This window comes from Parasteatoda tepidariorum, chromosome 1 (genome assembly GCF_982258835.1).
Source record: "Parasteatoda tepidariorum strain Cologne lab strain chromosome 1, Ptep-v5.0, whole genome shotgun sequence".
Classification (NCBI taxonomy): Eukaryota; Metazoa; Arthropoda; class Arachnida; order Araneae; family Theridiidae; genus Parasteatoda; species Parasteatoda tepidariorum.
In genome coordinates, this window is record NC_141755.1 from 123,279,749 (window position 1) to 123,423,927 (window position 144,179).

Genomic DNA, 144,179 nt, shown 5'->3' on the forward strand with positions numbered 1-144,179 from the left:
TAATATAGTCCATTGTCCAGTGAAATATCATTCATCTATTTCTCATTTTCTGAGTCTGTCACACATTAAGGAGGAAAGTTGAGGTTAGAATCATACAACATTAAAATTGCAAATAAGGTGCTGAAATTCAATCTAATGGGGGGGGGGAAGAGAAAAAAAAGAGGAAAAGTTTCTTCTTCCTTTTTTTATATTATTCGTGATTAGTAAGATCTGAATTAAAAAGAGCCATCTATAAATCTACATATATTAATGCATATACCAACAAACCAATATATAAATGAAAGGATATGTTCTCCTTGCCTGTTGCCCCCTCATACACATCCGTTTTAGTCTTTCTAAAATGCTTTACCCTCGGTGCAAGGTCTAATTCTAGTTGATAAGAGAACGATTCTTTGTTTTAAAAAAACTGAACTGAAAAATTGTTCCTATCGAGCATAGTGATGCTGAAACATTAAGGACTTTTTAAAACCTTGCACCAAAATTGAGTACTTTTAAGGGTCTTTATTTTTCAAAATAAAGGTAAGCAGTTTAAAAGCACTTTTAAGGACCGTGTAGGACACTAGTTTCTTTTTTTTGCCCTGGAAACAAAGTCAGAAATTAAGCTTTTTTAATGCTGCATAATACTTTAGTGATAAAACAAATTGAATGAAAGTAAGTACTTTTCCTCTCTCGCAACAGGAAATATTTTTCCAACTAATTTAAAGTGTGATCTCAAATACATATTTTAAACAATTATTTTTAGCAATTACGTAAATATCTTCCAAGGAGAGGTTTATTTAGAATGATTTTAAACGCAACTAGGATTGATAAGAGTAAGAAGGACAAAAAAAAAATTAAGCAGTCCTAAATTTAATGCAACAAGGGATGATCAAACAGAATCAACCAATTATATCGCTTACATTTAGAGATGTAGCTGACATAAATATTCAAAAAAAAATATACCAAGCCCAACGTAACTAAATTGCCCATATATAACTTAAAATCATAAAAAGTAAGAGTAAGGAAGGTATAAGATTATTAAAAAAAATTTGCTTGAAAAGCAGTTAAGGAAACCATTTTCAGAACAGAAAATTTATTTATCAGGTGACTTTTTTTTTTGTTGTTGTTCAAAGTGGTTTAAGTATTGAATTTAATATTATATCATACATAGCTTATAATAGTTGAAGCCTTTGCAAAATGTTTTTCCAATCATAGTGAACTAAAGCAGGATTTGTTATTTAAAAAATAAAATGTTTATGAAATATATAACAGAACTTGAGAGCAAGGCATTTTCGCCAATCTGACATTTTTGAGATGTTTTGAAATTACGTAACGAATACATAGTGGTGGAGAAACTTACAACAGTTTTTATTTAATAATTGATTACTTTCAAAATCACTAGGAAAAATAACTTCTGAAACCATAGAAATCATGTAATTTATTGTGTTTAAATAGATATATCTATAACTTTAAAACAGATATATATATATAGATATAATCTATAAATTTATAAGATCTATAGACAACCTGATAGAAAACAAGATTTATAGCAACATGCAGTAAAATTTTCCAAATATTAGAGATTTAAATAAGCAGGTTGCCTGACCAGCACGAAAGAAGATTGGTGCTTTAAAAAAGTATTTCTGGCAAACTCCACAAGTACTCTATTTTAAGACAGATTTCAGATGAGATGCATAAGTTTTGTAACACTTTTAAGGCAAAAATCTGGAAAACAATCATCAAAAGAGATTGCTTGGAGAAGACCAGGGCCAGTGAATAAAAAGAAAAGTAAATCTACAAATAGTGCCATTAAAGTTTTTGATGTTCAATTTTTATAAGCAAAACATTATATTTTTTAAATAAGAAAAAAAAGTGAAGTCTATTTTTAAAGCAATAAAAGTAAGTTTTGCTTTCATTTTCAATATAAGTATTCCCCTTTGGAGTTATGCATGAGTATAGTAAAATTTATCATAAATAGATAGGCTTTATGATTTCGACTTATTTTACCAAAAAAAAAAACTGTCTGCTTTAAAGAAGAATAGGTCATTAAAAATATTATGATTTTACATACAGCTTGATTTATATTGTAAAATAAATTGTTCCTGAGTCTAATTATGCAGTGATTACTGCTAAAAATTTTTTTCTTATTGCTTAAGTCAAAAATTATCTCAAATATATGTTTGTCCCCTCTGTTACAATTATTCTCTTAAGTTTATTTTATTCATTACACAAAAAACCTTTTTACTTAATATTTGGTTTTTACAATAAAGTCCATAAGTACAAGCATGTTATGTTACATTTTTGAAAAAAAAAATTAAAAAATTTTCAAGTTTCTCCTATAACAGAGAGGACAAAACTAAATGATCCCTCTCTATTGCAAAATTGATAAGTTTACTATTAAGGAACTCTAAGAATATAAACAAGTGCTAATGCATCCTGATTCAATTAGTTTAAACCAGTTCCTGCACTATTAGAGCACACTTTTTATACAAAGCTGTGCAATTTTTATTTGACATTGTGCTTAGTTAATAGTTAAAAAATTTTTATGTGAGTAATCAGTATGGGGAAAACAGCAGTTGAAAGAATGAGAGAATCTAGAACTAGAATGTTCTATATTCTCTCAGATAAATAAAGATACAGTAGAGAACCAATTATCCGGGATGCTCGGGACCATCGCTATCCCGGATGTCTGAATTTCCCGGTTTTCTGGATCGACCAAAAAGTGTCGTTAATCGATGTTTTATCGAATCCGAATTACAAGGAAAAAGTGCAATGCATAAAGTAAGCGAAAAAAGAAAGGTACTCCTAACTTTAAAAGAATAAAAAAATGTGCAAGTTTAGACAAGAAAAACAAGTTCAAAAAATACAAAATTCTCGTATTTATTTTTTAAAAATAATAACAATTCCTAAATTAACTAATATAAACAAAACCAATGGTTAAATAACGCAATATATTTCATACCTAATTATACGGGGGAAACGATAAAATAAAAAGAAAACACTTGAAAATTATCGAACCGAAACGATAGTTAAAAAAGGCACTATCATAAATATTAAAACCGGAACAAAGCAAGATCAACGGAGTTTTAAAAAAAAACCTAATGATAAAATTTATGAATAAAAAGAATTAATTTATTGAGTGCGAAATTTATCGTGAAAGGAAGAAGAAAAAAATCAAACATAGTGAAATCGGAAAAACAAAACTGCAATCTGCGTCATAAAATAATCCTATGTTTAAATTAATAAACAATTCTCCTTTTATTTTTTTGTTGATAAAAACACGATATTTAATTACAGCTGATGTGATTCCACATCAATAAAAACTTGCAAATGATACCGCACTTCCAAAGAATGAGAATTTATTCAGAAGAAAAAGATTTTATTTTATTAATTGATGTCAAATAGATAAATATATTTTTCTCTTTCATCTTCTGTTCACTGATATGCATGCAATGCATTTTCCCCACCCCCCTCGTAAATCAAACAGAAAACGAAATCAGCATGCCACACCCTTGAGCTTGATTGACGGCCTAAAGGAGAAAATAAAACATTCCTCCCTTCCCTGCCTTCAAGGTCGCGAAGGAAATGATGTTTCTCTGGGTAAACGGGGAAAAAAATTCTCCCCTTCCTTACATTTTCCTCTACTCAACTTCAAGGATGAGTTCAATTTTCGTTTTTTTTTCATAATCGTTCTAGTTTAAAATGGCGGGAAAACCGATCAAAATTTTTCCCGGTAATCTGGATACCGGATAAATGGTTCTCTACTGTATTTGTAAGAAGAAAGATAAAGAATATGAGGCAAATATTTATGATAACAGAAGTATTTTGAAAAAAAAATTAACAGAAAAATAGATAAATTGAAAAAAAAATGAAGATAAAGGAGCAATAAAAATGCACTGATACAAGCATTAGAAATTGAGGAAGAATATTTTCTTTATCTTATTCTTTAGGCATTGGAGAAAGGTATTAAAAAAAGCCAACCAAGCATTATATGTATAAAACATTATACTGTTCTCCGCATATTCTGTAACCTTACTACCAAAACAAAAGAAATAGCTTAGCAACTGAGTTTCTGATGAAACAAAAAAGGCTTGTAATAAATTTCTACTCATCAAATAAATTTTCTTACCAGACTTTTGGTAGAGCTGAGTGTATGATTGTTAAAGAAAATGGACAGAAAGTCCACAAAGCCATATGTGCACCTTGATGGAATTTTATCAAGTATCTAAGCAGACCCATCCAAACATAAAAATTGGCAAATCTAAGTTTGCTGTACTACGAACTATCCATATTTTATGTGTAGGTAAAACACCATATAAAATGTGTATGTGCTACTCACGAAAATGTGAATTTACTATTAAAATCATAGTTGTTTGCCTAATAACTATATAGAATTACTAAACATAACAACTTGTGACAATCCCTCAATTGACTTTTTACTTTATAACCATTGTACAATCGATAGTTTTGTAACTGTAAAAAACTCTAGGAAAAAATTTAGCAGTTAATTTTGTTGCTGAAATAACTGAAATTGGGAAAGAAACAAACAATGCACTTTTTTTTTTTAATTTTTTAAACACGGTCTAGTAAAATAAAAACTTCCAAATATAACTACAAAGATGTAGCACGGTTTTCAATTATAGCAGTGATGTCAACTCCAACTTTAAATAACCGAAAAGTAACTTATAATAGTGATATTTAATTTTAACTTTTTGTCAAATTCGTAAGACTTCCTGTTACATTCCATGTCCTCTTGTTATGATGCATTATTTGGACTTAAAAAAATTTGTTTGCAATTTTAAAAATCTTATAATAATTTATTTTACCTTGAAATGTGATAATTTTAGTCTTTTTTTAATTAAAATGTATTTTTAAAATGAATTTTTGTACTGCAAAGTATGATAAAAAAAGCACTTCTTTTCTCCAATGTTTATTTATTTATTATGATAAATCTATTTTTGATATGATAAAAATGGCAATTTTTTTAAAAAAAAGTATTAGTTTTTTCATTTTTTAATGTATTTTAATACCTGAACATCTTTAATTTTCTACAAATATATTACTAAGTTTATTGATAAAAAAAATTAGAACACTAATGTTTAAATAAATATTACTACATTTGCTGTTAACATGTCCAAATACAAGTGCAGTCTTCGTTAGTCAACCAGCTGTGCAAGTGGCCGTTCACTCAAAAAGGTTGTGCGCCCCTTGTTTACACGATCCAAGCTCTAAACAAAACAAGTTTTCCTCAATTTCAAGCAATTTTCATCCAAAAACTTGGATCAAATAAGCAGGCCATAAAACCAGGAATGGCACAACTATAAAAACAAACTGCACACGTATAGGTCTATATCCTCCTTCACACTGAATTTGCAACAAAAACTTTTTTTAAGAAACAGTGATACATAAACAGATTCATATACATATCCAAACATATTCAGAGCATTAAAATAAAACTTACACTTTCAGGCAGCCATTTTTGAGGCAGCTGCTTTTGTAAGCATTTCGCAAAATGTGTGAATAAGTAGTTCACTCTCACTTTGTAGAACCATCATAAGGAGGGTTTAAAGTACATTTTGCATCTGAAAAAAAGATTCAGCATCTATAAAATGAATGACAACCAAATTGATCACTGACATAGGCTCAAACTGTAAAGGTTATCAGGAAATAATTTGATAAGTAGAAATACAAGGTTAGCAGAAAATAATTGGTTTGGACCCATTGTTTTTCATCTGGATAATTTCTACAAAAATATTTTCTTAATTTACCATAATTAAAGTTATATTATGTTCATTAATTGCCATTGTAAAGAAATTTTTAGTCTAACTATCTTCTTACAAGTAATTGCACAGGTAAATACTACTTAAATATTATGTGTGTATACTTCATGATGAAACGTAGAAGGCAACATTAAGCTTTGGTCCAAACAATTGTAAGTGCTGACAGAAGAATTATTTTGATACTATTAAATGCAAAATTATGCTTAAGAGGACATCATACCATATGGGAAACTTTTCGTTGCAAATTCTCTTTCACCTTAGAACAACTTATTTAAATTAAAGAAAAAGTGAGTTCAGACAAACCTAGAGTAAGTCATACAGTTTCAAATACTGGTAATGAAGTATTAAAAGTATCAAAATGAAAATAAGTTATGAGAAGATAACTTCTGATTACGCAATGGTTACTTCGAATAATTTTTCGCATTTTTAAAGGTAGAAAAAAAAATTCAGCGATTTAAAATTTATGACTTACTCTAGGTTTGTCTGAACTCACTTTTTCTTCACTTTAAATTAGTTATGGAGATGAAGGAGAACTTGCAATGAAAAGTTTTCTTAAGGGGATGGAATTCTCTTAAGTCATTTTTCAAAACAAAATATAAATGCAGGAAAAATGTTTATACCCAAAACAATAAGTGTAATGTTAATGAAAAAAAAAATCTGGCATTCCATGCAAACTAAATTAGTTTTTGAATTAAAATTTAAAATGTTTCAAATAATGGATGAGTAAATTTTTATTCATTAATGTAATGGTTCCAATTTCAGTTCCTAAAAACTTTTTACTAACTTCTATTGGTTCAGTGGTTAATCGTAGAAACTATTTAATAGAATTAGTGAGTGCAACGAAATTAATATTAATCGTTTATTTTTACACTACAGTATTTTTTAATACTTATACCACGTTCATGATTTTTTTTTTTAAAGCTTCGTATTGCTTTAAAGACAATTATATTATCCATAAAAAAATTATTTTTTAAAACAGATGGGACCAAAATTAATGTTAACATACCATAAAACATTATAAAAAGAGGAAAATAATAATTTATAGAAAGTAAAAATAATAAGATGCAATCGTAACGATAATTATAAACAGAATCTTTTCCCTTCAATAAGAAAAAATAATTTTTAAGAATACATTTTAAATTAGAATTTAATTTGAGTCTATTTTAATAATTCTTTAAAGAAAACACTATCATATAATCATTTGTTATTTCAGAAAAATAAAACCATGTGTGGACGGTGGTTTCATTTTTTACTCTTAGTTATATGTATATGTTTAGGCATTAACCTTGAAGATGGCTTTATGATTTTAAAGAGTGTAGAGCTCTTGGAATTTTGTCTGTTGTGTTGATTGTCTATGTATCTGCATCTTCCTTATTAAATGTGAACTTCTGGTACTTGTTTTTCTTATATGTGGATCTGCAATGAAAAAATCAGGTAGATATTTACTCATTAAGATATATTTAGAGCTGGCAGCAATTGTTCTTTAAAGAAAACTCCCAATCAACAGCAACTTTACCAGCTTCATGAATTTGCAACAGCCAATCACATCTTCTAAATCAGTCAGAAATCCATCATCTGAATTCTCCTATAAAATAGCTATGACGATCTTGACACTAAAGAATAAAATTATAAATCTCAATAATGGGCAGAAAAAGAGACTTAAACTTTTTATTCAGTAATATGTTTCCCCTCTTAGAGTTGTTTCCTAAAATTGATCGTTTTGGAATCAAGCGCTTTTTCAATTGCTGAAACACTAAAATAACATTTGGAATTATATGGTTCAGGTTAGATTTTAATAACCAGTTTTACCATAACATGATAAAAAGTAGGTTCTTAATGGTTAAAAAAGATGGAATTACTCAAAACCTGTTAAAAATTGGCAGTCCATAATTTATTTGCATGTTTACTACTTATAGCTCATACAATTAAATAATATATATATTTTACAGTTAATACTTGGCAGTAATGGATAATATATAATTCAAAAAGCAATTAAGGACTAAGGATGTACAGTAGGTAACCGATTATCCGGAATGATCGGGACCATCGCTATTCCGGATAACTGATTTTTCCGGTTTTCTGAATCGCTACAAAAAGCCGTTTTTTTAATTGTTAAACCCAACTGAAAAAAAATTTTTGGAAATAATCTTAAAAAGAAGAAAAAACGATGAAGTACACTAATGATTATTTCCAAAATGATGGTAAGGTAAAGATCTTTCAAAAAAGAAAGAAAAATCCTAAAATCTTATGAGGAAAATTTTTTTTTTTTTTTAAATGGCGGGAAAATTCATCGAATTTCGTTCCAGTTTTTTGGTTTTCTAATTTCCGGATAACGGGTTCTGTACTGTGCTTAAACATGTTCATTAAAAATATTATTTTTAACATGTTTGTGACTAGAATTATTATTCTCTTACTATGCTATCATAAACTCACTTTAATAAATACTTAAAATAATAAAAGCATTTTATTTTAATAATAACCGAGACTGCTATTTTTTTTTTCGTTTAGTACCGTATCCTGTAGCTTATTACAGAAAATTATTAATTTTCGTAGTTGTTGTTCCTACCTGAAAATAGACAATTTGTAGGGAATAACCTATGTACTAAATTAAAGTAACTAATCATTAGATGCATGATTATATAACTAGTTGTTTACAAAAGAAAAAGCGGACAATTTTGTTCACTGCTGACAAAAACTTACTAGCACCAAACAGGCATCAATGTAAAAATATCCTTAAGTAATTCTACACCAATATTTCGTCTTGAAAATAGATCCATCACAATATTTTTTGTTTTAAAATCCAGTTTTTTTAAAAAAATTTAATTTTAATACTTTATGCTCTTAATTTTAATGAATTAACGCAAAGTTTAGTAAAAATCTATAGTTTTATAAAATTTTTTGACAGACCGCTCAAAAGATATGAGTGTCATTTGACTTGTAACTATATCATTTACTATAAAAAAATAATAGTTAGGTTCGTTACAATTTTTACAAACGACTCACATTTCTTCAACTTTAATATGAAATCAAATTAATATTATAATTTGATTTCATATTAAAGTCGAATGAATTAATAAAAATCAATCAGATACCATAATTAAAAGAAATATGAGAAAAACAGTTCCATGCCCAACTGCTGATTACAAAATACATAAAAAATTAAACTCAACCTGCTCTTCATCAGTTGAATCATTAAAAGTAGGAGAACTCATCCTAATTCGGAAATATATTTATTAGAAAAGTTAATGTTCGATATTTATTTCAGAAAGACTAAATAATAACTAGAATCTTGAATCAGAAAGAGATCAAATTTTTTGTTTTGCTAAGTTGCTTGCTGCTGCATATATCTGTGCGATTTAAAACAAGCTTTAAGCTTTCAAAGCTTTGTGGAGACGTAGTAGCTACAGGGGGGTACTTTATTAACATCGCACTAGATCTGCACGATGTGGCAATGGTCTGGGAAACATCCCTGAGGATGATACGAAGACATGCCATCTCAATTCTAATCCTCTGCTGAGGGGATGGCTAACCTGTAGACAGACGACCTGCGCTCGAAGTCGAATACTTTACCGCAGAACAGTTTTACGAGGACCGATACCGCTCACCCTCAGTCCCTACTCAGACTAATCAAAGTGGTGATCCACCCGCTTACTGACCGCAGCCAGTTTTGCTTGACTTCGGTGTTCTACTGGGAACCGTGTCTTTACTATCAGTCCACTGCGGGACACAGGTGGCATAGAGCAGAACTCATTACCGAAGGCAACGCATGCTTTCGCCAATAGCGTGTGGAGAGTCTCGCCATCCAATATTACATTATAAAGAATTCTTTCAATTTATATTTCAACGTTAATATTTCAACTATATCTACATAGTTTTAATTTGATAGTTCTTTTTCAATCGGCCATATTTTTCACCCTTTTATTAAGAAAATTATTATAAAAACAATAATCTGCTGAACACTTCAAAAATTATATTTATGATAGACTGAATGAAAAATAGGCAAAATTTATTTCAATTTACAGCTAAAATCATTTAATATCGTACTTATGAAGTTAATTATTAATTTTCAGTTTAGACTTTAATTTCTGATAGATACTTTCATAGTTAATAATATATATTTTAATTCAGAGCAGTTTTTAATTACTTATACGTTATATTTCACATAATTATTTTATTCCATTTAAATTTAAATGTTTTAATTACATTACAGGGTTGGGTTTTTGCCATCAAAAACTGGTTTTTGACATGACAGTGGTAAAATCCGTGTTTTTACCGGTAAAAACTGTCAAAAACCTACTGTTTTCTTTAACTTATGGCATATAGCGGACAATATATTATTTTCACATAATTGCCTTTATAAATGAATGTTGTAAATGATTGCTATTGATTTTGCAACTATATACATGCATTCTTAGAGAAGGATATACACTCATGCAGAAATATTGTAATATACTTATTGAAAATAGTGATACTTGCTTTTATCATTATAGCTTGATTTGCAAGGGATTCAAAAATTTGCATTTCTTAATTGTTAGAAATAAACAAACAAACAAAAAAGCTTGGAACTATTAATAAATTCAAGAACTAAAAAGAAGAATTTAAAATTTGGCATTTCTTAAATATTAGAAATAAGCTAAACAAAACTTTCAAAACTTGTAACTACTAACAAACTCTAAGTCAAGAATGACTTGACATTCTTCAGTAATGTAATATGACAAACAAAATGATGCTTGGAAATGTTGAAAATTTTGTTTAGTATCCTAATATTTTACTTCAAATAGTATGTTTTGATATAATCATGTTGGGAAAATGCAAGAACCTGTTCTTAAATATCTTTTAACAACTTTTTTTCTAATTTTATTGCCCAAAAATAAATTAATTTTAAATGATAAGAAGTTAAACTCAAATAAAAATACAGTTTTACTCAAACTAGGGTTTTTGACAGTTTTTGACGTTTTTGACAGAGGGGTTTTTGACATGACGGTAAAAACCATGGTATAAACCGGTAAAAACCGTCATGTGTCAAAAACTTGCCAACCCTGTTACATTATAAAGCGCTTTTACAGCATTGAGAGAGCTACCACCAATTTTTAGTGAATACATTATATTCCTAAAAGAACATAGTTTTAATATCTATTTTATATTTTATAACCGTCGTTGAACAGCCGACCCAATTTTTTTGGGTTTATGACTACTAATGTTCAACTCTGTATCCTTGTACTTTTGAACCAATCCAGAAGACTAGGAGACTCTTGGATCAGTACCTCCGGAGGTATGATTTGTTATAGGAACACAGAAGACTTTGTGACCCTACAGATTTAACGTGCATCAGTCACCATTTACTTTGGCAGGCGGGGGTCGAACCCACGAACTCTTGGACATGGGCCCAGTACCCTACCAACCAGTCTATTCCGGCCTATTCTATTTGCAAAATCTATTTAATTTAATTTAATAACCGTCATTGAACAGCCGACCCAATTTTTGGGTTTACGACTACTAATGTTGAACTCCATAGCCTTGTAATTTTGAACCAATCAAGGGAACTGCAGGATCAAGCATTGGGAGAAATTTTACCTTCGTGGAGGACTTTTTGATGGAACTAACCCGTATTTGCGTTACATGGAGAGGAAGACCACGAGAACCTCCCATGGTTAGCCAGCCTGACGACAAGGGAACTCCAACCCATGATCTGTCTATCACTGAGGATATTTCACGTCAGTATTTGTCTTGCAAAAGTAAAGTTAAAAAAAAAAATATTTTTTCTTTCTAAAATTATCAATTTAACATTATTTTTACGAATGCCTAAATTTCAGAAAGGACGAAACATATTATTCGCCAGCTTACTTTAATTTCAGAGGATAGTAAAGTTTTATCACTTCTAAGTGGAAATTTTTTGTTCTCTATTAAGTTTGTTAATTAAACTTGACAATAATGTATGTCTAAATTTCAGAAAGAGCAAAACACATCCTTTGCCCTTAAACAAAATTTCAAAAGAAAGTTTTATTTTCAAAAAGTAGCGTCTAAATTTAAATAAATAGTTCTTTTTTTTTAAAAAAAAAAAAAGAAAAGTAACCAATTTATTTTACTTTATTTTCACAAGTGTCGAAAGTCCAGAAGGAGCGAAGCAAATTGTTCACCCTCTCAATCAAAATTGAGAGTAAAGTTTTATAAGTATATTGAGAGTATAATTGATTGTAAAGTTTTAAATTTCGAAAATAACTTCAAGGTGGAATTTTTTTTTTAAAATTATCAGTTTAACTTGACATTATTTTCATGAATGTCTAATATAATTTTAGAAGAGGCAAAGCACGTTATTCGCTTTTTCACTTTAATTTCAGGGTAAAAAAAAGTTTTCTGCTTAAAAAAATCGCTTCAAAGTTGAAAAAAAAAAGTTTTTTTTACTCTATTTCTAATTTTTCTAATCAAAACTCATTATTGGCCCTTTAATTAAGTTTCAAAAGAAAATTAAGCTAAGAAATTAAGTTTTCTCTTTAAATAACTTCAAAATTGAAAAAAAAAGTTTTTATTTTCTAAAATTACCAATTTTACGTGACTTTATTTTAGCGCCGAATGTTCACATTTGAGGAGGGGCAAAACATGTTCTTCGCCCCCTCGCTTAAAATTCAGAGAGTGCGACGGTTCCCTCCGTCCCGCCCTCCGCCCTCGGTTGGCAGGAAGTGGGAGGCTATAGCAGACAAGTATAAACTAAATAGCTTTTATTCTCCTTCTAATAATGATGGTCAGCGCATAACTGGGCATACATTAAGGCAGTGGTACACAGACTGAGGGCGATTGCCATACAGGGCGATTTCTACTTTCAATGGAGCAATGAGCATTAACAATGAAATAAATTAAAATAATGATTAAAAACCAGCGAATATTGAAATAGAAAATTTATACGAAACCAATCGTTCAGATGAAAAATTAGGAATTAAAATTTTTGAACTTTCTTGTCATAATTTGGGTAAAACGAAGATCTGGCAGCCAGATCCCTTCAGAACAATGAAATAGGTTGAATATTTTCTTGAAAGCGGACCTCTGACGAAAATTCATGTTTTAACTGAAAGCACAAAGAATTCATTGTTAAGACAAACAATAGTTTTCAAATTTTAATTATCAACGCATTCAATTAAAGAAACATATGTATTTCCTTTAAAAATTTTTTATATATATATATATATATATATATATATATATATATATATATATATATATATATATATATATATATATATATATATATATATATATATATATATATATATATATATATATATATATATATATATATATATATATATATATATATATATATATATATATATATATATATATATATATATATATATATATATATATATATATATATATATATATATATATATACATACATATATATATATATATATATATATATATATATATATATATATATATATATATATATATATATATATATATATATATATATATATATACAGGGTGGTCCCGAATTCATGGTACAAACTTCAATGGTAGGTACAGGACATTGTAACAATGATTTATTGTATAGGAATGTATAGTCGCAAGTGACGTGGTGAGGCGTAAACTGGAGAAATAACGGCCGAAAGGAAAAACAAAGATTTTATTGAAAGCGTTGTTGACAAGTGTCATGTTTACAGTAAGTGTTCAAAATTGCGTCCACCAGAATCGATACATGCTTGACAACGTCGGTGGAGCCATTGGCGTACACGTTCAAAGATGCCTGGTATTTCACGCACGCCTGCAGCAGCTACAGATATGCGAGCGACGAGATCCTCATCTGAGTCAACTGGAGTCTCATAAACAAGATGCTTTAGATGTCCCCATAAAAAGTAATCGAGGCTCGATAAATCGGGAGATCGGGGTGGCCAAGGGATTGGTTCACCACGCCCAATCCATCGAGCACCAAACTGCACTTTACTGCCCTCTACCGGCAATGATACCAACCGATCACTCCATTTCTCTTTCCTTTTCTGTCCCCTGTTTACGCCTCACCGCGTCACTTGCGACTATACATTCCTATACAATAAATCATTGTTACAATGTCCTGTACCTACCATTAAAGTTTGTACCATGAATTCGGGACCACCCTGTATATATATATATATATATATATATATATATATATATATATATATATATATATATATATATATATATATATATATATATATATATATATATATATATATATATATATATATATATATATATATATATATATAAAGAAAATAGAGAGAGCAAGGGAATATAGATGGAAAAAATAAGTAGCAATCAACATCTAGAGGGGGCCAAAAAATACAGGTGTTATTTGGAGAAAACATCATGGACTAGGATCCACAAGGCAGCTAGGAGAAATTTTGTCATAGTGGAAAAATAGAAATGCTCGGGCCGGGATAGCCTGGTCGGTAGGGCGCTGGATCCATTTCCGAGAACTCCGTTCGAACCCCGCCGGCCGAAGCCTTCCCGTGTAGTAAAGTGACTGATGCACGTTAAATCTGTCGAGTCGCAAAAGTCCTCCATGTTCCCATAACAAATCACAACCTGTGGGGGTACTGGATTGGAGATCGATCAATCTCTGATTCAGGTCAAAATTACGATCTGTAGATGAATGAATGGATGTATGAATAGCTCCGCCCTATAAACGGGTGCGACGTATAGTGTGCCAGAAGTTGAATTCTTGGCCATAGATGGCGCCACTGAAAAACAAGAACGTACACTCTGCCTTAAATTTGCTCGGTTTCACCAAGCAGGCTTGCCCGTGTGGCAAGTGGCATTAGAACCAACCAACCAAATGCTCTGTATCGACGTTTCGAACATAGTGTAAACTTTCACGTTCAGGAAAAACTTCTATCAAAAAGTAGTTTTTATCAAATGTTAGTAATTTTTATTACTTAAAAATTTGAGCGAAATGGGTAAAATATTTTCTGAAATATCAAATTTTAGAAAAATTCGCATTTTTAAAATTTGCTGACCTCCGAGGAATTGTTCGATACATCTCGCTCAGAGAGATTCCAGTCACTCGACTGACTAATATATTCAGACCATATTTCCTTGATTGCAGCTACTAACTAGATTTGAGTGTCAGGAATCCGCATGCTTCAAAAAAAGTGTTATGTTTATTCAGAGACAAAGCGTTTTCTCGACTAATTTCGTAACTTAAGAAAATTGCTAAGAGTTAATATTATAAGAAAATACATTTTTAATCGGCTTTTCCTCACGGAAACTGCGGTTTTTTAAAGAGTATATAAAACCCAATAAAAACTCCAAAATTTAAAAAGAAAAATAGAATAACCAACAACTTTTTGGATCTAAAGATTAGCCCATGGTGCTATCTTATTATTTCAAGCGAATTATAAATAATTTATTAAACGCTGCAGATGCCATAAAGGATATAAGATCATAAGAAAACATATTTTTCCATGAGCAACATTTCCCAATTTTTTCAGGCTGCGGAACTCTAAATGATTGATGTGGCGAAACACCAATTTAATAAATTAATTTTGAAGTGAAAAATTAGTTTATGCTATCTTTTTAACAACAATAGTTTTAAAATTAGGTGTTGTGTCAGTTGGTTGAATTCTTCTGGATGTGTTCTGAATTTGTATTTAGAATAAGTCTAGTATGAACTGAAAATGAATAAACTAAGCTGGATTTCAGAATATATAAAAAAACAAATAATACAAACCTTGAAAGTGGCTATTATAGAAACACTTTTTTTAACAATTAAGTTTGATTTTTTAGTATTAAAAAACAGGAGACAGAAGTGGTAGGATATTACTTAATTAAAAACTTAATTCGCTGTACTGATTGGAAATAAGAATCAACATGTTTCATGCGCTCAAAAACAGGCACTCATTTTCAAGATTTGCCAGGTGTAAATGATACGAAACAATGGCTATTTTAATTATAAAAAGCGAAGTTGCAAACGTGAAATGGAAAAAATAAAGGTGAGAAACAAAACTAAAAGAATTCCAAAAGGCGAGTTACTTTTTAAAAACTGGTAACTTTTTCAGTGATATTTTGCTTGAATAATTTAGCAGAAATAATCGAAATATTAAATAAATAATGATTAGGTATAAATGTAATTGTATGTTTCAAAAATTGTTGCTATTTTATTTGAATTTTCTTTTATGACTGACCCATTTGTTAGGGTTAACGATTTCTAATGTTTAACTCAGTAGCCTTGTAATTTTGAACCCAATCCAAAAGACAAGAGAACTCCTGGATCAAGCATTGGGAAAAATTTGCCTTCATGGAGAACTTTTTGATGGAACAAACCCGAATTTGCGTTACATGAAGAGGAAAATCTCCCTCAGTTAGCCTGACTGCAAGGGGACTCTAACCCATGATCCGTTTACCACTGAGGATAATGTATGCTAGAAAGCCGCATCCGGAATTCGTATCGACCAGCCACTGATGGGATTCGCACCCGGTTCACATCATTGAAAGGATATATAATCTGATCCATCACGGCACAATTTAATTGAATTGTCTCAACTCTTGGTCATCCGCAGAACAGATTTTTGGAACCGGTGTTCTAGAGAAACACGTCTTTTTTACGACGCATTTTTGATTCAAATTATAAGGAATAACCACACCGCATCGAATCAGAACATATTTTCAAAGAATTAAAAAGTAGTTTTAGTTATTCAGTAAATTTAACATTAATTTAAACGTTTTTTGTCTTGTGACGTAAACAAATTTTTATATTGAAATTTTCACCTAGCGTTCTACATTGCAAGATGATTCTTGCTTTGCTTAAAGCCTTTTCAAATAATTTCAGAAAAATATTTTACTATTTAATTACTTTTGAAATTTTAACCACACCCCAATTGGATTTTTTTTCATACCCTTGTGAGGAAATGATTGTGCAAATGATTTCATCATTTGCACTGCTTTAAACTACGGATAGTTCAAATATTAATAGTTTTTCAGTGTTTACCTTTTTAATTTTACGCATTGTTTTTTATTATCTTTGAAATACATAGTTCATTAAAATTCCTAAGATCGCTGGTGGTAGCGTTGTATAAAAAATAAAACAGTGGTAAAGTAAAGAGTTCCCGCAACAGCCCGTAGTGGACTATGGGGGATAAGACTGCGCCATTTCGTGACCAATGGCATGATTGTAGCAATGTGGTTAGCACTGTGCACAGGCCACCTTTACTTTACGCACCAACTGATACCCCATCGATCTGAGGCTGAGAAGGCTTCATACCGCCTCTGGAAATCGAACTCCAGCTCTTCTCAACGACAGCGTTAACCACTGAGCCATCACGACTCAAAACAGTGTTAGGACGATAATTTTCACCGATTTTAGCCGTTCCAAGCCAGCCAACTCTAAATTTAAATATAAAAAATCAGGAGAAACTCCCGCCGCACCTAACTGCCAACTTTAAAATTATCTCCGAGCTCCGACCGGGGAGCTTTCCATAGTAATGGTAGATAGATATAAAATAAGACCGGAATAGCTTGGTATGTAGGGCGCTGGACTTACGCTTATGAAATGGGGAGTTTGAATTCAGCAGGCCGTAGACTTTTGTATAGAAAAAGGTGACTGATGCACGCTAAATCTGATGGGTCACAAAGTCCTCGATGTTCCCATAAAAATCAATACTGGTGGTGCTGAATTGGAGATTTATCGTTCTCCGGTTCAGGTCAAAATTACGATCTGTGGATGAATGCATGAATGAGTCCGCCTTATTAACGAGTATAGCAGATGCCAAATTCTTGGCCATAGATAGCACCACTGAAAAACAAGAATAATCGCACCCCCTCTGCTTTAATATCCGACTACAACAACAATATATATTATATAAAATATTTATCTATCAATACTAATAGATAAATATTTTATAATATTTGCATTGATAAAATTGACGACCTCTCCCAGATCGCACACCTTTCTTTTTCTATAGAAGTATATGAAACAAAACGCTCTAGTGGAAAAGATTAGGATCATGGATAACGGACTCTGTATTTGCTACACGGGGAGTCTTCGGCTGGCTGGATTCGAGCTCCCGTCCTCACGAATGTGGATCCAGCGGCCTGCCAACCAGGCTAACTTATCGTTACCGGTAATGTAAAAAAAAAAATGCATGGAAAGTTTCTGTAAAAATTTTAGCAATTTTTTACAATGTGCTAATTTCAAAGACAAGGAACCTTTTGAAACAATTAATAAATACATTAAATGATTCCTTGAATTTCATAAACAAGAAACACATCAAGTTCTTAAAATCTTTCCAGTTTTACGAGAAAATACACTCCTATAAAGCTGTTAAAATCCGTGTAAAGGTTTCATAACTTAAAAAGAAGCTCATTTGAGGATATTTAAATATATATTGAGTTCATTCACGCTTATAATTAAACTGAAGCACCTATGAATGTAATAAATAAGCTTTGAGTATAAATTGAATTTTCTTCACTACTTGTTGTTTTTTTACTCTTTAGTTTCATAATTTCAATTCTGAACCAGTCCGGTTATACATTTTCTAAATATTTGGTCTGAATGAGAGAGTTTCGTGGTTTTCTTCGCCTTGAAATAATGTACAAGGTTTTGCTGAAATGGCTCCTCCTTGATGAGAAATTGCACCTCCGAAAGGTTTCAAATTTTCTGTATTGGATTTAAATTAAAAAGGATACAGAATTTTCATTAAAATCGAAAATCCGCTATCCTCCTTTCTGTTTCCTATTCAATGCTGGTATATGAGGTAGAAATTTTTTTGAAAAGTTGTTAAAGCTGGGATTCGAACCTGCGCCCACTCGCCGCAGCCGTTAGTTACTACTCCGGTGTCTTGACCACCAGACCACTAGAACACGAGAAGCCTGAAACAATTTCTCTTCAAAAGTCCACTTACTGTCAGCTATGCAATTGAACTTTGAGGGGTCCCCTGCACTCCCTAATTAACCTATAAAAATTTGCTCCAAAGAACATGTTTGGTCCATTGACCCCTACTTAGGGTCCGAGTTTGAAAATTATAACTTAATATTAAAGAGAGTTAGACGGCTTCGAAATTCGAACCCCAGCCCGCCATTTTATTTTATTTTTTTATTATTATTCTATTATACGTTCTTTAACGAAGAAAGATGCACACTTTTACACAAAGAACAACTTACGCATGAGAAACTGTCGAATATATTGAAAAAATAATTTAAAACAATGGAAAGGAGCTAATTTTCCTGCATTTTTCGAGTTTTTATCCATTATTCGTCATATTACCAATTTAAAAAAATTATTTCCTATATATAGAACCCACTGAAATATGGAAAAACACAATGAAAAAATAATATAATGCAAGATAATCGGAAGAAAAAAAAAAGAAATTTTTTTTAAAAGTTAATAAAGCTGGGATTCGAACCTGCGCCCCTTCGACCCAGCCGTCAGTTACTACTCCGGTGTCTTGACCACCAGACCACTCGAATACTAGAAGTAAGTCACGATTTCGCTTCAAAAGCCCTCTGACGGTCAGCTATTCAATAGACCTTTGAGGGGACCCAGCACTCCCTAATTAACCTATAAAATTTTCCTGCAGCAGATATGTTTGGACCATTAACCCCTACTTAGGGTCCGAGTTTGAAAATTAACACTTAATATTAAAAAGAGTTAGACGGCTTCGAAATTCGAACCCCAGAACGCCATTTTATTTTATTTTGAATTTTTTTATTAGTATTCCATTATGCGCTCTTTAACAAAGAAAGATGCACACTTTTACTCAAAGAACACCTTGAGCATGAGAAACTGTCGAATACATTGTAAAAATAATTTAAAACAATGGAAATTAACTAATTTTCCAGCATTTTTTCAGTTTTTTCCCATTATTCGTCATTTTACCAATTTAAAAAAATTATTTCCTATATGTAGGACCCACTAAAATATGGAAAAACACATTGAAAAAATAATATAATGTAAAATAATCGTAAAAAAGAAAGAAATTGTTTTGAAAAGTTGTTAAAGCTGTGATTCGAACCCGCGCCCCGTCGCCCCAGCCGTCAGTTACTACTCTGGTGGCTTGACCACCAGCCTACTAGAACACGAGAAGCCTGCCACAATTTCTCTTCAAAAGTCCTCTTACTTTCAGCTATTCAATGGAAATTTGAGGGCCCCCACTGCATCCCTTAATTCATCTATAAAAATTTCCAGCAGCAGATATGTTTGGACCATAAACCCCTACTTAGGGTCCGAGTTTGAAAATTATAACTTAATATTAAAGAGAGTTAAACGGCTTCGAAATTCAAACACCAGTCCGCCATTTTATTTTATTTTTTATTATTATTCCATTATGCGTTCTTTAACAAAGAAAGATGCACGATTCTACTTATAGAGCACCTTACGCCTGAGAAACTGTCGAATATATTGTAAAAATAATTTAAAACAATGGAAATAAGCCAATTTTCCTGCATTTTTCCTGTTTTTACCCATTATCCGCCATTTTACCAATTTAAAAAAAATTATTTCTTATATGTAGGATCCACTAAAATATGGAAAAACATATTGAAAAAATAATAACATGCAAAATAATAGAATTTTTTTTTTTTTTTGAAAAGCTTACAAAGCTTTGATTCGAATCTGCGCGCCGTCGCCCCAGCAGTCAGGTACTTCTCCGGTGTCTTGACCATCAGACCACTCGTACGCTAGAAGCCAGTCACCATTTCGCTTCAAAAGCCCTCTGACGGTCAGCTATGCAATAGACCTTTGAGGGGACCCAGCACTCCCTAATTAACCTATAAAAATTTTCTGCAGCAGATATGCTTGGACCATAGACACCTACTTAGGGTCTGAGTTTGAAAATTATGACTTAATATTAAAGGGAATTAAACGGCTTCAAAATTCGAACCCCAACCCGCCATTTTATTTTTTTATTATTATTCCTTTATGCGTTCATTAACAAAGAAAGATGCACTATTCTACTCATAGAAAACCTTACACATGATAAACTGTCGAATATATTGTAAAGATAATTTTAAACAGTGGAAATAAACCAATTTTCCTGGATTTTTCCAGTTTTTTCCCATTATATGCTATTTTCCCAAATTAAGAAAAATTATTTCCTATATGTAGGATCCTCTAAAATATAGAAAAACACATTGAAAAAATAAAATAATGCAAAATAAGCGGAAGAAAAAAAAAAGAAATTTTTTAGAAAATTGCTGAGGCTGGAATTCGAACCTGCGAACCCCTCGTCTCAGACGTCAGTTACTAATCCGGTGTCTTGACCAACATACCACTCAAATACGAAAAGCCCGCCACAATTTCGCTTCAAAAGTCCTCTCATGGTCAGTTATGCAATACATCTTTGAGTGCCCCCCTGCACCCCCAAATTCACCTATAAAAATTTAATCCAGCCATTATGTTTGGACCATAGACACCTACTTAGGGTCCGAGTTTGAAAATTATAACTTAATATTAAAGGGAGTTAGACGGCTTCGAAATTCGAATCCCAACCCGCCATTTTATTTTATTTTTTATTTTTTTATTATTATTCCTTAATGCGTTCTTTAACAAAGAAAGATGCACTATTCTACTCATAGAAAACCTGACACATGATAAACTGTCGAATATATTGTAAAAATAATTTAAAACAGTGGAAATAAACCAATTTTCCTGGATTTTTCCAGTTTTTCCCCATGATTCGCAATTTTCCCATATTAAGAAATATTAATTCCTATATGTAGGATCCTCCAAAATATAGAAAAACACATTGAAAATATAATATAATGCAAAATAAGCGGAAGGAAAAAATAAAGAAATTTTTTAGAAAAGTTGCTGAACTGGGATTCGAACCTGCGAACCCCTCGCCACAGACGTTAGTGACTAGTCCGGTGTCTTGACCACCATACAACTCAAATACGGTAAGACCGCCACAATTTCGCTTCAAAAGTCCTCTCATGGTCAGTTATGCAATAGATCTTTGAGTGCCCTCCGGCACCCCCTAATTCACCTATAAAAATTTAATCCAGCCATTATGTTTGGACCATAGACACCTATTTAGGGTCCGAGTTTTAAAATTATAACTTAATATTAAAGGGAGTTAGACGGCATCGAAATTCGAACCCCTACCCGCCATTTTATTTTTTTATTAATATTTCTTTATACGTTCTTTAACAAAGAAAGATGCACTATTCTACTTATAGAAAACCTTACACATGATAAACTGTCGAATATATTGTAAAAATAATTTTAAACAATGGAAATAAACCAATTTTCCTGGATTTTTCCAGTTTTTCCCCATTATTCGCTATTTTCCCAAATTAAGAAAAATTATTTCCTATATGTAGGATCCTCTAAAATATAGAAAAACACATTAAAAAAATAATATAATGCAAAATAAGCGGAAGAAAAAAAAAGGAATTTTTTTTAGAAAAGTTGCTGAGGCTGGGATTCGAACCTGCGAACCCCTCACCACAGACGTCAGTTACTAGTCCGGTGTCTTGACCATCATACCACTCAAATACGATAAGCCCGCCACAATTTCGCTTCAAAAGTCCTCTCATGGTCAGTTATGCAATAGATCTTTGAGTGCCCCCCTGCACCCCCTAATTCACCTATAAAAATTTAATCCAGCCATTATGCTTGGAGCATAGACACCTACTTAGGGTCCGAGTTTGAAAATTATAACTTAATATTAAAGGGAGTTAGACGTCTTCGAAATTCGAACCCAACCCGCCATTTTATTTTATTTTTTATTTATTCATTATTATTCCTTTATGCGTTCTTTAACAAAGTAAGAAGCACTATTCTACTCATAGAAAACCTTACACATGATAAACTGTCGAATATATTGTAAAAATAATTTAAAATAGTGGAAATAAACCAATTTTCCTGGATATTTCGAGTTTTTCAACATTATTCGCTATTTTCCCAAATTAAGAAAAATTATTTCCTATATGTAGGATCCTCTATAATATAGAAAAGCACATTGAAAAAATAATATAATGCAAAATAAGGGGAAGAAAAGAAAATAAATTTTTTAGAAAATTTGCTGAGGCTGGGATTCGAACCTGCGAACCTCTCGCCACAGACGTCAGTTGCTAGTCCGGTGTCTTGACCACCATACCACTCAAATACGAAAAGCCCGCCACAATTTCGCTTCAAAAGTCCTCTCATGGTCAGTTATGCAATAGATCTTTGAGTGCCCCCCAGAACCCCCTAATTCACTTATAAAAATATAATCTAGCCATTATGTTTGGACCATAGACACCTACTTAGGGACCAAGTTTTAAAATTATAACCTAATATTAAAGGGGGCTAGACGGCTTCGAAATTCGAACCCCAACCCGCCATTTTATTATACTTTTTATTTTTTCATTATTATTCCTTTATGCGATCTTTAACAAAGAAAGATGCACTATTCTACTCATAGAAAACCTTACACATGATAAACTGTCGAATATATTGTAAAAATAATTTTAAACAGTGGAAATAAACCAATTTTCCTGGATTTTTCCAGTTTTTCCCCATTATTCGCTATTTTCACAAATTAAGAAAAATTATTTCCTATATGTAGGGTCCTCTAAAGTATAGAAAAACACATTGAAAAAATAATATAATGCAAATTAAGCGGAAGAAAAAAAAAAAAAATTTTTTTAAAAAAAATGTTCCTGAGGCTGGGAGTCGAACCTACGAACCCCTCGCCGCAGACGCAAGTTACTAGTCCGGTGTCTTGACCACCATACCACTCAAATACGAAAAGCCCGCCACAATTTCGCTGCAAAAGTTCTCTCATGGTCAGTTATGCAATAGATCTTTGAGTGCCCCCCTGCACCCCCTAATTCACCTATAAAAATTTAATCCAGCCATTATGTTTGGACCATAGACACCTACTTAGGGTCCGAGTTTGAAAATTATAACTTAATATTAAAGGGAATTAGACGGCTTCGAAATTCGAACCCCAACCCGCCATTTTATTTTATTTTTTATTTTTTTATTATTATTCCTTTATGCGTTCTTTAACAAAGAAAGATGCACTATTCTACTCACAGAAAACCTTACACACGATAAACTGTCGAATATATTGTAAAAATAATTTAAAACAGTGAAAATAAACCAATTTTCCTGGATTTTTCCAGTTTTTCCCCATTATTCGCTATTTTCACAAATTAATAAAAATTATTTCCTATATGTAGGATCCTCTAAAATATAGAAAAACACATTGAAAAAATAATATAATGCAAAATAAGCGGAAGAAATAAAAAGAAATTTTTCAGAAAAGTTGCTGAGGCTGGGATTCGAACCTGCGAACCCCTCGCCACAGACGTCAGTTACTTGTCCGGTGTCTTGACCACCATACCACTCAAATACGAAAAGCCCACCACAATTTCGCTTCAAAAGTCCTCTCATGGTCAGTAATGCAATAGATCTTTGAGTGCCCCCCTGCACCCCCTAATTCACCTATAAAAATATAATCCAGCCATTATGCTTGGACCATAGACACCTACATAGGGTCCGAGTTTGAAAATTATAACTTAATATTAAAGGGAGTTAGACGGCTTCGAAATTCGAACCCCAACCCCCCATTTTATTTTATTTTTTATTATTTTATTATTATTCCATTATGCGTTCTTTAACAAAGAAAGATGCACTATTCTACTCATTGAAAACCTTACACATGATAAACTGTCGAATATATTGTAAAGATAATTTTGAACAGTGGAAATAAACCAATTTTCCTGGATTTTTCCAGTTTTTCCCCAATATTCGCTATTTTCTCAAAATAAGAAAAATTATTTCCTATATGTAGGATTTTGTAAGATATAGAAAAACACATTGAAAAAAAAATATAATGCAAAATAAGTGGAAGGAAAAAAAAAAATTTGTAGAAAAGTTGCTGAGGCTGGGATTCGAAACTGCTAACCCCTCGCCACAGACGTCAGTTACTAATCCGGTGTCTTGACCACCATACCACTCAAATACGACAAGCCCGCCACAAATTCGCTTCAAAAGTCCTCTCATGGTCATTTATGCAATAGATCTTTGAGTGCCCCCCTGCACCCCCTAATTCACCTATAAAAATTTAATCCAGCCATTATGCTTGGAGCATAGACACCTACTTAGGGTCCGAGTTTGAAAATTATAACTTAATATTAAAGGGAGTTAGACGTCTTCGAAATTCGAACCCAACCCGCCATTTTATTTTATTTTTTATTTATTCATTATTATTCCTTTATGCGTTCTTTAACAAAGTAAGAAGCACTATTCTACTCATAGAAAACCTTACACATGATAAACTGTCGAATATATTGTAAAAATAATTTAAAATAGTGGAAATAAACCAATTTTCCTGGATATTTCGAGTTTTTCAACATTATTCGCTATTTTCCCAAATTAAGAAAAATTATTTCCTATATGTAGGATCCTCTATAATATAGAAAAGCACATTGAAAAAATAATATAATGCAAAATAAGGGGAAGAAAAGAAAATAAATTTTTTAGAAAATTTGCTGAGGCTGGGATTCGAACCTGCGAACCTCTCGCCACAGACGTCAGTTGCTAGTCCGGTGTCTTGACCACCATACCACTCAAATACGAAAAGCCCGCCACAATTTCGCTTCAAAAGTCCTCTCATGGTCAGTTATGCAATAGATCTTTGAGTGCCCCCCAGAACCCCCTAATTCACTTATAAAAATATAATCTTGCCATTATGTTTGGACCATAGACACCTACTTAGGGACCGAGTTTTAAAATTATAACCTAATATTAAAGGGGGCTAGACGGCTTCGAAATTCGAACCCCAACCCGCCATTTTATTATACTTTTTATTTTTTCATTATTATTCCTTTATGCGATCTTTAACAAAGAAAGATGCACTATTCTACTCATAGAAAACCTTACACATGATAAACTGTCGAATATATTGTAAAAATAATTTTAAACAGTGGAAATAAACCAATTTTCCTGGATTTTTCCAGTTTTTCCCCATTATTCGCTATTTTCACAAATTAAGAAAAATTATTTCCTATATGTAGGGTCCTCTAAAGTATAGAAAAACACATTGAAAAAATAATATAATGCAAATTAAGCGGAAGAAAAAAAAAAGAAATTTTTTTAGAAAAGTTCCTGAGGCTGGGAGTCGAACCTACGAACCCCTCGCCGCAGACGCAAGTTACTAGTCCGGTGTCTTGACCACCATACCACTCAAACACGAAAAGCCCGCCACAATTTCGCTGCAAAAGTTCTCTCATGGTCAGTTATGCAATAGATCTTTGAGTGTCCCCCTGCACCCCCTAATTCACCTATAAAAATTTAATCCAGCCATTATGTTTGGACCATAGACACCTACTTAGGGTCCGAGTTTGAAAATTATAACTTAATATTAAAGGGAATTAGACGGCTTCGAAATTCGAACCCCAACCCGCCATTTTATTTTATTTTTTATTTTTTTATTATTATTCCTTTATGCGTTCTTTAACAAAGAAAGATGCACTATTCTACTCACAGAAAACCTTACACACGATAAACTGTCGAATATATTGTAAAAATAATTTAAAACAGTGAAAATAAACCAATTTTCCTGGATTTTTCCAGTTTTTCCCCATTATTCGCTATTTTCACAAATTAATAAAAATTATTTCCTATATGTAGGATCCTCTAAAATATAGAAAAACACATTGAAAAAATAATATAATGCAAAATAAGCGGAAGAAATAAAAAGAAATTTTTTAGAAAAGTTGCTGAGGCTGGGATTCGAACCTGCGAACCCCTCGCCACAGACGTCAGTTACTTGTCCGGTGTCTTGACCACCATACCACTCAAATACGAAAAGCCCACCACAATTTCGCTTCAAAAGTCCTCTCATGGTCAGTTATGCAATAGATCTTTGAGTGCCCCCCTGCACCCCCTAATTCACCTATAAAAATATAATCCAGCCATTATGCTTGGACCATAGACACCTACATAGGGTCCGAGTTTGAAAATTATAACTTAATATTAAAGGGAGTTAGACGGCTTCGAAATTCGAACCCCAACCCCCCATTTTATTTTATTTTTTATTATTTTATTATTATTCCATTATGCGTTCTTTAACAAAGAAAGATGCACTATTCTACTCATTGAAAACCTTACACATGATAAACTGTCGAATATATTGTAAAAATAATTTTGAACAGTGGAAATAAACCAATTTTAACGGATTTTTTCAGTTTTTCCCCATTATTCGCTATTTTCGCAAATTAAGAAAAATTATTTCCTATATGTAGGATCCTCCCAAATATAGAAAAACACATTGAAAATATAATATAATGCGAAATAAGCGAAAGAAAAAAAAAGGAATTTTTTAGAAAAGTTGCTGAGGCTGGGATTCGAACCTGCGAACCCCTCGCCACAGACGTCAGTTACTTGTCCGGGGTCTTGACCACCATACCACTCAAATACGAAAAGCCCGCCACAATTTCGCTTCAAAAGTCCTCTCATGGTCAGTTATGCAATAGATCTTTGAGTGCCCTCCTGCACCCCCTAATTCACCTATAAAAATATAATCCAACCATTATGTTAGGACCATAGACACCTACTCAGGGTCCGAGTTTTAAAATTATAACTTAATATTAAAGGGAGTTAGACGGCTTCGAAATTCGAACCCCAAGCCGCCATTTTATTTTATTTTTTATTTTTTTATTATTATTCCTTTATGCTTTCTTTAACAAAGAAAGATGCACTATTCTACTCATAGAGAACCTTACACATGATAAACTGTCGAATATATTGTAAAAATTATTTAAAACAGTGGTAATAAACCAATTTTCCTGGATTTCTCCAGTTTTTCCCCATTATTCGCTATTTTTACAAATTAATTAAAATCATTTCCTATATGTTGGATTCTCTAAAATATAGAAAAACACATTGAAAAAATAATATAATGCAAATTAAGCGGAAGAAAAAAAAAAGAAATTTTTTTAGAAAAGTTGCTGAGGCTGGGATTCGAACCTGCGAACCCCTCGCCCAGACGTCAGTCACTAGTCCGGTGCCTTGACCAACATACCACTCAAATACGAAAAGCCCGCCACAATTTCGCTTCAAAAGTCCTCTCATGGTCAGTTATGCAATAGATCTTTGAGTGCCCCCCTGCACCCCCTAATTCACCTATAAAAATTTAATACAGCCATTATGTTTGGACCATAGACACCTACTAAGGGTCCGAGTTTTAAAATTATAACTTAATATTAAAGGGAGTTAGACGGCTTCGAAATTCGAACCCTATCCCGCCATTTTATTTTATTTTTTATTTTTTTATTATTATTCCTTAATGCGTTCTTTAACAAAGAAAGATGCACTATTCTACTCATAGAAAACCTTACACATGATAAACTGTCGAATATATTGTAAAAATAATTTAAAACAGTGGAAATAAACCAATTTTCGAGGATTTTTCCAGTTTTTCCCGATGATTCGGTATTTTTCCATATTAAGAAATATTAATTCCTATATGTAGGATCCTCCAAAATATAGAAAAACACATTGAAAATATAATATAATGCAAAATAAGCGGAAGAAAAAAAAAAAGAAATTTTTTAGAAAATTTTCTGAGACTGGGATTCGAACCTGCGAACCCCTCGCCACAGACGTCAGTTACTGTCCGGTGTCTTGACCACCATACCACTCAAATACGAAAAGCCCGCCGCAATTTCGCTTCAAAAGTCCTCTCATGGTCAGTTATGCAATAGATCTTTGAGTGCCCCCCTGCACCCCGTAATTCACCTATAAAAATATAATAAAGCCATTATGTTAGGACCATAGACACCTACTTAGGGTTCGAGTTTTAAAATTATAACTTAATATTAAAGGGGGTTAGACGGCTTTGAAATTCGAACCCCAACCCGCCATTTTATTTTACTTTTTATTTTTTCATTATTATTCCTTTATGCGATCTTTAACAAAGAAAGATGCACTATTCTACTCATAGAAAACCTTACACATGATAAACTGTCGAATATATTGTAAAAATAATTTTGAACAGTGGAAATAAACCAATTTTTCTGGATTTTTCCAGTTTTTCCCCATTATTCGCTATTTTCACAAATTAAGAAAAATTATTTCCTATATGTAGGATCCTCCAAATTATAGAAAAACACATTGAAAATATAATATAATGCAAATTAAGCGGAAGAAAAAAAAAAGAAATTTTTTTAGAAAAGTTCCTGAGGCTGGGATTCGAACCTGCGAACCCCTCGCCACAGACGTCAATCACTAGTCCGGTGTCTTGACCACCATACCACTCAAATACGAAAAGATCGCCGCAATTTCGCTTCAAAAGTCCTCTCATGGTCAGTTATGAAATAGATCTTTGAGTGCCCCCCTGCACCCCCTAATTCACCTATAAAAATTTAATCCAGCCATTATGTTTGGACCATAGACACCTACTAAGGGTCCGAGTTTGAAAATTATAACTTAATATTAAAGGGAGTTAGACGGCTTCGAAATTCGAACCCCAACCCGCCATTTTATTTAATTTTTATTTTTTTATTATTATTCCTTTATGCGTTCTTTAACAAAGAAAGATGCACTATTCTACTCATAGAAAACCTTACACATGATAAACTGTCGAATATATTGTAAAAATAATTTAAAACAGTGGAAATAAACCAATTTTCCAGGATTTTTCCAGTTTTTCCCCATGATTCGCTATTTTCCCATATTAAGAAATATTATTTCCTATATGTAGGATCCTCCAAAATATAGAAAAACACATTGAAAATATAATATAATGCAAAATAAGCGGAAGAAGAAAAAAAAGAAATTTTTCAGAAAAGTTCCTGAGGCTGGGATTCGAACCTGCGAACCCCTCGCCACAGACGTCTGTTACTTGTCCGGTGTCTTGACCATCATACCACTCAAATACGAAAAGCCCGCCACAATTTCGCTTCAAAAGTCCTCTCATGGTCAGTTATGCAATAGATCTTTGAGTGAGCCTCTGCACCCCCTAATTCACCTATAAAAATATAATCCAACCATTATGTTAGGACCATAGACACCTACTTAGGGTTCGAGTTTTGAAATTATAACTTAATATTAAAGGGGGTTAGACGGCTTCGAAATTCGAACCCCATTCCGCCATTTTATTTTATTTTTTATTTTTTTTATTATTATTCCTTTATGCGTTCTTTAACAAAGAAAGATGCACTATTCTTCTCATAGAAAACCTTACACATGATAAACTGTCGAATATATTGTAAAAATAATTTTGAACAGTGGAAATAAACCAATTTTCCTGGATTTTTTCAGTTTTTCCCCATTATTCGCTATTTTCGCAAATTAAGAAAAATTATTTCCTATATGTAGGATCCTCCAAATTATAGAAAAACACATTGAAAAAATAATATAATGCAAATTAAGCAGAAGAAAAAAAAAGAAATTTTTTTAGAAAAGTTCCTGAGGCTGGGATTCGAACCTGCGAACCCCTCGCCACAGACGTCAATCACTAGTCCGGTGTCTTGACCACCATACCACTCAAATACGAAAAGATCGCCACAATTTCGCTTCAAAAGTCCTCTCATGGTCAGTTATGAAATAGATCTTTGAGTGCCCCCCTGCACCCCCTAATTCACCTATAAAAATATAATAAAGCCATTATGTTAGGACCATAGACACCTACTTAGGGTTCGAGTTTGAAAATTATAACTTAATATTAAGGGGGGTTAGACGGCTTCGAATTTCGAACCCCATCCCGCCATTTTTTTTTTTTTTTTTTTTTTATTATTATTCCTTTATGCGTTCTTTAACAAGGAAAGATACACTATTCTACTCATAGAAAACCTTTCACATGATAAACTGTCGAATATATTGTAAAAATAATTTTGAACAGTGGAAATAAACCAATTTTAACGGATTTTTTCAGTTTTTCCCCATTATTCGCTATTTTCGCAAATTAAGAAAAATTATTTCCTATATGTAGGATCCTCCCAAATATAGAAAAACACATTGAAAATATAATATAATGCGAAATAAGCGAAAGAAAAAAAAAGGAATTTTTTAGAAAAGTTGCTGAGGCTGGGATTCGAACCTGCGAACCCCTCGCCACAGACGTCAGTTACTTGTCCGGGGTCTTGACCACCATACCACTCAAATACGAAAAGCCCGCCACAATTTCGCTTCAAAAGTCCTCTCATGGTCAGTTATGCAATAGATCTTTGAGTGCCCTCCTGCACCCCCTAATTCACCTATAAAAATATAATCCAACCATTATGTTAGGACCATAGACACCTACTCAGGGTCCGAGTTTTAAAATTATAACTTAATATTAAAGGGAGTTAGACGGCTTCGAAATTCGAACCCCAACCCGCCATTTTATTTTATTTTTTATTTTTTTATTATTATTCCTTTATGCTTTCTTTAACAAAGAAAGATGCACTATTCTACTCATAGAAAACCTTACACATGATAAACTGTCGAATATATTGTAAAAATTATTTAAAACAGTGGTAATAAACCAATTTTCCTGGATTTCTCCAGTTTTTCCCCATTATTCGCTATTTTTACAAATTAATTAAAATCATTTCCTATATGTTGGATTCTCTAAAATATAGAAAAACACATTGAAAAAATAATATAATGCAAATTAAGCGGAAGAAAAAAAAAAGAAATTTTTTTAGAAAAGTTGCTGAGGCTGGGATTCGAACCTGCGAACCCCTCGCCACAGACGTCAGTCACTAGTCCGGTGCCTTGACCAACATACCACTCAAATACGAAAAGCCCGCCACAATTTCGCTTCAAAAGTCCTCTCATGGTCAGTTATGCAATAGATCTTTGAGTGCCCCCCTGCACCCCCTAATTCACCTATAAAAATTTAATACAGCCATTATGTTTGGACCATAGACACCTACTAAGGGTCCGAGTTTTAAAATTATAACTTAATATTAAAGGGAGTTAGACGGCTTCGAAATTCGAACCCTATCCCGCCATTTTATTTTATTTTTTATTTTTTTATTATTATTCCTTAATGCGTTCTTTAACAAAGAAAGATGCACTATTCTACTCATAGAAAACCTTACACATGATAAACTGTCGAATATATTGTAAAAATAATTTAAAACAGTGGAAATAAACCAATTTTCGAGGATTTTTCCAGTTTTTCCCGATGATTCGGTATTTTCCCATATTAAGAAATATTAATTCCTATATGTAGGATCCTCCAAAATATAGAAAAACAAATTGAAAATATAATATAATGCAAAATAAGCGGAAGAAAAAAAAAAGAAATTTTTTAGAAAATTTTCTGAGACTGGGATTCGAACCTGCGAACCCCTCGCCACAGACGTCAGTTACTGTCCGGTGTCTTGACCACCATACCACTCAAATACGAAAAGCCCGCCGCAATTTCGCTTCAAAAGTCCTCTCATGGTCAGTTATGCAATAGATCTTTGAGTGCCCCCCTGCACCCCGTAATTCACCTATAAAAATATAATAAAGCCATTATGTTAGGACCATAGACACCTACTTAGGGTTCGAGTTTTAAAATTATAACTTAATATTAAAGGGGGTTAGGCGGCTTTGAAATTCGAACCCCAACCCGCCATTTTATTTTACTTTTTATTTTTTCATTATTATTCCTTTATGCGATCTTTAACAAAGAAAGATGCACTATTCTACTCATAGAAAACCTTACACATGATAAACTGTCGAATATATTGTAAAAATAATTTTGAACAGTGGAAATAAACCAATTTTTCTGGATTTTTCCAGTTTTTCCCCATTATTCGCTATTTTCACAAATTAAGAAAAATTATTTCCTATATGTAGGATCCTCCAAATTATAGAAAAACACATTGAAAATATAATATAATGCAAATTAAGCGGAAGAAAAAAAAAAGAAATTTTTTTAGAAAAGTTCCTGAGGCTGGGATTCGAACCTGCGAACCCCTCGCCACAGACGTCAATCACTAGTCCGGTGTCTTGACCACCATACCACTCAAATACGAAAAGATCGCCGCAATTTCGCTTCAAAAGTCCTCTCATGGTCAGTTATGAAATAGATCTTTGAGTGCCCCCCTGCACCCCCTAATTCACCTATAAAAATTTAATCCAGCCATTATGTTTGGACCATAGACACCTACTAAGGGTCCGAGTTTGAAAATTATAACTTAATATTAAAGGGAGTTAGACGGCTTCGAAATTCGAACCCCAACCCGCCATTTTATTTAATTTTTATTTTTTTATTATTATTCCTTTATGCGTTCTTTAACAAAGAAAGATGCACTATTCTACTCATAGAAAACCTTACACATGATAAACTGTCGAATATATTGTAAAAATAATTTAAAACAGTGGAAATAAACCAATTTTCCAGGATTTTTCCAGTTTTTCCCCATGATTCGCTATTTTCCCATATTAAGAAATATTAATTCCTATATGTAGGATCCTCCAAAATATAGAAAAACACATTGAAAATATAATATAATGCAAAATAAGCGGAAGAAAAAAAAAGAAATTTTTTAGAAAATTTTCTGAGACTGGGATTCGAACCTGCGAACCCCTCGCCACAGACGTCAGTTACTGTCCGGTGTCTTGACCACCATACCACTCAAATACGAAAAGCCCGCCGCAATTTCGCTTCAAAAGTCCTCTCATGGTCAGTTATGCAATAGATCTTTGAGTGCCCCCCTGCACCCCGTAATTCACCTATAAAAATATAATAAAGCCATTATGTTAAGACCATAGACACCTACTTAGGGTTCGAGTTTTAAAATTATAACTTAATATTAAAGGGGGTTAGACGGCTTTGAAATTCGAACCCCAACCCGCCATTTTATTTTACTTTTTATTTTTTCATTATTATTCCTTTATGCGATCTTTAACAAAGAAAGATGCACTATTCTACTCATAGAAAACCTTACACATGATAAACTGTCGAATATATTGTAAAAATAATTTTGAACAGTGGAAATAAACCAATTTTTCTGGATTTTTCCAGTTTTTCCCCATTATTCGCTATTTTCACAAATTAAGAAAAATTATTTCCTATATGTAGGATCCTCCAAATTATAGAAAAACACATTGAAAATATAATATAATGCAAATTAAGCGGAAGAAAAAAAAAAGAAATTTTTTTAGAAAAGTTCTTGAGGCTGGGATTCGAACCTGCGAACCCCTCGCCACAGACGTCAATCACTAGTCCGGTGTCTTGACCACCATACCACTCAAATACGAAAAGATCGCCGCAATTTCGCTTCAAAAGTCCTCTCATGGTCAGTTATGAAATAGATCTTTGAGTGCCCCCCTGCACCCCCTAATTCACCTATAAAAATTTAATCCAGCCATTATGTTTGGACCATAGACACCTACTAAGGGTCCGAGTTTGAAAATTATAACTTAATATTAAAGGGAGTTAGACGGCTTCGAAATTCGAACCCCAACCCGCCATTTTATTTAATTTTTATTTTTTTATTATTATTCCTTTATGCGTTCTTTAACAAAGAAAGATGCACTATTCTACTCATAGAAAACCTTACACATGATAAACTGTCGAATATATTGTAAAAATAATTTAAAACAGTGGAAATAAACCAATTTTCCAGGATTTTTCCAGTTTTTCCCCATGATTCGCTATTTTCCCATATTAAGAAATATTATTTCCTATATGTAGGATCCTCCAAAATATAGAAAAACACATTGAAAATATAATATAATGCAAAATAAGCGGAAGAAGAAAAAAAAGAAATTTTTCAGAAAAGTTCCTGAGGCTGGGATTCGAACCTGCGAACCCCTCCCCACAGACGTCTGTTACTTGTCCGGTGTCTTGACCATCATACCACTCAAATACGAAAAGCCCGCCACAATTTCGCTTCAAAAGTCCTCTCATGGTCAGTTATGCAATAGATCTTTGAGTGAGCCTCTGCACCCCCTAATTCACCTATAAAAATATAATCCAACCATTATGTTAGGACCATAGACACCTACTTAGGGTTCGAGTTTTGAAATTATAACTTAATATTAAAGGGGGTTAGACGGCTTCGAAATTCGAACCCCATTCCGCCATTTTATTTTATTTTTTATTTTTTTTATTATTATTCCTTTATGCGTTCTTTAACAAAGAAAGATGCACTATTCTACTCATAGAAAACCTTACACATGATAAACTGTCGAATATATTGTAAAAATAATTTTGAACAGTGGAAATAAACCAATTTTCCTGGATTTTTTCAGTTTTTCCCCATTATTCGCTATTTTCGCAAATTAAGAAAAATTATTTCCTATATGTAGGATCCTCCAAATTATAGAAAAACACATTGAAAAAATAATATAATGCAAATTAAGCGGAAGAAAAAAAAAGAAATTTTTTTAGAAAAGTTCCTGAGGCTGGGATTCGAACCTGCGAACCCCTCGCCACAGACGTCAATCACTAGTCCGGTGTCTTGACCACCATACCACTCAAATACGAAAAGATCGCCACAATTTCGCTTCAAAAGTCCTCTCATGGTCAGTTATGAAATAGATCTTTGAGTGCCCCCCTGCACCCCCTAATTCACCTATAAAAATATAATAAAGCCATTATGTTAGGACCATAGACACCTACTTAGGGTTCGAGTTTGAAAATTATAACTTAATATTAAGGGGGGTTAGACGGCTTCGAATTTCGAACCCCATCCCGCCATTTTTTTTTTTTTTTTTTTTTTTATTATTATTCCTTTATGCGTTCTTTAACAAGGAAAGATACACTATTCTACTCATAGAAAACCTTTCACATGATAAACTGTCGAATATATTGTAAAAATAATTTTGAACAGTGGAAATAAACCAATTTTAACGGATTTTTTCAGTTTTTCCCCATTATTCGCTATTTTCGCAAATTAAGAAAAATTATTTCCTATATGTAGGATCCTCCCAAATATAGAAAAACACATTGAAAATATAATATAATGCGAAATAAGCGAAAGAAAAAAAAAGGAATTTTTTAGAAAAGTTGCTGAGGCTGGGATTCGAACCTGCGAACCCCTCGCCACAGACGTCAGTTACTTGTCCGGGGTCTTGACCACCATACCACTCAAATACGAAAAGCCCGCCACAATTTCGCTTCAAAAGTCCTCTCATGGTCAGTTATGCAATAGATCTTTGAGTGCCCTCCTGCACCCCCTAATTCACCTATAAAAATATAATCCAACCATTATGTTAGGACCATAGACACCTACTCAGGGTCCGAGTTTTAAAATTATAACTTAATATTAAAGGGAGTTAGACGGCTTCGAAATTCGAACCCCAACCCGCCATTTTATTTTATTTTTTATTTTTTTATTATTATTCCTTTATGCTTTCTTTAACAAAGAAAGATGCACTATTCTACTCATAGAAAACCTTACACATGATAAACTGTCGAATATATTGTAAAAATTATTTAAAACAGTGGTAATAAACCAATTTTCCTGGATTTCTCCAGTTTTTCCCCATTATTCGCTATTTTTACAAATTAATTAAAATCATTTCCTATATGTTGGATTCTCTAAAATATAGAAAAACACATTGAAAAAATAATATAATGCAAATTAAGCGGAAGAAAAAAAAAAGAAATTTTTTTAGAAAAGTTGCTGAGGCTGGGATTCGAACCTGCGAACCCCTCGCCACAGACGTCAGTCACTAGTCCGGTGCCTTGACCAACATACCACTCAAATACGAAAAGCCCGCCACAATTTCGCTTCAAAAGTCCTCTCATGGTCAGTTATGCAATAGATCTTTGAGTGCCCCCCTGCACCCCCTAATTCACCTATAAAAATTTAATACAGCCATTATGTTTGGACCATAGACACCTACTAAGGGTCCGAGTTTTAAAATTATAACTTAATATTAAAGGGAGTTAGACGGCTTCGAAATTCGAACCCTATCACGCCATTTTATTTTATTTTTTATTTTTTTATTATTATTCCTTAATGCGTTCTTTAACAAAGAAAGATGCACTATTCTACTCATAGAAAACCTTACACATGATAAACTGTCGAATATATTGTAAAAATAATTTAAAACAGTGGAAATAAACCAATTTTCCAGGATTTTTCCAGTTTTTCCCCATGATTCGCTATTTTCCCATATTAAGAAATATTAATTCCTATATGTAGGATCCTCCAAAATATAGAAAAACACATTGAAAATATAATATAATGCAAAATAAGCGGAAGAAAAAAAAAGAAATTTTTCAGAAAATTTTCTGAGACTGGGATTCGAACCTGCGAACCCCTCGCCACAGACGTCAGTTACTGTCCGGTGTCTTGACCACCATACCACTCAAATACGAAAAGCCCGCCGCAATTTCGCTTCAAAAGTCCTCTCATGGTCAGTTATGCAATAGATCTTTGAGTGCCCCCCTGCACCCCGTAATTCACCTATAAAAATATAATAAAGCCATTATGTTAAGACCATAGACACCTACTTAGGGTTCGAGTTTTAAAATTATAACTTAATATTAAAGGGGGTTAGACGGCTTTGAAATTCGAACCCCAACCCGCCATTTTATTTTACTTTTTATTTTTTCATTATTATTCCTTTATGCGATCTTTAACAAAGAAAGATGCACTATTCTACTCATAGAAAACCTTACACATGATAAACTGTCGAATATATTGTAAAAATAATTTTGAACAGTGGAAATAAACCAATTTTTCTGGATTTTTCCAGTTTTTCCCCATTATTCGCTATTTTCACAAATTAAGAAAAATTATTTCCTATATGTAGGATCCTCCAAATTATAGAAAAACACATTGAAAATATAATATAATGCAAATTAAGCGGAAGAAAAAAAAAAGAAATTTTTTTAGAAAAGTTCCTGAGGCTGGGATTCGAACCTGCGAACCACTCGCCACAGACGTCAATCACTAGTCCGGTGTCTTGACCACCATACCACTCAAATACGAAAAGATCGCCGCAATTTCGCTTCAAAAGTCCTCTCATGGTCAGTTATGAAATAGATCTTTGAGTGCCCCCCTGCACCCCCTAATTCACCTATAAAAATTTAATCCAGCCATTATGTTTGGACCATAGACACCTACTAAGGGTCCGAGTTTGAAAATTATAACTTAATATTAAAGGGAGTTAGACGGCTTCGAAATTCGAACCCCAACCCGCCATTTTTTTTAATTTTTATTTTTTTATTATTATTCCTTTATGCGTTCTTTAACAAAGAAAGATGCACTATTCTACTCATAGAAAACCTTACACATGATAAACTGTCGAATATATTGTAAAAATAATTTAAAACAGTGGAAATAAACCAATTTTCCAGGATTTTTCCAGTTTTTCCCCATGATTCGCTATTTTCCCATATTAAGAAATATTATTTCCTATATGTAGGATCCTCCAAAATATAGAAAAACACATTGAAAATATAATATAATGCAAAATAAGCGGAAGAAGAAAAAAAAGAAATTTTTCAGAAAAGTTCCTGAGGCTGGGATTCGAACCTGCGAACCCCTCGCCACAGACGTCTGTTACTTGTCCGGTGTCTTGACCATCATACCACTCAAATACGAAAAGCCCGCCACAATTTCGCTTCAAAAGTCCTCTCATGGTCAGTTATGCAATAGATCTTTGAGTGAGCCTCTGCACCCCCTAATTCACCTATAAAAATATAATCCAACCATTATGTTAGGACCATAGACACCTACTTAGGGTTCGAGTTTTGAAATTATAACTTAATATTAAAGGGGGTTAGACGGCTTCGAAATTCGAACCCCATTCCGCCATTTTATTTTATTTTTTATTTTTTTTATTATTATTCCTTTATGCGTTCTTTAACAAAGAAAGATGCACTATTCTACTCATAGAAAACCTTACACATGGTAAACTGTCGAATATATTGTAAAAATAATTTTGAACAGTGGAAATAAACCAATTTTCCTGGATTTTTTCAGTTTTTCCCCATTATTCGCTATTTTCGCAAATTAAGAAAAATTATTTCCTATATGTAGGATCCTCCAAATTATAGAAAAACACATTGAAAAAATAATATAATGCAAATTAAGCGGAAGAAAAAAAAAGAAATTTTTTTAGAAAAGTTCCTGAGGCTGGGATTCGAACCTGCGAACCCCTCGCCACAGACGTCAATCACTAGTCCGGTGTCTTGACCACCATACCACTCAAATACGAAAAGATCGCCACAATTTCGCTTCAAAAGTCCTCTCATGGTCAGTTATGAAATAGATCTTTGAGTGCCCCCCTGCACCCCCTAATTCACCTATAAAAATATAATAAAGCCATTATGTTAGGACCATAGACACCTACTTAGGGTTCGAGTTTGAAAATTATAACTTAATATTAAGGGGGGTTAGACGGCTTCGAATTTCGAACCCCATCCCGCCATTTTTTTTTTTTTTTTTTTTTTTTATTATTATTCCTTTATGCGTTCTTTAACAAGGAAAGATACACTATTCTACTCATAGAAAACCTTTCACATGATAAACTGTCGAATATATTGTAAAAATAATTTTGAACAGTGGAAATAAACCAATTTTAACGGATTTTTTCAGTTTTTCCCCATTATTCGCTATTTTCGCAAATTAAGAAAAAATATTTCCTATATGTAGGATCCTCCCAAATATAGAAAAACACATTGAAAATATAATATAATGCGAAATAAGCGAAAGAAAAAAAAAGGAATTTTTTAGAAAAGTTGCTGAGGCTGGGATTCGAACCTGCGAACCCCTCGCCACAGACGTCAGTTACTTGTCCGGGGTCTTGACCACCATACCACTCAAATACGAAAAGCCCGCCACAATTTCGCTTCAAAAGTCCTCTCATGGTCAGTTATGCAATAGATCTTTGAGTGCCCTCCTGCACCCCCTAATTCACCTATAAAAATATAATCCAACCATTATGTTAGGACCATAGACACCTACTCAGGGTCCGAGTTTTAAAATTATAACTTAATATTAAAGGGAGTTAGACGGCTTCGAAATTCGAACCCCAACCCGCCATTTTATTTTATTTTTTATTTTTTTATTATTATTCCTTTATGCTTTCTTTAACAAAGAAAGATGCACTATTCTACTCATAGAAAACCTTACACATGATAAACTGTCGAATATATTGTAAAAATTATTTAAAACAGTGGTAATAAACCAATTTTCCTGGATTTCTCCAGTTTTTCCCCATTATTCGCTATTTTTACAAATTAATTAAAATCATTTCCTATATGTTGGATTCTCTAAAATATAGAAAAACACATTGAAAAAATAATATAATGCAAATTAAGCGGAAGAAAAAAAAAAGAAATTTTTTTAGAAAAGTTGCTGAGGCTGGGATTCGAACCTGCGAACCCCTCGCCACAGACGTCAGTCACTAGTCCGGTGCCTTGACCAACATACCACTCAAATACGAAAAGCCCGCCACAATTTCGCTTCAAAAGTCCTCTCATGGTCAGTTATGCAATAGATCTTTGAGTGCCCCCCTGCACCCCCTAATTCACCTATAAAAATTTAATACAGCCATTATGTTTGGACCATAGACACCTACTAAGGGTCCGAGTTTTAAAATTATAACTTAATATTAAAGGGAGTTAGACGGCTTCGAAATTCGAACCCTATCCCGCCATTTTATTTTATTTTTTATTTTTTTATTATTATTCCTTAATGCGTTCTTTAACAAAGAAAGATGCACTATTCTACTCATAGAAAACCTTACACATGATAAACTGTCGAATATATTGTAAAAATAATTTAAAACAGTGGAAATAAACCAATTTTCGAGGATTTTTCCAGTTTTTCCCGATGATTCGGTATTTTCCCATATTAAGAAATATTAATTCCTATATGTAGGATCCTCCAAAATATAGAAAAACAAATTGAAAATATAATATAATGCAAAATAAGCGGAAGAAAAAAAAAAGAAATTTTTTAGAAAATTTTCTGAGACTGGGATTCGAACCTGCGAACCCCTCGCCACAGACGTCAGTTACTGTCCGGTGTCTTGACCACCATACCACTCAAATACGAAAAGCCCGCCGCAATTTCGCTTCAAAAGTCCTCTCATGGTCAGTTATGCAATAGATCTTTGAGTGCCCCCCTGCACCCCGTAATTCACCTATAAAAATATAATAAAGCCATTATGTTAGGACCATAGACACCTACTTAGGGTTCGAGTTTTAAAATTATAACTTAATATTAAAGGGGGTTAGACGGCTTTGAAATTCGAACCCCAACCCGCCATTTTATTTTACTTTTTATTTTTTCATTATTATTCCTTTATGCGATCTTTAACAAAGAAAGATGCACTATTCTACTCATAGAAAACCTTACACATGATAAACTGTCGAATATATTGTAAAAATAATTTTGAACAGTGGAAATAAACCAATTTTTCTGGATTTTTCCAGTTTTTCCCCATTATTCGCTATTTTCACAAATTAAGAAAAATTATTTCCTATATGTAGGATCCTCCAAATTATAGAAAAACACATTGAAAATATAATATAATGCAAATTAAGCGGAAGAAAAAAAAAAGAAATTTTTTTAGAAAAGTTCCTGAGGCTGGGATTCGAACCTGCGAACCCCTCGCCACAGACGTCAATCACTAGTCCGGTGTCTTGACCACCATACCACTCAAATACGAAAAGATCGCCGCAATTTCGCTTCAAAAGTCCTCTCATGGTCAGTTATGAAATAGATCTTTGAGTGCCCCCCTGCACCCCCTAATTCACCTATAAAAATTTAATCCAGCCATTATGTTTGGACCATAGACACCTACTAAGGGTCCGAGTTTGAAAATTATAACTTAATATTAAAGGGAGTTAGACGGCTTCGAAATTCGAACCCCAACCCGCCATTTTATTTAATTTTTATTTTTTTATTATTATTCCTTTATGCGTTCTTTAACAAAGAAAGATGCACTATTCTACTCATAGAAAACCTTACACATGATAAACTGTCGAATATATTGTAAAAATAATTTAAAACAGTGGAAATAAACCAATTTTCGAGGATTTTTCCAGTTTTTCCCGATGATTCGGTATTTTCCCATATTAAGAAATATTAATTCCTATATGTAGGATCCTCCAAAATATAGAAAAACACATTGAAAATATAATATAATGCAAAATAAGCGGAAGAAAAAAAAAGAAATTTTTTAGAAAATTTTCTGAGACTGGGATTCGAACCTGCGAACCCCTCGCCACAGACGTCAGTTACTGTCCGGTGTCTTGACCACCATACCACTCAAATACGAAAAGCCCGCCGCAATTTCGCTTCAAAAGTCCTCTCATGGTCAGTTATGCAATAGATCTTTGAGTGCCCCCCTGCACCCCGTAATTCACCTATAAAAATATAATAAAGCCATTATGTTAAGACCATAGACACCTACTTAGGGTTCGAGTTTTAAAATTATAACTTAATATTAAAGGGGGTTAGACGGCTTTGAAATTCGAACCCCAACCCGCCATTTTATTTTACTTTTTATTTTTTCATTATTATTCCTTTATGCGATCTTTAACAAAGAAAGATGCACTATTCTACTCATAGAAAACCTTACACATGATAAACTGTCGAATATATTGTAAAAATAATTTTGAACAGTGGAAATAAACCAATTTTTCTGGATTTTTCCAGTTTTTCCCCATTATTCGCTATTTTCACAAATTAAGAAAAATTATTTCCTATATGTAGGATCCTCCAAATTATAGAAAAACACATTGAAAATATAATATAATGCAAATTAAGCGGAAGAAAAAAAAAAGAAATTTTTTTAGAAAAGTTCCTGAGGCTGGGATTCGAACCTGCGAACCCCTCGCCACAGACGTCAATCACTAGTCCGGTGTCTTGACCACCATACCACTCAAATACGAAAAGATCGCCGCAATTTCGCTTCAAAAGTCCTCTCATGGTCAGTTATGAAATAGATCTTTGAGTGCCCCCCTGCACCCCCTAATTCACCTATAAAAATTTAATCCAGCCATTATGTTTGGACCATAGACACCTACTAAGGGTCCGAGTTTGAAAATTATAACTTAATATTAAAGGGAGTTAGACGGCTTCGAAATTCGAACCCCAACCCGCCATTTTATTTAATTTTTATTTTTTTATTATTATTCCTTTATGCGTTCTTTAACAAAGAAAGATGCACTATTCTACTCATAGAAAACCTTACACATGATAAACTGTCGAATATATTGTAAAAATAATTTAAAACAGTGGAAATAAACCAATTTTCCAGGATTTTTCCAGTTTTTCCCCATGATTCGCTATTTTCCCATATTAAGAAATATTATTTCCTATATGTAGGATCCTCCAAAATATAGAAAAACACATTGAAAATATAATATAATGCAAAATAAGCGGAAGAAGAAAAAAAAGAAATTTTTCAGAAAAGTTCCTGAGGCTGGGATTCGAACCTGCGAACCCCTCGCCACAGACGTCTGTTACTTGTCCGGTGTCTTGACCATCATACCACTCAAATACGAAAAGCCCGCCACAATTTCGCTTCAAAAGTCCTCTCATGGTCAGTTATGCAATAGATCTTTGAGTGAGCCTCTGCACCCCCTAATTCACCTATAAAAATATAATCCAACCATTATGTTAGGACCATAGACACCTACTTAGGGTTCGAGTTTTGAAATTATAACTTAATATTAAAGGGGGTTAGACGGCTTCGAAATTCGAACCCCATTCCGCCATTTTATTTTATTTTTTATTTTTTTTATTATTATTCCTTTATGCGTTCTTTAACAAAGAAAGATGCACTATTCTACTCATAGAAAACCTTACACATGATAAACTGTCGAATATATTGTAAAAATAATTTTGAACAGTGGAAATAAACCAATTTTCCTGGATTTTTTCAGTTTTTCCCCATTATTCGCTATTTTCGCAAATTAAGAAAAATTATTTCCTATATGTAGGATCCTCCAAATTATAGAAAAACACATTGAAAAAATAATATAATGCAAATTAAGCGGAAGAAAAAAAAAGAAATTTTTTTAGAAAAATTCCTGAGGCTGGGATTCGAACCTGCGAACCCCTCGCCACAGACGTCAATCACTAGTCCGGTGTCTTGACCACCATACCACTCAAATACGAAAAGATCGCCACAATTTCGCTTCAAAAGTCCTCTCATGGTCAGTTATGAAATAGATCTTTGAGTGCCCCCCTGCACCCCCTAATTCACCTATAAAAATATAATAAAGCCATTATGTTAGGACCATAGACACCTACTTAGGGTTCGAGTTTGAAAATTATAACTTAATATTAAGGGGGGTTAGACGGCTTCGAATTTCGAACCCCATCCCGCCATTTTTTTTTTTTTTTTTTTTTTTTATTATTATTCCTTTATGCGTTCTTTAACAAGGAAAGATACACTATTCTACTCATAGAAAACCTTTCACATGATAAACTGTCGAATATATTGTAAAAATAATTTTGAACAGTGGAAATAAACCAATTTTAACGGATTTTTTCAGTTTTTCCCCATTATTCGCTATTTTCGCAAATTAAGAAAAATTATTTCCTATATGTAGGATCCTCCCAAATATAGAAAAACACATTGAAAATATAATATAATGCGAAATAAGCGAAAGAAAAAAAAAGGAATTTTTTAGAAAAGTTGCTGAGGCTGGGATTCGAACCTGCGAACCCCTCGCCACAGACGTCAGTTACTTGTCCGGGGTCTTGACCACCATACCACTCAAATACGAAAAGCCCGCCACAATTTCGCTTCAAAAGTCCTCTCATGGTCAGTTATGCAATAGATCTTTGAGTGCCCTCCTGCACCCCCTAATTCACCTATAAAAATATAATCCAACCATTATGTTAGGACCATAGACACCTACTCAGGGTCCGAGTTTTAAAATTATAACTTAATATTAAAGGGAGTTAGACGGCTTCGAAATTCGAACCCCAACCCGCCATTTTATTTTATTTTTTATTTTTTTATTATTATTCCTTTATGCTTTCTTTAACAAAGAAAGATGCACTATTCTACTCATAGAGAACCTTACACATGATAAACTGTCGAATATATTGTAAAAATTATTTAAAACAGTGGTAATAAACCAATTTTCCTGGATTTCTCCAGTTTTTCCCCATTATTCGCTATTTTTACAAATTAATTAAAATCATTTCCTATATGTTGGATTCTCTAAAATATAGAAAAACACATTGAAAAAATAATATAATGCAAATTAAGCGGAAGAAAAAAAAAAGAAATTTTTTTAGAAAAGTTGCTGAGGCTGGGATTCGAACCTGCGAACCCCTCGCCACAGACGTCAGTCACTAGTCCGGTGCCTTGACCAACATACCACTCAAATACGAAAAGCCCGCCACAATTTCGCTTCAAAAGTCCTCTCATGGTCAGTTATGCAATAGATCTTTGAGTGCCCCCCTGCACCCCCTAATTCACCTATAAAAATTTAATACAGCCATTATGTTTGGACCATAGACACCTACTAAGGGTCCGAGTTTTAAAATTATAACTTAATATTAAAGGGAGTTAGACGGCTTCGAAATTCGAACCCTATCCCGCCATTTTATTTTATTTTTTATTTTTTTATTATTATTCCTTAATGCGTTCTTTAACAAAGAAAGATGCACTATTCTACTCATAGAAAACCTTACACATGATAAACTGTCGAATATATTGTAAAAATAATTTAAAACAGTGGAAATAAACCAATTTTCGAGGATTTTTCCAGTTTTTCCCGATGATTCGGTATTTTCCCATATTAAGAAATATTAATTCCTATATGTAGGATCCTCCAAAATATAGAAAAACACATTGAAAATATAATATAATGCAAAATAAGCGGAAGAAAAAAAAAAAGAAATTTTTTAGAAAATTTTCTGAGACTGGGATTCGAACCTGCGAACCCCTCGCCACAGACGTCAGTTACTGTCCGGTGTCTTGACCACCATACCACTCAAATACGAAAAGCCCGCCGCAATTTCGCTTCAAAAGTCCTCTCATGGTCAGTTATGCAATAGATCTTTGAGTGCCCCCCTGCACCCCGTAGTTCACCTATAAAAATATAATAAAGCCATTATGTTAGGACCATAGACACCTACTTAGGGTTCGAGTTTTAAAATTATAACTTAATATTAAAGGGGGTTAGACGGCTTTGAAATTCGAACCCCAACCCGCCATTTTATTTTACTTTTTATTTTTTCATTATTATTCCTTTATGCGATCTTTAACAAAGAAAGATGCACTATTCTACTCATAGAAAACCTTACACATGATAAACTGTCGAATATATTGTAAAAATAATTTTGAACAGTGGAAATAAACCAATTTTTCTGGATTTTTCCAGTTTTTCCCCATTATTCGCTATTTTCACAAATTAAGAAAAATTATTTCCTATATGTAGGATCCTCCAAATTATAGAAAAACACATTGAAAATATAATATAATGCAAATTAAGCGGAAGAAAAAAAAAAGAAATTTTTTTAGAAAAGTTCCTGAGGCTGGGATTCGAACCTGCGAACCCCTCGCCACAGACGTCAATCACTAGTCCGGTGTCTTGACCACCATACCACTCAAATACGAAAAGATCGCCGCAATTTCGCTTCAAAAGTCCTCTCATGGTCAGTTATGAAATAGATCTTTGAGTGCCCCCCTGCACCCCCTAATTCACCTATAAAAATTTAATCCAGCCATTATGTTTGGACCATAGACACCTACTAAGGGTCCGAGTTTGAAAATTATAACTTAATATTAAAGGGAGTTAGACGGCTTCGAAATTCGAACCCCAACCCGCCATTTTATTTAATTTTTATTTTTTTATTATTATTCCTTTATGCGTTCTTTAACAAAGAAAGATGCACTATTCTACTCATAGAAAACCTTACACATGATAAACTGTCGAATATATTGTAAAAATAATTTAAAACAGTGGAAATAAACCAATTTTCCAGGATTTTTCCAGTTTTTCCCCATGATTCGCTATTTTCCCATATTAAGAAATATTATTTCCTATATGTAGGATCCTCCAAAATATAGAAAAACACATTGAAAATATAATATAATGCAAAATAAGCGGAAGAAGAAAAAAAAGAAATTTTTCAGAAAAGTTCCTGAGGCTGGGATTCGAACCTGCGAACCCCTCGCCACAGACGTCTGTTACTTGTCCGGTGTCTTGACCATCATACCACTCAAATACGAAAAGCCCGCCACAATTTCGCTTCAAAAGTCCTCTCATGGTCAGTTATGCAATAGATCTTTGAGTGAGCCTCTGCACCCCCTAATTCACCTATAAAAATATAATCCAACCATTATGTTAGGACCATAGACACCTACTTAGGGTTCGAGTTTTGAAATTATAACTTAATATTAAAGGGGGTTAGACGGCTTCGAAATTCGAACCCCATTCCGCCATTTTATTTTATTTTTTATTTTTTTTATTATTATTCCTTTATGCGTTCTTTAACAAAGAAAGATGCACTATTCTACTCATAGAAAACCTTACACATGATAAACTGTCGAATATATTGTAAAAATAATTTTGAACAGTGGAAATAAACCAATTTTCCTGGATTTTTTCAGTTTTTCCCCATTATTCGCTATTTTCGCAAATTAAGAAAAATTATTTCCTATATGTAGGATCCTCCAAATTATAGAAAAACACATTGAAAAAATAATATAATGCAAATTAAGCGGAAGAAAAAAAAAGAAATTTTTTTAGAAAAGTTCCTGAGGCTGGGATTCGAACCTGCGAACCCCTCGCCACAGACGTCAATCACTAGTCCGGTGTCTTGACCACCATACCACTCAAATACGAAAAGATCGCCACAATTTCGCTTCAAAAGTCCTCTCATGGTCAGTTATGAAATAGATCTTTGAGTGCCCCCCTGCACCCCCTAATTCACCTATAAAAATATAATAAAGCCATTATGTTAGGACCATAGACACCTACTTAGGGTTCGAGTTTGAAAATTATAACTTAATATTAAGGGGGGTTAGACGGCTTCGAATTTCGAACCCCATCCCGCCATTTTTTTTTTTTTTTTTTTTTTTATTATTATTCCTTTATGCGTTCTTTAACAAGGAAAGATACACTATTCTACTCATAGAAAACCTTTCACATGATAAACTGTCGAATATATTGTAAAAATAATTTTGAACAGTGGAAATAAACCAATTTTAACGGATTTTTTCAGTTTTTCCCCATTATTCGCTATTTTCGCAAATTAAGAAAAATTATTTCCTATATGTAGGATCCTCCCAAATATAGAAAAACACATTGAAAATATAATATAATGCGAAATAAGCGAAAGAAAAAAAAAGGAATTTTTTAGAAAAGTTGCTGAGGCTGGGATTCGAACCTGCGAACCCCTCGCCACAGACGTCAGTTACTTGTCCGGGGTCTTGACCACCATACCACTCAAATACGAAAAGCCCGCCACAATTTCGCTTCAAAAGTCCTCTCATGGTCAGTTAAGCAATAGATCTTTGAGTGCCCTCCTGCACCCCCTAATTCACCTATAAAAATATAATCCAACCATTATGTTAGGACCATAGACACCTACTCAGGGTCCGAGTTTTAAAATTATAACTTAATATTAAAGGGAGTTAGACGGCTTCGAAATTCGAACCCCAACCCGCCATTTTATTTTATTTTTTATTTTTTTATTATTATTCCTTTATGCTTTCTTTAACAAAGAAAGATGCACTATTCTACTCATAGAGAACCTTACACATGATAAACTGTCGAATATATTGTAAAAATTATTTAAAACAGTGGTAATAAACCAATTTTCCTGGATTTCTCCAGTTTTTCCCCATTATTCGCTATTTTTACAAATTAATTAAAATCATTTCCTATATGTTGGATTCTCTAAAATATAGAAAAACACATTGAAAAAATAATATAATGCAAATTAAACGGAAGAAAAAAAAAAGAAATTTTTTTAGAAAAGTTGCTGAGGCTGGGATTCGAACCTGCGAACCCCTCGCCACAGACGTCAGTCACTAGTCCGGTGCCTTGACCAACATACCACTCAAATACGAAAAGCCCGCCACAACTTCGCTTCAAAAGTCCTCTCATGGTCAGTTATGCAACAGATCTTTGAGAGCCCCCCTGCACCCCCTAATTCACCTATAAAAATTTAATCCAGCCATTATGTTTGGACCATAGACACCTACTAATTGTCCGAGTTTGAAAATTATAACTTAATATTAAAGGGAGTTAGACGGCTTCGAAATTCGAACCCCAATCCGCCATTTTATTTTATTTTTTATTTTTTTATTATTATTCCTTTATGCGTTCTTTAACAAAGAAAGATGCACTATTCTACTCATAGAGAACCTTACACATGATAAACTGTCGAATATATTGTAAAAATTATTTAAAACAGTGGTAATAAACCAATTTTCCTGGATTTTTCCAGTTTTTCCCCATTATTCGCTATTTTTACAAATTAATTAAAATCATTTCCTATATGTTGGATTCTCTAAAATATAGAAAAAAACATTGAAAAAATAATATAATGCTAATTAAGCGGAAGAAAAAAAAAAGAAATTTTTTTAGAAAAGTTGCTGAGGCTGGGATTCGAACCTGCGAACCCCTCGCCACAGACGTCAGTTACTAGTCCGGTGTCTTGACAACCATAGCACTCAAATACGAAAAGCCCGCCACAATTGCGCTTCAAAAGTCCTCTCATGGTCAGTTATGAAATAGATCTTTGAGTGCCCCCCTGCACCCCCTAATTCACCTATAAAAATTTAATCCAGCCATTATGTTTGGACCATAGACACCTACTAAGGGTCCGAGTTTGAAAATTATAACTTAATGTTAAAGGGAGTTAGACGGCTTCGAAATTCGAACCCCAACCCGCCATTTTATTTTATTTTTTATTTTTTTATTATTATTCCTTTATACTTTCTTTAACAAAGAAAGATGCACTATTCTACTCATAGAGAACCTTACACATGATAAACTGTCGAATATATTGTAAAAATAATTTAAAACAGTGGAAATAAACCAATTTTCCTGGATTTTTCCAGTTTTTCCCCATTATTCGCTATTTTTACAAATTAATTAAAATCATTTCCTATATGTAGGATTCTCTAAAATATAGAAAAACACATTGAAAAAATAATATAATGCAAATTAAGCGGAAGAAAAAAAAAAGAAATTTTTTTAGAAAAGTTGCTGAGGCTGGGATTCGAACCTGCGAACCCCTCGCCACAGACGTCAGTTACTTGTCCGGTGTCTTGACCACCATACCACTCAAATACGAAAAGCCCGCCACAATTTCGCTTCAAAAGTCCTCTCATGGTCAGTTATGCAACAGAACTTTGAGAGCGCCCCTGCACCCCCTAATTCACCTATAAAAACTTAATCCAGCCATTATGTTTGGACCATAGACACCTACTAAGGGTCCGAGTTTGAAAATTATAACTTAATATTAAAGGGAGCTAGACGGCTTCGAAATTCGAACCCCAATCCGCCATTTTATTTTATTTTTTATTTTTTTATTATTATTCCTTTATGCGTTCTTTAACAAAGAAAGATGCACTATTCTACTCATAGAAAACCTTACACATGATAAACTGTCGAATATATTGTAAAAATAATTTAAAACAGTGGAAATAAACCAATTTTCCTGGATTTTTCCAGTTTTTCCCCATTATTCGCTATTTTCACAAATTAAGAGAAATTATTTCCTATATGTAGGATCCTCTAAAATATAGAAAAACACATTGAAAAAATAATATAATGCAAATTAAGCGGAAGAAAAAAAAAAGAAATTTTTTTAGAAAAGTTCCTGAGGCTGGGATTCGAACCTGCGAACCCCTCGCCACAGACGTCAGTTACTAGTCCGGTGTCTTGACCACCATACCACTCAAATACGAAACGCCCGCCACAATTTCGCTTCAAAAGTTCTCTCATGGTCAGTTATGCAATAGATCTTTGAGTGCCCCCCTGCACCCCCTAATTCACCTATAAAAATTTAATCCAGCCATTATGTTTGGACCATAGACACCTACTAAGGGTCCGAGTTTGAAAATTATAACTTAATATTAAAGGGAGTTAGACGGCTTCGAAATTCGAACCCCAATCCGCCATTTTATTTTATTTTTTATTTTTTTATTATTATTCCTTTATGCGTTCTTTAACAAAGAAAGATGCACTATTCTACTCATAGAAAACCTTACACATGATAAACTGTCGAATATATTGTAAAAATAATTTAAAACAGTGGAAATAAACCAATTTTCCTGGATTTTTTTAGTTTTTCCCCATTATTCGCTATTTTCACAAATTAAGAGAAATTATTTCCTATATGTAGGATCCTCTAAAATATAGAAAAACAGATTGAAAAAATAATATAATGCAAATTAAGCGGAAGAAAGAAAAAAAGAAATTTTTTTAGAAAAGTACCCCAGGCTGGGATTCGAACCTGCGAACCCCTCGCCACAGACGTCAGTCACTAGTCCGGTGTCTTGACCAACATACCACTCAAATACGAAAAGCCCGCCACAATTGCGCTTCAAAAGTCCTCTCATGGTCAGTTATGAAATAGATCTTTGAGTGCCCCCCTGCACCCCCTAATTCACCTATAAAAATTTAATCCAGCCATTATGTTTGGACCATAGACACCTACTAAGGGTCCGAGTTTGAAAATTATAACTTAATATTAAAGGGAGTTAGACGGCTTCGAAATTCGAACCCCAACCCGCCATTTTATTTTATTTTTTATTTTTTTATTATTATTCCTTTATGCTTTCTTTAACAAAGAAAGATGCACTATTCTACTCATAGAGAACCTTACACATGATAAACTGTCGAATATATTGTAAAAATAATTTAAAACAGTGGAAATAAACCAATTTTCCTGGATTTTTCCAGTTTTTCCCCATTATTCGCTATTTTTACAAATTAATTAAAATCATTTCCTATATGTAGGATTCTCTAAAATATAGAAAAACACATTGAAAAAATAATATAATGCAAATTAAGCGGAAGAAAAAAAAAAGAAATTTTTTTTGAAAAGTTGCTGAGGCTGGGATTCGAACCTGCGAACCCCTCGCCACAGACGTTAGTTACTTGTCCGGTGTCTTGACCACCATACCACTCAAATACGAAAAGCCCGCCACAATTTCGCTTCAAAAGTCCTCTCATGGTCAGTTATGCAACAGATCTTTGAGAGTGCCCCTGCACCCCCTAATTCACCTATAAAAACTTAATCCAGCCATTATGTTTGGACCATAGACACCTACTAAGGGTCCGAGTTTGAAAATTATAACTTAATATTAAAGGGAGTTAGACGGCTTCGAAATTCGAACCCCAATCCGCCATTTTATTTTATTTTTTATTTTTTTATTATTATTCCTTTATGCGTTCTTTAACAAAGAAAGATGCACTATTCTACTCATAGAAAACCTTACACATGATAAACTGTCGAATATATTGTAAAAATAATTTAAAACAGTGGAAATAAACCAATTTTCCTGGATTTTCCAGTTTTTCCCCATTATTCGCTATTTTCACAAATTAAGAGAAATTATTTCCTATATGTAGGATCCTCTAAAATATAGAAAAACGCATTGAAAAAATAATATAATGCAAATTAAGCGGAAGAAAAAAAAAGAAATTTTTTTAGAAAAGTTCCTGAGGCTGGGAGTCGAACCTGCGAACCCCTCGCCACAGACGTCAGTTACTAGTCCGGTGTCTTGACCACCATACCACTCAAATACGAAACGCCCGCCACAATTTCGCTTCATAAGTTCTCTCATGGTCATTTATGCAATAGATCTTTGAGTGCCCCCTGCTCCCCCTAATTCACCTATGAAAATTTAATCCAGCCATTATGTTTGGACCATAGACACCTACTAAGGGTCCGAGTTTGAAAATTATAACTTAATATTAAAGGGAGTTAGACGGCTTCGAAATTCGAACCCCAACCCGCCATTTTATTTTATTTTTTATTTTTTTATTATTATTCCTTTATGCTTTCTTTAACAAAGAAAGATGCACTATTCTACTCATAGAGAACCTTACACATGATAAACTGTCAAATATATTGTAAAAATAATTTAAAACAGTGGAAATAAACCAATTTTCCTGGATTTTTCCAGTTTTTCCCCATTATTCGCTATTTTCACAAATTAAGAGAAATTATTTCCTATATGTAGGATCCTCTAAAATATAGAAAAACACATTGAAAAAATAATATAATGCAAATTAAGCGGAAGAAAAAAAAAAGAAATTTTTTTAGAAAAGTTGCTGAGGCTGGGATTCGAACCTGCGAACCCCTCGCCACAGACGTCAGTTACTTGTCCGGTGTCTTGACCACCATACCACTCAAATACGAAAAGCCCGCCTCAATTTCGCTTCAAAAGTCCTCTCATGGTCAGTTATGCAACAGATCTTTGAGAGCCCCCCTGCACCCCCTAATTCACCTATAAAAATTTAATCCAGCCATTATGTTTGGACCATAGACACCTACTAAGGGTCCGAGTTTGAAAATTATAACTTAATATTAAAGGGAGTTAGACGGCTTCGAAATTCGAACCCCAACCCGCCATTTCATTTTATTTTTTATTTTTTTATTATTATTCCTTTATTCTTTCTTTAACAAAGAAAGATGCACTATTCTACTCATAGAGAACCTTACACATGATAAACTGTCGAATATATTGTAAAAATAATTTAAAACTGTGGAAATAAACCAATTTTCCTGGATTTTTCCAGTTTTTCCCCATTATTCGCTATTTTTACAAATTAATTAAAATCATTTCCTATATGTAGGATTCTCTAAAAAATAGAAAAACACATTGAAAAAATAATATAATGCAAATTAAGCGGAAGAAAAAAAAAAGAAATTTTTTTAGAAATGTACCCCAGGCTGGTATTCGAACCTGCGAACCCCTCGCCACAGACGTTAGTTACTTGTCCGGTGTCTTGACCACCATACCACTCAAATACGAAAAGTCCGCCACAATTTCGCTTCAGAAGTCCTCTCATGGTCAGTTATGCAACAGATCTTTGAGAGCCCCCCTGCACCCCCTAATTCACCTATAAAAATTTAATCCAGCCATTATATTTGGACCATAGACACCTACTAAGGGTCCGAGTTTGAAAATTATAACTTAATATTAAAGGGAGTTAGACGGCTTCGAAATTCGAACCCCAATCCGCCATTTTATTTTATTTTTTATTTTTTTATTATTATTCCTTTATGCGTTCTTTAACAAAGAAAGATGCACTATTCTACTCATAGAAAACCTTACACATGATAAACTGTCGAATATATTGTAAAAATAATTTAAAACAGTGGAAATAAACCAATTTTCCTGGATTTTTCCAGTTTTTCCCCATTATTCGCTATTTTCACAAATTAAGAGAAATTATTTCCTATATGTAGGATCCTCTAAAATATAGAAAAACACATTGAAAAAATAATATAATGCAAATTAAGCGGAAGAAAAAAAAAAGAATTTTTTTTAGAAAAGTTCCTGAGGCTGGGATTCGAACCTGCGAACCCCTCGCCACAGACGTCAGTTACTAGTCCGGTGTCTTGACCACCATACCACTCAAATACGAAACGCCCGCCACAATTTCGCTTCAAAAGTTCTCTCATGGTCAGTTATGCAATAGATCTTTGAGTGCCCCCCTGCACCCCCTAATTCACCTATAAAAATTTAATCCAGCCATTATGTTTGGACCATAGACACCTAGTAAGGGTCCGAGTTTGAAAATTATAACTTAATATTAAAGGGAGTTAGACGGCTTCGAAATTCGAACCCCAACCCGCCATTTTATTTTATTTTTTATTTTTTTATTATTATTCCTTTATGCTTTCTTTAACAAAGAAAGATGCACTATTCTACTCATAGAGAACCTTACACATGATAAACTGTCGAATATATTGTAAAAATAATTTAAAACAGTGGAAATAAACCAATTTTCCTGGATTTTTCCAGCTTTTCCCCATTATTCGCTATTTTTACAAATTAATTAAAATCATTTCCTATATGTAGGATTCTCTAAAATATAGAAAAACACATTGAAAAAATAATATAATGCAAATTAAGCGGAAGAAAAAAAAAGGACATTTTTTTAGAAAAGTTGCTGAGGCTGGGATTCGAACCTGCGAACCCCTCGCCACAGACGTCAGTTACTTGTCCGGTGTCTTGACCACCATACCACTCAAATACGAAAAGCCCGCCACAATTTCGCTTCAAAAGTCCTCTCGTGGTCAGTTATGCAATAGATCTTTGAGAGCCCCCCTGCACCCCCTAATTCACCTATAAAAATTTAATCCAGCCATTATGTTTGGACCATAGACACCTACTAAGGATCCAAGTTTGAAAATTATAACTTAATATTAAAGGGAGTTAGACGGCTTCGAAATTCGAACCCCAATCCGCCATTTTATTTTATTTTTTATTTTTTTATTATTATTCCTTTATGCGTTCTTTAACAAAGAAAGATGCACTATTCTACTCATAGAAAACCTTTCACATGATAAACTGTCGAATGTATTGTAAAAATAATTTAAAACAGTGAAAATAAACCAATTTTCCTGGAATTTTCCACTTTTTCCCCATTATTCGCTATTTTCACAAATTAGGAAAAATTATTTCCTGTATGTTGGATCCTTTAAAATATAGAAAAACACATTGAAAAAATAATATAATGCAAATTAAGCGGAAGAAAAAAAAAGAAATTTTTTTAGAAAAGTTCCTGAGGCTGGGAATCGAACCTGCGAAGCCCTCGCCACAGACGTCAGTTACTTGTCCGGTGTCTTGACCACCATACCACTCAAATACGAAACGCCCGCCACAATTTCGCTTCAAAAGTCCTCTCATGGTCAGTTATGCAATAGATCTTTGAGTGCCCCCCTGCACCCCCTAATTCACCTATAAATATTTAATCCAGCCATTGTGTTTGGACCATAGACACCTACTTAGGGTCCGAGTTTGAAAATTATAACTTAATATTAAAGGGAGTTAGACGTCTTCGAAATTCGAACCCCATCCCGCCATTTTATTTTATTTTTTATTTTTTTATTATTATTCCTTTATGCGTTTTTTAACAAAGAAAGATGCACTATTCTACTCATAGAAAACCTTACACATGATAAACTGTCTAATATATTGTAAAAATAATTTTAAAAAGTGGAAATAAACCAATTTTCCTGGACTTTTCCAGTTTTTCCCCATTATTCGCTATTTTCCCAAATTAAGAAAAATTATTTCCTATATGTAGGATCCTCCAAAATATAGAAAAACACATTGAAAATATAATATAATGCAAAATAAGCGGAAGAAAAAAAAAGAATTTTTTTTAGAAAAGACCCTGAGGCTGGGATTCGAACCTGCGAACCCCTCGCTACAGACGTCAGTTACTTGTCCGGTGTCTTGACCACCATATCACTCAAATACTAATGACGGAGGGTATTTTTATACACAAATTAGGGGGCGCATAAAGGGCCAAAATAGATTTTGTTAATTAACCGGAGGGAAGTTCTTTAAGCTATATATTCGTGAAAGCATCGTGTGAGTCGTGGTGTGGTTGTTAGCGGCATGGCTAAAGAAGTTAGCTGCCTCGGTGGTCAGGGGTTCGGTTCTGGTCACGGATTAATTTTTAATTTTTTTTCCTATTTACTGTATTTAATTTTTTTAAATTTATTTTTCGATATTTCACCGCGATTAAAGGGTTATATGTATAAAAATAATTATTTTTCTTTGGGAAAGAGGGAATAATGGCTGAAAAACGGATAAATTTCGACTCCGGTGCTACGCACACGACTCACTCCTTAACTCCCTTTAATATAAACTTATAAATTTCAAACTCGGCCAGATATTAGAGTTTTATATACCAAACAATCGTATCAAAGAGAATTTTTATACGCTAATTAGGGGGCACATAATGATCCAAAATAGATTTTGTTAATTAACCGGAAGGAAGTTCTTTAAGCTATATATTCGTGAAAGCAACGTGTGAGTCGTGGTGTGGTTGTTAGCGCCATGGCTAAAGAAGTTAGTTGCCTCGGTGGTCAGGGGTTCGGTGCTGGTCGCGGCTTAATTCTTAATTTTTTTTTCTATTTACTGTATTTTATTTTTTAATGTTCTTTTTTCGATATTTCACCGTGATTAAAGTGTTATATGTATGAAAAAAATTATTTTTCTTTGGGAAATACGGAATAATGGCTGAAAAACGGATAAATTTCGACTCCGGAGCTACGCACACGACTCATTCCGTAACTCCCATTTTCAAACTCTGCCAGAAATTAGAGTTTTATATACCAAACAATCGTACCAAAGAGAATTTTTATACACTACTTAGGGGGCACATAATGAGCCAAAATAGATTTCGTTAATTAACCGGAAGGAAGTTCCTTAGGCTAAATATTCGTGGTAGCAACGTGTGAGTCGTGTTGTGCTTGTTAGCGCCATGGGTAAGGATGTTGTAGATTCCGTGGTCAGGGGTTCGGTCCTGGTCACGGGTAAATTTTTAATTTTTTTTTCTATTTACTGTATTTAATTTTTTAAAATTTATTTTTCGATATTTCAACGTGATTAAAGTGTTATATCTATAAAAATAATTATTTTTCTTTGGGAAAGAGGGAATAATGGCTGAAAGACGGATAAATTTCGACTCCGGAGCTACGCACTCGACTCACTCCGTAACTCCCTTTAATATTAACTTATAATTTTCAAACTCTGCCCGAAATTAGAGTTTTATATACCAAACAATCGTACCAAAGAGAATTTTTATACACTAATTAGGGGGCGCATAAAGGGCCAAAATAGATTTCGTTAATTAACCGGAAGGAAGTTCTTTAGGCTAAATATTCGTGGTAGCAACGTGTGAGTCGTGTTGTGGTTGTTAGCACCATGGATGTTGGTAAGGATGTTGTAGATTCGGTGGCCAGGGGTTCGGTCCTGGTCACGGGTTAATTTTTAATTTTTTTTTCTGTTTACTGTATTTATTTTTTTAAAATTTATTTTTCGATATTTCAACGTGATTAAAGTGTTATATGTATAAAAATATTTTTTTTTCTTTGGGAAAGAGGGATAAATAGCTGAAAAGCGAATAAATTTCGACTCCGGGGATACGCACACGACTCACTCCGCAACGCCCTTTAATATTAACTTATAATTTTCAAACTCTGCCAGAAATTAGAGTTTTATATACCAAACAATCGTACCAAAGAGAATTTTTATACGCTAATTAGGGGGCACATAATGAGCCAAAATAGATTTCGTTAATTAACCGGAAGGAAGTTCTTTAAGCTATATATTCGTGAAAGCAACGTGTGAGTCGTGGTGTGGTTGTTAGCGCCATGGCTAAAGAAGTTAGTTGCCTCGGTGGTCAGGGGTTCGGTCCTGGTCACGGGTAAATTTTTAATTTTTTTTTCTATTTACTGTATTTAATTTTTTAAAATTTATTTTTCGATATTTCAACGTGATTAAAGTGTTATATCTATAAAAATAATTATTTTTCTTTGGGAGAGAGGGAATAATGGCTGAAAGACGGATAAATTTCGACTCCGGAGCTACGCACCCGACTCACTCCGTAACTCCCTTTAATATTAACTTATAATTTTCAAACTCTGCCAGAATTTAGAGTTTTATATACCAAACAATCGTACCAAAGAGAATTTTTATACACTAATTAGGGGGCACATAATGAGCCAAATTAGATTTCGTTAATTAACCGGAAGAAAGTTCTTTAGGCTATATATTCGTGGTAGCAGCGTGTGAGTCGTGTTGTGGTTGTTAGCGCCATATGCAATGAAGTTGTAGATTCGGTGGTCTGGGGTGCGGTCCTGGTCACGGGTTAATTTTTAATTTTTTTTTCTGTTTACTGTATTTATTTTTTTAAAATTTATTTTTCGATATTTCACCGTGATTAAAGGGTTATATGTATTAAAATAATTATTTTTCTTTGGGAAAGAGGGAATAATGGCTGAAAAACGGATAAATTTCGACTCCGGAGCTACGCACACGACTCACTCCGTAACTCCCTTCAATATTAGCTTATAATTTTCAAACTCTGCCAGAAATTAGAGTTTTATATACCAAACAATCGTACCAAAGAGAATTTTTATACGCTAATTAGGGGGCACATAATGAGCCAAAATAGATTTCGTTAATTAACCAGAAGGAAGTTCTTAAAGATATATATTCGTGGTAGCAACGTGTGAGTCGTATAGTGGTTGTTAGCGCCCTGGATAAAGAAGTTGTAGATTCGGTGGTCAGGGGTTCGGTCCTGCTCACGGATAAATTTTAAATTTTTTTTTCTATTTACCGTATTTTATTTTTTTAAATTTAATTTTCGATATTTCAACGTAATTAAAGTGTTATATGAATAAAAATAATTATTTTTCTTTGGGAAAGTGGGAATAATAGCTGAAACCACAAAAGTGATTGTAAAGCTGAAAGATTTTTGACCACAAAAGTAGCCATATTTGTGGAAATTAAGCTCCCTATAATTTTGTCTTACGTTTGGGTCCCTTAATGTTAATTTTACTTTTTCCGTATTTCGTGGACTTATCAAGTTCACCAAAACATTTTTTCACACAATTATAAGATATGATTTTCCAAAAAGCTTAATTTTTTTTTCATTATTTATTATTTTGCTCAATAATAGTCAATTTTTTTAACTGTATGGTGTGTAAGTTTTTACGTCTTTTCAAAGCATGTAACTTTTTTAACAAAACAAAAAAATTTGACAAAATTTGAACGAAATCGGTTAAATGGTTTCTGAGTTATCCAATTTAAAAAAGTCGTATACTTTAAATTTGATTTACTGTGAACTACTCTGCAGATTTCATTCTAATTTTGTATTTTGTCACTTAAAAAAATTTATTTTGTAATTTAAATTTTGCCATAAATAATAGAAAATAACAAATAATTATTAAAAAGTATTTTTCTTCTCAAATTATCTTAGATTTAACGAGCTTCATTGATAAGTGTAAGAATTGTTTTTAAAATTGCTTTGAAATTAGTGTTAGCAATTAACAAAATGTAAAGCATTTTATATTTTGCTAATTTTTAATCTTTAAATGAAAACGGGGTTTACAAAATCATTTTGTGGTTTATGTTTTCAATGATAAACTAAGTCTGATAGTTTTAAAAAAAAATTATCTTCGCGAGAAGAAAATGCGTTTACATTTCGTTCGCATTAAAAGATTTTAAAATGAATCACGATATTTTCGAATTTAGAATATTCAATTCGTCGTTTAATTTATATCACGTGTCTTTGAGGCAAAGAATTGTTTCCCCCTCCCTTTTTTAAAAATTTTATCATGCTCTTCCTTTTACCGGTCTGCTTTTTTTAATACCTCACGCCTCAAAGAAAGAATAGACAGAATCGATTACTTTGTTTATAAAGTACAAATGACAAAAAAGAAAACTTACAGTATTCATAAAAAGAAGCTATTATAACTTTTTCTTTCTTTGAAAAGAATTAACTTAATATTTATTTTTGTAACCGTCTTTGAACAGCCGACCCAATTTTATGGGTTTACGACTACTGATGTTCAACTCCGTATCCTTGTCGTTTTGAACCCAATCCAGAAGACAAGGGAACTCCTGGATCAAGTATTGGGAGAAATTTGCCTTCATGGAGGACTTTTTGATGGAACTAACACGCATTTGCGTTACATAGAGAGGAAGACCACGAGTACCTCCCACGGTTAGCCTGACAGCAAGGGAACTCTAACCATTGATCAGTCTAACACAGAGGATATGTCACGTCTGCACTGTGGCTACTGAGTAGAACATTAGTAGTCGTAAACCCAATTTGGGTTTACGACTACTAATGTTCTACTCAGTAGCCTTGTATTCTTGAACGAATCCAAAAGACAAGGAAACCCCTGGATTAGTACCCCCAGGGCATTGATTTGCTTTGGGAACATGGAGGACTTTGCGACCCGACAGATTTAACGTGCACCAGTCACCATTAACAACACGGGGAGTCTTCGGCAGACGGGGAATCGAACCCACGACCTCTTGGACATGGGTCCAGTTCCCTACCAACCAGGCTATCCCGGTCCCTTTACTTAATATTTTGGAATATTAATTGCTTATTCCATATAGTAGATGGAGTAAAAAAAAATTCTGATTTTTATAAAGTTTTAATAAATAACCCAAAAATGCACATTTTTTTTTCGTCTCTAGAGGGGGTTCCGGATTTGCATAAGTATAGGCCAACCTGATATTCTGGTTAGTATAAGAGACGATCAGAATAAATAATTGTAAGTAAAACGAATATTATTATAATTTACAATTAAAATTAAATCAAAGGTTAGAATTCCTTTGCCATTAAGGCTCCGTTCGAGATTCTCATGGTTTTTCTCTTCATATAAAATTCTATCAAAAATTTCTTCTAGTTTATCCCAATTTTCGATCTAGAAGTTTCTTTGTCTTCTGGGCTGGGTTCGAAATTAAAAAACAAGGAATAGAACATTGATAGACGCAAATCCAAACATGGGTCGGCTTTTCAACACCGGACATAAAATAAAATCATATTCGTGATTTAAAGACACGATTACAATTTTTATCGTAAATTATAATTACTTGCACTCGTTAAATTTTTAGTGGCGAAACAGGTTCAAACACTGCTCCTGAATGCAATGCGAGCTAAGTGCAATTAATATATGAACTTTCTTAATAGGTTGCATACAAATCATAGTTTAAATCCTTGGAACATTGAACTTAGTGGTCGGAATTAGAGCACTACAAGTTGTGAAACTACTGTTGTTACTACTTTTATTCGCAGTTTGAAGTGTCAAGTGCTACTTTGTTTTGTAAAATAAAAGTAGTATAGTAGTTTGTTACCTATAATGAGGTGAAAAACTAAATACCTCCATGAAGTTCGGTTCTTCATTACTGAAGTAGTAAAGCAAAAGGGGCCCCTAAAGAAGCTTTTGCCCCGGGCCCCAATTAAATTAAGTTGGGCCCTGGAGCCACCTGCACTCTTATCTTCCTGCTTTGCACTACTCTCCCATAGAATAACATGGGGGGGGGAACAGTTTTTTGTTGGGGGAAAAACTGACAGCTTAAAAGCTCATGCTCAGAGCATTAAGTATTACCAATTTCATTTTTATTAATTTCAAAATTTTTTCTTTTTCATATGTCAATACACTGTAATTTCATGGTATAACAAATAAAAAAATAAACTTAACTATTTTCAAAAAACAATTTTATTAAAAAAATATTTACATGTCCGCACATACAAAAAATACAAGTATACTTAAAACAAAGTATTCAAAAATATTTAAAAAAAATATATGTTTTTAACATTAAATGTCAACACTACAGATCAAATTGAAAAATTTACAGATGAAACAAAGAACTTGAATGAATGGTGAACATACTTTTTTAATGGAGTTTAACATACTAAAACTTCGATATAAAAAGTATTTTACGAATTCAGAATGTCTTACAGCCTTCCCTTAAAAAAATTAAAAAGTTCAGTATCATATTTCAATACATCATTTTTTTCAAACTAACAGGTAATATTTGAAAATAATTAAATTAATACGTATAAAGAAATTTTAATGTTATGTTAAATTGTACATTTTTGGAAATATATATATATATTGTATTACAATTTTTATTTAATTATACATACTTTTAAAAAAAAATTTCTTACAAAAATGCACCAATACTTTCAAATATAATAATGTTCATAATATTTTTATTCAGGAATATATCTCAATATGACTGATTGAAAAGTAACAAATTCATGCCAATTTAGTTTCAGAATTGCCTATCAACATTGTAATTTTTCCAACAAAACTTTTAAAAAGTTTTAATAAATCACTTTTCTATAGATCCAAGAAATTCCGCTCTTTTGTCTAATCTATTAAGAATTAATAGACAATTTCAAATTGTAAAAATTTGTGATTTGTTGAAGTGTGAAACTATTCACAAATAATTCTACTAAATGATTGAAGTATCTTATAAATTCCACCCGCTTTCTTATTTCAGAATTTTTAGGACTTTTAAATATTATAAAGACAAAAAACTTGATTGATTAATTCAATAACTGCAGAATTTTTAAAATGCTGGAGTTGTATTCAAATTAACATTTTTTAAATGACATTTAGTTGCATTTAAAATTAGCGATACTTCAATCAAAAATATTAAAATCTAATTTTAAAAATATTTAATTTACAATTTTAAACTAAATTTTAAATTTTTTAATGGGCTCATAGTATGAAATTACTTCTTTTGGGAGTTAATAGCTAACCTAATTTTGAAACTAATAAAAGAATTTTTTTTTATTTAACGTATACTTCTTTTAAATTGCATTTTTTATTAAATTTTAATCCGTGATTTGAAAAACGTGTTTTTGAAGTTTTTTATGTTACAGGGTGACCAGATTTTTCAACAAAAAATAAGCACCTTTTAAGTACTTTTTAAGTACCCAAAAAATATTTCCAATTACTCTCCAAAAAAAAATCGTAATCAGGATCTATGCAATAAAAAAACATTTTCTTCTATCGTTTAAAGTTCTTAATTTATAAACATAAAATCAATAAAATTTAGAAATATTGTCAAAAACTTTAAATAATCATGATAAAATAACTAGTTTCTGATAAATATTACAGAGAAAATTGGGAAAATCATGCATTTTCTGAAATTTAGAGTGACATTCGATATGGCAAAGAAAAAATTTCTTTTTAAAAATTAGAAAATTAAGCACTTTTTACTAACTTCGAATACAAAAAGCACCTTTAAATGCTTTTAAAAAATGTAAATCAAAAACAAGCACCTTTAAGCCTTTCTTAAAAATGCTATGCACTCTGTGTTACTATGCAAAAAAACATTTTTTCCCCATAACTATTCCTTGATAAAAACAAAAATATTGAAAAAATGAGACTTGAATAAATGCATTGATATTATTTAACAGGAAATACTGTTTGGAAAGGAGGAAAAAATCTGAAATTATCAAACAAATAGTAAAAATATTATCAACAATTTCAAACACGTGATATAACTTGATATAAAGTCTCGAGTAAATGATATTTACGAGCACTTACGTTTAAAATGCATGAAATAAATATTACAAAATGTGGTTCAACAAAGAGTACAATAAATATTCATTTTTGATCTCCACTGATCACCATAAGGACAAAACCTCAACCAACGTCGATCTCAAACTCTTGTGGCAGCTGATCGTACTACAGCTTTTAATATGGAGGAACATGTGTAAGAAACAGCATATTCTGTAACAATTGTAATCAAAGAAATTACACAAAAGCCCTGCTAATCTGAATGAATTGGGGACTGTTCACATTGTTAAAATCACAATATGAGGCAAGATCTCATCAGATATATAATTTTTTATATAATAAATTACTTTTTGATCAAACATACATCACATATTATTCTTGTAAAAAATGACATTTCAGTTGATGGTTTACCATGTAGATTTTAAAATACACAAGTATATAAATTGCAGATCAAAGCACGATTTTAAGCACAAAATCTGAAAAAATTAAAACTCAAAGTAACATAGTTCATCAATAAACCTATTATTAAAGATGTAAGTCATCGGTTTAAAAGCTAAATTTAACTTATGCAGAAAGCTTAAAAACATAGTATTAGAACTGAAAATATTGTTAGATTGAAGAAGAAATTTAAAACAAATTTTTAAACAAAAAGTAGTTTTTACAAATTAATGATATAATTTCAGTTATAATCCAAAAAAAAGGTTTAACCATGTAGCAACTAAGATTTTACTAACTATTTATTTTTTTGTGAAAGTTATTCACTTTGAAACTCGTCGGCTAGTTATTATTATTTTTAAGATTCGTTTAAGGCCAAAACTTGAAAAAAGCTTCAGACAAACCTGAAAAATAATCAATTTTAAAATTGATTATAACAATAAATAACCAATGAGGCTCAATGTCTAACATATATTTTTATTATTCTGTGTAAAAATTTTGCTATGATTAAATTTTTTTAGAAATATTAATATTGGAATACTAATTTGTGAAAAATATTTTTTGTTAAACAGTTTCCTGTTTCAAATTAGTTAAAAATACTCTTATTTTTTACAAAACTTAATATTTTGCAAATCTTCTATCAAGAAATAAGTTTCATTGCTAATTGAACAAAAGTATATTTTATTTCTGACAAAATATTGCCTTTTATAACAAAAGTGTAATACAGAATTTAATTGAAATTTTAATGAAAATTCTGGAAAAGTCAGGAGATTTTATTACTAAAATTGAGTGGAAAATTAAATTTCTATTATATTCATTTTTAGCTTGTGCAGACACCAAAACAAATTCAGACCTACACTAGATGTCATTCCAAACCAGTAAATTGAACTGTCTGTAACACTTAATTTAAAGACTAATGAAACAAGGAAAAAATTAATTATGTTCATCATGCTAAATATTTTCTAAATAAGTAGTTTTTCAATGCATACCTACCAACATTGAAGAAATAAAATAACAGTGAATTTACAAACCGTTTCAATTTTGGGTTAACGACTACTCGTGTTCAGCTCTTGTAATTTTGAACCCAATCCAGAAGACAAGGGAACTCCTGGATCAAGTATTGGGAGAAATTTGCTTTAAGGAGAACTTTTTGGTGGAACTAACCTGCATTTAATTTACATGTAGAGGAAAACCATGAAAACCTCCCACGGTTAGCCAGGCGACATAATTATACAATATTAAAAAACTATACAATGAAAACTTGTTATGCATATAATTATACAACAAACAAAAATTACGGTTGAACACTGAGAGCAATTAAAATAATTATTTTAATAATTCTTCTTCCCTGGTTCATTGTCTTACAAGTGATGGATTGCGTCTTAAGCTAACATGCTTTACAATATCAGTCTTGTGAAATTGAGGAATGGTTCCTTCAATGGTGCGAACTTTACTGTTGTACCGCAAAAACTCAGGTTGAGAGTTGTACTCAAACTGTAAAGGTAAAGATTTCATAAACAAGGTTAGTAGTCAAATCTTAAAACAAAAAATAAGCACCTTTTAAGAACTCAGGGGTGTTTGTGGGACCCCAAAAAATCCCCTGAAAATTTTACGAACTTACTACCGACATTTTGGAGTTTCGAGAGGGGGGGGAAATGAAAAATTACAATTATGAAGTATTGAATGACCTAATTATAAAAGTTCAATGAATTACTTTTTTTGCAAAATTAATAACCATCAATTTTCAAAAATATAAACTACTACATTGTATGTAAATATTTTAAATTACCTGAATTAATTCTTAAAAAAAATTATCTAATTTTTGCTGCTTTTTTTTATTATCTGATGTTTGTGGGCTTGTCTTTCTTTTAGGGTAAATACAATGAGTATTGAAGCTAAAAAAAATTTGTCAGAAGTAAATTTTTATATTGTCACTACACTCATAATATTTAACAAATCTGTGACAATTAAATTTTTTTACATTAATTGCTTTAAATCAAATCATTAAAAGATAAATTAAAGTATTTTTGAATGAAAAATCTTAAAAACATAAGATTTTTTGCTGCATTTAAAATATTGAAACCCCCTCTCTTCATACTTATTTAAAATCTTGTCTCTAAATATTATTAAGTTATTTCCTAAAATAAAATAAGAGCACTGAAAGTTTTGACGGTAATAATACAACAATAAAATGTAATAAGTAAAAAAAAAAATATTAGTAAAAAATAGTAATAAAGTAAAATAATTGTTTAAAAACAATATGCAATTAGTGGATGGTACCTCAGATAAAAAATTTACGTTATGAAACTCAATTAATTCTTATCTTTATTAAATGAAATGAATAAAAGGGAAATGGAAAGTTTGAAGCTTTGTGATTCTTGACTGTTCTGAGGATCAACATGAAAATATGTACTTAGTGGATTTTCCCCTAGATAATTCAAAGATCATGGAACTAATCTATAAATAGAATAGCGCAAGAAGGCCATTAGCTTGCCATTGACGAAGACGATGGCACTTCAATAACGATGAAATCAACAAGAGAAAAAAAAATTTCTTATTCTATTGAAATTTGGCAATGTTTAGTTGGTCCCCGAAAAATCTTTGGCGCAGATTCGGCGCAAATTTAACATAAAATGCCGTTTCTGCGCAGTACTGCGCAAATACACCGGTTTGACGCAAAATGCGCAGCACTTGAAGCCCTGTAGCTTTCAAAGCAAACAAAATTACCCAGATCAAAATAAATTATTAATTATTATTCCTACTTCCTTTTGAACGACGATCCCCGGAATCTCCGGGTATCGAAGTTCAAAATCCCCGGAATTCCGGGGTTTCCCCGGAGCACAAACACCCCTGAAGAACTTTTAAAGCTCTCAAAAAATATTTTCAAGCACTATTTACATTAACAAAATGAAAAATCATGATAAAATAAATAGTTTTTGACAAAAAACTCTTCTTTAATAAAGAGAATTTTTGGTTCAATATCAGGGAGTGGAAAATGAAGTCTGAGAATATCTTGCAAAATGGAGCACATGATAGAGCAATAATCTCACCGAACTCAGCTGAGTAGACGGTCATACGAACTCACAAGTATTTCTTCAAACATGGATACTATGGACCAATGGTGGGATTGTGGTTGAATGAATTGCGAAAACGTTGCATAGAACAATGTGAAAAGCGTGAGTGAGAAAACTAAGTTTTGCATAATAGGTGGGAAAAATTGACAGGGTAAAGAAAAAAAAGTCCTTTTCCAAAAGACAAAAATAAGCACTTTTTAAAAACGTTACACACCATGATGAACAGGGCTAGGCTAGCAACACCTAAAATTAACATATATTAAAGCATCATGATAAGAAAACAAATAATATAGTATTATTGTTTTCCAGTAGATTCCAATAGACTTTGAAAAATATTGATCTTCAGGAAACAATACATCCAAATTTCTTTACACTAGAAGTGGGTTCCCTATTTTGAATGTGAAATCTTAAACTTTTTATTTGTCCATTAATATGCACAGTCATAACTATTCTCTCTAATGATAGACAAAACAAAGAAATTTAGAACTTGAATAATCAAGACACTTGTAACAAAGCAATGATGTAATTTGTACAATGATGTACTCAGATTTATTATAAATTATCTCCATAAGTTATCAAGAAAAATATTTTATACATACAGTAGGACCTTGATATGATGTGAGGCTGTCAGATTGGACAAAAACATCATAAATTACAAGATATCATTATATCAAAGACATAAAAATTGCCATTATAACTGGAATTCCCATAAAAATGCATACAAATTTAATTGCATTTTTTTATTTTTGTTTGTTTACTCTCATCTTACTAGAAGGCTACAACCCCTGCTCGCTCCGCTCACCAACCCCCACAATCCATTCTCGTTCATCATTGTTTACTTCTTCTTAAATGTCAATATTTCCCACAAACACGCAGAACATTTTGGTTCCTAAATAAACAATCATTTTAGCTTTATGAAGAACACTTGCTAACATAACGAAATGGACGATCACTTGAATTTGTAAAATAATCCTTTCTTCTTCTTCTTGGGCACTACAGCCTATGACAGGCTAAGGCCATCCCAATAAGTTTTTAAAAAATAAAACATAAAAATAAAAAATAAAACATTTTGTTCTTAATAATTAATTCATGATAATTAATTTATCTAACAACATAGCTGCCAACATAGATAAGTAAAAATCCAGTAGATTTTACAAAATACCACAAATTTCAGGATAATTGTTGCAAAATGTACTAAATATTTTGCACGTCATATTTTTTGCATTTTATATTCATCACAACTGAAAAAACTGCAATGTTTTCCAGTTATGATTAAGATTAAATTAACTTGAAATGTTATGTATTATATTTACTCATAATTTTGAAAAGTAATAAGCATTTATTTCATCAAAGACAGCTAAAAGATTTTATTAATTAATTTAAAAAGGAAATTCTACAAAGACTCAAAATTTTAGAACAAAAACATTTTTCAGACTGTTTTTTATAAATGAGACTCGCTTATGTATTAGTAACGCATATTTAAATATTCAAGCAAGCAATAATCTGTGCAAAAATTCTATTTCAATACGAATTTTTTTAGGAAACTTACTTTTAGGGAATTTTCAAAATTGATGAAAAACCAGGAGAATTTTAATTAAACCAGTAGACCCGGAGAAAATGACAAAAACTAGTAGTCTACTGGAAAATTCAGTAGAGTTGGCAGCTATGTAAAAATAATTTGTTTTAATAAATCAACCATGATGAAAATTGAAAAACAAAAGTAGATTTTAAAATAACCTAACATGTCAATACTTTCAAGTTCTAAACTAGAACAACCAACTGACAACAATCCAAAAAAATTACTTAGATTTGTGATGAAACTGATAGAGTAAAAGCGGAGCAATAATTGATGAAAGAATGATAAAGGAAAAAAAAAATTAAGTTTTCGAACGTCTTATTAATATATATCGAAAATATCAGGATTTTCAGAGCCAAAAAGTGTGCAAAGAAAAAAAAACGATAGAAAAATAAATTGAAGCATCGTAATTATGTCATAAATAAAAATATTAAAACTTTTAAGACTTGGGAAATTTAAAGCATTTACCAAAAAGAAAAAAATAAGCCATCAAAAAACTACATTAAATTAGATCATCAAAACCTCAAAGGCATAATTAAAAGACATAATATTTTCCTTCAAAAAATTATATTAGTTTTCTTTTGCTTAGGTGCTGCGTGGGTCACGAGACTTCAGGAGCCACATGTGACCCACGGATCTCAGGTTGAGCATCCCTCATTTAGCAGTTCAAATGTTGCTAACTTTTCGAATATGATTAATACAAGTCTTACATAATACCCTCAGTAGAATATATTTCGCTCTACAACCCTTGATATAAAAGTACTTATATAGAAAATCAAAAAATTTGAATCCAAATATTTGGTAATTTTCTAGAATAAGGCAAAAGAAATTGAAATAAAAAATTAATTTTAAGAAAGGCAGAATAAGGCATCAAAGTTGAATATTGAAATAGAAATTTGTCAGAATGGTTTGGATTGTTTTCTAATTTAGAGTGATAATATTGTTTTAGATTGTTTAAAAAAATGTCAAATTACCTCTAACCAAGAATTAAATATTTTTTTTAAAAATTCCCATGTTTCAATAAGCTAGTTATTATTCTACACTATTTTAACTAATTTGTTTCTTCCTATCCGAATATTCTTTAAAATTTCGAATACAAGTGTAAATTGGATCTTCCAACAAAATCCATCCACTAAAAGGAAATAAAAAAGGATTTTATTACGAAAGTGGTTTGTAATCACTACATTAAAAAAAATAGTTGCAATGCAAATTAATTACATTTGTAATAAGATAGTTGTAGTAACTACAAAAATCAATCAATCTTATTTATTACATAACCTTTTCTTTGAATTAGAGAGAAAGTGTTGGAAGCTACAGAACAGGAGGGCAATTTTTCTCATGCCTATTCGAAAATTCACAATTTGTTGATAATACATCAAATCTGGTCGCTTGTCAATAGAATTTTGAATTTAAGTAGATTTTTGTGTCAAGATTTCTTGTTATTTTCATATTTAGAAATAGCAAAGTATTTATATATTTTTGTTTATTCTAAGCTATAAATTTTACAGCATTAATAACAACATAAAGATCAGTAACTAAAAATATATTTTTCATTCAAATAATTGTTGATTTTAAATCATGAATTTGATAAATGTTTCCTCATGTTTTTAAAAAGTTTGAAAAACGATTTTTGAGACAAAACGGTATATTTATTATCATATGATGAGGAAACTGGTTTTACCTAGATAATTAAAATAATTGGAAAATATTTTTGTTTCACAAAATAAAAATTAGTAGTTTCTGACGTTTTATGGTGTGAAAAATTTATCTTTACAGGTGAACTTCAACAGGTGTTCTAACCACAACAGTTCCACACTTTGTTAACTTTAATTTAATTTTCTTGGCAAAAACAAATTCGAACTATGAAAATATTCGTTTCCACTGAAAAATATGAAAGAAAAGAGAATGAAAATTCTGCACAACTTTTATAACATACCCTAAAATTGGAGTATTCTATTATAAAGTACCTTAAAATTGGAGTATTTTTAAAATATGTATTCCTTCATTTAGTTCATAGTAAAAAATTAGGTTTTTCCTATTTGTGTTGGCATGTAATTAATTGTAATTTTGGATGAATGAAGTTTAAATTCGAAACTACTTTAGACAATCCTTACCCAGATAAAAGCCATTTTTATTAATTTCATATTAAAATAAACATTTATAAATTGTTTTGGAGAGAAAAAGTGAACCTCTATTCTTGAAGGATGAAACATTCTAAGGCTTTTAAATAAAAAAAAACATACAGTAAACAGAAAAAAAATGAAATTGACATAATACTTCTCAGAATTTTTTCTTTAACACATATTAAAAAATCCCAAATCCTTATAGCGCCATCATCAGAGCAAGTGATGAATTTGGTATCAACAGGACAAAAACTAAAACACATAAAATAAATAATTAGTGTATTATTTATAAACATTGTAAGCAAATGGTTCTTTAAACTTGAAAAAAATGCAGATAGAATATATACTTTAAATATTGCATACCAATTAAAAAATATATAAAACTGAACCACGCAAAAGTCTTAATTTTGAAACTGTTAGCAGAAAATTCATCGATAAATAATTAATACAGATAACTATTAATCCCACAATTACCTAATGCAAAAATTTAATATTAAAAACTTTTCACTAAATATTCACAGATGGTACAAATATAGAAAGATATATTAGTTAATTTTAATGTCTGAAAAATTACCAATAATAACCAATTAGCTGGAATCAGTGCTACAAAAAAAATTATTCAGGAATAATTTCAGGTAAAGAGAATAAAAATTTTAAAATATAGGAGTGAATTCACATATATTTTAAAATTCATTTCTCGAGTCACACAAACATATATAATTTATAATAAAAAGTGTACATATTTAAGCTTTTTTAATTTCAAAAATAGAAAAGAAACAAGATTAATAAATAACATTGTACTCAGAATTAACTTTTCAAATGCTATAAGTAATATACAGTGTTGGTTACTTCTTCAGATAATAAATAATAAATGAAAGTGTTCAAATACAATGACTAAGGGATATTGGTGCTTTGCTTATTCTTACGATTCTTGAAAATACAAAACTACCTATGTATAAAAAAAGGATGCTAATGAATCAGGGTTGGCAAGGTTTAGGACAGAATGGATTAATCTACGGTTAAAACCGTCCTGTCTAAAACCCCTTTGTCCAAAACCCTTTTACTCAAATTATGTCACAATTTTATCGGAACAATATTTAAAAGGTAAAATAAACATAGAACTAATAACATATCGATAATTAAATCTACTAGAGAATATTTGTTTTTAAAAGTGTAATGTCTTATTAATATTGTTTGACTCTTCAATTTAAACATTAAACAAAAGAAGATTAATCGGTCGTCTCATTCAATAGTACATAACTGAACTTTGATCTTCCCATACAGGTTAAGCTATTAGGGACTAAGCACTTGGTTAGTCATAAACAGGTTTATATATCTATAGTACTATTCAAGAATACTTTTATTTCATTCATGTTCAATTCTTTTAGCATAGTGGTGATACATCACCAGTGTCAGTAACTGAAACTGATGTTATGCCCTTCAAAAGTGTTAATACATTTTTCAGTTATTTTGTATTTCCAATGTAAGCTAATATATTTATGTTTAAAAACAATTTATTATTTTTTTAAAAAAAATGTCTTTTTTATCATCCTGTGATACAGAAATTATAATATTTTTTTAAAAAAATATTTTGAAAAATAAAAGGTTAATTTTTAAACAAATTTAGCATTTTTTAAAAAAAAATTATAATTATAAAATTATAATTTTTAATATTGCATTATTTATCCTTATGCAAAAACATTATTTATCAGTATTAAAAGCATATTTATATTTAAAGGATTAGGTATTCACTTTTGTTGTCCAATGAATCGTGGAGCTTCAAAAATTATAAACCTTTTCCTGTTATATTATATTATTTTCCTTTAATAAGTTAAAGTAAATTATATAAAAAATATCAAATATTTATTGATACAGGTAATTATTATGTGTACAATGGTTACACATATAGAATTTTTACCTTTTACCTAAGTTTAAGGTTTTGGACACTTTAAGACAGTTTTATCCAGTTTAAGACAGTAAAACCCACTTGTCCTGTCCAAAACCCTAACCCTGTAATGAATTGTTCGATGTTTGTAATCTATAACTGAATCGTCCAATTAAAAAAAAGGTTTTGAACTCGACATTTTTGTTCAGTAACAGTAAATTATCTACAAACTAAGTTAGACAACGTTAAAGAGCACAAAAATATTATTAAAGGCAGACAGCTGTTTCGGATGCTCAAAGGGCAACCTTCATCAGTGCATCAGTATTGCTGATGCACTGATGAATGTTGCCCTTTGAGCATCCGAAACAGCTGTCTGCCTTTAATAATATTTTTGCGCTCTTTAACATTGTCTAACTTAGTTTGTATTTTAGCACAAAGGTCGCCCACTTGTGTATTTAGTAAATTATCTAGTTAGTTGGAATAAAAAGTGTTCTAGAATTTTAATCAGTAGCAAATATGTAAAAATTGTCCTTGCAATATACAGTAATGAATTCAAAAAGTTATATTAAAATAAATATTTAAAAATTGCAGAACCTGATTCCTCGTAAGGGTTCTTTATGTGCTTGGAATATTTTTACATTGTTCATATTGCTTTGCCAATATTTTACTTATCCTACATGATCACCAGTTACCATCCAAAGATCATTGCGATTCCAAAACCATACATTGAGCAGGAGAATCATGAGCCTAAACAGAATTACAAGAAATTAAAATACATTCAACTTATTAGAAAAAATATATAGCAACAAGTAGGGTTAGGATATTGATAGCCTAAAAATTCTTAAAAAATGCCTTTTAAAAAGAAACCTTTGAAAATAACATTAAAAAACATCATAATGCCCTTATAAATGTTCGCTGACATGTTTTATATTAGCATTTTTAATTATAACTTGTAACTTCAGGGTTCATATAGAGATCAGAAGAAGAAATCCAAGGAATCCAAAATTTTAAGAACTTATCAAAAATTTAAAAACTTTAAAAAAAAAATGTCTAGTTATGTTTTACACAAAGTTAAAAAGCAGTTAGTATAAAGAACTTGCAAAAATTTATATTTTGCATAAGATATTTTTCTCCAGCCTTTTTGAAATAAATTTTGACTTTGTCAAACTTCATCAAGAAAAATAAATAAAGTTATCACTTTCACACGTAAATACATTTTCTAGTTTCAAATATTTCAATAAATCTTGTTAATATACATAGTAGAGATGTTAAAGATTTAAATTTGAATACATAAGAAAATCTAAGGTATTTTCTACAAAAAAAAAATCACAGTAAATCATTAATTAAGTTTGCTTGTATCATGTAAAATTAAAATTACTTGCTGTTATTTTTTTTCTTCTAACTCTTGCAATTCAGTATTTTTATTTCTTTTAAAGTTTTTCTTAAACTATTGGATTTTGACAGCTAAGTCATATAATTTTGTTTCCTTGCTTGGACAGCAAATTCAACCGCGAACTTAGTAAGTTCATCCATTCAATGCAATAATCTAAGGAGTTTCTAAGGACTAATTTGGAAATCTAAGTAGTTCCAAGTACTTTGTGGAGACTTTTTTTTATTTCCAAGGAGTTTCAAAGGAGTATAAGGAAAGACAAAATACAGCATCTGCCTTTTATTCCTTTTTCAGCAAAGAAACCAAACCAAATATTAGCCTGGGCTTTGAGGAATTTACTTTTCGTCAATAATTATTTCTACTTTATAGCCTCAATAAAAAAAAAATGTTAGTAACACCTGAAAAGATGCTATTACAAGTTATGAACTAAAACAGGCAGAAAAATAATACTAATAGTATGAAAATTTTCTTGTCAAACAAAATATTGTTTGAATAATTCTTTGAAGAGAAAATTGTGAGTTTGGAAATACATTTAAAGTTTTAAAGAAAATGGTTCCAGATTTAAAAAAAATATGCATGCTTTAAAGTTCAGGGTCAGCCCTAACCAGGTAAAAATCTTGAAATTACCAGGTCAGTGTATTTTTTTCTTCTCATAAAGTGTAAGTTGAGTACAAGAAAAGTGTCAATATTATGAGTATTTTATTTAAAATGTTATTATTTTAACATATAATCCTGAAAAAATAAGTAGACTAAATTTATTTTAACAATTTGCCAAGGTTTTGTTTTTTCTTTTTAATGTTTTGGTACAACATTAATTTTTAAAAAATTTAAACATGTGGAGAAAATAATATGTTTAGTTTGTAAAATATGCTGTTTTTATTGAATGAATTTTTTTTAAAGGTGCTACGTTGAAAAGTTTTTGCTCAAAGTTTACCTACAAAATGGTAAAAACAGAATGACCAATAAAACCTTGGATAAGTACTGTTTAATATATTTTCATTAAGAAAAAGAAAACCATTCCAGATGATTATATATCAATAAATTTTTATCTTTACAGTGGCTCCTAAAAGTGTTCATTCACTTATAAATTCTGAAATACTCCTTTTAATTCTGAAATATTCCCTTTAATTCATTAATTAAAAGGAATATTTGAGATAAGGTATTTAATAATAAGATGTATAATCTATACTTTGCAAAACTGTATAGAATATTATAAAAACAAAGCAAAGGTTTATTTTTAAGAAATCAATAATCAAAAAGTAACAAAAATTTTACCCCACAAAAGTCATGGAAGTTTTTTGGATTTCAGAATTAAAATTATCGTCTGTTGCTTTAATTTGTTTATTTAATTATTTTTCATTAATTTTTTTTATTTATTTGCAACTTAGTATCAAACTTACAAAATAACAAAATTTAATTTGTACTAGTAAATTTCAATTCATTTTAATTTGTACTTGCTAAGTCTATAATATTTTCTTTATCATTTAAAAATGGCTAGTAGTCATAATAAAACAATAAACAACATTAGAAACTAGATTATTTGTCATCATAAGATGTATAGTTTGTTCACCAGGAGTTGGCACTGAGCTCCGCCTCCATCATGTGGTATCTGACAATACTATTTCGCTATTTTTGGTAGAAGGATGGGGACAATCCTGAACACGGTTGTTATTTGGCGATCACATGAAAAAATATTTATTTCGCAATCTTTACATGCACTTTTTTAACATTAAATATTTCATACATTTGATGATATTTCTCTCTTTTGATTGAACAGTTTGTCCTTTTTAAGACATTTTGCTGGGAAAACAGCAGCTTTTAAATTTAAAATATATTTAATTAGCTAGAGTAATGAAAGGTACAATAGCAAATGATAAAGTGAAAAGAATTCACTGTTTGCATCTGGCGCACATTAAGGGTTGCCTAATTTTGAAGAGCGGAGATAATACAATAAATGAGTAATAATACAATAAATGAGTAATAATACAATAAATGAGTGATAAAACAATAAATGAGTGATTGTCTAAAAGAAAACATTAAATAACATAAATACTAGTTCTGCGATCAACTTTATTTTTGGAATATCATCAATTTGCTTTCGTTTCCTTCCTCTTCTCCTCGTATTTGGTTTCTTTTTTCTTTCATCTTTATCTGATGATACCTATAACATAAAAAGAATAATTTGAAAAAGTTTCATGTGATTATCACAGAATCTACATTAATTTAAAATCATATGCAACAAGCATACCTTGCTAGTCATCTCCTCTTCAAAGCTCATTGATTCAGATTGAATTTTTTAATTTTGCAACTAACATTTGTCTGACTTGTTACAAATTGGAAGAGACATTATTATAGCTGCCAACACGGATAGGAAAAAATCCAGTATATTTTACGAAATATAAATTTCACGATAATTGTTGCATAATGTATTAAATTTTTTACACACACGGAATTTTAGGGACTTTTATAGTCATCAAAAAAGTAAAACTGTAATATTTTCCAGTTATGATTGACATTAAACATACTTGAAATCTTATGTACTATGTTTACTCATAATTTTGAATATTATTAGGCATTTAATTCATCAAGGATAGTAAATAAATTTTTTTTAATTAATTTAAAAAGAGAGTTCTAAATAAAAATAAAATGAACATTTTTGAAGAAAAAAAAAAGTTTTGAACTAATCTTTATAAATGAAGTTTGCATCATTATGCATTTTAAATATTTATTTAAATATTCAAGCAAGCTATAATATGTACAAAAATTTTATTTAAATAAGGATTTTTTTTTTAGGAAATTTACTCAATTTTAGGGAATTTTCTAAAATGTACAAAGACCAGGAGAATTTTAATTAAACCAGTAGACCAGGAGAAACTAGCCTAATCCAGTAGTTTACAGGAAAATCCAGTAGAGTTGGCAGCTATGCATTATACATTACAGCAGTGGTTCCAAATATTTCCGGTTGGAGGAAACCCTTTGACATATTTTTCCCCAATAGAACCCCAGTTTACTTGTAATTTTTACAGTTTAATTTTAAACGTACTTTAAGTTGCAGCAAAAGGAAATTTTTTTTACAATTACTTTAGCAATAAAACAGCTGTTATTGTACATTAAATACACCAAAAAATGAAAGTAGCATTTAATTAAAAAGGAAAAAAACTAGTAGATTTTTTCTAGAAAAATAAAAAATGTTAAATGAATTCATGTATGTTGAAACATATTTAAAAATTGTTTTAACGAATATGAATTCATTTAACATTTTTTTTTTATTATTATTATTTAATATCAAACTCTCTAACTTAAATCTCTCTTTTCAGATTTGTCTTACTTATTTATAATTATACAATTCTTTCAGCTTATCTTCCTTGTTTATAAAAATAATTTTCAAAAATATATAAAATATTGAATACTGATAGCAGTTGATCACTATTGGACTGCATATAAAATTAATTTATACTACAGTACAAAAATGTAGAAAACTTAAAGTTGGTTTGGTAATTCTTCAAATAAATAAATTGAGAATTGGAACATTTCACTTTTATTCAAAATACTGGATTGAATTAGAATACTGAACTTGAGAGCATAGATTTTTCAAGAAACCCCTTTTTAGACATTTTTATTGAATCCTGGAAGTAGTGAAACTCATCATAATTGGGTTACTCTCGAGTGTAAAATGGCACAATCTAAGTCTCTTAAAGATTTAAGTTTCTTACAATCAAGAAATTTCTGAAATAGTTTTGCTGCATTAACCACCATAACATTTAAAAAAAAATTAATGCTTTCCGTAAATTTACAGTTACTTATTACACACTGAAATATTATACAAATTTATTTAATTCATCAAAATTTCAGGAAATAGTTTTCGCTACCGATTCTAGTTCAAAACTTTTTCTGATACTTTTTTTCTTAGCGTTTTACTTAATTCCTATAAGATCCGTTACCCGTAGAACTGAATTTCTTGAATTCTGTCAATTTTGATGGTTAGTGTGAGTCTTCTACTTAGGTACCTTAAAGCCTCCTAAAAAAAGCACAATCTCTTCCATGTGCAGTATCCCCCTTGTCCACACTGTTCTTTTCTTTTAGAATGTGTCACTCTCCACATAGAGTATCATTCTAGGCAAAGGGCAGAATATATTAATGAAAGGATCTGCTTTCTTCCCCTTGCCTGGAGCCTCCCACACACATTAATTTTTGTCTCTCTAGAATGCCTCACCCTCGATGCATGGTCTAATTCTAAGTGATAAAAGAACGAAATTTTATTTTAAAGAATTGAACTGAAAAATTGTTCCTATCAACAATAGGGATACTAAAAAATTAAGGACTTATAAAGACCTTGAACCAAAATTAAGTACTTTTAAGGGCCCTTATTTTCCTAACAAGTTAAGCAGTTTTTACGACCATGGGAGCCCTGTACTAATTATTTCAGTCTTATCAGTAATAGTTTTAGAATTATATTTCATGTTAGGCAATAGAATTTTCAGTTCTGGAGCAGCATGAAGTCTAGCTAAAAATGAAAAAAAAAACTGAAATATGATTTTTGATAAACTGAAAATGAATTATGAACATTGTATGAACTAACACATATGTTGAGAATGGTAATTAAAGGATTTTGTTATTTTTTTTAAATTGAAAAAGGTTTGACCGGAAACACTAGTAAAATATTTTTTTCATAATATTTTCAATACATTGTTGTTAGAAAAAAAATATTTTTAAAATATCATCATATTTTTCATTGACATCTTGCCAAAAGAATTTCATAAAAATGTACAAAATATGAAATATATAATTAATTATTTTGCTTGGACATAAATAAAATAACGGGTTTCAAAAGTTTTACAAATGTTCAAAGTCTGAATTCCGCATAACACTTTTTGGGAACCGATGCACTAGACTATGAAACATTCCAAGATATAACTGTTTAAGCCATAAAACTTACCATTTGGTATTAAATCCTCTTCTTCAAGTTCTTTCAAATAACATAAATTTTCTATCTCAGTTTCATCTACTTCCACGATTTTTCCTTCATCCTAGAAGTTAAAAATGTCATTCATTATCTTTACTGGTGACATTAAAACGTATTTTGCGTTTTTTCTTGTTCAAGTTACATAGACTATAGTAAACATAAACAATTGATCAATGTGCAGGTTCCATCATCTGAGAATAATGTGAATAGTGAACATTCATAAAAGATAAATTAAAATGGAATCCTCATAACCTGACACCCTCAGAACCAGCGGTTGGTTGGAAAATCAAAATAGTCAGATAATCAGAGGACTTTCTGAAGACAATTTTTTAAATTTATAAACATTAAACTATGAGGAAAATTATTAAAATAGTGACATTAATGAAACTTCAAAAAGAAAATATATTTGTTCTAACGTTGTCTAAAAAATTGTTTATTGTTCTAACATATATAACTGTATAACAAAACAAAAAAATCAGTTATGCATTTTTCTTTCTAGTTTAACTGTCTTTTTTTGTTTGTTTCTTTAGCAGCCAGATTTTGGAGTCACTTTATTAATAACGATTGATTAACAACAGCTTCATCTTCATTTCGTTTTATAAACCACTTAACATATTTATTTAATGTTTAGTTAGAGCGCCAATAACATCACAGTACTAGCAGTTTTATATTAATATGATAATCTAATATGATAATTTTAAACTGATATAATTTAAAAATATAACAAAATAATATCAAAGACAGCTTATTCTGAACATATGTATGTTTCAATTTGAATAAATCATTTGAGAAAATACAACAGTGATGTGATGGAATATTCTTTTTAAAATTTTTTTAATGGATGTTAGAATTATCTACTTAGAATCTCAAGCTATTTATTGCTAATAGTGAACTTCAAGGTTGGTTATTATCTAGATTTGTAGCAAGATTTTACCAGGTTTTGGCTAAGAAATGCAGTATTCTCATAACTTTTTTTCTGCCAAAATCAAATCCCCTTAATGTTTATTTTACTTTTTGCTTGTTTCATCATATCTCGAAAATTTTTAAGGAAATTGAAGAATTTTTGCACACAATTATAAAATTCATTTATCCAAAGATAATTTCATGCATAAAATAATTTTCAGTAAAGATTTATTATTTTATAAAATAATAGTCAAAAAAAAATTGAAATGCAAAGTATAAAATTTTTCACACAATTTTCAAGTATGTAAATTCACATGGCAAAATACAAATTTGGAGTGAAAACGGTTAAATAGTTACTGAAAAATAAAATTTTACAGATTTCTCAGGAACTATTTGACCAATTCTGCTCCATTTTGTATATTACAATGTAAATTTACATATTTTATAATGGTGTAAAAAATTGTACAACTTACAATTCAAAATTTTTGAACTATTATTTTATAGAATAATAAAAAGCAATAAATATTTACTAAAAGTTATATTTTGCGTGTAACATTTATTCCAATATTTATTGCTTTGGATAAACAAATTTCATAACTGTGTGCAAAAGCTTTTTAATTCACTTAAAAATTTCTCAAGATATGGCAAAATACACAAAAAATAAAATTACTATTTAGGGGTCCAAATTTTTTATTGCTCTCCCCCACCAGACAATGGGGACCCTATTTTCCAGATTGCGACTACCCCATTTACTTCGGGGGGGGGGTCAGAAATCCGAATCCGTTGAAAAAAAATTATATTAATTCAGGGAAAGTATGTTTTTGTGTCTGATTTTATAATTTAAAAAATTGTTTGCACTTATTAATTATCATAGTTGAGGTCACCTCCTTGAACCATTAAGATTGAATCCAAGGACATGAAGATAAGATCAGATCATTAGATCAAAAGTTATTCAGATTGGTCCACCTTTTCGGTGCACTGTACATCCCTACAGTAGGCATTAGTGTTTTAAATAATATAGGTCGATAAATAATATCTCCAGGTGCTGTAAAAATAGGGATGTTACGATAGGAATATGCGACCCATTTGTCAAACCTTCGGTAGGCCAAATGCTTGGCAAACTATTTTTTACATGTATTTTCCACAATTTTTTTCTCGGAATTTGAGGCAACTGTGAAGAATGCTTAGTGCGGGCCCTGCACCAGCAATTTACAATCAATATATAAACTGAAATGCAATGCAATAAAAAATAATTGAAAAACAACCTTCGGCTGAAGACATTGCTCAACACAGCTTTCAATATTTGTCTCAAATACATCAGCTTCATTCAAATTAATCAGCTTTTTTATCCCAATGAGCAGCCAACCAGATACGAGCCAGGGGATCCTTCTTAGCTATTACAAAATGTGCATAAAACATAATTCAAGCCTGAAACAAAAAACGTTTAAAGATAAAATCACTTTTATTAATTATATCATCAATTGAACTCAAATTATGTAAAATATACAGAAACAAGGACACGAGATAATTAGTAAATATTGTTAGTAAAACCAGCAGTCTCCCTAAACGTTTTTAGGAGGGCGGTCCGCCCTGCTTGCCTTTTGATCTCTATAAATGCGACGGCACCCTCTTTGTAAAAATAAGCCACCCATCCCTTAATAACACTACCTTTTTATTCATACTCCACTTTTGAAAAAATTAGTTTACTGTTAAAACAATAATCACACACTGGTAAAATTATAAAATTATTTGTGTTTACAGGTTTAATTCTGATTACTATTACATATATTTAGTTTGTTAGGATTATTCTCAACTCGATTAATTTTTATAAGTACCTCTATTTTTCGGGGGAGATCAATAAACTTTTTAATGGTTTCAATCTTATAAAAAAAAAAAAATGCAGCTTTAAAAATTACTTTTCTTATAGTTTTCAGTTTATATTATATAAAAATCTTTCACATTGAAAAATAGTATAAGATATATAATTTATAATAGTATAATTTATATACTATTATAATAAGATTATAATAGTATAAAAAAATAGTATAAGAGGGTAACTTTTAACGATGTTAAACGAGTGCCTTTTTTTGAGCGCTTTTTTTAATTCCTAGGAAGAACTCAGGGTTGAACCTTAATTACGCGAACGAACTTGGATGTGGGGAAGTGTTATCAGGGGCCAAAGCAACATTAACATTAATCTGGGACCACCATTAAATAATATTGGTCTCCCTGGGCCAGAAATCAAAGTTATAATCTTTCGAGTTTGTTTTATGTTTCTAGTTTTGGTCTGTTATTAAATAGCATATATAGTTATCTGACAAGCAGCATGTATCTGGATGATCAGATCAATCTCCCAGACATTGGATAGCAGCATGATACAGTAGAGAACTGATTATCCAGAACAATCGGGACCATCGCAATTCCGGATAACTGATTTTTCTGAATCGCTAAAAAACACCGTTTTTTCTTTTCATTGTCAAATAAATTACGACTAAAAAAAATTATTATTTAGAAATAATTTTAAAAAGAAGGAAAAACGATAAAACAATACACATAAGTTTAATAAGAGAAAAAAAATAATGAAATAAAAATATATACAGGCTTAATATAAAATGAACAAAAAAGGTAAAATGGGAAAAAAAAGGGTGGGTGGGCTCCATCTTCCTCGTCGCTTTCTTCTACCTCGTCGTTGTCTGCGTCAGGACTCAAAACGACACCTACTCCAGTTTTTACTTCATTATAAACATATGAAAAAGGAAAAATAACGAGCATTTCTTTTCCCTCCTATACACGAGAAAGACAATCTTTGAATATAATTTTGGATGGAAAAAAAATTCTACAGAAAAGAAAAACAAAATTTTTTTAACTTCATTATTCTCAAATGAGAAGAGAAAAATCGCGAGCGTTTCTTTTCCCTCCTATGAGCGAGAGAGACATCGTTTAATATAATTCTGGATGGAGAAAAAAAAAGAATCCTTTGAAAACTTCTGGAGAAAAGAAAAATAAAATTTTTTAACTTCATTATTCTCAAATGAAAAGAGAAAATAGCGAGCATTTCCTTTACCTCCTCCTATTTCATAGAAAAACATTGTTTGAATATAATTCTGGATGAAAAAAAAATCTTTGGAAAATTTCTGCAGAAAAGAAATTTAAAATTTTTTACTTCCCAAAGGAAAAATATTTTTGGAAAAAACTCTCTAACATTCTTCGACATTATCGCAGTGATTCTGGCACATGATTACTATCTAGAAATGTTTAACTTGGGTTTCAGCATTTTGCTAAAACATTCATTTAAATCAGTAGGAAAAACACACGTATCACAATCTTATTTCTCACTAAGCTGAGTGATTTTATTTCTCCAGTTAAACCTAGGTTTGAAAAAATCCGGGGATTTTTGAAAAAACCCAACCCGCCCAGGTTTTATTGAAAAAACCCAGGGAAAATTGGGTTTTATTTGAAAAAACCCAGGGATTTTCGATTTTCGTTTTTTAAAAGCCCTTAAAGGTGCTTTTTTCATTTAGTGTTTTTAAAAAGTGCTTAATTTTCCCTTTTTAAAACTGAGATTTTTCCTTTACTATGTTGATTTTCGCTTCGAATTATGCATAAAGACACAGTTCACATTGTTCTATTCAACGTTTTCACAATTAATTTAACCCCAATCTATTTCTGCGCATTGTCAGTGCATAACGTATGAAAACGCCATTCGTTTCGCATGATTCAAAATTTCATGATTATGACGATTAAAACAATAAAACCATCAATCGTCAAAAACATTCCAACCCTGCCTACTTATGATATTTTTCAAAGTGCTTAAAAATATTTTTTTTAGTGCTTGAAAAGTGCTTAAAAGGTGCTAAATTTTTTGTTGTATAATTTGGCTACACACCCTGATATATATTACTTATTACAAATTTATAATGAGTCAAGACTAAAATGTCATATGACTTGTACCTTTAATAAAATTAAACTGGAATACATATTTAATGATCTTCCATGTTTTTATAATACGATTAATAGAAAGTGAAATTAAAATTATATATAATTATAAAGAGTATCAGTTACTTGTCCCATTTTTCAAATATTTAACCTTAGGAAAAAGACTGCATTTTTAGATAAATTTTAACTTTATAATTTTAAAAAACAAATTAATATAAAAATTACAAAAAAGCATATATAAAAAGTTTTAGCTTATTTTTTTAAAACCAGAAAATAAAACTTTGAACTTGTTAATTGTTGTTTAATGTATCACTTAAGAGAAAATGTTTTTTTCATTTGTTTTGTTTTCAATATTTTTAAACATGATTAAAAGAAACAAAATAAATTATATTCAAATATAATCTTGAAAATAATATTTAAAAAATAATCTTAATTTAATTTTTAACGGTGAATCGTTAAAAATTAAAATAAAATAATTTTAATTTTTAACGGTGATAAACTTTCTCCAAATAGTTAAAAATTGTCAGCAGATGTTAAGAGTTAACTTTAAAAAAGATCCATTTTTTAATTTATCATTACTAGGAGGCTTCGGACCCTGCTCACTGGCACTCGCCAACCCCCGGAACTGCGAAAGCAGTTCCGGGGGTACACGATGATTTTTAGAAGAACAAAACAATTAATTTGGTCTAATTTTAGGTAATACACATTTTAATAGCAAGCGTGAAAAGAGAATATATCCTCTGATCTTAACTATGCTTAAAAGGAGTCTTATAAATCTACATAGAAAAACAGTTACCATTACTACAGCTTCGGCTACACTAGTTAAAACATCAGGCCCCGTGAATAGAAAAGTATCTTTTGTTCAGTCAGGGCAAACAGTAGGACTTTAAAGCATTTGTCAGGTCCGACATTTTTCAGCAACTGAATAAAAGAAGCACCCCTAAAAAGAACAAAATTAAAAATGTGCAGATAAAAAGCTAAATATTTAGTAAGCCTAGAAGATACAAATAAATAACTAATAAAGTATGCAATTAAAATTATAATTGTTTTTACGATATTAAATTGAAGACATGTCAAATAATATTCTAAGTGAAATTTATTGAGTTAGGGAATTTAAGTACTTGGGTTCAGTTGTCACTAAAAGCAATGATATTATACCAGAGATTAAGCAAAAACTAAATGCTAAAAATAGCAGTCATTTTGCACTTAAGAGATTGCTAACATCAAAAGTAATAACGAGGCTTCAGGTTTATAAAACTATAATCAGACCAACCTTTATCTATGGATCAGAGACATGAACTCCAACCCAGAAACAAGAAAAAATGTTGATTACCTGGGAAAGAAAAATTCTTAGAACTATTTTTGAACCGGTCAAAGAGGGTGATCTGTGGAGAAGGCGATACTATTTTGAAATTGCAAGACCATTTAAAGAAAAAGGTATAATAAATTACGTAAAAGCAAAGAGAAGTCAATGGCTAGGACACCTTGAAAGAATGGAGGAAAACAGAGGCATTAAGAAAATATTCAAGGGGCAGTGCCAGAGGAAAAGCGGCCAAGAGATGGTTACGAGGTAGAAAAAGACCTTAAGACTCTAAAAGTCCAAAACTGGAAACAAAGAGCTAAAGACAGGCAACTTTGGAGGAAAATTGTTAGTGAGACCATGGTCCAACATGGACTGTAATGCCAGGGTTATTGCAAAAGGATCTTTTACTTATTAACTTTTTCTCTTTTTATTATTTTAATTGATTGCTTTTGAAAAATCAATAAATGTAGGAATATCAGTGGATAAATGTACTAAGAGATAGTCCGAGTATTTCTGGAGTGGAAAAAGGCTCTAATTAAATTCAGGAAAAACTTTTTTTTTCATTAAAAAAAAGATTTTTTTTTTTAAAGGAAAAAACTGGGACACTTACGAAGATGATTTTTTAATCAAATGTGCTTTCTTTACGAATATGTTCTCCAGTGAAAAAAAAAATAAAGCTTTTGGTTTGAAATAAAGGTGAGGCACTTCTTTTTTTCCACTTTAAATACTTCTTTCTTTTTAAAAAAAACTTTTCTTTTACAAAGATAAGTTGTTTTTTTTTACATACATTTAGAATAAATATATATTTGTTTAAAATTTAAAATATCAAAAGAGATTACACTTAACAAATTTAATATATTTGGAGGCTTTGCTTTATTTGTGGACGAAATATATAAATACTAAAATTGGGAATAGAACTTATAACTATCTCTTAAGTTTTCTTTTTAAAAATTTTACTATAAATATTGAGATTTATAACTTATTAACTGGTAAGATTATGTTAGTCCAAGTATTTTTGGAGTGAAAAAAGTTTTAATTGAATTCAGAAAAAAACTTTCCTTTAAATATATATATATATATATATATATATATATTCCCAATTTTTCGAATGATAATAATAAGTGGGACACTTACGAGGTTGATTGATTAATTAAAGATGACATAAAATGTGCTTTTTTTACAAATATGCTCTCCAGAAAAACACCGAAAGCTTTAGGTTTGAAATAAAGCTTTCTTCCCCCGTTAAATTAATACTTCTTTAAAAAAAAACTTTTCCTTTAAAAAAAAAAAACTTTTCATTCACTAAGTCAGAGAAAAAGTGGAATTCTGCATATTTGTGGAAAACTCAAAAATCCCGTTTCTAGTTTTTAGAGATAGGAGAACAATACGAAAAAAAAAATTTTTAAGTTAAACAAATAATCAAAGAATTTGATATCTTGATGATTCACATAGTGATACATTTGATATCCTGATGATGACCCTTCAGGATATCAAGTCACATTTGATGAATCTCTCTTCCTTGAGACAGATTTTCACTAAAATGTGTGATAAAACTTGCAATGTATTATTTTGTGAATGCGAGACAGTTCACCAGGCAGAAAGTTGACACAATTTTATGGAAATGCAATGAATCATATTGTTCAGTTAAAAAATGGTGCAAAATGGTACATGCTTGAAAATGGTGTGTCATGTAGATGGGAAAAAAATGGAATAAAATTAGAAGTTATGAAACTGATTGCTCTAGGCATAAATCAATTGCAACTTATGAGCTCTCATCAATATCATATAAAATCAGGATAAATGTTTTGATTAAAATAATATTGCTAAATAAACTTTATTTAATACAGTAGATTAAAAAACTTTTTTTCATATTATAATTATACTTAAACAAAATGCACTGGAACACATAAATTATGTTGAATGAAAAACCTCACTTCAGTTTTACAATCTGTAAAAAAAACATCTTATTCACAGAAAAAAATATTTGATCTGATTCATTTTAAACAGTCATGTGCAAGTTCTGTTTGGTGAATTCTACTAGTGCGGCACTAAAATACTAGCTATAAATGAAAACTTACCAGGTTTATAACACTACATATCTGGCCGATTCATGGATTTTTTATAGCATAAATGGATGCTTGAACCAAGCTATTAAAAAAAAAAAAGAATTGTATTATTTTGTATTAGTTTAAGGATAAAAAATTACACTTTACGAAATAATATCTACACACAAATATGAGAGTTAGTTTATTGAAAGAAATCTAAATTCAAAAGAGAAAAAATGTCTCTTAGCATCAAATCTTCAATACTTTTATATATAGTACTAAGTACTTTTATATATAAATACCATATATGTTTAAGCATTTAAACATTAAGCATTAAATACAAAAAATCATATTTTCAGTCTAAATCAAAAGAGATTTTCAATAATAAAAAATCTGTCTCAATAACCTAAATAATAACTACTACAATAGAGAACGAAATTATCCAGGATGTTCGTAACCATCGCTATTCAGGATATCTGAATTTCCCGGTTTTCTGGATTGACCAAAAAGTGTCCTTAATCGATGTTTTATTGAACCCAAAGACAAGGAAAAAGTGTAACACATTTTGAAGTAAGAGAAAAAAAAAGCTGTCCTAAATTTAAAAAGAAAAAAAAATTCAAAGAATAAAAAAATTTGCAAGTTTAGACAAGAAAAACAAGTGCAAGAAATACAAAATTCTCATATTTATTTTTTTTAAATAATTAAAATTCCTAAATCAACTAATAAAAACAAAATCAAAGATTAAAAAACGCAATATATTTCATATCTAATAATATGGGGGGGACAAAAATAAAATGAAAACTTATTAATCTAAATAAAAACAACGCTTGAAAATTATCAAAACGAAACGATAGTTAAAAAAGGCACTAACATAAATATTAAAACCTGGAACAAGGCAAGATCAATAAGATCAAAGGAATTTAAAAAATAACCTAATGATAAAATTTATGAATAAAAAGAATTAATTTATTGAGTACGAAATTTATCCTGAAAAGAAAGAAAAAACTCAAACATAGTGGAATCAGAAAAAGAAAACTGCAATCTGCTTCATAAAATAATCGTATGTTTATATTAATAAACAATTCTCCTTTTATTTATTTTTTTTATAAAAACACGATTTTTAATGAAAGCAGATGTGATTCCACATCAAGAAAAACTTGCAAATGATACCGCACTTCTAAAGAATCAGAATGTATTCAAAAGAAAAATATTGTTTTGTTAATCTATCTTAAATAGATAAATAAATTCTTCCTTTTTTTTTCTCTTTCATCTTCTGTTCACTGATATGCATGTGCAATGCTTTTCCCCCACCCCCTCCTAATTCAAAGAGAAAACGAAATCAGCATACCACTCCTCTGAGTTTGATTGACAGCAGCTAATCAGAAGAACGATTCTGAGAAAATAAAATGTTCCTCACTTCCCTGCCCCCTCTTGATCTAAAGATCTTCAAGGTCACAGAAGAAATGACATTTCTCTGGGCAAACAGGGAGAAAAATTCCCCCCTTCCCCACATTTTCCTCTACTCAACTTCAAGGATGAGCCAAATTTCCACTTTTTTTCATTATCGTTCTAGTTTAAAATGGCGGGATAACCTAGCAAAATTTCCCCCCGTGATCTGGATACCAGATAAACAGTTCTCTACTGTATCTACAAATTAGTAAAAAACATGTTTTAAAAACATGCATTTCAAAAATGTTTGTAAAGAAAAAACTTGTTACTTTGGATGACGTTATTGTTTCCATGGTACTCCATATTTTGATATGTTTGTTATTATTTATAATACCTATGAAAACCGTTTCAATCTAAAAAGCGATGTTACACAAACAAATGAACAGAGATAAATTCAAGCAATTGTGAATTCTCTAAAAGCTGTGATTAATTTATTAAGAAAGAACAGCAAAATGTAAAATATACAGAATCTTCTAGATTCGCACTTCACACATAAAACAGATCACATATAAAAAATAGTAGTGTGAACAATTTATGCTTAACTCACAAGCCATTAAATAAATGTGCAATAAAAATTTAGTATTTTGTGTTACAGTTTAAGAAAGTATTAATTAACACATATTTTATAGCTAAAAATAATAAATTGTTTACTATCTTAAAAGACCTAATACAGAATTCATATTTAACTTCAGAGAAAATATTCTCATTATCCAAATGCGTAATTCTACAAAATAATGCACACGGCTATACAATGTGTTAGTTAAAAAAAATACTCGAGAATAATAACTGCAGATAAAAAAAATAAACAATGCCAATAAAATCTTTAAAGTATTGAAAATTTAAAGTTATATGCATCATTATCGATATAAAATTATTATCCATTACACATTCTATGATAGCATTATGCATCATCATTAAAAACATACATAAAACATCTTCAAATCACTCTCTTGGGTTTAAATAATTCTTAACATTTTATAGAATTTCAAACATAAGACTGTTTATGGCTAATCACCTTCAAACCTTTCGAAAAAAATTCAGATCTTTACCAAAAATAAATCAAAATCCAAATTAAGTCATACTTCAAAAAAAAAAAAAAAAAATCTAAGTCTTCAATTTTTCTAGGTCAATAACTTCTTTTTCAGGCTGATTTGAAATCTGAATCTTATACCAGTCATGGGTGCAAGTTGGAAAAAAGGCCAAGACTGAAAATTTTTTGACTGAAATACCTAACATACACAATACCCCCTCGACATATACAAACTATCTAAGAAAGCTTTACCATAATACATCAAGTTTAGATACTGTACGTCCCGCAGTGGACTGATCGTTAAGACACGGTTCCCAGCAGATCACCGAAATCAAGCATCACTGGCTACGGTCAGCGTGCGGGTGACCACTTGGATCAGTCTGCGTAGGGACTGAGGTATTGGTCCTCGTTAAACTGTGCTTCCGTAAAGTGCTCGACTTCGCACGCAGGGATGAGATTAGCCAAAAAGCAAAAAAGCTGAATTTCCACGACAGTAAATTTTACGCAAGCGCAACCCTTTAATAATAACAGTTTAAGGTAATAAATAATGTGTTGACATACAATTGTGTACTAATCTATCATTATATAAATGATTACATTGATACTTAACATTTTTTAGTGAAAATAAAAATTACCACCAGAAAAAATAAATCTGGAAATTATATTTTTCCCCAGTTCACATAAGAGACAATTATTACTTGAAAAACTACCTGGTTTAGCTGGTTAACATATTTTAAAGATAACATCAGTGATAATTTCTAACTTATAGCTGTATATGAACAAAAAAATAGTCATCAGCATAATGATAAAAGTTTGGGTTGTCGTCAGCATAATATTAATAAGTTTGGGTTGTCATCAGCATAATATTAATAAGTCTGGGTTGTCATCAGCATAAAATTAATAAGTTTGGGTTGTCATCAGCATAAAATAATTTTCGGGTTGTCATCAGCATAATACTAAAAGTTTGGGTTGTCATCAGCATAAAATTAAGTTTGGGTTGTCATCAGCATAATATTAATAAGTTTGGGCTGTCATCAGCATAAAATTAATAAGTTTGGGTTGTCATCAGCATAAAATTATTTTTGGGTTGTCATCAGCATAATACTAAAAGTTTGGGTTGTCATCAGCATAAAATTAAGTTTGGGCTGTCATCAGCATAAAATTTATTTTTGGGTTGTCATCAGCATAATATTATTAAGTTTGGGTTGTCATCAGCATAAAATTAATAAGTTTGGGTTGTCATCAGCATAATATTAATAAGTCTGGGTTGTCATCAGCATGAAAATTTTTTTTGGGTTGTCATCAGCATAATATTAAAAGTTTGGGTTGTCATCAGCATAAAATTAATAAGTTTGGGTTGTCATCAGCATAAAATTAAGTTTGGGTTGTCATCAGCATAATATTAATAAGTTTGGGCTGTCATCAGCATAAAATTAATAAGTTTGGGTTGTCATCAGCATAAAATTATTTTTGGGTTGTCATCAGCATAATACTAAAAGTTTGGGTTGTCATCAGCATAAAATTAAGTTTGGGCTGTCATCAGCATAAAAAAGTTTTTTTGGGTTGTCATCAGCATAAAATTAATAAGTTTGGGTTGTCATCAGCATAATATTAATAAGTCTGGGTTGTCATCAGCATAAAATTTTTTTGGGGTTGTCATCAGCATATTATTAATAAGTTTGGGTTGTCATTAGCATAAAATTAATAAGTTTGGGTCGTCATCAGCATAAAATTATTTTTGGGTTGTCATCAGGAATGTCTAATGGAATTGTTTTTTTAAATTTTATTATGTAAAATTTAAGCAAAAAGATAAAGTAGTTATTTAAAGAGGTGTCTAATCTTAATAACTGTTTTACAATTATTATTGTGTACAATAATTAAATATAATCTATTATACTAATCTATTATATAATCTATTATACTAATCTATTATTATAAAAACGATTACATTGATACTTAACATTTAGTGAAAAAAAAAATTACCAATTGAAAAAATAAAGCTGGAAATTATATTTTTCCTCAGTTCACATAAGAGACAATTATTACTTGAAAAACTACCTGGTTTAGCAAATTAAAACTACTGAGAATATACATTAACTAGCTGCCCTTACTGTGGGAGCAACAATGGCCAATCTAATATGGTGTCCCTGAAAGAGTGGCCAACAAATCTGCCCTTCAGGTGCCTGTATGACCTATGTCATTATCCAGGTGGGCATTGGAAAAAAAAATATTTCCTTTTATTTTAAAAAAGTATATTAGCTATTTAGATTGTACATGGTGAAAAAATCAAAACATTAGCTAAATAAGAAACACATTAGCAAAATAAATTATCTGAGATAATAACCCTCAAAAAGTCTTTCATTTTCAAGAACACAAAAATTTGTTTTATCGCCAAATGAAATATTTTTTGGTGATCAGCATTATTGAAATCAATTTCTATATTAATTAACATTTGTGATAAAGTACATAGCATTTTAGAACAAAATAAGGATGTTTTACATACAATAAATTAAAATGCATGGCTGTTAGCATCACCCGAGAAATACCACGTGGAGGTCGCCATGCTGCATTTCTAATCGGGGTGTTTTGATTTTGTCAGTTCCCCTTGCCTACTGCCAATAGAACTTTCAATTAAATTTTTTTCCAAAAAACACTTTTTTCTGCAAAGCTCTAAAAAATTAACACTAAGCATTTAGAATTTCTTTGAAAACACAATTATAGATTTGGCATCTTGGAGCAATTACTGAAAGGCTGTCAAATGACTTAACTCTTGACAGGCCAACATAAAGTTGTCCATGACTAAAAACTTGACTACATCTTTAACAGTTATTATTGCACTTGATCTCTGCAATCTACGCCTTCCATAACATTCCTCAATACTTTCTTTCTATACAAAAATTGCTATTTTAGTTTGAAAAATTACATGACAATCAGCAACTGTTTAGATAATTGTTTCGTATTTGATAAGAATTTTGCATTTTATAGCATAAATAACAGCAATTATAAATAAAATTTTGATGATGAGTTAATTAACTCTTTTTCCCCAAAAATTTTTTTTTAATTAAATACCTTTTTAAGTGATTGCTTTTGTTTGCTGTATCTTTTATGTTTGTTATATTTAGTCGTTAGTCCATCTTCAAACATCTTGTGACAAATCCTTTTTTCTTCTTCTTTGCAAGCACAGAATGTAAGTTTTGAATATATTCCCTTCCAGTTTCTCTGATGTTGTAACACTTACATATACGAATAATCGTCGTTAGAAAAACAGTCACTTTTATAGTAACTAATTAAAAAAATTTTTACTTCTTACAAGAATCGCGATAGTTGATCTTAAAATTGCGTGAATATAAATAACAATTATGGATTTTGAAATCACATGAATATGAAACTAGATATACGATTTTGAAAATGAGAAAATACAAACTGGGATATAGAATTTTTAAAACGCGTAAATACAAATCACGATTCATAATTTTTAGATTGCGTAAATACGAATCATGATGCGTAATTTTTAGATTGCATAAATAAGAATTATGATGCATAGCTTTTAGAATGCGTGAATGCGAATCTCAATGCCTTATTTTAAAATCACGTATAAATACGAAAATCAATGTTTGATATTATAAACCGCATGAGCAAATCAACACATTGAATTTTAAACTTGCGTCAATACGAATCGCTACATAGGTTTTTAAAAAGACGTAAATACGAATCACAATATTGGATTTTTAAATCTCGTAAATAAATCGCAACACGCAAATATGAAAAGATATGTTTGATATTAAAATCGTGTGAATAAGAATCGAGATATTAGCAGATTCCAGGCTTGGGACCTCTGAAAGGCTTGTCAGAAGCAGCGTCGTTTGAACTACGAAAATCGGATCCATCTGGAGGGCGGGTAAAAAATTCGGAAAATCTTATCTGCTGCATGTAGAGGGGAGAAAATAGGTAAAATAAGTAAAAATGAGAAAGGATTGGTAGCTATGTAATTTGAATTTTCTGTTCCTTTTTGAAAATCTGTGAATTTTCTGAAAAAGCAGAATACTAATTTTAAAAAAGGGAATTTTTAGAAAATCTGAATTTTTGATAAAAAAAGCTGAAATTTAAGAGATAAAAGTGAAAAAAGCGGAAATCCGCTAAAAAACGGAAAAATCTCATCCCTGCGCACGCAGGTCGACAGGCTACCGAAGCGGAGGTGCCATCCCCTCCGCAGAGCATCAAAATTGTGATGGCATGTCTTCGGATCATCCTCCGGGATGTTTCCCAGACCGTCGCCAATAGCCCATTGTGCAGCTCTAGTGTGACGTAAATTAACAACAATAAATACTGTACAAAAAATATTTATTCATCTGTCTTTTGATAAAATAACAACAGGACATAAGAAAGTAGACCAATAGCGTAGACCTAAAAAATATTTTTAAGGACAGAAAAAAAAATTTCCAATTTCCGTCCGCTGACTTTTTCGAAAGACGGAAATTCATCCTGGGGACGGAAGACTTGCACCCATGATCCCAATTCCCTGTAACTTTTAGCAAAATACAATACTTCAGAGCAGTTAGTAAGATAATTTAAGAAAAATACTGAGTGATTTCACACAAAACAGTTATACTTTTCTCCATTTAAAAATAAGCTGGATCTTTAAAAACATATTGATGAAAATACTTAACAGAAAAAAATATTCATTGATTTAAAATCATAGGATCTTAACTATTTTAATTGTAATATTGATATTTTTAAACAAAAAAGAAGATAAGACATTTCATCAAAATGTTTAATTAAGTTTCAATTAACTGCAAAATAAGAATTTAATTAAGAATTAGAATTTAATCAACAAACCAAAGCAATCTGCAAAACGATCAAAGAATTTCACCTCTACATATTTTGTACAGTTGAAACATTTTATTTGTAAATCGCGTTTTATTTTTAAACATAAATTATTTAAACAAGTACTTTTATGAATTCAGATGAAAAAAAAAATCTCTACTAGGTTAAATTTCTTAAAAATATAATGAGAATTTGAAAATGGTATTTGCTATTATAATGGACTCTTTCTATCCAAAAACAACATAGAAGGAGAAAACATATGAAAAATAATTATAAATATAGAACTAATTGAATGTTTCAGTTTTATAACATGCATATTATTTAAAGTCAGCTATAAATTGTGCTGAGTACCAACATCACAGCTATACGTTGTGCTAACTGAGCAAGCAGGGTTAACACTCAAATCTGGAAGGAAAAACAAAATTCCCTGTGTTTTCTGTGTACATATTATACACAATATATTAAGAAGCAACAAAACAATTATTGTGCTCTTGTGTGAGCTACTTTGGGCTATTACAGAGTTAATTGCTAAAAAACTTAAGAAAAAAAAAGAACAGATGAACATACTTAAATAATGCTATAAGAAATTTAAATAGTTTAGTATAGTTAAAATATCATCCTTAAATATCTCATAGATCACTTTTGAGTGGTTGAAATTTTTCAAAAGACAAAAATAAGAAACAAAATTCCGAGTTTGTAAAAAAAAATTAAAAAGCACCTGCATTTTCCCCATTAATTTAGATGATTTTTAAATTCCCTGTATTTTCCAGACTTTCTTTATTTTCAACATGGAGTCGCAATCCTGGCAAGGTAACAAAACAAAAACAAACAACAACAAAAAAGGATCTTATAAATTATGTTAAAAAGGAAGGGAAAAAAAAGAAATAAACTAAATAAAAAAAATGACAAATATGCTTTAGGGTCATGTCAGCTCAAGAAAGCAAATATTCTGAAAGGTAAGCTATGAAGATAATTTCAATCACAAGTCACTAAAAAGTAATAACTTATTAAAAGTAGTAGTTAACATATATCGTATAGTATTTCACACCATTGGAGAAAAAAAAAGATACTTACCACTCCTTTATTTAAATTTCTGTTGATTTTACAAAATGCATGAGGTGGATTTTCATTCTAAAACATAATTTAATTTTTAATAATTTTTTTAATGTTAAACATACAAATTTAGGGGGGGAAATAAAAAATTTATCCTTTTACAACATTAATGTTCTCATGGCATTAAAACATAAATAATTCAAATTTACTTCAATTTAAATTATGGAAATTCTGATAAAATGTACTAATTTCAATTTATAATTATACACACATTAATATTCACAACATGGTTTCTTAGTATGTTTTTTTAATACAGGTTGAGTCTAAATGGTTTGGTGGATGGTTAAGAAATAAAGTAAAGCAACATAACTTAAGATGCAGGATTATATTCGTGGGGATGGCTAAAAGCAAAGATTAGATTAGCCTGAGTGGTTGACCTGCTTGTTCGAGAAATCTAACATAAAATTGAAATTAACAGTGAATAAATATGAAAACATTTATTGGCTAACAGCCTCAGAAAATGTAGATTATGCAATGTTGGTCCAGGTGCACCAAAATGATGTCTAATAATAGAAAAATTGTTTTTAATTGGTTTAAATGTTTACAGGAAGGGAAATAAACCATGCTAGGATTATGACAAAGGAAATTCGATTTGGCAATAAACATGTGTGGCATACCATTATATATAAAGCATATGTGACAATCATTAATATCAAGCATTAGCGACTGATGCTGTTGAACGACTGCCTATGAGAAGATTCAGAATTAACAATGGCAGTTCATTTACAAAGATTTTGGTAAACAAAGGATCTGTCCAAATTTTATCCAACACAAGGAAAGAGGAGTGGCATCAGTGCCTCAATCAAACCAAAAAGAGGTACACACAGACCTATTATAGCAACTTAATCAAAGATTTTATTTTAAATTTATAACCGTTGATGAATAGCCAACCCAATTTTTAGGTTTACGGCTACTAATATTCAACTAAGTATCATTGTAATTTTGAACCCAGTCCGGAAGACAAGGGGACCAGGATTGGGAGAAATTTGCCTTTGTGGAGGACTTTTAGATGAAACTAACTTTTTTTTCATTTTAAGGATTTGCCTGCTTTGAAAAGGCAAACAAAAACACAAACAAACAAAAACAAAATAGTCTAATTTTAAGAAACTCCTTAAAACCAAATAGTAAATTAAAATCAAAGGAAATAAAAAACAAGAAAATAAATTATTTTACCAATCATTTTTCTTAATCATTGTATTTACATCTGTCTCATAATCATATAGCAACTTTACAATTTCCCAATCATTAGCCAATACTGCCCAATGCAGAGGTAATTTACCCTTGAAAAATTTAATATGTACAATAAAAACAATAAAAAACAAATCATACAATAATAAAAATAATAATAATGAAATTTTATATTGATGAATAATTTCAAAGAAACATGCAAAACATGAAATAATTTATGAATCAATTCATAAATAGGGTGTAAAATGCAAAAAAAGCTGCTATTTGATTGCTGTACAATAATAGAAGTTCAAAAATGTTAAGTGCAAAACAAAGTTAGGTTATGGTAAAAATACAAGAACTTTTAGTGAGGAAAGCGTGCACATGTGAAGTATGTATGCGTATAATTAATATTATAAATGTTTTAATAAAAAATATCGATGTGCAGTATTTATTTATTTTTAAACTGTGATCAATGACTGTAACAGCAAGAAAAAAAATAGTGAAGCCAATTTGAAAAAAATTGAGTTACTTAAAATTAAGATGATAAAAGTTTAAGTCCTGTCTTAATCATCATTATTTATTAGTTTAAATAAAATAAATAAATAAAATTAAAATATCCTATTCTGGCATGATTTAGCATTGGAGCACTACTATTTTGAAATTAAAAAAAAACCCCACAAAGTTAATGTAAATACATAGAAAATCATTTTCGTTAAATGATGAAAATGAAATGGATGGACAGACATGTGACCTGTTTAGGATTAAAAAAAAACACTTGAACAACATGATGTGGCAAAAAACAGGCAAATACCATAAAAACTACTAAAAAACGCTATACTAAACACAAATACTGTGATCGGTATTCAGGAGATATGATTTTACTTGTTTATATTACTGAAAAAGTTTTTGTTAAAAGTTATTTTTTTATTTCATTGCTTTACACGTTACTATACATTACTAGACAATTTGACACACCAAATTAAGCTAATTTAGAAAAAAATAAGCTCACATTTTGCTCTTTTTTTATCAGTTATACAATGTAAAAATATGAGGTCTCAAATTAAGATTGAAAAATTCTAGTCGTACAAAATTTAGACAAACAAAAAACTAATTGAACTATTCTAAAGAAAACGAAAATATCAACCAAATCAACAAAGCTATCAATAAAACCTACTTAAAAGGATGCATTCAAAACAGTTCCAGCTATTATACAGATTCAGATCTATAGTCAGAAATATACAAATCTAACCTAATAACAAGGATAGATTTCACAACTAATTAAACGAAAAGCATTAAAAAAAATTTTAACAATGAATTTTAATTCAAGGGGTGGATAATACTCAAAATTGAACAAATTGAAAAAGACAAAGAGTTATAAAACTAATAAAAAGAATAAAACTAATCAATTTTATAGTAAATGACTGAGAGAAAAAAGCATGGAATCACAAAATCAGTTTAAAAAGAATAGAGCTACTCAACATCAAGATAAAATCTTAGAACCAATAATAATGATTATTTCTATTTATTCACTTACAAAATAAAAAATAATTAATATCATCTGGCATGATTTAGTGCGGACATAAAATAAATTTTTAAAAAATATCTACAAAGTTTATGTAAATACATAAAGACAAATTTCCTTAAGACACAATCCTTAATTTCCTTAAATGGAATTGGGTAAAAAAAAATTATTATTATTTTTTTCAAAGTAAACAATGTTAGTGAAAAATGACAATGAAGCAAATGCAAATACATAGACATTCATATTTATAAAAAAATTCACTTGATTTTTTTTCACATTAAGCAATGTACTATGTGAAAAATGACATTAGAGCTAATTTGAATACACAAACATTAATTTCTATTAAAAGATTAAATTGAAAAAGTTCTTTTTTTCAAATTGAACATTGGAAAATAACATTACTTAGAACTTATGCTTTATAAAATGATATTAATATAAAAAATCAACACATTTCTTTAAAATATATAGTGAGATTTTTACCCAAAAGAATCCTGAATGTTTGCAGGCATTTCTTTGTGGAGTAACATTTGAAATAAATATGCATGTCCTCCTAAGGCACACCTAAATAAAATCATTTATATTATAAACAATTATTTACATATGGACATTTTGGTCAATTCTTGGTTTATTCCTGTTATAAATTTGATTAGTCTATTTTGATTTAGACATTTCCTCCCATTTCTTACTTTTTGTTATTACAGGAGTAGCTATGCTTAAATAGCCTTAAACAGGGTGCGTAGCCAAATCTTTGAAGCAAAAATAAGCACTTTTTAAAAACTTTTCAAGCACTTTACAAAAATTTTCAAGCACTCAAAAAATTCATATTCAATCAATGATATTATTGAAAAACAAAAACTTTTTATAAACAGTTTTAGCGTTAAAAAAAACCCCAAAAAGAAACGGACGTAAATCGAAACAATCAGTACTTTTCCACATCACCGAGTGAATTCAACTTGACTCTGAACTCAGAACAAAAGTACCCTTACCCCCTACGTCAAAAAAGTGTTAGAAGTAAAATAAAATAAACAAGAATAAAATTAAAATAAATTAAAAAGAAAAACATTTCATAAGGATCTGATATTCTCTATCCGAATTGAAGTACTCGGGTTTCGGTTTCAAGTGTGCGCGCATGCGCAAGTCCTAACGTGGGTACGACATGAAGTCCGCGTGAATGATTACGTAGCAAACACCCCATTTTTTGTGAAATGCATGGGATCCATCAGATATCACTGAAGGGTAAAAAAAAATTATTCGTGAAAAAAAAGCACTTTTTAAAAACGCCTGCTGAAAAAAGCACCTTTAAAAGCTTTTAAAAACGAAATCCCCAAAAAAGCACCTTTAAGTACTTTTTACAAACGCTACGCACCCTGTTAAATATAATTTAGCTTTGTTTATTAAACTATTTATTATTTCCAGTGACTGAAAATCAAGAATTTTAAATCCTTTTAAAATTCCTTCGCATAAAACATACCATAACCAGTCAAATGACCGTTTAATCGAAAATGTGCTTATTATCCTATTGTTTTTGCACATTTGACTACATGACTTTTTCTAACAATTACATACGGTTAATATTCTATTATTGTTATTTTTTTTTTGTATTTTGTCTGTTTCAAATAATACTTGTCATATACCAATTTCTACCACAACCAGTCATTTGACTGGGAGAACAACTTATTGCTTTATAAGGTTATCGAATCAGAAATTACAATGTAATGTCTGTTCATAGTATTGCATTGGATGAGTTGCACATTTCTGCAGACTGCTGCATAGTTATTTCAATCAGAATAACTGTGACTTCAAATGTCGAGAAAGTACCAAAAATTTTAGATTGGCATTTTTGTGTCAGAAAAAGTGACCAAAACTAAATGTTTTGGTGAGTAGCTTATATTTTATTCTGATAGCTTTCCTTAATTTCTAACTAACTGTTAGTTTTTACCCAGAAAAATGTCGAAAAAATCAAGACAGCAAAAGTTTTTAGAAGAAATAATATTAACTATAAGAATAATTATAAGCTATCATTATAATTCTTATAATTATAGAAATAATAGTAATTAGAAGAAATATGTTTGCGGAAAATGTACAATAGAAACACCCTGTTTATGCAAAAAATGAGTTAAGCAATGATTTTAAAATTCTTTTTCTTTGTGTTTGTAATACATAAAAATGGGCAATATACAAATTTGTTTAATTATAATAAAGTTTTTTTAGTTTTATTTCCTTCCTAACATCCATATTTGATACATTCAATCAAGAAACATAAAGTCTGTACATTTGACAGGCTATGGTAGAAATAAGTATGTATTAAGTGTTGGTATGTTTAGAGTAGGATAAAGGCAAATTCTATTGCAAAAAAGTAATGCACGATTTTTAAATTCAGAATTATTTAGTTCAGAACAGAAAGTAAGATAATTTTATTTTGTTGCATAAATGAACAAATAATGTGAGTCTAAGATTAGTATATAAAATTTTGTTACAGTACTGTCGCCTTAAAAAAATAACAACGTTTCAATTAGTTAATCTTTCTTCATACCAATATTTAGTTCAAACTTGAAAAATTTAATTAATCCAATATTTTTAAAATCACTGCAAATATGCCACTAATATATTTTTTAAAAATGTAATTTAGAGGATGATAACTCAATTCAAAATTAAAAAATTCTACGATATGAGTAATGTATTGATAATAATAGATTATCTTTAAAATCAAATGAAAGAGACAAATCAATAATTGTGAATCTCTAATCTATAAGAATTTGTAACTACATTTGCTAAAAATAATAAATAAGGGTACGATCCCTTAACTCACAGGCTTTCAGCAATGGCGTCATTCCACATTTGTCTTTCTTATTGATAGGCATGCCATGCTTTACCAATAACTTAATTGTAGATAGATGACCCTTCACAGAAGCATAATGAAGACCTACAAGATAATTATTTAGATAAAATTGACTACTTAACGGTAATTAGATAAAAGGCAGTTTAAATATTGCATAAGCACCCAGCAGGAGAGAGGGAGTTTGCCATCTACTTATTTTTGCTGCCAAGGGAGGAGGGAAGTTAAGACCAATGCGTGTGATATTAAAATCATCTTAACACAATACAGAGTTTTGATCTTCCTGAATTAAATGTAATTATCAGGGGCTCACAGAAAAACACAAAATTATTACATGTTCAGCTGGGCATGCGCGCAGAATATGTTACATTGATCGAATGAGGCTTGGGGAAAATGCAGGTAATTTTTTATCTAATTAACAAATAAAATTGCTAGAAAATTTTGTGAGGATAAAAAATGTGTTACAAAACGAAACGCAAAAAAAATTGTTGCAAAATTTTTCTCTGTAAAAATAATCAATATATACATTTTTAAATTTTGTTTTAATATATTAACTTAATATGGCAGTTTTTTTATTTTTAATTCCTAAACTTTATGCAGAGTTCCCATTCAATTTCAGAAGAAAAAAATTCCCTGACTTTTACAGGTATATCAGGCAAATTTCAATGAAAATCTAAACCAAATTTAATCTGTACCATGCAATTTTACATCAAAAAATTTAATTTTCCTATTTGTGATGTCAAATATAAGATTTTGTGAGCAGACACATATAATACAAGGAGAAAGAAACATGGAAAAATTTCACTAAAAAGTGGAATTTTATAAAATAATTGTAATAGATGTTAGAATTATTTAACGCGAATCTCAATAACTGATTACTGTTACTAACAATTTTAAGACTGCTTATTTTCTAGGTATTATATAGGAATTTACCAAGCTTTTTGTAAAAAACTGAAATTTTCAATGACTATCCCCTGCTTTTTAGAGTTAAAATAAAATTTCCTGACAATTCCAGGTTTTAAATGTCCATGGGTTTATAAGGAGACCTTGGATTTTAAATAATTGTTTTAAATTAAACAATTATTGCCCTTCGTTAAAAAAATATTATTACAAATTTTAACAATATACAAACTTTACTTTCTAAATATAGTTTGAAAAGATAATTATAACATGAGTATTATAATTATAAATCTAGAATTAGATTTATAATTATAAATTAACAATAAATTTAGGAGAAATTTCAAACCAAAAAAAAAAACTTTTCTGGAGAAATATTATGGGAAATATAAAATGATCTGATAATTTTCTGCTCTCCTGGGCAGGTCTACAAAATATACCAAACATATATATATATATATATATATATATATATATATATATATATATATATATATATATGTATGTATGTAACATAAAAAGCTTCAATTAATCTTTTTATGTTAGTTTCTTTGCTATAAAACTTCATCCTAATTAATTATTCTAATCGAAATACTTTCTCACACTTTTAAAAGCCACATCCTGTTCTTAAATCTATTTTTGGCTCAACTATGCATGGAATTAAGAGCAGGACAATTTTCCCTTTGCTCTGTGTGGGAAACGTTCGATCTATCTCATAAACCAATAGCAACTACTAAGATTTTCCTCTTTCCCTAAATTTAGACATTTTACGGATTTTACTTTGCAAGATTTTCCCTAACATATAACCAAGGAGCGCAACTTTTCATGTGCACTTTTACTCATTCTCATGACTGCTCTTGTCTAATAATTAATAAATAAGTTTTGTACCCTCCTTCCCGACCTATGACCTGTTTTAATCCTTCCACTCGGCAACGACGTTATAAGTCGCCAGGATTGAACGGTCGGGAAGGGGTACAGTTCGTACAGTACATTAAAGATATTAAATATCTCATTTGAAAATAAATAAATCAACTTAGGAAGAGGGTACATCAAAAATATGGAATAACTTCAAATCATTTTTTCAAATGGACATTTGGTAAATAAGCAGTCAAATTCTTCTTCAACTTATGGCAATAATTAATTCACCCAGTATCTTCATCAAAAAAATAAACTCTTCAAAACTTTTTGTTTATTATAAATTATACCTACGCACAGTGGAACAAAACGATCATCGGTTTTCCATATGTCTAGGCTGCATATTTTGTCTACGTTCCTGAGACTACTAGAAAGCTGAGCTTCAATTTCCTTCCTTGGACTAAAAAGAAAAACTGCATCGAATCCCTGATAATTAAAATGTTTTTATTGAAACCCTATCCCTTGGAGAAAGCACTGATTTTGCCACTCTTAAGTGCTGAGCTGGATCTTATCGTCGATGAATTGTTTTCACACCCCGGAATGGTTTACGATGGTCTCCTTAGATGTTCGACACTCAAAAGAAAAATAAGCTTCAATTTCTCCTTCACTACTGGTGTTAACTTACGATTCATCTTAACGAAGAAACAAATTTTTTCCCTAGCAGCTCTCGTCTTTGCTTTTGGAATTGTGTTCACGGAATTTCAACGCACCTTCATCTCTGATGTTGTGGTTTTCAAAATATCTTGGACTAATTCGAACTTTTTCATGTATCCTTTTGTGTTTTTTTTTTTTTTTACAATTCTCATAAAACAATTTCTTGAAGTTTTATTGATTATTATTTAAAAATTTTTTTTATCATTTTTGATGTTTCAAAGTTAAACTACTTTTTATATATTAATCGTATTTACTGTTGAAATTTTTTTTTCTTGAAATTTTTATTTTTAGTGAATTGATTTTCATAAGAAATGTTTCGAGAAATTATTTTAAAATTTATTGTTTTATGTGTTACAGCTTCTATGATTTATTGATTAGTTGAATTTATGTTTTTGTGTTACTGTAGTGTTTAGGATTAGGATGTAAATGCCATTAAAGTAAAAAAAAATTCTCTTCTAAATTCAACTACAATAATTATTGATATTGATTTTTGGTATAGATATTGATATATGAATGCAATTACGGTGTGGCAAAAATTAAATCAAGAAATGTTAAAACTAATACAAATAGTTTGAAAAAATGAATAAAATACTTGTTGTTAGAATTTAAATTGAAGTGCAACCAGACATTAATGCTTTAGTCCAACGTTGGTAATTAGTTCATAGCTCTGTTCTAGCTCAGTAATTTCCATAAACAAATCGTTTCTTTACTTCTGAACTTTAATTCCAGCATACAGAAAGGAAAATGATCAAACACAAATTGAAAAATTTAGTAACCAAATACATTTCAAAAACACGTTTAAAATAGAAATAAAAAAATTTGAATTCCCTAACAATTGTGACAAATTAAATTATCAATTAAGATCTCTGCACAAAAATTACTTTAAAAAAATATCCGAACTAAAATTCTTGAAAAAAAAATTATGTCCAAAAAGAAAAAATGAAAGATATAAATGAAAAAATAAGAAAATAAAAGGTAATTTGCAAATTAACCAAACTTGCACTTCAGATTAAAAATAAGGAAAATAGCTAGGTCAGTCAAATTTTAAAAACTGATTTACCTTAATACCATATTAAATTTGAAAGCTTTGTTTTGGATTTCAAATAGCGATAAATTGTGTTAAACGGGTTGTAATGTAAAATCTGAGAAGACTGATCATCTTTTCTGATTATAAAAGCAATTTGTCTTTACAATTTTCCTGAAATCCGGGTTAATAATTGCAATAAAAATACCAAGAAAGAAAATAAAAGTACAAATAAATAAATATAAAGAAAGTAGAAAGAAAAGAAAGTAGAAAGAAAAATAAGAGAGAAAAGGAAAAGAAAAAATTTTACAGAAGGTAAATTTTGGACATAAAAAAAAAAAAAAATTTCAAATAGCAGAATTGAAAATGATCTTGTGTTTTCTAATATTCTTGAGACTAAATATGATAATGTGTGTAACATTGTCAAAATTATGTTGACAGAATTGTGCAAATCCAAGAAAATTAATAAATTCCTAACTTCAGGTGATTTAAAAAAAAAAAAAATTCAAATATTTTGCTATTAAAGGGACAAAAAATGAAAGGTAAATAAAGTGAAATAAAGACAATATTGAAATCTTGGACTTCAGAATAACAACCACTGTGTCATTTTTGTTTTCAAACAAGGTAAACAATACTCAAATCTAATTTCAGATTGAAATTTTTCTTGTAAAAATGTTTTCTGTGTTTTACATTTTAAATTACACATTTCTAACACATGTTAATAAATTTTTGCCATCTTGATTGAAGAGTTAACTTAAATAGTGTTTTTATGAAGAATACTTCTTATAGTGAAAAAGCTGTGTTGTGATTTTTAAACAAAAGACTTTTGAAACTGAAAAAACTGTTAAGTCAAAAAAACTGTTGAAAATGAAAATTTTAAATTTGCTGATGATGCTACTACAGATTTTTAATTGTGTTAAAATTTTTACAATGAGAACATATGTAAATGTTTTATAATTTATATTACTTTTATATATTGTTACCATTACAAATTTGGTTATTATATTTGTACTTCTACCATAGGGAAGATTTTGCAAATGGATAATTTCAAAATTTTTGGATTCTAATTAGACAATTTTGGCGAAGGGGGATGTAACATAAAAAGCTTCAATTAATCTTTTTATGTTAGTTTCTTTGCTATAAAACTTCATCCTAATTAATTATTCTAATCGAAATACTTTCTCACACTTTTAAAAGCCACATCCTGTTCTTAAATCTATTTTTGGCTCAACTATGCATGGAATTAAGAACAGGACAATTTTCCCTTTGCTCTGTGTGGGAAACGTTCGATCTATCTCATAAACCAATAGCAACTACTAAGATTTCCCTCTTTCCCTAAATTAAGACATTTTACGGATTTTACTTTGCAAGATTTTCCCTAACATATAACCAAGGAGCGCAACTTTTCGTGTGCACTTTTACTCATTCTCATGACTGCTCTTGTCTAATAATTAATAAATAAATTTTGTACCCTCCTTCCCGACCTATGACCTGTTTTAATCCTTCCACTCGGCAGCGACGTTATATATATACAAATATATATATATACATGTGTGTATATATATATATACATGTGTATATATATATATATACATGTGTATATATATATATATATATATATATACATAAAAGAATATATGTAAAATATGTATATAAAATGTGTATATATATGTATAAAAGAAAGAAACCTAATACCTGTCAAACCATTTTTGTCAGAATAGTCCAGTACAACTCCATTCGTTGCCATAATTTCAATGACGTCATTAGCATTGTTTGCAGCAGCCCATAAAATTGCATTCCTTCCACTGGCATCAGCAATGTAATAAATGAAAGATCTCGATAAAAATGTTTCCACAACTTTCTAACAAAATATACAAAACAATTCTAAAAATTTCAGTATCTTCAAAAACAAGGTGTTGAAAAGAGATTTAACTTGAACTTTAAATGCATCGTAAATATTTAATAACTTTAAATACACTGAGGAAAATTCACAAAAATTAAAATTTCTCAGCTGTATCTACAACATGTTAATTCAAAGACAGTTGTTACACTTAAACTTTTAAAGTTAGTGAGAAGGAAACTTACCATAATTATACATCTGATTCATCGTAAATGTTTCTTTTAAATTTTTTTTATACACTAAATCATGAAAAACATTATTTTTAATTGTTATTACACTAAATTTTTATTTTTAAGAAGGGTGAAAATAATTAGAAATTATTATTTTAAGAAATAATACTTAAAGTTTTTTTTTTCATTATGCCTACCATTTTTATTATCCATATACAAAGGACTCACTTAAGTCCAAACTTACCCTCTTAACTTTTGCCTGGATGCAGCAAGTTATAAAAGCAGTGTCTAGGTATAATAAAGTGGTTATGCTCTACAAAACCAGAGCTTGTAATTAACATATTTAGCTTGTTTGACAAAATAACATATTTAGCTTTCTTAAGAGATTTGATTAGGGAAGCATATAATTTAGTTTTACTTGATCCATTATATTTATAATCCCATCAATAAATATGATTAGAAATATATAAATTTAAAAAATGATAAATTTAAAATATGATTGCCTAATTTGAATAAACATAAAATGATATGTATACCTGATTATGTTTTACTGAGTAACATGTATAGCTGCCAACATGAATAGGAAAAAAATCCAGTAGATTTCATCAAATTAAATAAATTTCGAGATAATGTACTAATATTTTATACATATGGAATTTTAGAAGTTTTTATAGTCATCAAAATAGAAAAACTGCTATGTTTTGCAGTTATGATTGACATTAAATGAACTTCATTGAAACTAATTATTATAAGTGAGGCTCGCATCCATATTTATTAGTAATATTTATTTAAATATTTAAGCAAGTAATAATCTGTGAAAAATTTTTATTTTCATAGGGAACTTACTCAATTTTAGGAATTTTCTAAAATGTATAAAAACCATCAGAATTTTTATTAAACCAGTAGACCAGGGGAGACTTGCAAAATCGAGTAATCTCCTGGAAAATCCAGTAGAGTTGGAAACTATGAATATGGTAGGTAATTGTTGTAACTCTAAAATTAATTTAATAATGTTTAAAACTAAAATAATCTGTAAAATGTTTACAAAAATAAGGGTTAAGTTTTAAATTCTTTATTGATCCCTAATTACATATCTTCGTTTTTTAAAACAGAGAAAAATATTTTTTTAAAACAGACATTCATTAACATACAAATAAAACACGCAAATTGAAAATTTATTTTTCTTCAGAAAAAGTAATAATTTATTTTAAAACTAGAACTCTACTTTGCATTAATTTAAGTAAGAATTTCATCTAGAGAAATATAATTGCTCTTTTTGACAAATTTCAAATATATTTCTGTACTGAGAAAGTTTTAATTTAAAATACAAGTTCAAAAATCCAAACAGGGTTAAATATGTTTAAAAAATATAACCATATCTAATTATGAGGAAAACTTAGCATTTATATTATATATTTACTACTTGGCATTTATACCATCATCATACTATACTATATATAAGGCATTCATACTTAATATTGGCATTTATGCCAAAAATACTATATCTAAGTATGAGGGGAAAAAATTGAGTTAATTGTAAAAAAATAGCTTAATAAATAAAAAAAAACCTACATAAATTATAAAAATAATACCAAATGCAAGAGCAAAAATTTAAGAATTTCTAAACTTTAGTTAATTAAAATAATGAGGGAAATAGAAGATGAAATAAGTAAAGAGCTTATAAATGAACAAAGAAATACGTTTCAAAAATGCCATCATGCTGATAATGAGAAAAACAGATATTTTGAATTCAGTTAAAATGTTTTAGCCTTATATAGATATAAGAAAATCACAGCTACACAAATGACAAAAATAACCCTCAGAACCCAAAATAGCATTCAGCATTTCTTAGTTCTAATTATTACGTAAATTTATGGAGAAAAAATATGCCAAAGTAAGCAAGTAATATATCTATGAACATTGTGAATATGTAGAAATACAATAAATAAAATGTAAATGAATTTCTTACAGCATAATTATGAAAAGCAGCATAAGGTAAAGGAGTTGCACCAGAGTCATCAGCACTAGTGTAAAGGCTCTTCTTCAATAAAATATCAGTCTTATCAGCAAAGCCTAATGCACAAAAATATGCATCATCAACTATAATGACATAAAAAGATATTGCCAAATAATAATGCTTAAGACTTAACTAGTTAGTGAAAACTTGACATAGAAAAATTTATCTATCCAAAGTTGATCAAGATTTGGCAAAATGATTTTTGAAAAAAATCAGTTATCAATCAAAGTCCTGTAATCACATTGCTTAATGTCAAATAAAAACCATTTTTTAAGTAAAATGCTTAGATTTCTAACTAAAATGGATAAGACTATTATATGATTATTACAAACTAATCCTTGATTGAAAACAACCATAGTTATTTTTATACAAGCTCAACATCTTCATGAATTTATATATGCAAAGACTTACAATTTGTTAGTTAGATTTCAAATCAAGAAAAAATTATTTAAAATCAGGAAATATAAAAAATAAACTCTTCCAATTTTCACATGACAGAGCAAATCAATCTTCCTTATTTACATATTTACATGGATGTAACTGAAATATGTATAAGTATTAAACAGCAAATTATTACATATATATATATAATCAACAAACTGCAAAAAACTTTTTTTAAACTTGAATTTAACTTCTTGCCTCTGGAATATATTTGGGAAAAATGCGCCAAAAAAGAAAAAAATGTCTCTTTAATTTTGCTTCCTAATATCATCAACATGTTAGAAATAGATCATTTTTTCATAAAAACAAAATTTTAAGTGAAATAACTACCATGTTCAATATTTTCACATGAATGGGAAATGTTAATGTACAGTAATTTTTTTCAAATTACAGCAAAATAAATCGAATGCCATAAATTTCAAGATAAATATAATAAACTAATAGAAAAATATTATTTTTTATATCAACTGTCATGAATTCCATCCAAGAGAAGAACAGCAGAATTTGAAAAAAAAATCTGACAAATGGCTGAAAACAACAGAATCTTTCTCAGGAAAATTCAAAAACAAGTATCACCATCCAATGGAAAAATGGTAAATTACATATTATGCATTGGAATTGAAACACCGATTTTTCTCTTGCACGAACTCAGGCCAGCATTCTAAAATTGGCGCATTTGCCTTACCCGAACAGAGTTCAGGCATTACAGGCAAAGGGTTAAGTTATCAAGTGAATATTTTAGATTTAAATAAAAATTATTTATAAATGTTTTTGTATAAAAACATTTATAAGATTAATATTATTGATCATATAAAGATGTGTAGACATTTAAACAAATTAAGAAAACACTAATAAATTCACATTACAATTACTGAATGGCCTATGTTAAATTTTTATTAAAATCTGTAATTTGGTCAATATTTCTTTAATGAAAAAAAATTCATTATTTTTGAAATGAAAATGCAACAAGTATTGAAACTAAACATTTTTGTTAAAAGTAAAATGTTCCTACATTCATCCTATTTTATAATTAAAAAATTATCAAATGTTTAAATTCAATTATTTTTTATATAAAATGGACAAAAATATAAATTGCATAATTTAGAATTGAAAAATCTGTAACATAAGGTTTCTTTCTGTATTTGCTAAATGTTAAAAGATTGGAAGCTCCTCAATTCATTCTTTTTTTAAGATCTTGCCATTAAAAGATATTCAGGTTTTTTTTTTTCCATAAAACAATTTAAGAGTGCAGCAAATTTCCATGAAGAATGTGGTAAAGTCATGATACAATAAAAAATCTCAAATTTTTTACTTCATTATATAGGGCAGTTAATCAGGCATCTCAACTCTCATAATTAAAAAGAAAATCTCAATTAGTCCTTATTAAATCAAATTATTCAAAGGGAGACTAAAATTTCAAAGTGCTGCTTGTTGACTGCTCTATGAGTGCAAGAATCCAGCACAGTATAAGCGCATGCAGATCCACGAGTCATTGAAATGATTGGTGCTTCTACACGATAAGTATAATGGTACACAAGAACAGACTATGGCTCAATGAGTTGTGAAAATCATTAGTAAAACATTGTGAAAACCACGCTTTTTGTTACCTGTAGAGACAATCAATGTGGCAAAGAAAAAATTTAATTTAGGAAAAGAAAAAATTAAGCAATTTTTACAAACACCCAATCTAAAAAGCATCTTTAAGTACTTTTTAAAAACGTTCTGTCCCCTGTCTTTATTCATCGATCAATATGCCCACTGAAATTCTTCTTTATGTTCGTAGAAAAAACAAAAAAATTCAAAACAAAAAGAGCTTTGGACAATTAAGGTTTTGAAGTAGAACTGGTCAAATGCCTGCATTAGGTAAAAGCAAGAATGTAATTTGATACAATAGAAATGAGATTAATAAGAAAAAGACTTTTGTTCATACATATTTAAAGTTTGGTTATAATTTTGCTTACATACATCTGCTGACGAGATTTTTTTCATGTTGGATATTCCCATGCTTCAAAGAATGCATAATACCTTCTTTTCGTGTTCCCTTTGTGATTTATTGTGTTTTTGAAACAACATAAATTGCGTATTTGGAAATTTTATAAAGCTTAAGCTGAATTACTGGACAAGTGAATCTTGTTATTTTAGTAATTAGTTATAGGATGCACTCTATTCAATGAGGAAAACAAAAAGTCCAACTAAACACGTTAATTGATATATAGGTAAAAAACGAAAATTGTGGTTGCTTCTTTGGAGAGACAAAACTGATTTTTGAAGACAAATTTAGCACCAAATTGGGTTAAAGCTACACTTTTTGCTCAATGAACAAAGTTCATTGAGCAATGGTCATTAGTTCATTGAACATTAGAAGCTTTGGAACAGCTGAGAGCAATTTTGAAGAAATATATATATATTTTTTCATTTTTGAGCAGAAAGAGCCAAAATTTTGTTTTAAAGTATTTTGAGCAGCTGTTCCAATTCAAAAAAGAAAACTTACACGAAAAAGTACTATGCAAATGCTGTTATAATATACATGCTGCTGTGCTGGAGATTTTTTGCTACTGGTATGAAGGTAAGTGAGCTATTGTAGAGTCCCTTACTAAAGACATATAAGTCATACTACAAATGTGCCTAATCATCATAAAAAAAATTTCCTGTGTTTATTTGTTCAACTTAGATTAGTTTAAAAGTTTTCTTTGAACTGTGTCCCCTCACAGTACAAAAACAAATTACACCATATAAAATTCTTTTAACATTGTTAACAATTGTTTGACATGAGTTTTAATTATTAAAATGTAAATTGAGCAACAAACGCAATGCATGAAAACAATAATAGTAAATAACTCACAAGACGGAAATACAGTTTAAATTCATTTTTAAATCAATTTTTACCTTGCTTAGCAGCTCAATGTAGAGGTGTGCAAATACATTATCTAATATATCTGTGTTGCATGTTTCCTTTGAAACCTAAAAAGAGAAAAAATTGAAAGAAATTTAAAAATAACAGTCAACTATATATTGGCAATTGGTTCAAAGAAAATATGAAACTATTGTCAACTTAGTAAACTAATAAATTAAAACAACAACTTTTCTCAGAAAAATTCTTATGAATTGTTAGAAATTACAGAAGAGGATCACATTTTTCAAAAAAATTAGACATACTTTTTTGCTAATACTCCTAAAAGAACAGCTAAGCATGAATCTTTAAAGCTTGTTTTTGTTGTTTGCAATAATGGATACAATGTGAGAATAGCACAGTTTTGTGTGGCAAAAAATATTAATATCTAAAATATCATCAGAAAGTTGTGATTAAAACTTTATTTAAATTAATTTCTATCAGCAATTTTTATAAATAATTCAGGGCAATATCTTTTTGTCTCTGTTTCAGTGTTGTTGATTAATTTCCTAATTTAATACTCTATAATTAAATAATAAATTTTCTATCAGATATTAAAAAATTTAGATGTTGTTATTCCAATACGGAAATTATAAAGAATTTTTTTATTACTTTTCTGTTTCTGTATTTTAATTTAATCTAATCTTCTTAATAAAAAAAAATCTAAAGTTTTTGTTGACATCACATATCTAGGGGTCTGTCCAGGCCTAATTTACTACCTCTTAGCGGTACCTTCACAAATTCAACTTCAGAAAAAATGGTAGTTTCACGCAATACTTTTTCTTAATTGTATTTTTGTATCCCGTGAGAAATGATAAATCCATATTTTCATCACATTTTTGTGTTAATTTTTCAACATAATTTTTACGAATTATGTCTAAATTTTTACAAAATAGGTATCTCACAGAAAAACCTAGACAGATTTCTGATATCAGTCTATATTAGTAGCTCCTGGACAGGTATTATTCACAATCTGTACAAAAAATTAAAGATAAAAAACAGCCTTAATTTAAATTTTTTTAAATTTTTTAAAATTACCAGAAAGCGAACTATTCAATGTTTCCAGCACCTACAGCAAGATGTAATGCTGATCTACCCTCATAATCTTGCCAATTTATAAGACTTTCTTCCTTCTAAATTAATTCATAAAGCAAATATGTAGTTTTAGAAGAACACAGGAGAAAGTAAACATCAACAAAAATAAATAAGACTCTCTCATAATTTTGCCAATTTATAAGATTTGCTTATTTCTCCTAAAGAAAAAATATGTACTTTTTTTTAAAAAAATAGATCAAAGTGAAGTAAGTATTTTTTAGTCATTAATGTATTCATAATTATTCATTTATTCATAAAGTCATTAGATATTTTTAAATGAACACAGAACAAAGTGAACATATACAGAAATAAACAGAATTCTCAAAATAAATAAAAATATCTCCTCAGAATCTTGCCAATTTATCGACTGCCGCTTTTCTCCTAAATTAATTAAATTAATACATATTTTTTTAAATGAACATAGAACAAAGAGAATGCTTGGAAAAAAAACTGAATTTGATAAATTAATAGAATTGTCTCTCAATCTTGCCAACATATATACATATATGAATATAGGTTATAGTTTTATATATATATATATATATATATATATATATATATATATATATATATATATATATATATATATATATATATATATATATATAGGTTATAGGAAGTTAAAAGGCACATAAAAGGGAATACAGTAGAACCCGTTTAAGAAGTTTTTCAAGGGAGTGGAAAGAAACGACTTATTAAACGGGAAAACTTATTAAACGGTGAAACTTAAAAACACATTAATAAAAAACTAAAAAATTTGAAATTGTGTAACTTATATTAAATTCTCAGCCTAATGAAATAAATATTGAATTTTAATATTCATTTAGAAAAAAAATTGCTAATAAATAAAAACAAAGTAACCTACTTTGTTTTTTGTTTCATACAATATAATATACGTTGTTACAATAATTGACTAGATTTCTGTGAGAAAAAATCGTGTAAAGTGGTTTGTTTTTGTCTTTTCTCACCTACCTTTAAGTGAAAATTGTCCAACTGCTGTAAAAATTTAAACATTTCCGGGGGTACATTTTCAACAGTGTAAATAAATTTCCTAAAAGTATCCAGCCCTTTCCTGGCATCAGAAAAGCTAGGTGGTTTAGCAATATCTTCTTCAGTTTCACTGAATTCTTCTGTATCATTTGTAACATCACAAATATCCTCTAATGTCAGCATATCACAAGGTAAAATTTCGTCGTCAACGGATACATATTCTTCAAACGATGCTGTGAAATTAAGTTTATTTTTGAATGACTTCCAATCATTAACAAAATTTACGTTTGTTTCTTCGTCTTCATCTGATATTTCATATTCAGCTTCTAAGAGATATTCTTCAGTTGTATCTCCGTCAGAGAATCCAGCTTTCCGAAAACAGTTAGCAATGGCAGATGGTGTTATTAATTCCCATGCTGATACAATTAACTCAATCGCTTCTAACATATTGACTTTTTTTAGCTCTCCAGTATTTTCAAGTCCTTCCAGCATCCGTTTCACAAGTCGCATTTTATAATGCTGCTTAAATACCTTAATAACTCCCTGATCCATTGGTTGTAGAACAGAAGTAGAATTTGGTGGTAAGAACTGCAACTTGATGTTAGTGTACTTATTCTCCTTGGAATGAGCAGCGCAGTCGTCTACGAAGATTATGATGTTTCGTTTTTCTTTTCGCATCTTACTGTCTAATTTTTTCAAATACGTTTCAAAAATTTTAATTGTCATCCAGGATTTTTGATTACTGTCATAATCACAAGGCAGTGACTTAACATTTCGAAAGCATCTTGGTTTTTTCGATTTACCGATAACTAAAATCGGTAATTTTTCTATACCATTCATACTGGCCCCAACTAAAATTGTCAAACGTTCTTTACTGTTTTTTCTGCCATGACAGGGTTCACCTTTAAAGGCAAAAGTTTTATCTGGTAAAAGATTGAAAAACAGTCCACATTCATCCATGTTAAAAATGTTCTTTGGTTGATACCCTGAAATAATTTCAGGTAATTTAGCTTTCCATTCTTCAGCTTCTTGTAAATCAACGCTGTTACAATCTCCTTTAATTGTTTTATAAACTAGACCAGCTCTTTTTTTCATCCGATCAATCCATCCATTGGAAGGCGTAAAATCAACATTCAATTTCTCCGCAATCTCTAATGCTTTTCCTCTAAGAAGAGTTCCGTTGACAGGTATGTTGGCGAATCTTGCTTGTTTAAACCATATCATCAGTTTCTCTTCAATATTTTCGTATTTTCCTTTCTTCACTTTTTTTACTTTCTGGGATGCACCGGAACAAGAAGAGTTTAAGGTGATGTCTTTCTTAGCAATAATGCCATTTAACGTAGTAACAGGAAGATCTAAATTTTTTGCTATTTGAACTCGTGTTAATTGAGGATAGCTGTCAACAGCTTTTAAAATTTTTACTTTGTCATCAATAGATAGAGCTTTACGCTTAATGCCTTTACAGGACATTTTCCACAAAAATCAAACTTTTTACGATGATTTTTAAGATAACATAAGCGCCTACACTAAGAAAATTTTCAACGAAATGCTGCTAAATGTTTAGATGTATCTTTCTCTTCAGTTATTGAATGGGTGTGGACAGCAGTGAAGTTCGTGAGTCACCAGGCTATTCATTTAAGGTGGACACAATGACAAAGCTATTCCCTACATTCTTATCAGTTTCATAGTTCATCTAAAGGTTCACATTCCTTTGCTCACACCTGTTCCTGATAAGTCACCTTTCTTTGTAACAAAGGAGTGATGAAGGTCAGTGGTCAGTACCCATACATGTGTTTGTAAGGGCAAGTTAAAACTAAATAAGACATTTTAAATAAAATTTTAAAAAATTGAAATTAGGAGTGGAAACTTCTTAAACGGGAAAAAAACTTTTTATAAAAGTAAATTTAACATTATGGTAATTGGTTTTTTTAAAAAATAACTTCTTACGCGGGAAAACTTCTTAAAAGGGAACTTTTTAAGCGGGTTCCACTGTATATATCTTTTAAACACAAGGAAGTGAAAAAAGAATCTCAAAATAGATTTTTTTTCTGCTTCATAATAATTATTAATCACAAACTTTAAGAAAAGTGAGACGGGAACAGTAGGCCTTGGCCCTCCAGGGGCTGTCATGTCACTAAGTTCAGTTTAATCATTATTTATAAGAAATCCCCCCTTTCTTAAATTTATTCATGAAGTGAAAAAAATATCTATTTTTTAGGAAAACACTAAATATAAAAAATATAAATAAAGTTCACAAATATTAATTTTTGATTACACATCGCTGGCACCAAAATCACAAATTCCTCAATTATTAACACAGCAGATTTGTATTTTTACCACAGCGCAAAAGATATATTGTTGACATTTACAACAAATGACAAATTAAATCAAGGACTTTTTTCTTTCTTTTAAATTAGTGAATTTATTCATAAAGGGAAAATTAATTCCGTTTATATGTTAAGAATAAATTGAGTATTAATAACAATAAATAGAGTCCAATTATCCATTTTGTTTATGTAGGATTTTCAAATTATCAGTCATGCGGGGATAACATCTCTGTTAAATTTTGAGAAACAAGGAAAACAACTTACCAAGAGAATTTCAACACAATCCAATGCACTAGAAGTAGGATTTGTAGCGGCCCAATGAAGAGGTGTTTTACCCTGATCATGCATAGATTAGCATCCTACAAAAAAAGTATTTTAAAAGTAATAAACAAGTAATAAAGTTTATAGTGAGATTAATAAAATCAAAGATACTCAAATTTCAAACAGAATAGAAATTTACCATAATTTCCTGTTTTATCCACGAAGGTGGACAATCTGTAAGGGCAGAAATTTCAGTTAATAAATTCAGTTCTGTTAATAAACACCACTGCCATATAATCTGTGGATTATATGGCAGTTTGTTTATTGCACCAATCTACTTTTAATAATGTAAATAAAAAAATATACAATGTAACTTTAATAAAAAATGTGAAAAAATTGAGTATGTGAATTCGGAGATGAGAACCAGAGCCTGATTGAAGAGTTTTTCGAGGGAAAATATATTTTACCAATGTTCTTCTTCGCAACTCCAAACTTGCATATGGGTGATTCTTTCTAAACATGACAATTTTGACCAAATTTTTTTTTCAAATTTAAAGTCTTCAAAATTATCTAAAAAAATTTTTGTATGCTTCTTTAGTTACACTTATTAATATCTTACAGGCAGCAGTGTAGTTTATTGACATTTGCTTGAGAAACAAAATACAATAGAAATTCATCATATCTTGAATGCCAGGAAAATGACAGATTAGTTTTGAAGTTTAAAAAACAGTAATTTAAAGTTAATAGTAAGTAACTCATCTTAGGCCTTTATGTTGGATGAACCTTAAATTGTTTAAATTAATTATTTTTATCCACCGTAGGAAGAATCAAAAATTTTTTTTGTTGTTGCTGATATGTACAGAAAAAAATTTTGTATAATAATCAATTATTAGATAAATAAATAACTTTTATTACACTCAAGCATATTACAATCATACATAACCTTGGTATTAGGTTAATATTTGCTTTCCCTCCTTACTGTATTAGCAGTTAAAAAAAAATTCTGGTAACACTTTAATGTTCAGGCATTCATAAGCCAGGATAATGACAAATCCACCATTTTATAGCATATAACTTTACTTTAATTTAATATTTTGGCTTAAGACGTTTATATTCTGCTGAAAATAGGATTTCTTAAAATAACTCACATAAATCTATGTAGTTTATGTTATTAATGATTTCAAAAAGCCAAGAAAATGACAACACAAAAACCTACTCACCTTGAAAAAATTTTTTTAAATAGATTTCGAAGCAGAAAATTGGTTCTTTAGTCATGCAACAAGACATGTTCATATAGCAATCTATAGGAGACTAATCAATCCATTAACATAAGATATTGATTGCTGGCTCTATCTATTTTGGTTATAACCACTAACTAAAAGTAGCCAAGAAAATGACAGATGTTCTTGAGACAAACAAATTATTGATAGAAAAAGTTATTTTAAACCAAGTTTTTGTAAATAACACCCTCTGCGTATATTCTAGAAATGCTTACACTGGTTGAGATTAAAAAAATTAGATATTGAGAAATTTATGGGAAGTTTTGAAGCTAGTTATTATTGGAAACATTGTTTAGGACATACCATGAAAATGACATTTTGAAGTTCAATTAGATTTTTAAATTTACAAAACAGTCAATGCTAGTGCAAAGTCATTTTAAAATGCTAACAGCATCGATAAAGAGATCGATCAATCTCTTTAGAAAACTTTTATTACCAGAAGAGCTTGCTATATGTATGGGCAATGGCATCCTTGCTAATAATCAAAATAATTGTAAGCAGTATAAAGCAATGGTAGAAGCTAAAAAATTTGACAAAGTAATTCCCCAAACCAATGAGTAAAGGGTTGGGATAACCTGGTTGGTAGGGCACAGGTCCTATGTCCAAGAGTTCGTGTGCTCGATCCCAGGCAGGCCGAAGATGTCCTGTGTAGTAAATGGAGACTGATGCAGGTTAAATCTGTCGAGTCGCAAAGTCCTCCATGTTTCCAAAACAAATCAATATCTCTGGGGGTACTGATCCAGGAGTTTCCTTGTCTTAAGGATTGGTTTCAAAATTACAAGGCTATGGAGTTGAACATAGGTAGTCATAAATAAACAATGAGTATGATCCGTGGTGGCTCAGGGGGTAGAGCTCTAGCCTTCTAATGAGATGAACCGGGTTTGAATCTCAGCGATGGCTCGTCGATACCAATTCCGCATCTGGCTCATACTCAACACAATGTTGATGTGAAATATCCTAGGTGATAAGACAGATCACAGGTTAGAGTCTCCTAGCTATCAAGCTAACCGTGGGAGGTTTTCCTCTCCATGTATCCCGAATGTATGTATTACCAGTAGTATCGATTATCTGTAGTACGAAATCCCCACGAATTACAGGAGGAAGTAGCTTGATTGTGGTAAATTTTAAATATTACGAGTTGCCTCGAGCAACAGCATTCTGCCAGATGATAATGAAAACAGTTATTCTTTATTTTGATGGGATAACATGTTTTGCTTAATCTTATAATGTAAGGTAATCCAGAAGCAGAACAAATAATAAATAAACAATTTTAGTGTTATTGTGTTAAAATTTGTGGTAAAGTTTTGAGCAGGATTTTGTACAGTTGTTCAGTATTAATTAATTGCAGCTGATCTCTCCCCATACGTAGAACGGGTATTTAGCTAGTAAATTAATACAAAAACAATGATTTTAGTGAATAATTTCTTAAAGGGGAGACGTCATATGACATCTGGAATATTCAGCCAGTAAAGATGTTTGTGTTTTAACATACTTAGTATGTAATCATTGTTACCAGTATACCATTACAGTTAACAAATAATATTGTGATAAAATAAATGTCACAAAAAATGTTTTTTTCATTTGATTCTAAGAGTTAGCAGTACAAAACATCCGCATCTGGCTGTTACTGAACAAAATGAAGATAACAATATAATGTAATGTAATGAATAACAATATAATATAATGAATATTCAGATGAAGATAAAATTTAAGAAAAGATTAAAAAGTTTTATTCCTCTTACTAGAGTTTGTTTTCCTTTAACTGCTCAGATCTTTTCATCAATTCTTTAAGAGTGTTCATTGAAGCAATGTGAATGTAGGAACCACTACATGTTTGTTTTTAAATTTTCAAGTCAAAAAACCCTTTTGCACCTAAGCGATGATTGTTGATATGCACAGGTCCCACTGTATTCTCAGGGCACTAGTATCAGAAATATACATGTGATTTTATTTATTTTTTAACTACATCTGCAACAAACAACAGAATAACACATCTAAAACATCGAAACAAACAAAAATTGGCTCACCAAAAATTTAAAAATTAATATTTAACAACGCATTTAATCTTAAACAGGGTCTGAAGTTCATTTTTGCTTAAAAACTTCATTAAGAAAAGCTATTTTCCTTAACAAAGCTGAGCGAATTTTAAGCACATGTCTCTTAAAACAAGTAAATATTTCAAAGAAATATAAAGAAAACACAAGAATTATTGAAGGAAATTAATTATTTTAAGTTAGTTTTTTGGTGATCCTATCTAACGTACATGGTATCTCTTTCTAGACCTTAAAAGCTCAAATAAATATGAAAAATACTCAAGTATTGCAGTAAATTTTTACAATCCAGTTGCGCTATAACCATTTTTAATACTTATTAGTAGTTTGAATTAATCTTAATAATTTTCTCGTGAATACCAATGATGAGTGATGTTGACTGACGGACTTTTTTGGAACTCTCTGCAGTATGCAGTATTTTGCTTATAGCTCACTTATCGTAGAGTGAGAATTTTAATCCCCTGAAGAGGGGGGATGGCTTCCCCTGCTTTAGCAGCTCGATGACCTGAGCGCAGTATCATCAAAAGTTATTTTTAATTTTTTTAAAAATTTATTTTATTTAATTTTTTTATTTCCCTTTCATTACTTTAGTTGTTGTGGTAGTTCATTTACGTCGCACTAGAGCTGCACAATGAGCTATTAGTGACGGTCTGGGAAACATCCCTGAGGATGATCCGAAGACATGCCATCACAATTTTGATCCTCTGAGGAGGGGATGGCACCTCCGCTTCGGTAGCCCGACGACCTGCGCGCGAAGTCGAGCACTTTACGGTAGCACAGTTTAACGAGGACCAATACCGCACACGCTCGGTCCCTACGCAGACTGATCCAAGTGGTCCACGCGCACACTGACCGCAGCCAGTGATGCTTGACTTCGGTGATCTGCTGGGAAGCGTGTATTAACGATCAGTCTACTGCGGGACTTCATTACTTTAACGTGAATAAAGTTTCCTTTATCAAAAAATTATTCGTAATTTTTAAACAGCGTTTAATATTTAATTAAAAGAAATAATTTTAAAGTTTTTATTTCATATTTTTCTAAAATTTCTTTTCCAATATTTTAACGTGAATAAAGTGTTCTTTACCAAAAAATTTTTCTTTTTCTTTTGAAAAGAGCGAATAATAGCTAAGAAGCGGATAAATTTCGGTTCCGATGCTACGCATTTAAATGACCCTATATCTCCCCTAAATATTAAAATATAATTTTCAAATTCGTCCAGAAATTATTTTGTTTAATTTTATTCTTTTCTTTTTCAATATTTTAACGTGAATAAAGTGTTCTTTATCCGTAAATTATTATTTTTCTTTTAAAAAGAGCGTACAATAGCCAAAAAACGGATAAATTTCTGCTCCGACGCTACGCATACAAATGATCAAATATTTGTACTTATCATAAGCTTATGATTTTTGAACTCGGCCAGAAATTATAGTTTATTATACTACGCAATCGCACCAAAGGAATTTTTATAGAAAATTAGGGGGCCCACAATAGGCTAAAATAGATTCCTTTAAAAAAAAAAAAAACGCAAAGAAGCTCTTTTGGCATAATAATCAGGGCAACAGCTTGTGAGGCGTAAAAGGATCAGAAGCACCACAGGCTAGTTAGCCGAATTAGTAAGTTGTAGAAGTTGTAATTAGAAATATGTGGACCGAGGGGTTCGGGGTTCGATCCCGGTCAATGGGAAATTTTTAATTTTCTTGATTTATTTTTATTTATTTTCAATATTTTCAATATTATAACGTGTACAAAGTGTTCCTTATCCAAAACTTCTTATTTTTCTTTTGAAAAGAAGGAATAATTCGTGATCGCAACGCTGGAATATGCCATCAGGGGAAACGACAGGCTCCATGCTTTTGGCCCTACACCTTTACCTCTCCTCCTCTTTTCAGTTGTATAGGATTGTTCTATGATATTTTCCTTCTTCTTAATATTTTTCGTATTTAATTGTCACAAATATTTTCGTAAAATTTCTAAACCGCTTTCTATTAGAGTTATATTCTATGTAGTTTTCAGTTGCCAATAGTTTCCGAATTCGAAAGTTTTTAATCTATTATTAAAAAAAATATTTCCTATATGTAGGAACCCACTAAAATATGGAAAAACACATTGAAAAAATAATATAATGCAAAATAGGCGAAAGAAAAAAAAAGAAAATTTTTTTGAAAAGTTGATAAAGCTGGGGTTCGAACCTGTTCCCCCTCGCCCCAGCCGTCAATTTCTAGTTCGGTGGCTTGACCACCAGACCACTCGAACACTAGAAGCCAGTCACGATTTCGCTTCAAAAGCCCTCTCACGTTCAGCTATGCCGTAGACCTTTGAGGAGCCCCCAGCACCCCCTAATTAATCTATAAAAATTTGCTCCAGCGGACATGTTAAGACCATTGACCCCTACTTAGGGACCGAGTTTGAAAATTATAACTTAATATTAAAGAGAGTTATACTGCTCCGAAATTCGAACCCCATCCCGCCATTTTACTTTATTTTTTATTCTTTTATTATTGTTACATTATGCGTTCTTTAACAAAGAAAGATGCACACTTTTACTCAAAGAACACCTTACTCATGAGAAACAGACAAATATATTGTAAAAATAATTTAAGACAATGGAAATAAGCCAATTTTCCTGCATTTTTCCAGTTTTTACCCATTATTCGCCTTTTTACCGAATTAAAAAAATTATTTCCTATTTGTAGGACCCACTAAAATATGGAAAAACACATTAAAAAAAATAATATAATGCAAAATAATCGGAAGAAAAAAAAAGAAATTTTGAAAAGTTTATAAAGCTGGAATTCGAGCCTGCCCCCCTCGCCCCCGCCGTCAGTTACTAATCCGGTGTCTTGACCACCATACAACTCAAATACGAAAAGCCCGCCACAATTTCGCTTCAAAAGTCCTCTCATGGTCAGTTATGCAATAGATCTTTGAGTGCCCCCTGCACCCCCTAATTCACCTATAAAAATTTAATCCAGCCATTATGTTTGGACCATAGACACCTACTTAGGGTCCGAGTTTGAAAATTATAACTTAATATTAAAGGGAGTTAGACGGCTTCGAAATTCGAACCCTACCCGCCATTTTATTTTATTTTTTATTTTTTCATTATTATTTCTTTATGCGTTCTTTAACAAAGACGGAAGCACTATTCTACTCATAGAAAACCTTACACATGATAAATTGTCGAATATATTGTAAAAATGATTTAAAACAGTGGAAATAAACCAATTTTCCTGGATTTTTCCAGTTTTTCCCCATTATTCGCTATTTTCCCAAATTAAGAAAAATTATTTCCTATATGTAGGATCCTATAAAATATAGAAAAACACATTGAAAAAGTAATATAATGCAAAATAAGAAGAAGAAAATAAAAATTTTTTTTAGAAAAGTTGCTGAGGCGGGGATTCGAGCCTGCGAACCCCTCGCCACAGACGTGAGTTACTAGTCCGGTGTCTTGACCACCATACAACTCAAATACGAAAAGCCCGCCACAATTTCGCCTCAAAAGTCCTCTCATGGTCAGTTATGAAATAGATCTTTGAGTGCCCCCCTGCACCCCCTAATTCACCTATAAAAATTTAATCCAGCCATTATGTTTGGACCATAGACACCTACTTAGGGTCCGAGTTTTAAAATAATAATTTAATATTAAAGGGAGTTAGACGGCTTCGAAATTCGAACCCCAACCCGCCATTTTGTTTTAATTTTTTTTTAATATTATTATTATTCCTTTATGCGTTCTAGATGCACTATTCTACTCATAGAAAACCTTACACATGATAAACTGTCGAATATATTGCAAAAATATTTTAAAACAGTGGAAATAAACCAATTTTCCTGGATTTTTCCTGTTTTTTTCCATTATTCGCTATATTCCCAAATTAAGAAAAATTATTTCCTACATGTAGGATCCTCTAAAATATAGAAAAACACACTGAAAAAATAATATAAAGCAAAATAAGCGGAAGAAGAAAAAATAGAAATTTTTTAGAAAAGTTGCTGAGGCTGAGATTCGAACCTGCGAACCCCTCGCCACTGACGTCAGTTACTAGTCCGGTGTCTTGACCACCATACCACTCAAATACGAAAAGCCAGCCACAATTTCACTTCAAAAGTCCTCTCATGGTCAGTTATGCAATAGATCTTTGAGTGCCCCCCTGCACCCCCTAATTCACCTATAAAAATTTAATCCAGCCATTATGTGTTGACCATAGACAACTACTTAGGGTCCGAGTTTTAAAATTATAACTTAATATTAAAGGGAGTTAGACGACTTCGAAATTCGAACCCCAACCCACCATTTTATTTTATTTTTTATTTTTTCATTATTATTCCTTTATGCGTTCTTTAACAAAGAAAGATGCACTATTCTACTCTTAGAAAACCTTACACATGATAAACTGTCGAATATATTGTAAAAATATTTTAAAACAGTGGAAATAAACCAATTTTCCTAGATTTTTCCAGTTTTTCCCCATTATTCGCTATTTTCACAAATTAAGAAAAATTATTTCCTATATGTAGGATCCTCTAAAATATAGAAAAAAACATTGAAAAAATAATATAATGCAAAATAAGCGGAAGAAAAAAAAAAGAAATTTTTTAAAAAATTTCCTGAGGCTGGAATTCGAACCTGCGAACCCCTGGTCACAGACGTCAGTTACTAGTCCGGTGTCTTGACCACCATACCACTCAAATACGAAAAGCCCGCCACAATTTCGCCTTAAAAGTCCTCTCATGGTCAGATATGCGCGATAGATCTTTGAGTGCCCCCCTGCACCCCCTAATTCACCTATAAAAATTTAATGAAGCCATTATGTTTGGACCATAGACACCTACTTAGGATCCGAGTTTGAAAATTATAACTTAATATTAAAGGGAGTTAGACGTCTTCGAAATTCGAACCCCCACCCGCCATTTTATTTTATTTTTTATTTTTTCATTATTATTTCTTTATGCGTTCTTTAAAAAGACAGAAGCACTATTCTACTCATAAAAAACCTTACACATGATAAATTGTCGAATATATTGTAAAAATATTTTAAAACAGTGGAAATAAACCAATTTTCCTGGATTTTTTCAGTTTTTCCCCATTATTCGCTATTTTCCCAAATTAAGAAAAATTATTTCCTGTATGTAGGATACTCTAAAATATAGAAAAACACATTGAGAAAATAATATAATGCAAAAAAAGCGGAAGAAAAAAAAAATTTTTTTAGAAAGGTTGCTGAGGCTGGGATTCGAACCTGCGAACCCCGCGCCACAGACGTCAGTTACTTGTCCGGTGTCTTGACCACCATACCACTCAAATACGAAAAGCCCGCCACAATTTCGCTTCGAAAGTCCTCTAATTTTCAGTTATGCGATTGATCTTTGAGTGCCCCCTGCACCCCCTAATTCACCTATAAAAATTTAATGAAGCCATTATGTTTGGACCATAGACACCTACTTAGGATCCGAGTTTGAAAATTATAACTTAATATTAAAGGGAGTTAGACGTCTTCGAAATTCGAACCCACACCCGCCATTTTATTTTATTTTTTATTTTTTCATTATTATTTCTTTATGCGTTCTTTAAGAAAGACAGAAGCACTATTCTACTCATAAAAAACCTTACACATGATAAATTGTCGAATATATTGTAAAAATATTTTAAAACAGTGGAAATAAACCAATTTTCCTGGATTTTTTCAGTTTTTCCCCATTATTCGCTATTTTCCCAAATTAAGAAAAATTATTTCCTGTATGTAGGATACTCTAAAATATAGAAAAACACATTGAGAAAATAATATAATGCAAAAAAAGCGGAAGAAAAAAAAATTTTTTTTAGAAAGGTTGCTGAGGCTGGGATTCGAACCTGCGAACCCCACGCCACAGACGTCAGTTACTTGTCCGGTGTCTTGACCACCATACCACACAAATACGAAAAGCCCGCCACAATTTCGCTTCGAAAGTCCTCTAATTTTCAGTTATGCGATAGATCTTTGAGTGCCCCCCTGAACCCCTTAATTCGGAACATATAAAAATTTAATCCAGTCGTTATGTTTGGACCATAGACACCTACTTAGGGTCCGAATTTGAAAATTATAACTTAATATTAAAGGGAGTTAGACGGCTTCGAAATTCGAACCCCAACCCGCCATTTTATTTATTTTTTATTTTTTTTATTATTATTCCTTTATGCGTTCTTTAACAAAGAAAGATGCACTATTCTACTCATAGAAAACCTTACACATGATAAACTGTCGAATATATTGTAAAAACAAAAAAACAGCGGAAATAAACCAATTTTCCTGGATTTTTCCAGTTTTTCCCCATTATTCGCTGTTTTCACAAATTAAGAAAAATTATTTCCTATATGTAGGATCCTCTAAAATATAGAAAAACACATTGAAAAAATAATATAATGCAAAATAAGCGGAAGAAAAAAAAAGAAATTTTTTAAGAAATGTTCCTGAGGCTGGGATTCGAACCTGCGAACCCCTCGCCGCAGACGTCAGTTGTTAGTCCAGTGTCTTGACCTCCATTCCATTCAAATACGAAAGGCCCGCCACAATTTCGCTTCAAAAGTCCTCTCATGGTCAGTTATTCAATAGATCTTTGAGTGCCCCCCTGCCCCCCCTAATTCACCCATAAAAACTTAATCCAGCCATTATGTTTGGACCATAGACACCTACTTAGGATCTGAGTTTGAAAATTATAACTTAATATTAAAGGGAGTTAGACGGCTTCGAAATTCGAACCCCTACCCGCCATTTTATTTTATTTTTTATTTTTTTATTATTATTACTTTATGTGTTCTTTAACAAAGAAAGATGCACTATTCTACTCATAGAAAACCTTACACATGATAAATTGTCGAATATATTGTAAAAATTATTTAAAACAGTGGAAATAAAGCAATTTTCCGGAATTTTTTCAGTTTTCCCCCATTATTCGCCATTATCCCAAATTAAGAAAAAATATTTTCTATATGTAGGATCCTCAAAAATAGAGAAAAACACATTGAAAATTTAATATAATGCAAAATAAGCGGAAGAGAAAAAAAAATTTTTTTTTAGAAAAGTTGCCGAGGCTGGGATTCGAACCTGCGATCCCCTCGCCACAGACGTCAGTTACTTGTCCGGTGTCTTGACCACTATACCACTCAAGTACGAAAAGCCCGCCACAATTTCGCTTCAAAAGTCCTCTCATGGTCAGTTTGCAATAGATCTTTGAGTGCCCCCCTACACCCCCTAATTCACCTATAAAAATTTAATGAAGCCATTATGTTTGGACCATAGACATCTACTTAGGGTCCGAGTTTTAAAATTATAACTTAATATTAAAGGGAGTTAGACGACTTCGAAATTCGAACCCCAACCCGCCATTTTATTTTATTTTTTATTTTTTTATTATTATTCCTTTATGCGTTCTTTAACAAAGACAGATGCACTATTCTACTCATAGAAAACCTTACACATGATAAATTGTCGAATATATTGTAAAAATAATTTTAAACAGAGGAAATAAAGCAATTTTCCTGGAATTTTTCAGTTTTTCCTCATTATTCGCTATTTTCCTAAATTAAGAAAAATTATTTTCTATATGTTAGGATCCTCAAAAATAGAGAAAAACACATTGAAAATATAATATAATGCAAAATAAGCGGAGGAAAAAAAAAGAAATTTTTTTAGAAAAGTTCCTGAGGCTGGGATTCGAACCTGCGAACCCCTCGCCACTGACGTCAGTTACTTGTCCGGTGTCTTGACCACCATACCACTCAAATACGAAAAGCCAGCCACAATTTCACTTCAAAAGTCCTCTCATGGTCAGTTATGCAATAGATCTTTGAGTGCCCCCCTGCACCCCCTAATTCACCTATAAAAATTTAATCCAGCCATTATGTGTTGACCATAGACAACTACTTAGGGTCCGAGTTTTAAAATTATAACTTAATATTAAAGGGAGTTAGACGGCTTCGAAATTCGAACCCCAACCCACCATTTTATTTTATTTTTTATTTTTTCATTATTATTCCTTTATGCGTTCTTTAACAAAGAAAGATGCACTATTCTACTCTTAGAAAACCTTACACATGATAAACTGTCGAATATATTGTAAAAATATTTTAAAACAGTGGAAATAAACCAATTTTCCTAGATTTTTCCAGTTTTTCCCCATTATTCGCTATTTTCACAAATTAAGAAAAATTATTTCCTATATGTAGGATCCTCTAAAATATAGAAAAAAACATTGAAAAAATAATATAATGCAAAATAAGCGGAAGAAAAAAAAAAGAAATTTTTTAAAAAATTTCCTGAGGCTGGAATTCGAACCTGCGAAACCCTGGTCACAGACGTCAGTTACTAGTCCGGTGTCTTGACCACCATACCACTCAAATACGAAAAGCCCGCCACAATTTCGCCTTAAAAGTCCTCTCATGGTCAGATATGCGATAGATCTTTGAGTGCCCCCCTGCACCCCCTAATTCACCTATAAAAATTTAATGAAGCCATTATGTTTGGACCATAGACACCTACTTAGGATCCGAGTTTGAAAATTATAACTTAATATTAAAGGGAGTTAGACGTCTTCGAAATTCGAACCCCCACCCGCCATTTTATTTTATTTTTTATTTTTTCATTATTATTTCTTTATGTGTTCTTTAAAAAGACAGAAGCACTATTCTACTCATAAAAAACCTTACACATGATAAATTGTCGAATATATTGTAAAAATATTTTAAAACAGTGGAAATAAACCAATTTTCCTGGATTTTTTCAGTTTTTCCCCATTATTCGCTATTTTCCCAAATTAAGAAAAATTATTTCCTGTATGTAGGATACTCTAAAATATAGAAAAACACATTGAGAAAATAATATAATGCAAAAAAAGCGGAAGAAAAAAAAAATTTTTTTAGAAAGGTTGCTGAGGCTGGGATTCGAACCTGCGAACCCCGCGCCACAGACGTCAGTTACTTGTCCGGTGTCTTGACCACCATACCACTCAAATACGAAAAGCCCGCCACAATTTCGCTTCGAAAGTCCTCTAATTTTCAGTTATGCGATAGATCTTTGAGTGCCCCCTGCACCCCCTAATTCACCTATAAAAATTTAATGAAGCCATTATGTTTGGACCATAGACACCTACTTAGGATCCGAGTTTGAAAATTATAACTTAATATTAAAGGGAGTTAGACGTCTTCGAAATTCGAACCCCCACCCGCCATTTTATTTTATTTTTTATTTTTTCATTATTATTTCTTTATGCGTTCTTTAAGAAAGACAGAAGCACTATTCTACTCATAAAAAACCTTACACATGATAAATTGTCGAATATATTGTAAAAATATTTTAAAACAGTGGAAATAAACCAATTTTCCTGGATTTTTTCAGTTTTTCCCCATTATTCGCTATTTTCCCAAATTAAGAAAAATTATTTCCTGTATGTAGGATACTCTAAAATATAGAAAAACACATTGAGAAAATAATATAATGCAAAAAAAGCGGAAGAAAAAAAAAATTTTTTTAGAAAGGTTGCTGAGGCTGGGATTCGAACCTGCGAACCCCACGCCACAGACGTCAGTTACTTGTCCGGTGTCTTGACCACCATACCACTCAAATACGAAAAGCCCGCCACAATTTCGCTTCGAAAGTCCTCTAATTTTCAGTTATGCGATAGATCTTTGAGTGCCCCCTGCACCCCCTAATTCACCTATAAAAATTTAATTTAGCCATTATGTTTGGACCATAGACACCTACTTAGGGTCCGAGTTTGAAAATTATAACTTAATATTAAAGGGAGTTAGACGTCTTCGAAATTCGAACCCCCACCCGCCATTTTATTTTATTTTTTATTTCTTCATTATTATATCTTTATGCGTTCTTTAAGAAAGACAGAAGCACTATTCTTCTCATAGAAAACCTTACACATGATAAATTGTCGAATATATTGTAAAAATATTTTAAAACAGTGGAAATAAACCAATTTTCCTAGATTTTTCAAGTTTTTCCCCATTATTCGCTATTTTCACAAATTAAGAAAAATTATTTCCTATATGTAGGATCCTCTAAAATATAGAAAAACACATTGAAAAAAATAATATAACGCAAAATAAGCGGAAGAAAAAAATTTTTTTTTTTGGAAAAGTTACTCAGGCTGGGATTCGAGCCAGCGAAAACCTCGCCACGGACGTCAGTTACTAGTCCGGTGTCTTGACCACCATACAACTCAAATACGAAAAGCCTACCACAATTTCGCTTCAATAGTCCTCTCATGGTCAGTTATGCAATAGATCTTTGAGTGCCCCCCTGAACCCCTTAATTCGGAACATATAAAAATTTAATCCAGCCGTTATGTTTGGACCATAGACACCTACTTAGGGTCCGAATTTGAAAATTATAACTTAATATTAAAGGGAGTTAGACGGCTTCGAAATTCGAACCCCAACCCGCCATTTTATTTATTTTTTATTTTTTTTATTATTATTCCTTTATGCGTTCTTTAACAAAGAAAGATGCACTATTCTACTCATAGAAAACCTTACACATGATAAACTGTCGAATATATTGTAAAAACAAAAAAACAGCGGAAATAAACCAATTTTCCTGGATTTTTCCAGTTTTTCCCCATTATTCGCTATTTTCACAAATTAAGAAAAATTATTTCCTATATGTAGGATCCTCTAAAATATAGAAAAACACATTGAAAAAATAATATAATGCAAAATAAGCGGAAGAAAAAAAAAGAAATTTTTTAAGAAATGTTCCTGAGGCTGGGATTCGAACCTGCGAACCCCTCGCCGCAGACGTCAGTTGTTAGTCCAGTGTCTTGACCTCCATTCCATTCAAATACGAAAGGCCCGCCACAATTTCGCTTCAAAAGTCCTCTCATGGTCAGTTATTCAATAGATCTTTGAGTGCCCCCCTGCCCCCCCTAATTCACCCATAAAAACTTAATCCAGCCATTATGTTTGGACCATAGACACCTACTTAGGATCTGAGTTTGAAAATTATAACTTAATATTAAAGGGAGTTAGACGGCTTCGAAATTTGAACCCCTACCCGCCATTTTATTTTATTTTTTATTTTTTTATTATTATTACTTTATGCGTTTTTTAACAAAGAAAGATGCACTATTCTACTCATAGAAAACCTTACACATGATAAATTGTCGAATATATTGTAAAAATTATTTAAAACAGTGGAAATAAAGCAATTTTCCGGAATTTTTTCAGTTTTCCCCCATTATTCGCCATTTTCCCAAATTAAGAAAAAATATTTTCTATATGTAGGATCCTCAAAAATAGAGAAAAACACATTGAAAATTTAATATAATGCAAAATAAGCGGAAGAGAAAAAAAAAATTTTTTTTAGAAAAGTTGCCGAGGCTGGGATTCGAACCTGCGATCCCCTCGCCACAGACGTCAGTTACTTGTCCGGTGTCTTGACCACTATACCACTCAAGTACGAAAAGCTCGCCACAATTTCGCTTCAAAAGTCCTCTCATGGTCAGTTTGCAATAGATCTTTGAGTGCCCCCCTACACCCCCTAATTCACCCATAAAAATTTAATCCAGCCATTATGTTTGGACCATAGACATCTACTTAGGGTCCGAGTTTTAAAATTATAACTTAATATTAAAGGGAGTTAGACGACTTCGAAATTCGAACCCCAACCCGCCATTTTATTTTATTTTTTATTTTTTTATTATTATTCCTTTATGCGTTCTTTAACAAAGACAGATGCACTATTCTACTCATAGAAAACCTTACACATGATAAATTGTCGAATATATTGTAAAAATAATTTTAAACAGAGGAAATAAAGCAATTTTCCTGGAATTTTTCAGTTTTTCCTCATTATTCGCTATTTTCCTAAATTAAGAAAAATTATTTTCTATAAGTAGGATCCTCAAAAATAGAGAAAAACACATTGAAAATATAATATAATGCAAAATAAGCGGAGGAAAAAAAAAGAAATTTTTTTAGAAAAGTTCCTGAGGCTGGGATTCGAACCTGCGAACCCCTCGCCACAGACGTCAGTTACTTGACCGGTGTCTTGACCACCATACCACTCAAGTACGAAAAGCCCGCCACAATTTCGCTTCAAAAGTCCTCTCATGGTCAGTTATGCAATAGATCTTTGAGTGCCCCCCTGCACCCCCTAATTCACCTATAAAAATTTAATCCAGCCATTATGTTTGGAACATAGACACCTACTTAGGGTCCGAGTTTGAAAATTATAACTTAATATTAAAGGGAGTTAGACGTCTTCGAAATTCGAACCCCCACCCGCCATTTTATTTTATTTTTTCATTATTATTTCTTTATGCGTTCTTTAAGAAAGACAGAAGCACTATTCTACTCATAAAAAACCTTACACATGATAAATTGTCGAATATATTGTAAAAATATTTTAAAACAGTGGAAATAAACCAATTTTCCTGGATTTTTCCAGTTTTTCCCCATTATTCGCTATTTTCACAAATTAAGAAAAATTATTTCCTATATGTAGGATCCTCTAAAATATAGAAAAACACATTGAAAAAATAATATAATGCAAAATAAGCGGAAGAAAAAAAAAGAAATTTTTTTAGAAATGTTCCTGAGCCTGGGATTCGAACCTGCGAACCCCTCGCCACAGACGTCAGTTATTAGTCCGGTGTCTTGACCTCCATTCCATTCAAATACGAAAACCCGCCACAATTTCGCTTCAAAAGTCCTCTCATGGTCAGTTATGCAATAGATCTTTGAATGCCCCCCTGCACCCCCTAATTCACCTATAAAAATTTAATCCAGCCATTATGTTTGGACCATAGACACCTACTTAGGGTCCGAGTTTGAAAATTATAACTTAATATTAAAGGGAGTTAGACGTCTTCGAAATTCGAACCCCCACCCGCCATTTTATTTTATTTTTTATTTTTTCATTATTATTTCTTTATGCGTTCTTTAAGAAAGACAGAAGCACTATTCTACTCATAAAAAGCCTTACACATGATAAATTGTCGAATATATTGTAAAAATATTTTAAAACAGTGGAAATAAACCAATTTTCCTGGATTTTTTCAGTTTTTCCCCATTATTCGCTATTTTCCCAAATTAAGAAAAATTATTTCCTGTATGTAGGATACTCTAAAATATAGAAAAACACATTGAGAAAATAATATAATGCAAAAAAAGCGGAAGAAAAAAAAATTTTTTTTAGAAAGGTTGCTGAGGCTGGGATTCGAACCTGCGAACCCCGCGCCACAGACGTCAGTTACTAGTCCGGTGTCTTGACCACCATACAACTCAAATACGAAAAGCCTACCACAATTTCGCTTCAATAGTCCTCTCATGGTCAGTTATGCAATAGATCTTTGAGTGCCCCCCTGAACCCCTTAATTCGGAACATATAAAAATTTAATCCAGCCGTTATGTTTGTACCATAGACACCTACTTAGGGTCCGAATTTGAAAATTATAACTTAATATTAAAGGGAGTTAGACGGCTTCGAAATTCGAACCCCAACCCGCCATTTTATTTATTTTTTATTTTTTTTATTATTATTCCTTTATGCGTTCTTTAACAAAGAAAGATGCACTATTCTACTCATAGAAAACCTTACACATGATAAACTGTCGAATATATTGTAAAAACAAAAAAACAGCGGAAATAAACCAATTTTCCTGGATTTTTCCAGTTTTTCCCCATTATTCGCTATTTTCACAAATTAAGAAAAATTATTTCCTATATGTAGGATCCTCTAAAATATAGAAAAACACATTGAAAAAATAATATAATGCAAAATAAGCGGAAGAAAAAAAAAGAAATTTTTTAAGAAATGTTCCTGAGGCTGGGATTCGAACCTGCGAACCCCTCGCCGCAGACGTCAGTTGTTAGTCCAGTGTCTTGACCTCCATTCCATTCAAATACGAAAGGCCCGCCACAATTTCGCTTCAAAAGTCCTCTCATGGTCAGTTATTCAATAGATCTTTGAGTGCCCCCCTGCCCCCCCTAATTCACCCATAAAAACTTAATCCAGCCATTATGTTTGGACCATAGACACCTACTTAGGATCTGAGTTTGAAAATTATAACTTAATATTAAAGGGAGTTAGACGGCTTCGAAATTCGAACCCCTACCCGCCATTTTATTTTATTTTTTATTTTTTTATTATTATTACTTTATGCGTTCTTTAACAAAGAAAGATGCACTATTCTACTCATAGAAAACCTTACACATGATAAATTGTCGAATATATTGTAAAAATTATTTAAAACAGTGGAAATAAAGCAATTTTCCGGAATTTTTTCAGTTTTCCCCCATTATTCGCCATTTTCCCAAATTAAGAAAAAATATTTTCTATATGTAGGATCCTCAAAAATAGAGAAAAACACATTGAAAATTTAATATAATGCAAAATAAGCGGAAGAGAAAAAAAAATTTTTTTTTAGAAAAGTTGCCGAGGCTGGGATTCGAACCTGCGATCCCCTCGCCACAGACGTCAGTTACTTGTCCGGTGTCTTGACCACTATACCACTCAAGTACGAAAAGCTCGCCACAATTTCGCTTCAAAAGTCCTCTCATGGTCAGTTTGCAATAGATCTTTGAGTGCCCCCCTACACCCCCTAATTCACCCATAAAAATTTAATCCAGCCATTATGTTTGGACCATAGACATCTACTTAGGGTCCGAGTTTTAAAATTATAACTTAATATTAAAGGGAGTTAGACGACTTCGAAATTCGAACCCCAACCCGCCATTTTATTTTATTTTTTATTTTTTTATTATTATTACTTTATGCGTTCTTTAACAAAGAAAGATGCACTATTCTACTCATAGAAAACCTTACACATGATAAATTGACGAATATATTGTAAAAATTATTTAAAACAGTGGAAATAAAGCAATTTTCCGGGATTTTCTTAGTTTTCCCCCATTATTCGCTATTTTCCCAAATTAAGAAAAAATATTTTCTATATGTAGGATCCTCAAAAATAGAGAAAAACACATTGAAAATTTAATATAATGCAAAATAAGCGGAAGAGAAAAAAAAAGAAATTTTTTAGAAAAGTTGCCGAGGCTGGGATTCGAACCTGCGAACCCCTCGCCGCAGACGTCAGTTACTTGTCCGGTGTCTTGACCACCATACCACTCAAGTACGAAAAGCCCGCCACAATTTCGCTTCAAAAGTCCTCTCATGGTCAGTTATGCAATAGATCTTTGAGTGCCCCCCTGCACCCCCTAATTCACCTATAAAAATTTAATCCAGCCATTATGTTTGGAACATAGACACCTACTTAGGGTCCGAGTTTGAAAATTATAACTTAATATTAAAGGGAGTTAGACGTCTTCGAAATTCGAACCCCCACCCGCCATTTTATTTTATTTTTTATTTTTTCATTATTATTTCTTTATGCGTTCTTTAAGAAAGACAGAAGCACTATTCTACTCATAAAAAACCTTACACATGATAAATTGTCGAATATATTGTAAAAATATTTTAAAACAGTGGAAATAAACCAATTTTCCTGGATTTTTCCAGTTTTTCCCCATTATTCGCTATTTTCACAAATTAAGAAAAATTATTTCCTATATGTAGGATCCTCTAAAATATAGAAAAACACATTGAAAAAATAATATAATGCAAAATAAGCGGAAGAAAAAAAAAGAAATTTTTTTAGAAATGTTCCTGAGCCTGGGATTCGAACCTGCGAACCCCTCGCCACAGACGTCAGTTATTAGTCCGGTGTCTTGACCTCCATTCCATTCAAATACGAAAACCCGCCACAATTTCGCTTCAAAAGTCCTCTCATGGTCAGTTATGCAATAGATCTTTGAATGCCCCCCTGCACCCCCTAATTCACCTATAAAAATTTAATCCAGCCATTATGTTTGGACCATAGACACCTACTTAGGGTCCGAGTTTGAAAATTATAACTTAATATTAAAGGGAGTTAGACGTCTTCGAAATTCGAACCCCCACCCGCCATTTTATTTTATTTTTTATTTTTTCATTATTATTTCTTTATGCGTTCTTTAAGAAAGACAGAAGCACTATTCTACTCATAAAAAGCCTTACACATGATAAATTGTCGAATATATTGTAAAAATATTTTAAAACAGTGGAAATAAACCAATTTTCCTGGATTTTTTCAGTTTTTCCGCATTATTCGCTATTTTCCCAAATTAAGAAAAATTATTTCCTGTATGTAGGATACTCTAAAATATAGAAAAACACATTGAGAAAATAATATAATGCAAAAAAAAGCGGAAGAAAAAAATTTTTTTTTAGAAAGGTTGCTGAGGCTGGGATTCGAACCTGCGAACCCCGCGCCACAGACGTCAGTTACTAGTCCGGTGTCTTGACCACCATACCACTCAAATACGAAAAGCCCGCCACAATTTCGCTTCGAAAGTCTTCTAATTTTCAGTTATGCGATAGATCTTTGAGTGCCCCCTGCACCCCCTAATTCACCTATAAAAATTTAATTTAGCCATTATGTTTGGACCATAGACACCTACTTAGGGTCCGAGTTTGAAAATTATAACTTAATATTAAAGGGAGTTAGACGTCTTCGAAATTCGAACCCCCACCCGCCATTTTATTTTATTTTTTATTTCTTCATTATTATATCTTTATGCGTTCTTTAAGAAAGACAGAAGCACTATTCTACTCATAGAAAACCTTACACATGATAAATTGTCGAATATATTGTAAAAATATTTTAAAACAGTGGAAATAAACCAATTTTCCTAAATTTTTCCAGTTTTTCCCCATTATTCGCTATTTTCACAAATTAAGAAAAATTATTTCCTATATGTAGGATCCTCTAAAATATAGAAAAAAACATTGAAAAAATAATATAATGCAAAATAAGCGGAAGAAAAAAAAAAAGAAATTTTTTAAAAAATTTCCTGAGGCTGGAATTCGAACCTGCGAACCCCTGGCCACAGACGTCAGTTACTAGTCCGGTGTCTTGACCACCATACCACTCAAATACGAAAAGCCCGCCACAATTTCGCCTTAAAAGTCCTCTCATGGTCAGATATGCGATAGATCTTTGAGTGCCCCCTGCACCCCCTAATTCACCTAAAAAAATTTAATTTAGCCATTATGTTTGGACCATAGACACCTACTTAGGGTCCGAGTTTGAAAACTATAACTTAATATTATAGGGTGTTAGACGGCGTCGAAATTCGAACCCCAAACAGCCATTTTATATTATTTTTTATTTTTTTATTACTATTCCGTTATGCGTTCTTTAACAAAGACAGATGCACTATTCTACTCATAGAAAACCTTACACATGATAAATTGTCGAATATATTGTAAAAATAATTTAAAACAGTGGAAATAAACCAATTTTCCTGGATTTTTCCAGTTTTTCCCCATTATTCGCTATTTTCCCTAATTAAGAAAAATTAATTCCTACATGTAGGATCCTCTAAAATATAGAAAAACACATTGAAAAAATAATATAATGCAAAATAAGCGGAAGAAAAAAAAATTTTTTTTTTGGAAAAGTTACTCAGGCTGGGATTCGAGCCAGCGAAAACCTCGCCACGGACGTCAGTTACTAGTCCGGTGTCTTGACCACCATACAACTCAAATACGAAAAGCCCACCACAATTTCGCTTCAATAGTCCTCTCATGGTCAGTTATGCAATAGATCTTTGAGTACCCCCCTGAACCCCTTAATTCGGAACATATAAAAATTTAATCCAGCCGTTATGTTTGGACCATAGACACCTACTTAGGGACCGAGTTTGAAAATTATAACTTAATATTAAAGGGAGTTAGACGGCTTCGAAATTCGAACCCCAACCCGCCATTTTATTTATTTTTTATTTTTTTTATTATTATTCCTTTATGCGTTCTTTAACAAAGAAAGATGCACTATTCTACTCATAGAAAACCTTACACATGATAAATTGTCGAATATATTGCAAAAATATTTTAAAACAGTGGAAATAAACCAATTTTCCTGGATTTTTTCAGTTTTTCCCCATTATTCGCTATTTTCCCAAATTAAGAAAAATTATTTCCTGTATGTAGGATACTCTAAAATATAGAAAAACACATTGAGAAAATAATATAATGCAAAAAAAGCGGAAGAAAAAAAAATTTTTTTTAGAAAGGTTGCTGAGGCTGGGATTCGAACCTGCGAACCCCGCGCCACAGACGTCAGTTACTAGTCCGGTGTCTTGACCACCATACCACTCAAATACGAAAAGCCCGCCACAATTTCGCTTCGAAAGTCTTCTAATTTTCAGTTATGCGATAGATATTTGAGTGCCCCCTGCACCCCCTAATTCACCTATAAAAATTTAATTTAGCCATTATGTTTGGACCATAGACACCTACTTAGGGTCCGAGTTTGAAAATTATAACTTAATATTAAAGGGAGTTAGACGTCTTCGAAATTCGAACCCCCACCCGCCATTTTATTTTATTTTTTATTTCTTCATTATTATATCTTTATGCGTTCTTTAAGAAAGACAGAAGCACTATTCTACTCATAGAAAACCTTACACATGATAAATTGTCGAATATATTGTAAAAATATTTTAAAACAGTGGAAATAAACCAATTTTCCTAGATTTTTCCAGTTTTTCCCCATTATTCGCTATTTTCACAAATTAAGAAAAATTATTTCCTATATGTAGGATCCTCTAAAATATAGAAAAAAACATTGAAAAAATAATATAATGCAAAATAAGCGGAAGAAAAAAAAGAAGAAATTTTTTAAAAAATTTCCTGAGGCTGGAATTCGAACCTGCGAACCCCTGGCCACAGACGTCAGTTACTAGTCCGGTGTCTTGACCACCATACCACTCAAATACGAAAAGCCCGCCACAATTTCGCCTTAAAAGTCCTCTCATGGTCAGATATGCGATAGATCTTTGAGTGCCCCCTGCACCCCCTAATTCACCTATAAAAATTTAATTTAGCCATTATGTTTGGACCATAGACACCTACTTAGGGTCCGAGTTTGAAAATTATAACTTAATATTAAAGGGAGTTAGACGTCTTCGAAATTCGAACCCCCACCCGCCATTTTATTTTATTTTTTATTTCTTCATTATTATATCTTTATGCGTTCTTTAAGAAAGACAGAAGCACTATTCTACTCATAGAAAACCTTACACATGATAAATTGTCGAATATATTGTAAAAATAATTTAAAACAGTGGAAATAAACCAATTTTCCTGGATTTTTCCAGTTTTTCCCCATTATTCGCTATTTTCCCTAATTAAGAAAAATTATTTCCTACATGTAGGATCCTCTAAAATATAGAAAAACACATTGAAAAAATAATATAATGCAAAATAAGTGGAAGAAAAAAAATTTTTTTTTTGGAAAAGTTACTCAGGCTGGGATTCGAGCCAGCGAAAACCTCGCCACGGACGTCAGTTACGAGTCCGGTGTCTTGACCACCATACAACTCAAATACGAAAAGCCCACCACAATTTCGCTTCAATAGTCCTCTCATGGTCAGTTATGCAATAGATCTTTGAGTACCCCCCTGAACCCCTTAATTCGGAACATATAAAAATTTAATCCAGCCGTTATGTTTGGACCATAGACACCTACTTAGGGTCCGAGTTTGAAAATTATAACTTAATATTAAAGGGAGTTAGACGGCTTCGAAATTCGAACCCCAACCCGCCATTTTATTTATTTTTTATTTTTTTTATTATTATTCCTTTATGCGTTCTTTAACAAAGAAAGATGCACTATTCTACTCATAGAAAACCTTACACCTGATAAACTGTCGAATATATTATAAAAACAGAAAAACAGCGGAAATAAACCAATTTTCCTGGATTTTTCCAGTTTTTCCCCATTATTCGCTATTTTCACAAATTAAGAAAAATTATTTCCTATATGTAGGATCCTCTAAAATATAGAAAAACACATTGAAAAAATAATATAATGCAAAATAAGCGGAAGAAAAAAAAAGAAATTTTTTTAGAAATGTTCCTGAGGCTGGGATTCGAACCTGCGAACCCCTCGCCACAGACGTCAGTTGTTAGTCCAGTGTCTTGACCTCCATTCCTTTCAAATACGAAAGGCCCGCCACAATTTCGCTTCAAAAGTCCTCTCATGGTCAGTTATTCAATAGATCTTTGAGTGCCCCCCTGCCCCCCCTAATTCACCCATAAAAACTTAATCCAGCCATTATGTTTGGACCATAGACACCTACTTAGGATCTGAGTTTGAAAATTATAACTTAATATTAAAGGGAGTTAGACGGCTTCGAAATTCGAACCCCTACCCGCCATTTTATTTTATTTTTTATTTTTTTATTATTATTACTTTATGCGTTCTTTAACAAAGAAAGATGCACTATTCTACTCATAGAAAACCTTACACATGATAAATTGTCGAATATATTGTAAAAATTATTTAAAACAGTGGAAATAAAGCAATTTTCCGGAATTTTTTCAGTTTTCCCCCATTATTCGCCATTTTCCCAAATTAAGAAAAAATATTTTCTATATGTAGGATCCTCAAAAATAGAGAAAAACACATTGAAAATTTAATATAATGCAAAATAAGCGGAAGAGAAAGAAAAATTTTTTTTTAGAAAAGTTGCCGAGGCTGGGATTCGAACCTGCGAACCCCTTGCCACAGACGTCAGTTACTTGTCCGGTGTCTTGACCACTATACCACTCAAGTACGAAAAGCTCGCCACAATTTCGCTTCAAAAGTCCTCTCATGGTCAGGTATGCAATAGATCTTTGAGTGCCCCCCTACACCCCCTAATTCACCCATAAAAATTTAATCCAGCCATTATGTTTGGACCATAGACATCTACTTAGGGTCCGAGTTTTAAAATTATAACTTAATATTAAAGGGAGTTAGACGACTTCGAAATTCGAACCCCAACCCGCCATTTTATTTTATTTTTTATTTTTTTATTATTATTCCTTTATGCGTTCTTTAACAAAGACAGATGCACTATTCTACTCATAGAAAACCTTACACATGATAAATTGTCGAATATATTGTAAAAATAATTTTAAACAGTGGAAATAAAGCAATTTTCCTGGAATTTTTCAGTTTTTCCTCATTATTCGCTATTTTCCTAAATTAAGAAAAATTATTTCCTATATGTAGGATCCTCAAAAATAGAGAAAAACACATTGAAAATATAATATAATGCAAAATAAGCGGAGGAAAAAAAAAGAAATTTTATTAGAAAAGTTCCTGAGGCTGGGATTCGAACCTGCGAACCCCTCGCCACAGACGTCAGTTACTTGTCCGGTTTCTTGACCACTATACCACTCAAGTACGAAAAGCTCGCCACAATTTCGCTTCAAAAGTCCTCTCATGGTCAGTTATGCAATAGATCTTTGAGTGCCCCCATGCACCCCCTAATTCACCCATAAAAATTTAATACAGCCATTATGTTTGGACCATAGACACCTACTTAGGATCCGAGTTTGAAAATTATAACTTAATATTAAAGGGAGTTAGACGGCTTCGAAATTCGAACCCCAAACAGCCATTTTATATTATTTTTTATTTTTTTATTACTATTCCGTTATGCGTTCTTTAACAAAGACAGATGCACTATTCTACTCATAGAAAACCTTACACATGATAAATTGTCGAATATATTGTAAAAATAATTTAAAACAGTGGAAATAAACCAATTTTCCTGGATTTTTCCAGTTTTTCCCCATTATTCGCTATTTTCCCTAATTAAGAAAAATTAATTCCTACATGTAGGATCCTCTAAAATATAGAAAAACACATTGAAAAAATAATATAATGCAAAATAAGCGGAAGAAAAAAAATTTTTTTTTTTGGAAAAGTTACTCAGGCTGGGATTCGAGCCAGCGAAAACCTCGCCACGGACATCAGTTACTAGTCCGGTGTCTTGACCACCATACAACTCAAATACGAAAAGCCCACCACAATTTCGCTTCAATAGTCCTCTCATGGTCAGTTATGCAATAGATCTTTGAGTACCCCCCTGAACCCCTTAATTCGGAACATATAAAAATTTAATCCAGCCGTTATGTTTGGACCATAGACACCTACTTAGGGTCCGAGTTTGAAAATTATAACTTAATAATAAAGGGAGTTAGACGGCTTCCAAATTCGAACCCCAACCCGCCATTTTATTTATTTTTTATTTTTTTTATTATTATTCCTTTATGCGTTCTTTAACAAAGAAAGATGTACTATTTTACTCATAGAAAACCTTACACATGATAAATTGTCGAATATATTGCAAAAATATTTTAAAACAGTGGAAATAAACCAATTTTCCTGGATTTTTTCAGTTTTTCCCCATTATTCGCTATTTTCCCAAATTAAGAAAAATTATTTCCTGTATGTAGGATACTCTAAAATATAGAAAAACACATTGAGAAAATAATATAATGCAAAAAAAGCGGAAGAAAAAAAAATTTTTTTAGAAAGGTTGCTGAGGCTGGGATTCGAACCTGCGAACCCCGCGCCACAGACGTCAGTTACTAGTCCGGTGTCTTGACCACCATACCACTCAAATACGAAAAGCCCGCCACAATTTCGCTTCGAAAGTCTTCTAATTTTCAGTTATGCGATAGATATTTGAGTGCCCCCTGCACCCCCTAATTCACCTATAAAAATTTAATTTAGCCATTATGTTTGGACCATAGACACCTACTTAGGGTCCGAGTTTGAAAATTAAAACTTAATATTAAAGGGAGTTAGACGTCTTCGAAATTCGAACCCCCACCCGCCATTTTATTTTATTTTTTATTTCTTCATTATTATATCTTTATGCGTTCTTTAAGAAAGACAGAAGCACTATTCTACTCATAGAAAACCTTACACATGATAAATTGTCGAATATATTGTAAAAATATTTTAAAACAGTGGAAATAAACCAATTTTCCTAGATTTTTCCAGTTTTTCCCCATTATTCGCTATTTTCACAAATTAAGAAAAATTATTTCCTATATGTAGGATCCTCTAAAATATAGAAAAAAACATTGAAAAAATAATATAATGCAAAATAAGCGGAAGAAAAAAAAGAAGAAATTTTTTAAAAAATTTCCTGAGGCTGGAATTCGAACCTGCGAACCCCTGGCCACAGACGTCAGTTACTAGTCCGGTGTCTTGACCACCATACCACTCAAATACGAAAAGCCCGCCACAATTTCGCCTTAAAAGTCCTCTCATGGTCAGATATGCGATAGATCTTTGAGTGCCCCCTGCACCCCCTAATTCACCTATAAAAATTTAATTTAGCCATTATGTTTGGACCATAGACACCTACTTAGGGTCCGAGTTTGAAAACTATAACTTAATATTATAGGGTGTTAGACGGCGTCGAAATTCGAACCCCAAACAGCCATTTTATATTATTTTTTATTTTTTTATTACTATTCCGTTATGCGTTCTTTAACAAAGACAGATGCACTATTCTACTCATAGAAAACCTTACACATGATAAATTGTCGAATATATTGTAAAAATAATTTAAAACAGTGGAAATAAACCAATTTTCCTGGATTTTTCCAGTTTTTCCCCATTATTCGCTATTTTCCCTAATTAAGAAAAATTATTTCCTACATGTAGGATCCTCTAAAATATAGAAAAACACATTGAAAAAATAATATAATGCAAAATAAGTGGAAGAAAAAAAAATTTTTTTTTGGAAAAGTTACTCAGGCTGGGATTCGAGCCAGCGAAAACCTCGCCACGGACGTCAGTTACTAGTCCGGTGTCTTGACCACCATACAACTCAAATACGAAAAGCCCACCACAATTTCGCTTCAATAGTCCTCTCATGGTCAGTTATGCAATAGATCTTTGAGTACCCCCCTGAACCCCTTAATTCGGAACATATAAAAATTTAATCCAGCCGTTATGTTTGGACCATAGACACCTACTTAGGGTCCGAGTTTGAAAATTATAACTTAATATTAAAGGGAGTTAGACGGCTTCGAAATTCGAACCCCAACCCGCCATTTTATTTATTTTTTATTTTTTTTATTATTATTCCTTTATGCGTTCTTTAACAAAGAAAGATGCACTATTCTACTCATAGAAAACCTTACACCTGATAAA

The 144,179-nt window shown here is 31.0% G+C and overlaps 3 protein-coding genes across 20 annotated transcripts in view; all 3 read right to left on the reverse strand.

The window, feature by feature from the left end:
* LOC147816861 (inositol 1,4,5-trisphosphate receptor-like) overlaps window positions 1-7,345 on the reverse strand; it is a 310,281-nt gene extending 302,936 nt beyond the window's left edge. For all 3 annotated transcript variants that reach the window (XM_087162562.1, XM_087162677.1, XM_087162551.1), the window contains exon 1: window positions 7,206-7,345. The gene's annotated coding sequence lies outside the window, so the exon portion shown is untranslated. The remainder of the gene's footprint in view (window positions 1-7,205) is intronic.
* The window catches only part of LOC147816866 (nuclear cap-binding protein subunit 1-like), a 22,353-nt gene extending 14,981 nt beyond the window's left edge, over window positions 1-7,372 (reverse strand). The window contains exons 1-3 of the mRNA XM_087162784.1: window positions 7,276-7,372; window positions 6,984-7,175; window positions 5,441-5,561 (exon numbers count right to left, since the gene is read on the reverse strand). The gene's annotated coding sequence lies outside the window, so the exon portion shown is untranslated. The remainder of the gene's footprint in view (window positions 1-5,440; window positions 5,562-6,983; window positions 7,176-7,275) is intronic.
* Window positions 7,373-61,811: 54,439 nt separating this feature from the next.
* On the reverse strand, window positions 61,812-120,641 carry LOC147816867 (uncharacterized). 16 transcript variants are annotated; one of them, XM_087152228.1, is made up of 18 exons: window positions 120,497-120,641; window positions 119,828-120,006; window positions 117,005-117,039; window positions 116,809-116,903; window positions 112,129-112,203; window positions 106,410-106,575; window positions 101,198-101,311; window positions 98,869-98,949; window positions 96,870-96,976; window positions 95,658-95,714; window positions 87,314-87,383; window positions 84,729-84,872; window positions 81,262-81,424; window positions 79,067-79,157; window positions 76,184-76,291; window positions 73,335-73,487; window positions 71,010-71,107; window positions 61,812-65,576 (listed from the first exon to the last, which is right to left on the reverse strand). In XM_087152228.1, exons 4-8 carry the CDS (start codon window positions 116,890-116,892, stop codon window positions 98,939-98,941), a joined length of 450 nt encoding a protein of 149 aa, XP_087008354.1. In that variant the 5' UTR covers window positions 116,893-116,903; window positions 117,005-117,039; window positions 119,828-120,006; window positions 120,497-120,641; the 3' UTR covers window positions 61,812-65,576; window positions 71,010-71,107; window positions 73,335-73,487; window positions 76,184-76,291; window positions 79,067-79,157; window positions 81,262-81,424; window positions 84,729-84,872; window positions 87,314-87,383; window positions 95,658-95,714; window positions 96,870-96,976; window positions 98,869-98,938. The 16 variants fall into 16 exon arrangements, with proteins under 16 accessions (XP_087008354.1, XP_087008331.1, XP_087008333.1 ...); XM_087152205.1 differs by having other exon boundaries at window positions 120,349-120,583; XM_087152207.1 differs by lacking the exon at window positions 117,005-117,039 and adding an exon at window positions 98,041-98,115 and having other exon boundaries at window positions 120,349-120,566.
* Between the last annotated feature and the right edge of the window lie 23,538 nt (window positions 120,642-144,179).

Bases quoted from the DNA above. Each gene is read 5' to 3' on its own strand.
- LOC147816867 (XM_087152228.1), bottom strand. From the start codon at position 116,892: ATGCATGATCAGGGTAAAACACCTCTTCATTGGGCCGCTACAAATCCT. The intron at 112,204-116,808 runs GTAAGTTGTTTT...TTCTCTTTTTAG, and splicing joins ATTGTGTTGAAATTCTCTTG to GTTTCAAAGGAAACATGCAA. The intron at 106,576-112,128 runs GTAAAAATTGAT...ATATTTTGTTAG, and splicing joins ACATTGAGCTGCTAAGCAAG to AAAGTTGTGGAAACATTTTT.